This window comes from Tamandua tetradactyla, chromosome 20 (genome assembly GCF_023851605.1).
Source record: "Tamandua tetradactyla isolate mTamTet1 chromosome 20, mTamTet1.pri, whole genome shotgun sequence".
Lineage (NCBI taxonomy): Eukaryota > Metazoa > Chordata > Mammalia > Pilosa > Myrmecophagidae > Tamandua > Tamandua tetradactyla.
Window position 1 is genome coordinate 32,197,788 of NC_135346.1, and position 119,596 is coordinate 32,317,383.

Here is a 119,596-nt window from a genome sequence, read left to right on the forward strand (position 1 = left end):
CAGATGCCATGCTTTTCAGTTGAGAGAGAAACCCCAAACTTCATTGGCTTTTTTGAAGTGAAGGTAACCTCTGGTTGGTGCCTTAATTTGGACATTTCTATAGCTTTGCTTTAATTTGGACATTTTCACAGTCTTAGAACTGTAAAATAGCAACTACATAAACTCCCCCTTTAGAAAGCCATTCCATTTCTGGTATGTTGCATTCCGGCAGCTAGCAAACTAGAGCACTGGGAAATGATTTAACAGAGGCCATGTAATCTGGTGGGACTGAGCACAAGTACTTGGATGGGCTAGAAGTTGGCGGCTCCAGAGATAAACTGAAACCCCTGCCCAGGCTGAAGTTCACCACCACCCCCCTTGCCCCCAGGGTGCTCTTCAGGTAGCCTGGGCAGAATGACTGTGGTTCTTCCCCCATCTATGTAATAATGATAATAACAAGAATTCTCAGGTACTGAGTATTTTCTGTATGCCGAGGTCTAGACTAAGTACATTTCATGAGCTGGGCACACTTATTGGCCTCATTTTTCAGATGTGGAAACAGATGCTCAAATGGTTATTTGATCTTCCCAAGGTGCCCCAGGGAGCACTAGAACAGACCTCTTGGAGCGTGTCTCTGGGACTGTAGTTAATCATCTCTGCATCCCCCACTGTGCCTGCTGCGTGACAGAAACCTCAAAATAATTACGAACTCTTCCATGTGCATCGTTTATGTGGTTCCAAGACTTTGGGATTTCACCCGTAAAATTTCCAAATACATTTTAGAGACTGACATAGATGGTCAAATTCTTATTTTTCTAAGGACATTAAAAATATCATCATAATTTCTTTCTATTTTTCCGCTTTTCCCCTATTTTTATTATCGGGAATACATAAACCATTGAGCGTTTTAACCATTTTTAAGTGTAGAGCTCAACGGCTTTAAATACATTTGCAGGGTTGTGTAAAACCATCACCACTCTCTATTTCCACAGCATGTTCACAGTTACCATCATTTCTTAAACTCTCCCCATCTATCCTGGTGACGACATAGTCTCAGGATGAAGGACAACATTTTTAACACTAACAGCACCCCTCCCCTTCCTGCCTCAGTCGCTGCTTTGTGCTTTGGTTTCCTCATCTATGGAATGCTGCTTCTGATAGCCACACCTGTCTCTGCAGGTGTGAGGAGTGAATGAAAGACAAGGACCAGTTCAGTGACTGGCTCAGATTCAGCACCCCGGAGAGGGCAGCTATTTTTATGATGTCACTTCGTCACTACAGGGGAGCGTCAAAGGTCCCTTTGTGGAGGTTGAAAATCTTAACAGTTGGGGAACTGAGCCCAGAGAGGAGGAGGGCACAGTGAGATTATTAGTGGTGTGGGTGTCGGGTTGGGACTACAACTCAGCCCAGTACTCTTGATTCAAATCATGCTGTTTCCACTACTTCCCAACTGCCTTGAAATGCAGTACAAATAAGAAGATTCATTCACTCTTTCAAAATATATTTACCAAGTCCTGCTTCTTGCTGAGTATTAAGCCAGGAACTCAGAGAGAAGTGGTGAACAAACCAAACAAGTACTTATTAGACAGTTCACCCGCTACCCGGGGAGGCAGATAAGAAACCAGAAAGAAACAAATGATGCAAATGACGGTAAATGCCGCGAGGGAAAGGAACAGGTGCAGTGGTGGACGACAAAGAGGGTGGGAGGGCAAAGAGGCAGTTCAGTTGCCTTATTCGGTAATAAGGCAATTCAGGGAAGGATTTTTGAGGAGGTGGCTTCTGAGCCAGAAACCAAAAAGAAAAGGAGCCAGCTGCAGTGAATCTGTTTGGGGTAGGAGTGAGATGCTGGGCAGCAAATGTTCTGAGAAATGATCATGATGATGAATATGCAACTATGTGATGATATTGTGAATTGCTGATTATATATGTAGAATGGAATGATCACAAGTTATGAATGTTTGCGTTTGGTGTTTTTTTGGTATTTTAAAAAATTAATAAATAAATAATAATAATAATAAAAAGATGTTGGGCAGGGTGTTTCAGGCACAGCAAGCCTAAGGGAGAAGGCCCTGGGCAGGGAATAGCAAAGAATTCCAGAAGCTGAAAGGAGGCCAGGGAGACTGGAGTCCTGAGAGTGCCTGAGGCAGAGCCTGAGAGGAGGCCAGAGGCAGGGGACACTGTGCAGGCCATGCAAAGAGTTTGCACCCCATTCTGAGTATTTGGCAGTCACTGAAGGGGTGACTGGAGGTCTGTATGGAGACTGGAGGGTAGCAGAGCAAGAGAGGAGGCAAGGAGAGAAGGGAGGGGGTGGTTGCTGACCACATGAGAGACAATGGGGGCTTGGACTGCTGAGGTGCTGGTGGATATGAAGAGAAGCGGTGTGTGTGTGTGTGTGTGTGTGTGAAAAAGAGAGAGAGCACACACCTCAGTTAATGATCTCCTGAGGAGTTTTCCTGCAAATATTTTATTAGGCCAAATTTCCGAAGGATTAAGTCTAATCTGCAAAGTTGCATCTGATTTAACATGTCATTTGTAAAATGAAGAGCTGTCCTCCTAGCCCCCCAAGTGGCCTAATTATGTATGTATGAATGTGTGTATGAGCCCAGACATTTGTAGGTTTTCAAACCGGTTGCGGGGGTAGTTGCTTAGGGTGGGGGAATATGTCAGTGGCTTCAGCAAGTGGCTTCTCCTGGTGAATGGGAATGAGGACACAGTGGAACCTTTCTTACCTGCTGCAGGTGTCAACTCTGCTCACACTACCCAGCACTATTTCCTTCAGCCAAGCTTATGCTTTCAACAGAAGCAAATAGTAATAATGGCAGTAATATGGATAATAAAAATTATAAATACCATAAGGAGGGATGCCCTTTATTGAACATTTCCTGTGTGCCAGGTACATAACACACATTGTATTACTTACTATTCGAAGCCCTCCTTCACCTTCACCACCTCCATCCTTGTCCCCGCCAGCGTCAGCTCTCGCTTGAACATAGCCAGAGCCTCCTTACTAGTTTCCTTGCTCTGCCTCTTCCTTGCCTACAATCTATTTCCTCCTGTAACCAGTGATAATGCCACTCATCTTCCTAAAGGCTCCTCCTGCTCCGATTTGTATGTCTTTGGACTCACTCCATTAGACAAGAAGGCCCTACACAGGTCTTTCCTGGATAATCCCATCTCCACTCCTGACCTCTGCTGATATGGTTGAGTCACATGCCTAATCTTTTCGGAGAGCCCTGTGTGTGAATAAATAGATGGATTTTAAAACACTTTCAAAATACTAGCAAAAGGTTGTAGTCAGCTACACCCTTACCTTTCTCTTCAGAGCACACTTTTCTGATTAGGAATCTCCTAATTTTACTGTCTTTTGCCGTCTAGATAGAAGGATAAGTTCTCAAATCACCAAGTGCTATTTCCTTTTTTTTTTTCCTCCTAGACTCGTGAGCTGCCTTTATTGTAGTGTAGAAACTACCCACCACCTGCAACTGATCCCATAACACCTCCCAGCCTGCTCCAGACAGCCATAAATCTGGTTGCTTACATGCTGCCCACCTGCCATAGCCCCAGCACTCTATCCGGGGTATGGACAGATGAGTACAAAACTAAGGATAATAAATAAATAAATAATGGGGGGGAGGGGTAAAAAGTCTGGGTAGATTGCAATACTACAGACTCTCTAGCAACTGTCCTCCAATCATCTGAGCTTCCTCCAAAATGTTTCCCCTTTTAAAGGACTACGTAAACTAATCAAGACACACCTTAAATGGGCGGAGCCACATCGCCATCTAATCAAACGTCACACCTACAATTGGATGTGCCATATCTCCGTGGAAACAATCCAAAGTTTCCAGCCCACAATATTGATCAGGATTGAAACACGACTGCCCCCACAAGATTGGATCAGGGAAAAGGGCATGGCTTTTCTGGAGCACATAACTCCTCACACTGACACAATCTAGCTAAAGATCTGTTGATGTTATTGATCTTTCATAGAACCGACTTTTGGTTTTGTTGATTTTCTCTATTGTCTTTTGTTCTCTTTCATTTATGTCCCCTCTGATCTTTGTTCTTTTCTTCCCTCTGCTTGCTTTTTCTAGATCCTCTGGTTGTGAGGTTAGGTTTGTGATTTGAGATTGTTCTTCTCTTTAAATATAAACATTTAGAGCTATAAATTTCCCTTTCAGTACTCTTTGCGGGGTACTACTGCTGTAGTATACAAATCCCACATTATCTGCTGTATCTACTTATTGAAGTGTACTTTGAAAACTATTGCTTTTCTTTTTTTTGTATATATGTTATATTTAACAATGAAAAAGTGTTTTTTGCATGCTGTTTGGTGGGGTCACATTTCACTGCTTTTCCATGTGAGTATCAATAAAAAAGTTTTTAAGAACCTTTATTTAAAAAAAAATGATTAGGCTTCAATTAGAGAACAGAATGAAGCTAATCTGGTTGGGATTAAGGTAAATCAGAATCCCGGGTAAAGGATGTGCTGTCTGTATTTTAGAACTTCACCTACTCTGTGAGACCAAAGGAAGAGAGCTTTATTTTGTCCAAAACCTAAATTTTCTGTAGCACGTAATCTAACCCAACCTGTCTGGATGAATCACTTAATCCAAACCCACAGAGCCCAGAATGGGAATGAGGGCCTGTAATTCTGTATAGTTTAATGTCATCCCAGATACATCCCAGAGTATGCTGGGCAGATAACTAAAAAGTCTTGACAAAGTCCCTCAAAGGACTAGAGAAAAAGTATGGAACTATTAAACTTTCCCACCTGGGAAGCCCTGGGTTCTCTTTCAAACACTAGGGACTCCCAAGTCACTAGCCAAGAAGAGCGCACGTGCACGGGAGACAGAGGCAGAGCTCCGCCACCACAGGAGTGAATGTGAGACCATCTCCGCAGGGGCCAGGCCCCTTCCCAAAGCGCAGCCAGGCCTGCGTGGTGCACTGCATGGAGACACCTGAAGACGGAAAGAAAAGGGATTCCCCCGGGACAGAATCAGGCCCTTTGAGTTTACATTAGGCAAGCAGGAGGTGGTCCGAGGCTAGGCAGAAGGCGTTCTCTAGATGAGTGTGGGTCACAGAGCCAAACTGACGCTCTCCCCAGACTATGCCTAGGTGCCAGTGGGCACCCGGGCATCATCCCACCTAATGCCACTCTTGTCTTTGAAACATGGAGCTTCTCAAACTGGAATGGATTGGCCCCCCTCCCTCGGCTCCCTGTACTTGGATCTGCCATGCAAAGGGATCTGGCGCCTCCAGACCCGTGCACACGAGCCCGTAGGGAGCTTTTCCTGACCTTCCACTGCATTCTTTGTATAGACATCTATCCAGGCTGAATGTGTTCTGTCACTCAGCTTTGCTTCTGACATCTCCGTTTTCTCTTCCTCTTTCTTCTCCATATGTTGACTTATGGATTTCCAATTAAACATGCGTTCAGGTATTCACAGCACAAACGATGGGTTAACGTTAGAATGGAAATTGGTGTTTGGGGAGAGGGGGTGCAAGAACTTTATTTTATTTTACTTTTGGATGAAATTTTTATCTATTATATATTGAACATTCTTGCCACTTCACTGCAAAGCCATAGCAAATCTGAGGTGCTGTTGAGGGCTGAAAAATTCTCCAAGCTGTGAGATGTCCTTGGGTTGAATTAAAAGTCCTACCCAAAACCAAAATGGGTAAGGGGAGAACCTTCACCAGCCCTCCCCTAGCCTCCCCTCAAACCCTCTGCTTTTTTTTTTTTTTTTTTTTTTTTTTTCCCCGCTATGGTGTTAGACACTACAGGTATCTGTCCCCAGGCCAGCAGGGACCTCTGAAGCCTGTTTTCGTCGCCTATTTTTTTTTTCCATTCTGCGGTTTTTCTAGTGGATTTTCAGGATGCTGTACTCTTCTCATTGCTGTCAAAGCTCCACCACTTCCTAGTTTTAAGAACTTCAATCAAAAGTAAAAATTGAAGGTGCTGTTTGTAGACACTTAACATGCAATGAAAGCTCAGCCATCTGATAAATCCTTGAGTGTTCTCTTAAGAAAATAATGCTGGTCATTGTAGCTTCAGCATCCCCTGTTTTCTGATGCTCAGCCCTGCTGCTGATCTCAAGGTTCCCTGGCTTTTCCTTTACCCTCTTATCCTTTTGCTGACCTGTGTAGTGATTTGGTGAGAGAAACTGTTGCTGACTCCTACCCCACCTCCCATCCCCTGCACCACATATGAGTTTTGAGTTATTACAATAAAAAAGCTTTATACTGGCAAAAAAAAAAAAAAATAGGCCAAGGGGTGCACAGGTAGTTCAGTGATAGAATTCTCACCTGTCACGTAGGAGACTTGGGTTCAATTCCCAGCCCATGCAGCGCCCTCCCCACCCCCCAAAAAAGCCAAGTTAATAGGCTAAGCCCTTGATCTTGAGGCTTGCTCTCATGAAACTTATTTCTGTAACACAGAAGTTAAGTCCAACTATAATTATGCCTAAGAGTTATTTCCAGAGAACCTCTGTTGTTGCTCAGATGTGGCCTCTTTCTCTCTCTATCCCCAACTATACAAGGAAAATCACTATTCTCCCCCCTACATGGGACACGCCATCCAGGGGTATGAGTCTCCCTGGCAACATGGGACAAGACTCCTAGAGATGAATCTGGCCCTGGCACATGGGATCAACAATGACTTCCTGATCAAAAGGGAGAAAATAAATGTAACAAAATAAGGTATCAATGGTCAAAAGAGCTCAAATCGAGTCGAGAAGATATTCTGGAGGCTATTCTTAGGCAAGCTTCAGCCAGATATTTTTAATTGCCATGGTTTGCCAACCCCCAACCAACATCATTCCTGATAACCTTAAAGAACAGCCAGGGCTCTAGCTGAGCTCCTACTATCTTCAGATTGTTCCTAGGCCAGATAAGTCCTGAAACCTAGAGGGGCCAGTCCCTCCAAAAACATCAACCAGTTCCATCCCCCTGTCTCATTTTGTCAATATTCCTTTCAACACGAAAAAAGTTAGTAATATCCCTAAAGATTAGGTGACGGTTCAAAGGGGAAGGAGGAATTATAACAGAAAAGATAGAATTTAACAAGTGAGTATGACTGCTGGATCACTAAATTGATATTTCTTTTTAGTCTCCAGTGTCTTGGAGCAGCTAAAAGGAAAACCCTGAAATTGTGGAACTGAAACCCATAGCAAACTTTGAAATCTGTCTTATAACTAATTGCTAAATGTATTTTGAAATTTATTTCTTTTTTGGTATATATATTTCACAATAAATAATGTTAAAAATAGTTAATTAACATTAAGAATTAAAACAAAAACCCTGTGGATTTTTTTAACCCTAGTTTATCCAGAATGATAAGCTTCTAGAATATTCAGATTCTGAGATTTTGTGACTCCGGTTGTGCTGGTTTGAAAGGATATATGTCCCCTAGAAAAGCCGTGTTTTCATCTAAATCCCATTTCATAAAGGCAGAATAATCCCTATTCAATACTGTATGTTTGAAACTGTAATCAGATCATCTCCCTGGAGATATGATTTAATCAAGAGTGGTTGATAAACTGGATTAGGTGACAGTATGTCTCCACCCATTTGGGTGGGTCTTGATAAGTTTCTGGAGTCCTGTAAAAGAGGGAACATTTTGGAGAATGAAGGAGATTCAGAGAGAGAGCAGAGAAGAACCACATGGCCACAAGAAGCAGGGGGCCCACAAGCCAGAGAGCTTTGGAGATGAAGAAGGAAGACGCCTCCTGGGCAGCTTCATGAAACAGGAAGCCAGAAGAGAAAGCTAGAAGATGACGCTGTGCTCGCCATGCACCCTTCCAGCCGAGAGAGAAACTGTGACTATGTTCACCAGGTACCTTCTCAGATGAGAGAGAAACCCCGAACTTCATCTGCCTTCTTGAACCAAGGTATCTTTCCCTGGATGCCTTTGATTGGACATTTATATAGACTTGTTTTAATTGGGACATTTTCTCGGCCTTAGAACTGTGAACTAGCAACTTATTAAATTCCCCTTTTTAAAAGCCATTCTGTTTCTGGAATATTACATTCTAGCAGCTAGCAAACTAGGACACCAGTGGAGATTTTCTGGGTTTTCTTTTAGGTCTCCTCCACAAAAGGATATTCTCATAGGTAGATTCAGCCATAAGGCAGCTTCCACCATCTCATTATGGGAAGGAAATTGAGGAAATGAAATTTTATGGAATTTCTGAAGTATATTTGGAAAACATGTATGAACATTTGGGGAATTCAATAGAGAAATGGAAATTATAAGAAAAAGTCCTGGGCAAGCAACAGTGGCTCAGTGGCAGGGTTCTCACCTGCCATTCCAGAGACCAGGTCCGATTCCTGGAGCCTGCCCATGCAAAAAAACAAACAAACAACAACAACAAAAAAACAGTAATAGAGATAAAGAATGCTTATGTTAGAATTATCAGTAGGCTCAATAAAACCACGGAAAGAATCTGTGAGGAAATATCAAAAGTCTTACATTAAAACTATTGAAATTTCACAAGGAAAGAGAAAATGTAGTAGAATAAATATTGAAGAGATAATGGCTATGATTTTTCCAAAAATAATGAAAAGCTCAAAACTACAGATCAAGAAGTTCAGAGAAACAAAACACCTAAAATAGATGGCTAAACACAAAAATACACATACACACACACTCACCTAGAGTATAAAACAAAAAAATAAAGATAAAATTTTGAAGGCAGTCTGAGAAAAAAGACATTTTCGTGCAAAGTAACAAATGTAAAAATTGCAGCATCCTTCTTATCAGCAACTATGCAAACTAGAAAGCAGTGAAGTGATTAACTTGAAAATGCTGAGAGGAAAATACTATCAACCCAGAATTTTATACCTAGAGAAAATATTGTTCAAAAATGAAAGAGAAATAATGACATTTTTTGACAAGTAAAGTCTGAGATAATTCATTACTATCATTTATATGCTACAAGAAATGTTAAAGGAAGTTCTTTAGGGAAAAGGAGTATGATATCAGGCAAAAACTTGTATCTACAAAAAGAAAGGAAGATCTTTGGAAAAAGTTAAAATAAGGGGAAATCTGAGTGACATTTTTTCCTTTATTTTTAACAGCTCTAGAAAAGATTTGACTATCTAAAGCAGGGGTGAGCAAAACACAGCCCATGGACCAGCTACCTATTTTTGTGAATAAAGTTTTATTGAAACACAGCCATGCCCCTTCATTTCTATATGGCTTATTTTGAGTTCCAGTGGCAAAGTTGAGTAGTTGCAACAGAGGCTGTATGGACCACAAGCCTAAAATATTTACTATCTTGCTTTTTAAGTTTGATAACTTCTGGTTTAAAGCAAAGATAGCAATGTATTTATAGCATACATAAAAGTAAAATATATGACAAAAATAGCACAAAAGATGAGATAGAGGAATTGGTAGTTAAAAGAACTGCAAGAACTTCAAAACCAATTGCAGCATTTTCAACTACCAGCTATAGTTCAATTCTGACTTTAACTACCCAGAGTTAGGACAGACAGGCTAAGGGCAATCCGATCAGGTACGGGCTATAAGTTATGGCCCTTTAGGTACTAGTTACAAGCTCAAGGGCCCAGATCATCCATATTTCCTACTAACTAGCTACAAGTTCAGGGGTTCCCACTACTTCCTTAGGTTTGATTAGTCACTAGAATGACTCAGAACTGACTGAAATTGCTATACTTATGATTATAGTCTTTTATAGTAAAAGGATACAAATAAGAGACCAAAAGAAGAGACACATAGGTTGAGGTCTGGTTGGGTCTTGACCCCATGTCTCCATGTCCTCTCCGTGTGGGGTCAGAAGACATCACCCTCTCAGCACAGCACTGTCATTATCAACCATGGAAGCTTACCCAAGCTATGAGTGTCAGAGTTTATATGAGGTTTCATTTCATGGGCATGATTGGTAGAATCAATGAGCATGTGGTTAAATTCAGTGTCCAGTGAATTTTGCTGGTCTTGGTTCTGGAGGGAGCAGAGTAACCCCTATGTACATACTGGGAATGTGTATGTCTATGCTAGTCCATCTGGTGGCAGCCTGAAAGACTGGACCAGGACATTCGTTGCAGGCCCACTGTCCTAGATCTTTCCTGCCTGTTGAGCAGCTCTCAGAACTACGGGAGACCAGTCAAATCTCTTTTGAGACTTGCTTCAGGCAAGAGATTTCTGGCTGTGAGACATACACTGTAGGGCCTGGGACCATGAGGAAATGCTGTTTCCTAAGGAAGAGGAGACATTTCTACCCAGGTAAATAGGGCAATTTCTAGGGCCATGTGTACATGTCCAAGATAAGACACATGCTAAGAAAGGACCAGGGAAGACCTTACTCTTGCCTCAAGCTATTCACTAAACTCATTGTATGGCAAAGTTCTGAAGGAGAGCACTTATGTATTCCAATCTGCAAAGGCTGGGAAAGATCTTTAACAAAGGAGCAAAGACATTTCAGTGGCTAATGTATAGCTTTTTCAACAAATGGTGTTGGGAAAACCTAGACATCCACATGCCACCACCAATCCCCTGCCCCCAAATTGAATCTAGACATTTATCTTCCATCTTTCACAGAAATAACTCAACATAGATTGCAGAAAACTAAAATTGGTTTTAGTCTGGTTGGGTCTTGACTACATGTCTCCATGTCCTCTCAATGTGGGGTCAGTTTTTTTTAGTTTTAAACTAAAACTAAAATTCAAAACTGTAAAACTTCTAGAATATAACATGGAAGAATATCTAGGTAACCTAAAGTTTGGTGATGAATTTTTAGATATAACACTGCAGCAGGTTGAACTATGTACCCCAATTCAGATAAATTCTTAATCATAATCCACATCCTTGAGGGTGTGAGAATGTTATTTTAGTTAAGGTGTGGCCTAACTGAATGACACTGGGCCTTAAGACAGATTGCTGGAGTCTTTTATGAGCACAATAAATTCAGATATACTGAGAGAAAAGTCACAGGGAACAACCCGAGCAGGAAGTCAGAGGGAACCCAGAAGAGAAAGGAGAAGATATTGTCACGTGATGGGAAATCCAAGGAACCCTAAGGATTGCCAGCAGCTGGTACCAGAAGGCTACAGATTTTTGAGTTAAAGCAAGTGTTGCTGATATCTTGATTTTAGACTTCCTGTAACCTCAAAATCATGAGCCATTGATTCCTCATTTTTTAAGCCAACCCATGTGTGGTATTTGTTATGGCAATGGGAAACTTAGACAAACACCAGAAGCATGATCCATGAAAGAAAAAAAATTGATAAGTTGGACTTCATTAAAATTAAAAACTTCTGCTCTGTGAAAGACCCAGTTAAGAGAATGAAAAGACAAGTCATAGACTGGGAAAAAATATTTGCAAAACACATGTTTGATGAAGGATATATATCCAAAATATCCAAAGAACTCTTAAAACTCAACAATAAGAAAATAAACAAACCAATTAAAATATAAGCAAACAATTTGCACAGACATCCCATCAAATAAGGTATACAGATGACAAATAAACACATGAAAAGATGCTCCACAGCATATGACATTAAGGAATTGCAAAATCAAACAACAATGAAATACCAATGAACAACTAGTAAAATGGCCGAATTCCAAAAAAATGATAATACCAAAAGCCGACGAGGATGTAGAGCAACAGAAACTCTCATTTATTGTGGGTAGGAATGCAAAAATGGTACAGTTACCTTGACAGAAAGGTTGGCAGTCTCTTACAAAGCTAAAAATAGTCTTACCATATGATCCAGCACTCATGTCCCTAAAGTATTTACCTAAATGGGTTGAAAACTTAAGTACAAAAAGCCTGCGTGCAAATGTTTATATCAACTTTACTCACAATTGTCCCAAACTGGAAGCAACCAACATGCCATTCAAAAAGTGAATGGATAAACAAAATAAAATGTGGTACATCCAGTTATGCAGTCATAAAAACACACGGAGGAATCTTAAGTGCACGTTGCTTAGTAAAAGAAGACAGTCTGGAAAAGCTACATACTTTATGGTTCAGTATGTACATGACACACTGGGCCTGAAAAGACATTCTGGAAAAGGCTAGGCTATACAGACAGTAAAAAGATCAGTGGTTACTGGGAAGAGGAAGGAAAGAGGGAAAGGATGAATAAGTGGACCACAGGGGATTTTTAGGGCAGTGGAACTATTCTATATAATACTGTAATGGTGGATACATGACATTGTGCATTTGTCAAAACCCATAGAACTGTACAGCACCAAGAGAGAACTCTAATGCCTGCTGTGCAATTGCATATCAATGTATACAATGCTAATTGCATCAAATATACCACAGTGATGAGAGATTTACTAATAAGAGGAACCCTGAAGTTGAGAGAAAGGGAGTATATGAAAATTCTCTGTATTGTCTGCTCAATTTTCCTAAAACTGCTCTAAAAATAATATTCATTAATAAATTTTTTAAACTTAAAAAAAATTCCAGTTTGAAATAGCTGTTACTATTTAAAAATTGGAAACAAAAACAAAAACTTGGTTCCTGGCTTCTTTTAAATTTAGAAATGTAACCAATGAATTGGGATTTAATGAATAATTATGACTATATAAATATTCTTTTTTTCCCTTCTCATATATTAGAATAAATCTCTGAACTGTAATCCAGTTGCCCTGATCCCTGAAAATGATTTTAAAAGCCCATATCTTGTCCCATCATCCCTTTTTGTTTTTACTTTAGAAATCTGCAAGGACAAAGGCTGTAATGCTAATGAAGGAATTTAAGTCAGCCATTAACTAGTTCCAGTCCCAGTTTCATTCCCTTACATTTTAATTGTTTCAGCCTATACTTGCTATTGAAATAATAACTCTGTCTCCCTTCCTCTCTGCCTACTATTGAAATTGTAATAACTTCATCTCCCCTGATTAGAATCCATACAAACCTTGAACTCCCCAGGTTCAGAGAGACAGATTTGGGGGCTGATAAGCCATCTGATTTCTAGCTTCATGCCTAGCAATAAGCTTTTTCCTTTTTGAAACCCCAGTGTCTCAGAAATTGGTCATTGACTGCATCAGGCAAGAATCCACTGCCTTTGTCCCATATCAAAAATGTGTCCACTTTGGGTCCTCCCCACACCCAGATAACCACCAGCCACCTGGAGTAAAGCAACCTCAAACTGAGCCGTGCGCCCTCTGCTGGCCGTGGACCCTGCTCACATCACTCTCCCTGCCTGGCCCTGGTAAAGTATCAAGAGAAAAACACGTTTGTACCTAGTTCTCTGAGCAGATGGAAGACTGTGGAGATCCTAGGAGTTTCCAAAGGGAAACAGTCTAGAACTATCTCCAAATTGGAAATGTCTTAGAGGGCCTCCTATGAGCCCTCATTTTCCATATTGGGAAACTGAGGCCATTTACATCTTTATCCATATCCCTGGTAGAAATAGCAGCCAGAACGGAGGCAGGTAGCTCTGGTGAGGCAGTTTCTGACAGGCACCTGGCTGAGAGAAGGCAGCCTCTTTGTTAACAGAGGTCCATAACCTTTTTACAGAGCCCTCTGACAAGCCGACGGGAACTAGGAATTCACGCTGGAAAAAAAAAATTCAAAATCAAACAAAAAACAACACCGATACTTTTACATACCACCGCTTGCATACAATTCCAGGAATTGTGCGGGTCCTAGTACAGGTTCTCTGACCAAGCCTTTTAAAAATAGAGGATTAAGTGTAGAACATGGTTTCTTTCTGCTCTAGAACTTTTAATGCTCTTTACTGGAAGATTCTGTGAGCATTTCTCTAAGTTTACTAATGTCATACTCGAATCCTCCCCGTTTCTCATAAGGGCTGTTGCCCTCACCTGATGATTTCTGTCACCTGGATGGCAATGTCTACTTTGGGTGAGCAGCTCTTACTTTTGATTCCCGGCATCCTCCACTATCCCTTCTTTTGATGAAGAACTCTGTTTTTGCTTTGAGGCACTAACCGTTCTGTTTGCTCAGCGGTCTTAGTGGCTCTGTCAGTCAGAATGACCTCGCTGTCCTCAGTCGGCAGAGGGGCATGGGTGACTGCACTCTCCCTCCAGGTTCCTGCATATCAAGCAGAGAACCCAAGGACAGTAAACAGTTTAAGAAACTTATTCCAAAGTTGGAGAGTCCCTCGATTCTTACTTTGATTTTGTTACCGGACAAAGGCGGTGAATTCTTTTGCCCTACTATGCTCGAATGACCAATTCCTGAGGCACCGGGGTTTCAAAGAGAGAAAAACTTTATTACTAGGAGCATAGCAGGAGATAAGATGCAAAATCTGCCTTCCTGAACGGCAGTAATTCTGACAGTTTTATAATATTAAAAAGATGGGCAAGTTTTAGGATAATGAGCGCAGTGACCCCAAGTGATGTAATTAGGGGTGATCTTATTACTGAGCATGCGCAGACTGATTACATACTTTGTCTATAACAACATGAAGGAATGAGGTATCGGTGACTTGTAGGTTAAAGTCTAAGCTACTGCACATGTCAGATGGGCCCATTTGGGTTAGATCCAGCCTCAGTTATCAAGATAACTTTGGAGTTGGGGTGGGTTAGTTCTGGGCTGACAGAAAACCGTTCGTTAATAAACATGAGGGGCTGTCTTTAGTGAGCACAAGACTCTAAATTAAAAGAACTGAATAAATGGGTACAAGTGAAGGTTAGTCACAAGGTTTTTACAATCACAGGGGCAGGAGATAAAGGCTGTACCATCATTATCAGAGATCAAGGCAGCTGGATTATAATTTCAAGAGTGCAAGTATTCCCCTCTGCCTACTCCAATATACCAGAAAGCAAAAAGGAATATCTATGTAATGATTCAGTAATCAAAATCATCCCTTGAATCCTGATTTCTCGGTTATGATTCCAGGCTGTGTCTGGTCCTGTCATTTTTTTCTAAGATCTGCTGCCTTGGTGTTTCCTTTGACTCGGTACCTGAGCTACTCTGGTATCTCTGTGTTTTAGCTAAACTTGGCCAGAGTTCTATTCTGTTGCTTGCCACCGAAGAACCTAATTTATGAGCTCCTTTTACATTCATCTTACTTCCACAAACATGTACTGTGACTGGAATTTGGTACTTGCTTTAGGAAGATGCTGGGGGCCTGCCTGCTGGTAACTCCTGGGACCTGGTGGAGGGACAGGATCAAAACAAGGTTGCTTGTCTTTTACTCACAGGTCAGGCAGACCATGGCAACACGGACACCCAGGTCTGCCACGAAGGCCCAGCTCTTTGGCACACTGGAAACAGCGAAGGGCACTGTGATCTCTGTAGCGACACAGAACTGCAGCGGAGAGCTGAGGCCGATGCTGCCCAAAGGGAGGAGCTTGACAGACTTGTACAACCTGCAGAAAGCAAAAGGAATCAGGAAAAGTCCACCCAAAGACACCATCAGCCTCCGGAGCACCAGCTGAAGGACAAGCCAGAACATGGGGCAAAATGGGCAACCACCAAAGTTGCCTTCAGTAATATACAGCAATGTATAAAGGGGCCATATTCTAGAAAAATTATATATAAATCTTTAGGCATTAGGAATCTTACATTATGAGAGGATGAAGGGACCAAGACCAACAGAGAAGACAAAGGTTTCTTGTTTCCCACCTCATATTCCTTCAGGGGCATCTATTCCGTGAGTGAGGTAGTGGGTAAAACTGCCTGAACTTAGAAAATTCTCTCTTTCTTATAATTGAACACGTATGAGTTCATGATGCTTATGCTGAAAAACTTACTGGATTGAGTTTTTTTGAGACCTGAATCCTAATTCAGATTTTTCCACTAAGTGTCTTGATTGCTTTACTTCCCAGGACTCCCTTTGCCTCCTCTGTAACATGTATACTTTTACCTGCTAAAAGGCAGGGGCTAGATCTGAGAGTCTCTGATCATGAAATGCTGAACAGATGGGGTTTGTTCCTATCAAGACTAGGAAAAAATACACTACTTTTATAGTGGGCATAAAATAAACCAAATGTTAGTGACTATGCTACTTTTAATGCTCGAAAAGTCTTTAATGGTATTTTACTCCTGTAGGAAAGCATCCCAAACTTGAGCCTGCGATTCAAAGCTCATCTCATATCAGGCCAATTTCCTACCACCCCATCTCTCAAAAGTCCCTCCTTCTATCTCCACCCCCATGTGCTTTGCATTGTAGCCACAGCAGATGACTAGCCATTCCCTGAGCACATGATACTCCTGGGGCCTTCGTGCATGCTGTGCCCTCTGCCAGGAACACCCTTTACCTCCAGTTGTAATCTGTCATATTTCTGCTTGCCGCCAGATCTCAGATGCTTCTGTGATTTAGTTTGCTAAAGGTGCCAGAATGCAACACACCAGAGATGGATTGGCTTTTTGTTTTATTTTGCATGGGCAGGCACTGGGAATCAAACCCTGGACTCTGGCATGGCAGGCGAGAACTCTGCCTGCTGAGCCACCATGGCCTGCCCCAGAAATGGATCGGCTTTTAATAGGGAGATTTATTTAGTGAAAAATTTATAGTTCTTTAGAGGAAAGGCAGCTAGCTTTCATCTGAGTTTCTCTGTCACATGGGAAGGCACACGGCGACATCTGCTGGCCTTCTCTCCTGGCTTCTGGGTTTCAACGGCTTTCCTTGGGGTGATTTCTTTCTGCATCTCCAACAGTCTGGGCTGAGATATGAGTGCTGAGATGAGGTAGGCTGAGCTTCTGATCTGTCTCTTTTAAACCTCCAGCTGATTAAACCTCACTCATTGTGGAAGGCACTCCCCTTGGCTGACCACAAATGTAATCAGCCATAGATGAATTTCATGTACTGATGATTTAAGTCCACAGCAACAGAATAACAGGGCATCATCATCTAGCCAAGTTGACAGCTGAACTTAACTACCACCATGATGCCTCTCTGTTCCCTGGTCAGGATCAATTCTCCTTCTCTTAAGTTCCCATAATACTTAGTCCTCCCTCATGTTAGAGAGCTTCTCACAAGGAATATTAGTTGGTTGAGTGTGTCAACATCTCCATGAGGCCAGTGAATGAAGAAGGATCATCTCAGTATTCCCTGCTCTGCCTTTATGGGGCAGATGGGGTTGTTACAAGGATAGAATGAGATCATACCTGTAAACCACTTAGCACATGGGAAATACTCAGCAAATGCTATTCTCGTCTCTCCTCCTGCTATGCTTCTTAATATTAATGATGTGTATGGGATTCTTGGAAAATTATATCCAAATTATCACATTCTAAATCTTTATTATTTTTACATTAGATCATGAATGTAGTTTCCTGTTCTTTATTTGGGGACATTAACTTATTTAGGGTCATTAATGTATTTAAGGTCATTAACTAATTTTGAGTCATGAACTGACAGTAATCAAGAAGAAAATTTTACCTTAGTTTAGCTTTTAAAAATATTTTTAAGAGAGAGGAGTGATAAATATGGGATTACATTTTCAGGGGAATATAATATTGATAATCAAAATTTATTGAATTACTTCTACATGACAGGCATGATCCTAAATTCTAGTACTTGGTTTCACTTTAGTTATTTCTAACTATGACCCTATGAAGCAGGTACTCATATTACCCCATTTTACAAGTGAGGAAACTGAACCCTCTTAGGTAAATAATATTCCAAAGGCATGCAGCTAGCAAGAGGGGAGCACAAACTTAGACTCAGGGTGTTTAACTGATTTCAGAAACCGTGCTCTTAAGCATTTCATAAGGGCTCAGCTAAACTGCCTCTCCATTCAGTTGCATTCTCAGTTACCCACTCCATCCCTGCCAGTGATGTGAAGGCAAAAGAAAAGGAGAAGTATTTGCTGGACCATAAGCATTGCTGCCAGAGCAGTATGAATCTGCATGGATTTTCTTATAAGTCAGGTCAAATTAATGGCAATTATCACTCACATTTGTGTGGTTTACAAAGCACCTTTAGACACATCACCTCACTTGATCTTTACGCCAACCCCTGGCTCCAGCTAGAGAACTCTCAACTGTAACTCACCACATGAAACTTTGCATTTCTGCCTTTAAGAACCAAACACTCTGGGCTGTATTCACCCTGAGCACCTTCCCAGTTGGGGAGCTAATTTAAGGGTACAAAATGGGGGACAGAATTAAAAAGGGTGTCTATGTGCCTGAAAAGCTGAGTGCTTTTGGAAAGTCAAGATGCTGAACAGAAAGAGACAAGAAACTTCCAGCCACCCTATGCTGACATTCCACTTACCACCCTTTTCAGTGATTCTTGTACCTTTCCCATCTTACTGAGAATTTATAAGAATATCTATTAAATTATCTGTGGTCCCTGGATTTGGCTGTAATTATAATATGTGCTAACGGACATGGGTTGGGTAACCCCTTCAGCCATCCGAAGCCTCGCTGTCTCACTCACAGCCCCTCTCCGCCACGCTCTATGGCTAAGGGAAAGTACACGACCCAGGTTTGGTCAATCAGCACGTTTTGCCTACTGGCCCTAAGATTAGTTCAGGAATGTGCAAGTGATCCTTGCTGGGTGGATCAGAATTAATCCCAAGGCTTTTAGTGGACCTTTTGAAAACAAAAAATTCTCTTTACACTGGGGCCGATGAGAGAAAAGCCTGAACCTCGGGGGCGGCTGGTTGTCTATGTGGGAAAAGCCTACTTGAATAAAATCAACAGAGAGAAAACAAACCTGAGAGATGGAGAGAGACGGAGTCCTGATGATACCACTTTGAGTAGCTGGATCCAGCCATGCCTGAAACTAGGATACCTGTGGACTTCTCTTTTCTCTTCTCTTGGATCAGTTTGGATTGGACTTCATCTCTTGCAAATGAAGGAGACCTGACTAATACATCAGTAAAAATCGGTAGGGCCCTTAGAAATCATTTAGTCTAACCCTTTTGTCTGATAGATGGATAAACTGAGATACAGAAAGGAGGAATATCTTGACTAGAACAGGAGGAGAACTGATGGCCACGTTGCACCAAGAATCCAGGTCTCTTTTCAGGGTGCGGTTTCCTGGTCTATGGCATCTGTCTCTTTGCTGTGGACTTGGTCCTCACTCAGGCCCTTCTACTCCCCTCTGATAAGTACATCGTTGTAGAGTTCAGTGATTGTAACAACTTCTGGCTTTCACTCACCAGCAGCTGGGGAGGTTGAGGATAATGCTTGCCCACGTGACAGCCCCAAATTTGAGATAGCCCAAGGTGCCATGGCTCATGAACAGGTGGTGATCATGAACACCCCTCATGCAGGATGAGTGGAAACTAGGCCCCGTCCCTCATGTTTTCCAGAGGCAAAACCTGTGAACAGAGGAGCCAGGAACAATTACACAGTGGCCCCCATTTATGCAGGACCCCATTTACCCACTGCATTACTATTCTAAATGCATCCATCTCAATCATTAAAAAGCTTGAGGAAAAAGGACTAAAACAAACCAGATAACTCCAATATGTGATGCCACCTTCAAATCCAGTGGGTAAAAGTTTAAAACCCAGTTATTGCTTAGAATCCAAAGCATTAGCTTCGTGGAGTATTATCTTTGCACTAAAGCAACCTCTCTACATCTCTGTCTACCTGTCAAGAGAGGAGAGGAGCCCAGATTTAGCTCTTTGGGTTACTGGAAAGAAGAAAAAATTCCTACAAAGGTTTCCAGACCCCAGGCCCAGGAGTTCCTGTTAGAGAGGAAAGGACACTTACGAGATCCCACTGGCAGTTCTCTGGGTGGCAAGAGTCTGGGGTGGGAGAGTTACTGAGTCCTTCCTGGGGACCAGTGGGGTAATCCTTGGGCTGCACCATCCAGGGACTGGGAGCTGGTGGAGGCACCTCCAGCCTGATGCAGGCTGTTTCCTTGCTCTTCAGCTCCAAACATGGGGTGTGCGAAGGCTTGGGAGCAGCCATGGCCTTGGCTTCCCAGTACCCAGCAAGGGCCGAGAGCAAGAATAGATTGAGTATCCAGGAGCCGCAAAGCACAGCTCTAGTTGCTGGAGCCTAAGCAGGCTCAGGAACCTAATTAAATACAGTTCCCACCCCCTCCTCCCTGGAATGAAAGAGACTGCTCCTCAAGAATAATGAATGACCAGCCCATGAATGGATGGATAAATGGGCTTTTCTCCACTCTTGCAGGAGCTACTTGCAGTTGTTCTAACAGTCTGTTCTTTCCCTTTCTCCTTCCTGACACAAATATTGATTGAGGACCCATGTGCCAGGCACTTTGCTGGGGACGGGGAACCCCAAATTTCCAGACAGTCCCTGGCCTTGAAAAGCTTGTAGCCTAGTTAGAAATGCTGGACATTAACTGCTGTTTCCCATAAATAAGTAAAAACAATTCAATTGTGATTAATATTCTAAAGGAAAATTAAAAGAGGCTTGAGTTTTTGGAACAAAAGTATTACCCTGCCTGGTAGGTCAACAAAGGTTTTGTTGAGGAAGAGGAATTCCCCTGCATCACAATGTTTTCTTTAGGCCACGCTTTCCCCTGCAGTCCCCTGAGAGGTTTGTCCCTTACACCCCTCATATTACATGGCCAGCAGGTAGTGAGGCAACTTGCTTCTCAGTACTTTCAGGTCATTTTTGTTCCCTCCTCTCTAAAAATGCTGGCTCATTTGGAACATGTGCCAGCAGACTCACACTTCTCCTTGCTGCGGGCATGCACAGTGCTCAGGGGCACCCCCTCTTCCACTGTCATTTTTTCTTTTTCTTTTTTTGCAGGGTTAAGTTTCATGTGAACAAACCCTAAGATTGAGGGCTCAGCCTATTGCTTTGGTTGTCCCCACTGCTTGTGAGAATATCAGGAATTCTCCACCTGGGGGAGTTGAAATTTGCCCCTTTCTCATCATTCCCCCAAGGGGACTTTGCAAATACTTTTTTATTCACTGTTCAAATCACTCTGGGATTTATCGGGGGATCACTCTGGGCAAATCTACAAAATCTCATACCCTACTCAAGGTTCCATGTACTTATGGTGTTCAACTAAGCTGTCCACATAAGTTATATTAGGAAATGCACTAGTCAAAATATAAATTTTGTACCAAATAATCATTTTTTGCTTTAGTCTCACACATAAGTTAAAGTTTTAAAATATGAATTACTATCTATTTTCAACACCCTGCAGTTTTGACCTTCCTTTGTTCTTCCTCATGCAAAAACATTTTTAAATTTGTATATTTAGTCACTATTACTATAAACTCGAGGCATTCCTAGATTATACCATCTCAGTCTTTATTGTATATCTTTCCTTCTGATTTCATTTGTGCCCCCAGTCCTCCTCCCTCTATCGTTCTCACATTCAGCTTCATTCAGTGTTCTAACATTATTGTATTACAGTTAGGTAGTATTGTGCTACCATTTCTGAATTTTTACAATCAATCTTGTTGCACAATCTGTATCCCTTCAGCTCTAATTATCCAATATGTACCCTATTTTTAAATCTCCTGATGGTCTCTGTTCTTAAGTGAAATTCTCCAAGTTCATTCACTAATGTTAGTTCATATTAGTGAAACATTTTGTTTCTGGCTAATCTCACTCAGCGTAATGTCCTCAAGGTCCATCCATATTGTTACATACTTCATAACTTTATTCTGTCTTACATAATAAAGCTGCATAATATTCCATATACCACAGCTTGTTTAGCCACTTGTCTGTTGATGGACATTTTGGCTCTTTCTAGCTCTTGGCAATTGTAAATAATGCTGCTATAAACACTGGTGTGCAAATGTCCGTTGTGTCCTTGCCCTCATGTCTCTGAGTAGATAACTAGCAATGGTATTGCCGGATCATATGAAAATTCTGCACTTAGCTTCCACTATTATTTTAACACTTGGCATGTGCTCTCTCTCTCCCTCTTTCTCATTCCCCTCTACCATTTTACTATGATCATTCATGATGACTTCAGCAATGATAGAGGATTCCTCTAGTACCCTAGATTTTTCTGTCCTTGCCCACCTTGCTTCCAATCAGAGTGTCTTCCATCCTAACTCAGAAACCCACGGACACATCCTAGACCTTGTCATTGCCAAAAATTACACTACCTCTAAAATCTCAATTTCAAGCATCCTTATTTTCTGACACCAAGTCCCCTAGTTGAGCTCATATCCTCTAGTCTGTTGACTCTAAGTGTTCTCTGATATCATCAGATCCCCCAATCCACTGGTGCTCCTTTGTTGCCTGTTCACTGCCCTTCACCCCTCACGGCCTTGCTTTCCTCCTTACCCAGCTTTGAGCATTGGTCAATCATTGTTCTAACTCCCTGCCACATGTTCTTAATCCCTTGTCCTCTCCTTGCATTGTGTCCAACTTGCAAACCCACAACCCTGGTTAGATCCATCTCTCCATCTGCTTTGAGCCTGCACCCAAGCAACTGAATGTGGCTAGAGAAAAATATACACATTTGCCAAGTGGTCTCATATAAAATTTATGAACACAAACCTCAGGGGGGGCCCTAGCAATGCTGGGCAAATCTACTCCTTGCGCCTGTTTGTGTTATTCTCCCATTCTTCAAGAGAATTATTTCCTATCTCCAAATCTCTCTTGCTCTCCTCTTCTCACTGTCCACTGATGACATGTTTGTATTTGGTAGAGAAAATAGAAGCAATCAGAAGAAAAGTTTCTTATGCTGCAGCAACTAAATCTCTTGAACCTGAGTCCACATACTTAAATTTCTCTCCCATTACAATTGGTGAGCCATCCTTTTCCTGTCTTAAGTCTCTTTATCTTGTGCACTGGATCTCATTTCTTTTCATTTGCCTACTCAAGAACTTTGCTTCTGCAAATATCCTCCTCTCTATCCTGCATCATCAAAAATTTCCTGACTACTGCATCATTTCAGGAATATGTAAACATACAATGGCATCTTTGATCTCATCTTTCTGCTCCCTTTGATAACAAAACACCTTAAAAGAGTTGTCTCTATCCACTCTTTGAATTTCTCACTTTCCATTCTCCATTCAACCCAAAGCCACAGCTTTCATCCTTTCTGGCTCTGGAACTGCTCTTGTCTCAGCCAACAGCGCCCTCTGGTGGCCAAATCTAATAGCTACGCCTTAGTCATCTTGCTGGACTTAAGTTTCAGCCCCTTTTCACCGCTATAGTGGATAGATACTGCATGTCCCCTCCCCAAGAACTCCCTTCCTGGTGTTGATGCTCTTGTATGATCCCCTCCTCTTATGTGTGGATATGACCTATGACTTGCTTTTGACCAATAGAGTCTCTCTCTCTCTCTCTCTCTCTCTCTCTCGACTCTCCCTGATTAGCTTTGGAGACCCACCTGGCAAAGAGCTGAGGGCTGCCCCTAGGATAATAGGGCAGCTTCCTGCTGACTGCCAGCAAGAAGCCAGGCCCTCAGCCCTACTGCCACAAGGAAATGAATTTTGCCAACAACCTAATGAGCTTGGAAAAAAATTCTTCAGTTGTGCCTCCAGATTTGAATGCAGCGGGACCGACACCTTGATTGCAGCTGTACAAACCCCCACACAGAGGACCCAGTTAAGCTGTGTCTGGACTCCTGGCTCCCAGAAACTGTGAGATAAAAAATGAATATTGTTTTAAGCAGTAATTTATTATGCAGCAATAGAAAAGGAATATAATCACTCATCTTTTGATATGGCTGTTTTTTTTTTTTGTTTTTTTTTTTAAGAAAGACAGAGAAGGAAGGAAGGATAGAAGGAAGGAAAACATCTTTAAACATTTTCTTATTTTATTATATTTTGTTTGTTTGTTTGTTTGTTTTTTACATGGGCTGGGGCCGGGAATCGAACCGGGGTTCTCCGGCATGGCAGGCAAGCACTCTTGCCCGCTGAGCCACCGCAGCCCGCCCAATATGGCTGTTTTTATGTCTGTTCCAAAATGGCTTCTTTTTTTAAAAATTTATTTATTAATTAAAAAAATAAAGAAACAAAATAAAACAACATACATAATCAGTAATTCACAATATCATCACTTAGTTGCATATTCATAATTTCTTAGAACATTTGCATTAATTCAGAAAAAGAAATAAAAATAGAAAAAGAAATAAAACGAACACAGGAAAGAAAAAAAATAAAAGATTATACCTACCATACCCCTTACCCCTTGATTTCATTGATCACTAGCATTTAAACTAAATTTATTTTAGCACTTGTTCCCCTATTATTTATTTTTGTTCCATATGTCCTATTCCTTTGTTGACAAAGGAGATAAAAGGAGCATCAGACACAAGGTTTTCACAATCACACAGTCACATTGTGAAAGCTGTATCATTATCAGTCATCCTCAAGAAACATGGCTACTGGAACACAGCTCTACATTTTCAGGCAGTTCCCTCCAGCCTCTCCATTACATCTTGAATAACAAGATGATATCTACTTGATGCATAAGAATAACCTCCAGGATAACCTCTCAACTCTGTTTGGAATCTCTCAGCCATTGACACTTTATTTTGTCTCATTTCACTCTTCCCCCTTTTGGTCGAGAAGATTTTCTCAATCCCTTGATGCTAAGTCTCAGCTCATTCTAGGGTTTTTCTCAATCCCTTGATGCTGAGTCTCCATTCATTCCAAGATCTCTGTCCCATGTTGCCAGGAAGGTCCACACCCCTGGGAGTCATGTCCCACGTAGAGAGGGGTAGGGTGGTGAGACTGCTTGTTGTGTTGACTGGAGAGAGGGGCCACATCTGAGCAACAAAAGAGGCTCTCTTGGGGGTGACTCTTAGGCCTAAATTTTAAGTAGACTTGACCTATCCTTTGTGGGGTTAAGTTTCATATGAACAAACCCCAAGACTGGGGGCTCAGCCTATAGCTTTGGTTGTCCACACTGCTTGTGAGAATATCAAGAATTCAACTTGGGGAAGTTGAATTTCTCCCCATTCTCACCACTCCCCGAAGGGGGCTTTGCAAATACTTTTCCACTCACCAATCAAATCACTCTGGGATTCATCGGGGCATCACTCTGGACAAACCAGCAAAATCTCATGTCCTACCTGAGATTCCAAGTACTTATGGCGTTCACTCAAACTATCTACATAAGTTATATTAGGAAATGCACTAGTCAAAATATAAATTTTGTAACAAATAAGCATTTTTTGCTTTAGTCTCACACAGAAGGTGACATTTTAAAATATTAATTACCATCTATTTTCAGTACCCTGCAATAATGACATTCCTTTGTTCTTCCTCATACAAAAACATTTTTAAAATTGTACCTTGTACATTTCACTATTATTATACACTCTAGGCATTCCTAGATTATACCGTCTCAATCTTTAACATCTATCTTTCTTTCTGATTTCAAAATGGCTTCTTTTTTAAAAATATGTTTTTATTGAGCTATCTTCACACACCGTAAGTCCATCCAAAGTGTGCAATCAATGATACATAATATCACCACATAGTTGTGTATTCACCACCATGATCATTTTTAGAACATTTGCATCACTACAGAAAAAAAAAGACAAAAGAAAAAACCCGTATATCCATATCCCTTATCTCTCCCTCTCACTGATCACTGCATTGTAACTTACCCAGTTTTTTTAACCCCTATCCCCTCTCTTATTTACTTATTGACCTTATTTACTCATCTTCCATACCCTGGATAAAGGGAGCATCAACCACAAAGTCTTCACAATCACACAGTCACATTGTAAAAGCTATGCAGTTACACAATGGTGTTCAAGAATCAAGGCCCCTGGAATACAGAAGTTTCTGATACTTCCCTCTAGCCACTCCAATACACCATAAACTAATAAATGATATCTAAATAATGCATAAGAATAACCTCCAGGATGACCTCTCAACTGTGAAATCTCTCAGCCACTGAGACTTTATTTTGTCTAATTTCTCTCTTCCTCCATTTGGGCAACAAGGCTTTCTCAATCCCATGATGTTGGGTCCCAGCTCATACCCATGAGTCATGTCCCATGTTGTCAGGGAGGTGTACACCCCTGGGAGTCATGTCCAGTGTAGGGGGGAGGGCACTGAGTTCACCTGCTGAGTTGGCTTAGAAAGAGAGGCCACATCTGAGCAACAAAAGAGGTTCTCTGGAGGTGACACTTAGGCATAATTATCAGTGGGCTTAGCATAGTTACCTGACTCAGAACTTCATTCCTTCTTGTAGCTGCTCCGTAGTCCATTGTATGTATACACTACAGTTCCCCCTACCATTCCTCAGTGGTTATACCCTTAGGCCCTCTCAATCCATTGCGAGTCAGAAACACTGTCACCATAAACACCAGTGTGCAAATATCACTCTCAGTTCCTCCAGTTTTATACCTAACAGTAGGGTTGCAGGATCATATGGCGATCCCATCTCGAGCCTCCTGTGGAACTATCACTCCGCCCTCCAGAGAGGCTGCACCATTTTACTTCCTTGCCAACAGGGAGTAGATATATCTCTCTCCACATTTTTCCCAGCACTGGTATCTCTCTGTTCATTTTTAAACAGTTTTTTTTCCTCATCATAAAATCCAACCTAAGTAAAAAACCAATGGTTCCCAGTATGATCACATAATCATGCCTTCGCCACCACCATCTTTATGAGGATATGTGCTTTTCTTCCGCAAAGAATCCCATACCACTCCCCCATACCAAATGGCTTCTTAACTTAAATGTTTATTGGCTCACCACAATTTGTTTTCATATTAAACAGGTAGAAATACTCTTCACTTCCCTAAAGAAATTTATTATTTTCTCTTGTTTTTTCATGATCACTGTTGTATCCTCAAGACTTAAAGCACATAAAGGAGGTTCAAATATATATACTGGGAATAAATGAGAGACTGAATTAATTTTTCCTGAAACATATAGCCATCTTGGTTGGACTTTGCCTGTGTTTTCTAGAGCTGCAAGTACATGAAATACTTTGCTTTCCTCCCTACTATAAGGAAAAAAGAAGTGCAAGCCCAACGATGAATAGCAAATAATGTTTCTGTCTCAGAGATGAGGGCGCAGTGGGAAGCAGCGGAGACAGTGATGCACTGGGCAACTGCTTCTCAGCTCCAGCAGATGGTTTGCCTTGTGATGATGTGGGCTTTATTTTGCCAAATCCTCTGATTTTTTTCCTTAAAAGAAACAAGGATTCTTCTGTTTTTAATTGTTTAATTGAATTTTATTTTGCTAACACATCAAAGAAGAAAAGAAAAACACGTGGAACAATTTGGTTCATAGGTTTCCAGTTTTGACTTCTGCAAAATAGTAGGAATTCTGGAACTGAATGAGAGATTGAACCAAATTAACAGAAAAAAAAAAAAATCTCACTGTGGTAAGCAGAATTCTGAAGACAGTCTCACAGAGAGTCCCACCCACTGGGTATTCAACCAAACACTAATCCAGGTACTGCTGTGAAGGAAATTTAAAGACGGTAAAGTCCCAAATCAGTTGACTTTGAGATTAATAGATTATTCAGGCTCTCTCTGGCTGAGCAGAAAGGGAAGGCATAGAGATGTAAAGCGTGAGAAATATTCAACAATGTGTCATCGCTGACTTGCAGGTGAACAGGGCGCCAGATAGGAGTGTAGGTGGCCTCTGGAAGCTGAGAGCTCTCAGCCAGCAAAAAGCTGGGGCCATCTGTCTAGAACTGCAAAGAAATGAATTCTGCCAACAACTTGAGTGAGCTTGGAAGAAGATTTTTCCCCAGTGAAGCATCCAGATAAGAAGGTGGCTTGGCTGACTCCCTGACTGCAGGCCCGTGAGACCCCAAGTAAAGGATCCAGCTAAGCTGTACATGGGCTCCTGACCCTCAGAAACAGTGAGATAACGCATGCGGGTTGGTTTCAGCCCTCAAGTTTGTGGTGATTGGTCACACAGCAGTGGAGAATGAATATACTTCCCAATAGCTTTTCTTCCCAATACCATTATGATTCTGAATTTCCAGTCTTTAGTTTTAAAAATAAAATCCTAATTACAATTCCTACCATCATGGTAAGCTGAAAGCTAGGTAATTGGATTAACTTTGCTGATAAAAATAACTAAAATTCCTAAAAGTAAATATTTGAAAAAAGGTGGGTTTCTTTTTTTTTTTTTTAACACCATTGAGGGGAGATCAAGAAGGTAAGGAAATCCCAGGTAAGGGTCTGAGTGGAGATAAGTGCAATTCTCACAGCTTTTGTCCTGAGGGCATTTGCTGATCTCAGGGAATTTCAGCTTCAACAGCATGGCCTCACGGGGCTCAGGGAACAAGAAACGAATTCCAGAGCTCACCCACACTGAATGATTCTAACAAGATGTCCTCCCCCATATCCTACTAAGTCCGGACTCCTTAAGGGTCTCTTCCTCAGTATGAGTGAAGTAGAAACAAACCGACATTCCTGCCTCACCTCCTGCAAAGAAAAGTGACTGTCTCCAAACTCCTGCCTGCCGAGAGGATGCGGTAAATTGCTGTTATAATATGGATTGAGACACCAGCATTCACTCAGTTCTGCAGCCCAAATTCATCTACCTGGGTGGTCCAAAATACCTCAGACCCGAATTAATTGAGATAATCCTAGATTGATATTCCCTATCTCCTGGCAGAAGCAAATACGAATTATTTCCAGAGCAACCTACTTTCTTCTTAGGTGTCAAGACATTTCCGCAAATGGAATCCCAAGCCCGGCAAAAGGGAAAACAGTAGAATTGGAGACACAAGGCCTTCAGAAAACAGAATCATCTAACAGAGTAGCTATTTTAAATACGTTTAACAAGAGCAAAAAAAAAAAGAGCTTGCAAATACGTGCAGGAAACAATGACTGAAGAATGACCAGGGAGATGTGAAAGAAAACCAAACAGAACTTCTATAAAAGAGAAATACAATAACTGACATTTAAAATAGAATGGGTGAGGGGGTGCGTGGGTAGTTGGCTAGGAGAATTCTCGCGGGGATTCGGGAACTGCGGGTGGACAGGCTGCCTGCCCTTGCCCACAACACTCCGCGGGCTGCACAACTCCTCGTTGTGCGCCGCGCGGCGCGCCGCGGCGGCGCGTCGTGATGCAGGTGCCTCCGGGAGCGGCTGTACGCGCTGAAGTCCCGCAACAAGCCGCGCGGGGGCGCGGGGGCGCGGGGGCGCGGGGGCGCGGGGGCGCGGGGGCGCGGGGGCGCGGGGGCGCGGGGGCGCGGGGGCGCGGGGGCGCGGGGGCGCGGGGGCGCGGGGGCGCGGGGGCGCGGGGGCGCGGGGGCGCGGGGGCGCGGGGGCGCGGGGGCGCGGGGGCGCGGCTGTGCTGCTTGCTAAGCCTCCCAGTCTGGACGCCGCGCGGGCGCTGCTCGGCAAGGCCAGGGTGGGCCTCCGACAGCGGGACATGTCCTCGCTCTGTCAACCGCACGGCCTCTGCGGGTCAATTCAGGAATCTGAGGGAGCCTGCCAAGCAGAGCCAGCCCAGACTGCACTTGGGCTCTGTAAAATGGCTTCTTTGAGGAGGAGGAAGAATAATATTTCAAGGAGCAGAGCGCTCTCCAGGATGGGAGGGAACGAAGGGCTCCGCGGGGCTTGTCGCTGCCTGTCTCCTGGCTCTCCAACAGCGACTGGATTCTGGAGACCTTAGGAGTTCCTTAGAGGACCTTAGGAGGAATATGACTGCTCGGGAAACATTACCACTGAACAGATTGTCCTCTGGCAAATGCTCCTTTTGAGAAAGCTGCTCTGCTACTCCATGGCGGGCGGTCTTCAGGCACCAGGGATGGTGCTGCCACTTGAATTCGTAGGCAGGAAGCTCTCCGTTGACACGCGGTGGCAGTCGGTTTGGGTGGTCGGAGTTTTGGCTTTGGCAGACCTATGTGTGGCCATATTTTCCTCGCCCTAGAGGCACTTCTTCCTGCTGACGATTTATAATGCTGATATAACGACGAAAGGATCCTCGTAAAATACCTTGGTGGGTGCTAAGATAGGCTAGATGACTTTCAGTTATCTTCTCCCAGATGGTAGCTTGTTTACAACCTCTTTGTTGCAGGGTTCCTGCCTCAAGCTTGGTATGAATTAAAACTAAAATTTCATTGCTTCTTATTCTCAATTCATTCTACAGCTTTTCTTGCTATTTAAGTGAACTTTTAAGCCTCCCAGTTAAATTTTATATGTAAGCGCCATTGCTAAGATGTCCAGGTGAAAAGCTTTTTACTGGTAAACATTTCAGATTACACTGATCAACTGTCTTTTCTCACTCTATCAAAAAGCTTTATATCATTCTTTGTTTTTCAGATATAAGTGGAAGGAAAATAATATGAAGATATGTTGAATGGAAAAAAACACTCAAAAGGGCAAGCTAATGTTTTGTATCATTCACTGTAAGATGGTAAGCTGTTTTGTTTTGAAAGATTCTGAATGTAAAATAGTATGTCAGAAAGCAAACTACTCTACTCAGCTCTAAACAATGTTTACCTTAAGTCTTATTATCTTTATTAAACTACTTTATGAAAACTTAAAACACAATGGGTGGACTTGACAGCAGATTAGACAAAGTGAAGAGAACAAAAAGCTAGATTTGGCAAAGATATTCAGAATATAGCACACATGGACCAAGGGATGGAAATCTGGGAGAGAAAAAAAAAGGTGAGACATAGAATAGGGTGAAAAGACCTAAATGCATCAAATCAGAGGATAGAAGGAAAGAATAGAGAGAATGCAATAGAGAAAACATGAATAAATAATGGCTGCAAATTTTCCAGACAGACGCGATCCTAATTGAGAAACCCAAGTAGGATAAATAAAAGGAAACCCACATCTGGACCCCTCAAAAGGAAACCAAAGAATGATCAGCCAGACCAGAGGAAAAGAAATTACTTACAAAAGAGTTGAGATTAGGCTGTTGGCTGGTTTCTTAGCAGCAGTGGAAGCCACAAGATAGTAAAAGGACAATCTCAATGTGCTGAGTGGAGATAACAGCCAACAGAATTCTGTACCAAGGGAAAATTATCCTTTAAAAAAAAGTGTAAAATAAAGACATTTTCAAATGAGTAAAAACAGAGACATTCACTAAAGGAAAATTTAAAGGAAGTATTCAGACAGAAGGATGGAGATTTGAGACAGAAGTTCTGAGATGCAAAAAGAAATGAAGATCACAGAAAGGGAAATATATATGTGGGTAAATCTTGACTGATAAAATCTGAGAGTCTAAGAAAAAGAGAATTAAAATATGTGACTCTGTTAGTATATAAGTTGGGAGGTGGTGAATGGAAATGCTTATAAGTTCTTGTATTTTCTGAAAGATGGGAAAAGACATTTAACTTTTCATTAATACTTTATTAATTTAAGTATATATGTTAAAATTACTAACAAATAGAAATAAAATGTTTACCTTTCAAATGAATAGAATAATGAAAAAAAAACAATCCAAAAGAAGGTCAAGAAAGGAGAGAAAGATAAACTAAATGGGTGGAACATACAGAACAAAAATAAGGAAGCATGTGACTACAAATGTATCTGTGATTATAATAATGTGAAAAGACTAGTAAAAGAAACCTCTTCTACATCATGTTTATAAAAACCTGAATATGGAAAGCTTAAAAGTAAAAGAATGGAAAATATTTGCCAAGAAAATTCTACCAAAAGAAAGCTAGTATACCTACATTAGTATGAAAAATTACTGCTGCTCCTGACACTATTTGTTGAGCACCTACTATTTACCAGTTGATCTTAACAACAACCCCCTAAATTAGGTATTTCAGGGTTTTTTTCTTGAAGTATAATTTACATACAGTGAAATGCACAAGTTTTAAATGTACGCTTGGATGCGTTTTGACAAATTCATATGCTTGTGCTGTCCATCCAGAAGATTCCCTGTGCTTCTTTTCAGTCAACACCCCTCCCTGCTGTCCCACATAGACACTGTTTAGGGGGTGTCCCACTGTAGATTAGCCTCAACTGTTCTTTTTTTACTCTTTATCTTCCCCTATTATTTATTTTTCATCCTTATTAATTTTACTCATCTGTCCATACCCTGGATAAAAGGAGCAACAGACACAAGGTTTATACAATCACACAGCACACTGTAAAAGTTATACAGTCTTCTTCAAGATTCAAGGCTATAGGAACGCAGTTCAACAGTTTCAGGTACTTCCCTCTAGCCACTCCAATACACCATAAACTAAAAAGGGATATCTATATAATGCATAAGAATAATCTCTAGGATAACCTCTCGACTCTTTTTGAAATCTCTCAGCCACTGAAACTTTATTTTGTCTCATTTCTCTCATCCCCCTTTTGGTCAAGAAGGCTTTCTCATTCCCATGATACCCTGTCCCAGAGCATCCTTGGGACTCAGTCCCATGTTGTAAGAGAGATTTACACCCCTGGGAGTCACGTCTCACATTGGGGGAGGGCAGTGAGCTCACCTGCCCAGTTGGCTTAGAGAGAGAAGCCACATCTGAGCAACCAAAGAGGTTCTCTGGAGGTGACTCTTAGCATAATTATCAGTAGGCTTATTTTCTTCTTTGCAGGAATAAGTTTCCTAGGGGTAAGCCCTAAGATTGAGAGCTCAGCCTATTGCATCGGTTGTCCCCACTGCTTGCAAGAATATCAAGAATTCCCCAGATGGAGAAGTTGATTGAATATTTCCTTCTTTCTCCCCAGTCCCCCAAAAGGACTTTGCAAATGCTTTTTTATTTTCTGCCCAAAATACTCTGGGATATATTGAGGCATCACACTAATCTGTACAAACTAACAAGATCTCACGCCCTATTCATGATTCCATGTACTTATGGTGTTCAAGTAAACTGACTGTACAAGTTAAATTAGGAAATGCACTATCCAAAATATAAATTTTGCATCAAATAAACATCTCTCCCTTTGGTCTCATACAGAAGTTGAAGTTTTAAAATATGGACCATATCATCCTTTACCCTGTATTCTGATTTACTTTAGTCCTATCCAAGTCAGCTTCATTCATATCTGTACTCAAAGACTGATCACTTTTTCAACTTTTTACACAGTTGCTATATGGGGTAACTGCTGATTTTCATAGTTCAGAGCTCTAACTCTGAGTCTCAGGTGTCACATAAATACAGGAAGTTTCTGGGAACAGCCAGGTTATAAACAAACAACTCAGTATCTCAGAATTTAGAAATAATAGTTACAACTCTTTAATATATGTGACTTACTATAAGAATTCACAATCTAGGACCCTTTACAATAGGCCCCAACCTGATAACCCATGTTCTCTACTTCAGTTCACTGAGTTTTTATATTATAGTTAGCCTGTATAAGTGAGGCATGATAATATTTGTCTTTTTTGTTTCTGACATTTCTTTCAACATAACAATGTAAAGGAATTTTTTTAAGATATAAAATCCTGAGAGTTTAAGAATTGAAAACAACTTTAGAGGACAATATTCCTGACAGAGGAGGGGTTGAGTAGGAGTATTATCACTCATAGAATGCAGGAAGATGGGTCATGGGCCCAAGGGACCTCTAAAATAGAGGTGTGGGTGAGTGGCCAGAATGGAGAGGGAAAGGAGTGACCAAGCCAGGTTTATCTGATGTATCAAGGTCCATTACCTTTGAGGGTTGGGGGATGGTGTGGTGATAAGAAAGAACTCAAGATATACCTTTAAGGCTTGTGGGTGCAAAAGAATTACTTATCCTACTGTCTTTCACCAACATCACCCGTCATGGAGCCTCCAAGTGACAGATACCCGTCATGGAACCTTCAAGTGACAGATACATCTGATCCTCAATACAGCCTGAGGAGGGAGGCAGGACCAAGCAGGATTTTTAATTTCGCTTTTCAGATGAGGAAACTGTTGCCATCAAGAGGTTTGACAAGGTAACCCAGCTGGGTAGCTGAGAGAGAGTCTTCAAATTATTTTCTACCGTTCTCTAGAAAGGTGCTAGACTAACAAGTCACCTCAAAGGGACAGGGGCCCACTATGTTGAGTGCAGGGGCCAATAGTTGAAGCAGGCCCCTTGGGGAGTTTCTTGTCTAGGGCAGTGCTTCTCTAGAAAGAGTGAACACCAGGATTGGTTAGAGGGCTTGTGAAAACACAGAAACTTGGGTCCCACCTCCAGAATCTCTGATGTAGTAGGTGTGGATGAGACTCAAGAATTTTCATTTCTAAGAAGTTTTAGGGTGATGCTGATGCTCCTGGTCCAAGGACCACATTTTGAGGAGCACTGGTCTAATGACTGAAACAGAAGTGTGCAAGGCAAAGCTCACAATAGTATGTCCTGTGAGCTAGAGACTACATTTAATGTGTGTATGTTAATATCCATCAGCGCCTCTAAGAGGATCTATGAAAGTCTTAAAACAGCTATGTGCATGTTGAAAGTGGAGGAGAGACAGGTGACAAGGAATGGGAGTGGTGATGGTGGTGAGAATTGGCTGTACACTTTTTCTTGTGTATGTTTCCAGAGTTGCCTTTATGTGTGTACATGCAATAAAAATATGCCCTCCCCCCCCCCCTTTTTTTTTTTGCTGCAAAAAGCTTTATTGTTCACACGGTTCAAGGCTTGTTAGAGGGTGGCAGGGCAGCTGGTTAAAGAGATCCTTCTGGCTGGAGGGAGGGGCTCAGGCAGAAGCCTGGATGCCAGGGGAATGCAGAGGGCCCCCCCTAAAGGCCTTTGGGCTCTGGAGGCTCCTAGTTATCATACTTGAGGGTGAGCCTTTCGAAGAGATACTTGCCCAGCCGGGCCTGTGGGCTGGCCAGCCTGCGGAGGTTGGTCAGGTGGTCACCCATCTTCTTGATGAGTTTCACCTCCTCATCTAGAATGGCTCCCTATGCCATATTATTGACAGCCCCTTCCAAAGTGTAAAAGTTAGAATGGCCATAACCCAAATACCCCTAAAGAGTGGGAGAAAGATAAAAAAATGATGGTGAAGTTATACAGAGAAGGTAGGGTTTAACAAATGAGTATGATTACTGAATCATTAAATTGATATCTTTAGTCTCCAGTATCTTAGAGCAGCTAGAAGTAAAAACCTAAAATTGTGGAATTGTAACCCACACTGAACTCTGAAATCTGTTCTACGACTGATTGTTGCGCTGTGCTTTGAAATTTATTGCTTTCTTGTATATATGTTATTTTTCACAAAAAAGACAAAGTTGATTGTGATGATGGTATGGTAGCCCATGACAAACTTTGGGATCTGTCCTGTAACTACTTGTTGAAGAGTGCTTTGAAAATGATCACTTTTTTCTTTCTTTGCTTTGTGTTTATGTTATGCAATAAAAAAAGTTAAAAAAAGAATAGATTTCCTTGTCTTTATGTTCTAATGGTTCTATTTTTCATTTCTGCTTTAATATTTTTAATTTCCAAGAGCTGTTTTTCTCAGAACATTCCTTTTTTAGAACATAGTGCTCTTATTTCATGATTGCAACATCTTTCTTTGAGGATTTTTTTTTTTTTTTTTTTTTTTTAATACATGGGCAGGCACCGGGAATTGAACCCAGGTCCTCTGGCATTCCAGGCAAGTGTTCTTGCCTGCTGAGCCACCGTGGCCCTCTCTGAGGATATTTTTTTGTGTGTTTGTTTTTTGCAATGTCAACTCCAAGTTGTTTTCATGTATTTGTATTTGTGTATTTGATTATTCTTTTATGTTAGAGGCTTTTCTCAGATGTCTGGTAATCTCTTTAAAATCTTTCTAATCTAATACTTTCTAATCTGAGGTATCATTTCTATACATAAAGTTCACACATTTTAATTGTCTAAGTTAATAGCTTTTGATAAATGTATAAACCCACGTAACCACACCACCTCAATCAAGGTGTAGAATAGTAGCAACTTTCCTGAAAGCTCCCTGTGTCCCTTTGCAGTCAATCCCACCTCACACCCCTTGTCTCAGGCAACCATTGATCAGATTTCTGTCATTGTAGATTAGTTTTTGCTAATATATTTAGTTTTGTTAATCATTCTATAAATTTATATAAATAAAATCATATGCAGTCTTTTGTGTCTGGCATACTATTTTTGACATCCATCACAGTTTTGCATGTATTAGTAATTCCCTCCTACTACATGAATACACCACAATTTGTTTACCCATTCACCTCTTATAAACATTAGGGTTGTTTCTAGTTTTGTTCTATGATGGATAGAGTTACTGGCTATAAAATTTGTATATAATTCTTTGTGTGGACTGTAGCTAGGAGTAGGGTGAGAAGAGCAAGTAGCTAGGGTACGATGTTTAAGGAGACAAGGAGGAACGTGCATGAGTTTTGAGTTTCAGCGTCTTCTTAACTTTTGTATTCAGAGTTATCTTTATCTCATCATAGTCCAGACCTCAGTATTTCTTCTTGCATAAATACTTAGAAGCAGAATTGTTAGCTTGCAGGGTAGCTGTGTGTGGTGGGTTGAACAGTGGCACCCCAACAGATATAGCTGCCTAGAACCTGCGAATATAACCTTATTTGGAAAAAGGCTCTTTGTAGATGCAATTAAGTTAAGGATCTTTTTTTTTTTTTTTACGTGGGCAGGCACCGGAAACGAACCCTGGTCCTCTAGTATGGCAGGCAAGCACTCTTGCCTGCTGAGCCACCGTGGCCCGCCCAAGGTAAGGATCTTGAGATGAGATCATCCTAGATTAGGATGGGCCCTACATCCTGTGAGTACCCTAATAAGAAGAGGAGGAGAAACACACAGAAGCAGAGAGAGGAAAGTCTTGTGAAGAAAGAGATAGAGATTGGAGTGATCCATTCACCAGACAAGGAACACCAAGAAGCCACCAGAAGCTAGGAGCAAGACCTGGGGCCCCCAGAAGCAACCAACCTTGCTGACAGCTTGATTTCAGGCTTCTGGCCTCCAGAACTGTGAGAGAATAAATTTCGGTTGTTTTAAGCCACCGGGTTTGTTGCAAATTATTACAGCAGCCTCAGGAAACTAAAACAGTGCGTGTGTAACTTTACTAGAAATTGCCATGCAGTTTTCAAAGTGCTTGTACCATTACACTCTGCCACCAGCAATGGACAGAGTTCCAGTTATTGCACATCCTTACCAATCTTTTCTTCTCCGTTGCCACAGACAGTACCATTGGGTCCCTTCACTACTCTATGAGTTTCTTTCCTTCACTTTTCCCTGCACAACTTCTGATTTCAGCTGCTTTTGTTAGCTCTTACACATATTCTGGTATCTGTTCATTCTATTTTTCTCCTAGTTTTGCTGAGAATGAAATTTTCAGATTTTTTTTCCCTTTTTGGATTTGCATCATTTCCAGGAGGAGGAGTCAAAATGCTTACCTATGCAGCCATGCTTGTAATGGAAATCCTCTTTATTTAGATTTTTAGTAAAAAGTGGAGACAGAGGCAGAGATTTGTATGATATCTGCCAAATGTTATCTTTGCCTGATTATGTGGTTTCTAATCTGGACTGTAAAATGAGAAGGGTGTTAGAGTCCTGGCTGGCTGTGTCTGAAAATGGTGCAGCCTTTATTCAAGGGTCTCTAACAATGGTGTGCTGGCAGTGCCAAAAAGAATCCTTCTTTATAGTTTCTGCATCCCAGAAGCCGATTGAGGGTGGCAAATTACCATTTGCACCAGTAATTCCAACAAGAAGCTGTGTTGTTCTCAGAGGGTCTGGCTTTCCAGGGAAAACATCTCGTAGAGCGATAGAAATTTTAGGCCTGGAGGTGATCTTTTTTTCTACCCATGAAATTAAGTATTATTTAGAAAGGTAAAACTATACATCCTATTAAAAAAAGAAAATTTAAGTCTTAGCATTCAAGCAGTGCTAAGGCATGAGTCATACTATTACAAAGCTCTTTACAACAGTTAGTAAATAGTGGTAACATTTTACCATTGTAAATATGTCACAGGATTTAAATTGCAACTTGCATCCTCAATGATCCAAGTGTTTAATCCCACACAATGAGGGCTTGCCAGTTTTTAAGTAAAATGCCTCCGATATGCCATCCCCGAGTCCTTCCTTGTGGCTGTGCATCCATCGGGTCACACAGTGGATAGCTGGCCGAAGTGGCGATTCCATGGTGTTTGTTCCAGTCTCTGGCCATCTTTATGTAGCCCTCTATGCCCCAACCCTCACTCCAGCTGTTCTCGATGAGCCAGTATTTATTGTTCCTTTACAGCCACAGCCAACCACCTGGACACTGGGATCCGGCATTTATGCCTAATGAGTAGAACTGGAAGGAGTGAAGGCTTGCATCAATTGCATCACAGATGGGACCTTACACTTCATAAGCGCCATCTCCCACGGAGGGTTGTCCACAAAGCCAGTGTCACTGGGAGCAGAATGCTCGGCCTGGTAGCAACAGGGCATGTCCCTTCCAGTGCATGGATCGGACTCCTCCGAATCGAGGTCTTTGTTGCCCTGGACACACTGGAAAGAGCTGTCCACGAGGCCACCGCTGCCGCTCTTGCTGCCTTGGGTCGGGAGCAGCCCACCAGGTTCTGCTGTCTGAGTGGAACGCGTCTGCCAGCTTTCCAGGACAGCTGTCCTTAAGGAGAGCCAGTGGCACTGAAAGCCCGACAGGAACCACACTGACCCTGGTCCTTCACAGGAGTCATGTGGCCTCTCTTACGCCAATCCACAGACTTGGGGACCTCAGTGGAAGGTTCATAGAACATTTTCCTCTCCTTGTATTCCTGCCTGAAGTCTTCATGGGTCATGTCACCAAGGGCATTCATTCCCACTGTGACCCGATGCTGCCCTTGGCTGTATTCCACATTCTGCACTTTGATCATTTTCATCTTCTTCGCCCACACTGCTCTTCTCCGGCCTTCTTCATTCATGCCATCTCGTCTCTGGTGTGTTGCCCTCCACTGGTGCCACTGTGCTTCTAAACGCGAATCGAATGTTGCAGTAGCTGAGGCTAATCCCAAGCAAAGGACAGTCAGAAAGAGCGGAAGATTCACGTCTGAAGTCATGCCACGGCCACAGCTGGTGCAGATGCAATCCACACAACCAGGACCAAGGGATCTCTAAGGTTGGTAGTTTTCTGGAAGAGATCTTAAGGGTGTTCCTTGACTCTGCACAGCAGCATTCTAAGCACAGTTCCTGGCTCAAAGCAGGCACATAGTGCATACCCATTGTGGACACTTTCAGGGGTGCAAGGAACTCACTAGCCCTTATCCTTTGAATGGAACATAAATCTATAATTCTTTTCTCTTTCCTTAATGAAATGAACCTGTGGAGGGTTTTTTTGGTTTGTTTTTTTTTTAAACAGCATATGTATATAATGCTGGTTTGAGAGGATTATGTGCCCTAGAAAAGCCATGCTTTAATTCTGATCCAGTCTTGGAGCAACGTTTCTTTTAAACCCCATTCAGCACTGTATGTCGTAAGTTTGATTAGATTATCTCCACAGAGATGTGACACACCCAGTTGTCGGTATTAAGCTTTGATTAGAGGGAGATGTGACTCCACCCATTCCAGGTGGGGCTGGATTAGTTTACTGGAGCCCTTTAAAAGATGAAACATTTTGGAGAAAGAGCAAGTGACAGAAGGACAAGAGCTAGAGCCCATGCAACCAGAGACCTTTGAAGATGAAGAAGGAATATGTCCCAGGGGAGCTTCATGAAAACGAGAAGCCTGGAGAGAAAGCTAGCAGACGTCGCCATGTTCACCATGTGCCTTTCCCATTGAGAGAAGAAACCCTGAACGTCATCAGCCTCTGGAACCAAGGTGTCTTTCCCTGAATGCCTTAGATTGGACATTTCTATAACCTTGCTTTAATTTGGACATTTTAACAATCTTAAAACTGTAAAATAGCAACTTATTAAATTCCCCCTTTTAAAAGCTATTCCGTTTCTGGTATATTGCATTCTGGCAGCTACCAAAATAGAATATATATATATTATATTATATGTATATATAAATATACATATTTATTATTAAAAAATTTAAACAATGTAAGTCTTAAGTAAAACAACAAGTCAATAAGTACTGGGATACATGCTGGTAATTGTAAACCTTTGGAAAGATGAATGAGTTTGGGGGAAGAGGATTTTTCACTGTTTACATAGTTCTATATTGTCTGGACTTTTCTAATAAGTATGCATTAATGTATTATTTATATAATTTTTACTGAATATTGTAACAGTTTTATTGAGATATAATTTATATACAATAAAGTGCACATATTTAAAGTGTACAATTTGATAAGTTTTAACAAATCGATTCACCTGCGTGGTGGCTTGGAGTTATGTGCCCCAGAAAAACATGTTCTTAAACTTTATTGATTCCTGTGGGAACCCACTGATGAAGTTACTTTGGTAAGGGTGTGGCCCAACTGATGCAGGATGGGTCTTAAAGCCAGGAGAGGCTGCCATGTGCATGGCCATGTGACAGAAGAGCCAAGGATTAAGGACTGCCAACAGCCAGCCCCACAATGCCAAGTCTGGGAAAAAGCAGTACCGTGGGGACACCTTAATTTTGGACTTCTCCTAGTTCCAAAACTGTGAGTCAATAAATTTCCATTGTTTAAGCCAACCCATTGCATGGCATTTGTTCTGGCAGTCGTGCTACATCATCATCACAATCAAGATAGTGAAGTATTCCTCACTCCCAAAGTTTCTTCATGCCCCTTTATGTCCTTCTTTCCCCTTCTGCCTGTCGCCACAACTGATCTGTTTCTGATATGTTTTCTCTCCCTGTATTTTGTATTTTCTAGAATGCTCTATCAATGGAATATTAAAAAATTCTTTCATTCAGCATTATTATTTTAATATTAATGTATAATTATCCAGATTTATCCATGCGCTAGCAGTTTATTCTGTTTTTTTTTTTTTGGCCGAGTAGAGATATAGTTTTTAAAGAAAAAACGTAAAGAGGAGGAGGAAAAAGGAAAACCTTTACAATACATGCATCTAGTCATATTTCTGGAAGAGTACTCTTCCAGAAATATGACTAGATTACTTTAAAAAGATGTATATTCTTGATTATAAGGGTAATATATACGCATTCACCTTTGTTAAAGGAGGTACAACATGTGCAAACATTAACAGTCTTTCACACGCTCACCTCAGCGGCAGTGTTTTGGATTTGGAAGCACACTGCCCTCGCCCCCTCGGTTCCCACTCCCAGCCCCTGGGAACACATTCCTTCCTGCAGTAGCAGGATTACGTCGCCAGGTGGTGCTACCAAGCAGCATTCTCCAGCCCTGGAGAAACCGCGAAGGAGTGGCACGTGACTTCGGCCTCCGGCTTAGGCGCCAGGATCACGTGACGGGGCCCGGAAGCGGCTGCCAGGGAAGCCTAGGGGGATGGCGAGCTGTCAGCGCTAAGCAGGGGACCGGTGGACCCGGCTGAAGCGGAGCCGCAGCCGGAGCGGTGAGTACGCGTGTTGTCGGGCTCCGGCCGGCGGCGGGTCAGCGCTTTCGTAGGACCCATTTAGTCTTTCGCTGGGGCACAGCGGATGCTCCCCTGAGAGGGGACAGGCCTGGGCGGCTGCGGGGTCTTCGGCTTCGGGGGCCGCTTGTGCGGAGCGGTGCGAGCACCGCTCCCGGGGTGGGGCGAACCGGAGAATTCCTCATGGTGCAGATAGCTCCCTTGACCTCATGGGGTTGTGATCTCCCGGTCCTAATTGACAGAGGGGCAGACTGAGGACCCAAGACGAGAAAGGCCGCCCAAACGACCACCTGGGGCTTCTTCCACGCATGCCAAAGGCCAGCTGTGTCAGGCAAGTCTCTGGCCAGCTGCGGGAGCCCTGCTTGCGACTGGCTAATAATGGGTCTTTGGGTCATAGAATGTCAGAACTGCAAGGGCCCTGGGAAATCATCTGATGTATATCCCTCACAAGATAGTTGGGGAAACCGAGGCCCAGGAAGGAGGAAGGGGCTTGCCTGAGGTCACTCGGTGAATTAATTGCAGAGCTGCGACTAGAATCCAGGTCTCCCTAAGCTCCGGCAGCTGTCTGCTTTCACCCCACTGCCTCCCGCGGACAACTTGGCAGATGTGAAAAAGCACACTGTTCCTGTACCCTTTTCTTTTATTCTTCTCCCTTTTTAAGTTCTGCATTCTCCATCTCCGGATCGGATTGGCTCTGGGTGTGGTTCTCTGTTAAAGTGCTCTGGACTTTTCTGCAAATTCATCATTCTGTAGGTTTGGTTTCTAACTGTCCTTCAGTTTTGTGTAAGTCATACCAAGATAGAAAATACCAATCAGAGTTTACTCCTGAGAGAATAGGTGGATAGCAGCTGAGGTTGAGGAGAGCATTCATTTCATAATAGTTCTGGCATGAACTTGAAGAACGTAAAGACCTTTGTTTTATTTTTTTCTGTAGCTTGTCAGATTTGGAGAATACTGTTTATTTGGATGGATACTTTGCAGTTATTTGAGGTTTGCTGAAATGTGATAGCGATATGGTATAATGGAAATAATTGAGATTGAGAATCAGGAGATTTTGTTCCAGCTCCGACACTTGCCTTGTAACCTTGGGTGACTCTCCACCCCTGGTTGTTGAGTTTTCTCAGTCTGTAAAAAGGGATGGAGTTGAAATTGCTCTGACATTCTCTGCCATCCAGGTGTGTTTGTCTTCTAGCCAGAGAGGTTTTTCCCCCTGTGTACGTTAAGTATTTGCCTTGCAACAAGACAATCCAGTTGTCCAGGAAGGGTTCCTTTACTTATCTTATTCCTATGTTGCCATGAAATCGTCCTGTCTCTTCTTATCTGTGTTTTATCCAAGCTAAATTCTGACAGCTAAAAATTAATTTGAATGTCTTTTATTACTTTTAGCATGATCAGAACTCTCTTTGGACTCTGTGCAGAGCCTAGTTCACAGAACTGTCATGTATATTTAGATCTTGTTTTCTTTAAAGATGTTCTCTAAGTCAAGAAGGGGCCTCCGAAAGCTTGGGTCATTTGTTCTGAGTTTGAGATTGCCTGGGGTTGGAGGCTGCATGCAGTAGAGGCATCTCTGATCATAGTATTCGGTCTTCTCTCTCTTTGTATCCTGATTCAGTGTGGCTTATAATTGCCTGCCCTTGAGTTCTTATTTTCCCTTTAAATCATGTAGCTGTTCCTTCCACCTCATCCCCGTGGCAGCTCAGAGTGCTGAAAGCTGTCTTTGTCTAGTTTAAAGGCTGGTGTAAGGAAGGAGAGCTTCCATTTATTTTGTAATATTCCAGAGGCTACAACTAGCACCAATAAATGCCATAAGGGAGGTGATTTGTGGGTGAGCATAAGAACTTCCAAAGAATTCATGCTTTCCACATTAGAACATAGAGCAAGGAGATCCCTGTCACTGAAGGTAACTGTCACTGGGCAATTACTTAGGGGGGGTTTTATGATAAAATTATTGTGGTGGGTAGAGGTGGACTAGACAAAAGTTTAAGATTTCTTCCAGCTCAGTTCTGTGAACTTCTAGGAACTGGGCTTGTTAGCCTCTGGGTGTGAAGGCCTGGAGTAGGAGTACTTTTGTTAATCCTTTTTTCTTTCCCTTGCCTCAGATAACTTCTCTCTTGTTAGTATTGCTTTTTCTTTGTTTTTATCGCTTCCCTCTCCCCAGTGAGTGTCTCAGCTCTTTAAATGCTTGAGATCTCTGTGGGGGTCAGATGCTGAGGAGTTGTTGCTGTTACTTTCTTTTCCCCACCTTAACCTGAAGCAAGATCCTAGAACTGGACTGTGAATGGGTCTCCTCTTCCTTCATTTGCTGCCCTGGTTCTGGTAACCCCTTCCAAAAGTATGTCACTGACACCACTAACACCATCTAGGCTAGCTTTTCCCTTTTGCTCTGAGAAGAAGCTTGCATTGAATCTGTTTACCTCAAAGCATACCTTGAAGGAATCCTGCACCTCCCTCCTTTGGCCAGGCCTTATACCCTGGTCTGACCAAACAGAGCTAGCCCCTGTTTAATGAGTGTGGTGTCCAAATGGGTGGGCATTCCAAATATGCCAAAGTAGAAACCATATGATGCTGCATTTGGTGCCTTCTCTTATCCCCCAAAACATTTCTTTTGGAAGCCTGGCTACCCAGGACCAGTTCTGAGTGACTCTCTCTAGCAGGAAAGGCTCCTGTGTGTTTCCCTTTGCCTTGAAATCAGGATGTCTGTCTGTGTGGGTTACTAGGATGTTCATGGCACTTAGATCACCATTTCCAAGTTAGAGACCTGGCTTAGCTCTCCAGAGTATTAAATGGAGAAAGCTTTATTTGAATGGTGAACGTTCTGACTTCTTGTCCTTGAAAGTCTCTGTAGTAATAATCACAATCAATACTATTAATGAGGGCCATTATGCGCGAGGAAACATTTAACTCTTATCTTTTCTTATCTATATAACAATGTTGTGAGGTAGGTATTGATAATGCAATTTTTCAGATGAAGAAACTGAGGCAAAGAGAGATTATCTTGCTCAGAATCACATAACTTGGGTCCAAACGCATGTGCTTTTTATTATGCAGAGTCTGCCCTGCAGATCAAATCTTGCCCTAGGCTGTGGGGCCAGTTTTGTTCCTAGGGAAACTTTACAGAGCCCAGATAATTTATTGTGTGGTAGAAAAAGCAGCTACAGCAGACTCTTTCAGGCAGGAGTTTCAATTTATGGAGTAAACCTTGGTGGTAAGTTAGGTGAAGTCCCATCCAATACTGTTTTTGTTGTTGTTTTGGTGGGGAGAATGAAAGGTCCAGGGATCGAATCTGGGTCTCCCACATGGCACGCGGAGCATTCTACCACAGAACCCCCCCCCCCCGCCCCGTGCACCACCATCCCCCACCCCCGCCAATGCTGTTTTTAAAATGAATCACGTAGAAGTCAAAATGTTCATCTCCCTCCTTGTTGACCACACATAGCAGTGCAGCCTATGTCCTTGTCCTTGGATTCTAGCAACAGAAAGGAGAAAACAGGTCTAGCAAATTTGCTGTCGCTCTGGGTTCCAAAGTCCAAACCAATGAGATTTTTTTAGAAAACTAGGTGGCACTTTTAGTTTGCAAATATCACCAGTGCATGAACTCTGATAGGAGATGATGGCTGGGATACACCCATCATAAGAAGACCGTATATATTTTTTGTAGGGCTGTATATAAATCTTGCTGTAATCAAGATCATCTAGGAAGTTGGATGAAAATAAAATGCTTGACGTGAATCAGAGTCCTCAAGAATTGGGCTGAGGAATTTATATGTTTGTTTTTTAATATACAGCTCTATTGAGATACCATATTCTCATACACAATTCACCCATATAAAGTCAACAGTTCAAGAGCTTCTGGTAGAAGAGTTGTGTGACCATCACCATAATCAATTTTAAAACATTCTGAAAAAAAACAAACAAACCCTGCACTCTTTAATTTTCACTCCCTACCCCAGTCTTCCCCTCTTTCCAGCCCTACGCAACCACTAGTCTACCTTCTCTCTCTGTAGATTTGCCTATTCTGGACATTTCATGTAAATGAAATCATACAGTAAGTGGTCCTTTGTGACTGGCTTCTTTTACTTGGCGTAATGTTTTCAAGGTTCATACATGTTGTAGTGTGTATTAGTACTTCATTTCTTTTTATTGCTGAAAAATATTCCATTGTATGGATATACCAGATTTCATTTATCCATTCATTGATTTATGGACATTTGTTTTGTGTCTATCTACTCTTTGACTATTATGAATATTGTAGCTATGTACATTTGTGTACAGGTTTATATGTGGATTAATTTCATTACTCTTAGCTATATACCTAGTAATAACTTGGTTATATACCCAATAGAATTGCTAGGTTGTGTGGTAACTCTGTGTTCAGCCTTTTGTGGAACTACCAGACTGTTTTCCATTTTATGTGTCTACCAGCCGTATATGAAGGTTTTAATTTGTCTGCATTCTCACCCATACTTGTTATTTTTTGTCTTTTTGGTTATGGCTATCTTGGTGGGTATGAAGTGGTATTTCATTGTGGTGTGATTTGTGTTTCCCTGATGAATCTTCTCATGTACTTATTGACCATTTGTATGTCTTTCTTGGAAAAATGTCTAATCAGGCCTTCTTCCCATTTTAAAAATTGGGTTATTTGTCTTTTTATTATTAAGTTATAAGAGTTCTTTATTCTGGATACTAGATCCTTATTGGATTATACTTTGCAAGTATTTCCTCCATTCTCTGGATTGCCTTTTTTACTTTCTTGATGGCTTCTTTTGAAGCACAAACATTTTTAATTTTCATTATGTCAAGTTTATTTTTTCATTTGTTGCTTGTGCTTTTGGTCTCTTATTTAAGAAATTATTAAGGTGATGAAGACTTGCCCCTATATTTTCTTCTAAGAGTTTTATAGATTTTGCTCTTATGTTTCTGTCTTTGATCTGGTTTTTTATATGGTATGAGTAGGCATTCAACTTCATTGTTTTGCCTGTGAATATTCGGTTGTCCCAGCACCAGTTGTTTAAAAAGTCTGTTTTTCTCCCATTCTATTGTCTTGGCACCTTTTTCAAAAATCAGTTGTCAGTAAATAGAGTTTAATTTTGGGCTCCTGATTCTATCCCATTTATCTGTATGTCTATCTAATGCCAGTACTGCATTATTATTTTTTTTTTTGGTGTTTTTTGGGGGTGTGTGGTCCAGGATTATTTTGTTTTAAGTTTTGAAATTGGGAAGTCCTCTAACTGTTCTAATTTTGCAAGATTGTTTGTCTATTTTGGACCCCTTGAGTTTCCATATGAAAGAATCAACTTATCAATTTCTACATTAAGGCAGCTGGAATTTTGATAGGATTGCATTGAATCTGTATATGAATTTAGGAAGTATTACCATCTTGATGTTGTCTTCCACTCCATGAACATGCATGTCTTTCCATTTATTTAGGTCTTCTTTAATTTATTTTTATAATGTTTTGTCATTTTCAGAGTATAAATTTGCACTTATTTTGTAAAATTTAATACTAAGTATTTTATTCATTTTGTTGCTATCATGAATTGAATTTTTTTCTTAATTTCATTTTCAGATTGTTCATTGCAAGTGTATAAATATACAATAATTTTTTGCATGTATATCAGTCTTGTAAACTACAACCTTGCTGAACTTGTTTATTAGTTCTAATAGTTTTTATTGTATTTTTAGGGCTTCCATTTACAAGATGATGTCATGTATATGATAGTTAGAGATAGTTTTACTTCTTCCTTACCAATTTGATTGCCTTTTCTTGCCTTTCATTTTCTTGTCTGATTGGCCTGGCTAACACTTTTAATACAATGTTGAAAAAAAAGAGATAAGTGCGGACATTCTTTTAATACATTTAACTGTATTAAGACTCTGAACAACAAAAGACATTCAAAAAAGTGAAGAAAACCACAGACTGGAAGAAGATATTAGTAATAGATACAATTGAGAAAATCCAGAATATGTAAAGAGCTCCTATACAAACCAAAAAGAAAAAGATACACATTGAGTAGTGTAGGGGAAAAAATGAGCCTAAAACATGGGTATAAACATATGAAAATATGCACAACTTCGTTAGTAATTACGGAAATTCAAATTAAGACCATGATGAAATACCACTTCATATTGGCAGAACATTTTGTCTTACAATATCAAATGGGGAGCAATGGGTATTCCCTTACATTGCTGCTAGGCATATATTTTGTACAATCTCTTTGGAAAACAATTTAGCATTATCTGGGGTAAAGTTGAAGATAAGTATAACCAATGTCTCACCAGCTCCACTTTAAGGTATGTCCTTCTCTTATGATTCCAGGTGTGACCACTAGCATCTGTATAACCTGGGGGTTTCTTAGAAATATGAAATCTCCATCTCTACCCCAGATCTACTGAATTGGGATCTGCATTTTAACAAGATCCTCAGATGATATAAATGCTCATTAAAATCTGAGAAGTGCTGCCCTAGAGAAACTCTCACACATGGAGAAGAAATGATCAAGAATGTTCACAGCATCATTAATGATAATAAAGAGCGGAAAATCTTGTCTAATTCCTGATCTTAGGGGGAAAGTATTCAGTCGTCAACCATTAGGTATGATTTTTTTTTTCTTGGCGTGGGCAGGCACTGTGAATTGAACCCGGGTCTCCGGCATGGCAGGTGTGAACTCTGCCACTGTGCCACCATTACCCGCCCTAGGTATGATTTTAAATGTGGGTTTTTTTGGTGCCTTTTTTCAGGTATGCCTTTTTTTTTTTTTTTTTTTTTTTTTACATGGGCAGGCACCGGGAATCGAACCCGGGTCCTCGGGCATGGCAGGCAAGCACTCTTACCTGCTGAGCCACCATGGCCCGCCCTCAGGTATGCCTTTTATCAGGTTGAAAAAGTTCATTTCTGTTTCTGGTTTCTGAAATAGAGTATTGTCAAAACCTTTTCTGCATCTGTTGAAATGATTGTGTGATTTTCATCTTTATTCTATTGATATATTACGTTAATTGACTTTCAGATGTTAAATCTGTTTTAACAAGCTTCTAGTACAAATTATATGCCTCCAGCCCATGTTTTTGGAACCCACTGACCAGTCCAGCCACTCAACAGTATCCCTAACAATACCCTCATAGTTTTTGAACACCTTTCATGAAGGAACCTCAGGAGGGCATTTTGAATATCTCTGACTGGTAGAGATTTTAGCTAAATGTAAGGCATAATTTTCTTTCTCAAGGACTTATGATTGATTTGTCCTACTTTGACTTCCTGCTTCCATATGATAATTTCTTCTGTGTCTAAAAGTCACCCTTAAAAGTGTTATTTAGTTCATGGCAATGATGCTAAATAAGACTTCAGCCCTGCCTCTCCCTCCTTCCATTCCTTTCCACTCCTCTAACCTTCCCATGTGTCTTGAAAAAAGCCTAGAACACCTATAAATGGATTTCCCTCTCCTTATTGGGATGGACCTTGTTCATTACACTGAACTTGGAATAGAAACGGAGCAGTAGAGTCTTAGATAGCTATTTTGAGAACTAGTTTAGTGTTTTCAAAATTGAGTTAGGGCGGGCAACGGTGGCTCAGCAGGCAGAGTGTGCATCTGCCATGCTGGAGACCCGGGTTCGATCCCTGGTGCCTGCCTATGCAATAAATAAATAAATAAATACATTGACTTAGTATCTAATAGGCGAGGGAAAGATTTACTTAAAGATTTTATCAGTGGTCATTGCTGGAAATTAAAGAAATGTACAATAAAGGGAGTCACCCATCTATCTAAAAGAACAAAAATAAAAATGAAAAAACTTCAGTAATGGCAGTGATTTGAAGAAACCATCATACCCGTATATTGGTAGTGACACAGTAGATTAGTTCAATCTGTTTGTATGGCAAGAATCATAAAAGTAAGCCATCTATTGACCTAGCTATACTACAAGGAAATTACTCAAACATTAAAAACATTCATGTGAATTCTTGTAGCTGTGATAGAAAACGGCCATTTAAAAATAAAAAACAGAAGCCCCAAAGCCACCATTTGGGAGCAGGTGAAGCAAATTATGATGTATTAAGATAATGTTGCAATTAAACATCATTAATATGTTCACTGTGTAGATTCAAGGAAGAGTACACGTAAGTGGAAAGAGTAAAACAAAGTACTGAGAATGTTGAAAAAGTCTATCTGGGGAAAAAGGATTATATAATAGTTGATATTTCAGTACAATTTTAGTTGAATGTATGCTTGAAGAATTTTTTTGTTTTACTGGGTCTAAGGACCTTATGAAGATTTTGACTTTGCATTGGTGGGCCGCATATAAAGTATAAACTCTGTTTATTTTCCCCAAGAACTTGAAGCACAAGCAGCTTGTCTTCATCTCTCTTGGACTCCTTTCTCTCACATATTACCCTCTCATTTTGGCAGTTAATAGGTACTATTAAAATCTTACACAAGGGTAGGGAACTGATAATTATAGTAATAGACTTGGGAACCAAATTTCATTAAAGGGAGCCTGGGGGCAGGGTAGCCATGGAGGCCAACAGTGGGGACAACTAGAGAGCAAGAAGAGTGAGAAACCGTGGTTGCCAGAGAGAGCCATAGAAGGAACTCCAGGGAATGGCTATGCCCGGTCTTTGCAGTGCTTGAAACTCTACGTAACAGCTCTGAGTAAGGGTTGTCTGACTTCTGCTTGGACTTTTCCAGGGTTGGGGAACATACTATCTCCCAAAGCAACCAGTTCCATTTGGACAACTCTCTTCCTTAGAAGGTTCTTCCTATGTTTAGCCAAGCATAGGCTTTCCTTTCCTTTCCACTTATTAATGTAGCTCTGCCTTATCTTTTTCTTTTGTATGCTGTATGGTGGGGGTGACATTTCATTCTATTTCCACATGAGTATCCCATTACTGCAGCACCATTTGTTGAAGTTTTGTTTGTTTTTGGGACGTGCATGGGTCGGGAATCAAACAAGGGTCTCCCTCATGGCCAGTGAGAATTCTACCACTGAACTACCGTTGCACCCACTTTGTACCTGTTCTTTGAGACCCCCACAGCACAAGTGTAGTCCATTTAACAATTGTTGTTGTTGGTTTGTAGTTTAATGTATTTTAATAGTAAACTTGAACAGCATGGAAGACAGACGACATTAGAAACAACATTAGAAGACAGACAACTTTAGAAACTTGCATGTAGGACAACTTGGCTAGAAAAATATAGTGAATGGATGGAATCTACTCTATGATAAAAATGCTACAAACACCATTAACTTGCCATCAATAAGAAATTTACTTGTTTAAAAAAATCCAAATGCTGGCATTATCCAGAAAAATTTGATAGGTTTATTTATAATTATTATGAAGTTGAACTGTTGTTCAACTTGTTCACTGAAACATTTTGATTTACATTAATGCTTTATGTCCCTACATTTATATTAAAATTCACACATAAATGAAAATGAAAAAACTGCCAATAACTGATTTCTGTCTCTTATTTTTCTATTCACACTTATATTTAAGTACCTTTTGACCCCATGGGGGAAAAATATCTAATGTTCAGGACTACCAATAATAGGAAGAAGAGAAAAAAGATATTTTTTGAGAACTAACTTTTTATTCATCATAGTGGATTCTTAAGCACATGCTCTGTGTTTGCAACATGCTAGCTGGATGTCTTTTGGTATGATTGTTACATGTTTGGCATGGATAGCACACAGGTTGGTGTCTTCAAAGGCCAACCATATAGGCCTCACTTAGCTCCTGCAAACCACCAATAACTGCACTCTGAAAGTGCAGACCTGTTTTGAAGTCCTGTGCAATTTCTCATACCAGATGCTAGAAAGGAAGTTTGTGAATCTGAAGTTCAGTGGACTTCTGATGATGTCTAATTTCACTGACTGCCTTGGATCAGGCTTGTGATGATGAAATTTCTTTACCCCTCCAGGAGAGGGTGCACTCTTGTGAATGGCTTTTTTAGGCAGTTGCTTCCTGGGTACCTTATTGCCAGTTGATTTGCAGGCAGTCTGCTTTGTACAAGTCATGGTATAGAGACCACCTTACTTACCCACTTCTTCTTCAGCTGGAGCTTAGTGAGCTAGAGATGGTGCTGGCCTTAGAGAGTGACGGTGGCAGCTGCGAACACCCATCTGACAGGTTTGTTTGTTTGTTTGTTTTGGCTTTTTAAAAGGAAATTTACTACAAGTCTACAGTTCTAAGGCCAAATAGATGTCCATGCTAAGGCATCCAGGAAAAGACACCCTGACTCAAGAAAGGCCCATGTCTGTCACATAGGAGGGCATGTGGTTGGCATTTGTTGGTCATTGTTGCTGGTTCCTTTGCTTCCTGCTTCTGATGACAGTGGTTTCCTCTCTAAGCATCAGTGGGCCTTCACTTTACCTTCTCTGGGACACAATTCTGGGTTCTGGCTTGCTTAGCATCTCATGGGAAAGTACATGTCGATGTCTCCTGTGATATGCCCATATCTAGGTATCTGCCTTCTCTGTTGGCACACCAAGCATCTCCACACATCTGTGTCTCTTTCAGCTCTGAAGGAACAATTCTCCAAGGGTCTGCCTCTGAGGCTTCTTCAAATGTTTCCCCCCTTAAAGGACTCAGTAACCTAATCAGACCCACCTTAAATGGTTAGAATCACATCCCCATCTAATCAAAAGGTCACACCCACAATTGAGTGTGTCACATCTCCATGGAAACAATCTAATCAAAGTTTCCCACCTTAAACAACAGGTCTGGCCCCCCAAGATTGGATCAGGACCAAACCTGGCTCTTCTGGGGTACAAAATAGCCTTAAACCACACAAGTTCTAAGAGTAAATTTTAGCTGGACAGCTTGTTCTTGCCTAACTGGGTAATAAGAAGGCTCATGTGCTAATTTAAGGGGTGCAGGAATGAGATTTGGAAGGAGCTTAACTGATTGGGTTGAACTTTGTCTGCCATGTTGGCTCCGTCATTCCTTAGAGAGATGTTAGTATTATTTATTTGATGGCTAAGGCACCAAATTACTACTATTTTTCTGTTGGTAAGAGCACAATATTTAAGAGATTGGGTATTTTTTGCATTTAATTGGGAGAAAACCTTGCCCTTTTTATACTGCTGCATGAGCGTGAAGGATTAGGAAGGTACAGCTTTTTCCCTTTTCCTAGTTCTGGAGCTCAGGAGAGGGCAATTAGTTTTGCTTTCTGAGTTAATTAAAGTCCCAGGGGGCAGGGCCTTGGCTTCACTCTAGTTTGGCTGACTATCGTATGCTTTACTTTCTTTGTTATTTGGTTAATGAAGCTACTTTTAGAAATAAAAATATTTGAAAAATTACAGCAGTTTTGTCTTGTTTGACTTTTACACATTTACTAGGGTTATGCTAATTAACAGATAGAACATAAATTTTATAGTTGTGTTTTTGCTTCTTTAAAGTTGAAGATGAAGTTTAGCTGACTACCTATACTTTTTAGAGTAGTGTGACAAGCAAATTTGGTTGTTCTGTGATTTGTAACTTCTAATATTATACAGTTTACCATTAGGACAGAACATTTTTAAGTTTTTAGTAATTTTATTTTTAAATATATGCTATTTTTAAATATACTAACAGAGGATAGATTTTTAATTATTGTAATACTTGTTCAACCTTTTTAATGTAATGTGTTAAACTATTTTAGTACTTCATTTTTACATGGTAAGAAAATAAGCCTTTTGTAACAGTTTTCCTTTAAGAGTGAGAAGACTTGTTCTCTGTCATGTTGAGTGTCACCTTGGACTCTGCTAAACTGAACAGATGTGAAGTCAGCAGAGCCATGCATGGCCTCTGGCACCCTCACTCTTTTTCACTTGCTGTGAGCAGGGCTAGAGGGGCAGGCCTGTCCCCCTTCCAGAGACAGCGCAGTTCCTGGGCCCAAAGCCAAAGTGGCTCCCTAGGTTGAGGGTTGTTTTCAGGTTTCTGGCACACTCTTTGCCATTGGCCCTTTGACTCACAGTTGAAGCAAGGCTTTTGATGCTTGGACCCACGATTTGGGTGTTATTAACAGCAACTGCAATAAGCTGAGCCTGTTTTTTGGTCTTTTACTTAACTCTCTTTATTCTCCTCCTTCTTAGCCTTGTTTCATTTATTAAAGACAGAAAAGGCAGTTTCTAATAAATCTTTAGTGGCCCATGAAGAGCTTTTGCAGCTTTCTCCAAATTTATTTGAAGCTGGCAAACTTTTCTCCTAGACTGTCTGCCTCCATAGTTTCTTACACTACTGTTGTCACAAACTGCTTTTAGCCCGAGAGAAATTTCTGGGAACATGGGCGTGTCAGAGAGGACTTTCCCAAATTACTCTTTCCCAGATAAAATGGAGCCAAAGACCATTGAAGGGGGTACAGATCAGATCCAAATTGCCTTGGAGAGGTGGGCATGGAGGGCACCAAGAGCTTCGTCATTGGCTTCATTTGGGGAAAGAGCCGGAATTTTTGGATTGCTGAGCAAAGCAGCCTTTAGGTAATTGTCCCCCCTCAGTTGTGAGGAAGTGTAGCATTTGGGGTTCAGTTGAAGCAATGGCTCCCCTCAGGGTGGGGCACCCAGTACTCCAAAGTCCCTTATGAAAAGCCATGACCACTGGTTGGTTGGGGCCACCCTGTTCTTTTTTTTAAATATTTTTATTTATAAATCTTAACATGCAAACATTTCATACATGGTTTACAATCAGTGGCTTACTATATCATCACATAGTTGTGCATTCAACACCATGATCATTTTTCAGAACATTTGCATCACTCCAGAAAAAGAAATAAAAAGAAAAAAGAAGGGTGCATGGGTGGTTCAGTGGTAGAATGCTTGCCTTTCATGCAAGAGACCGGGTTCAACTCCCGGACCATGTACCACCACCACCACCCCCCCACCACCAAAAAAAGGAAAAAGAAAAAAAAACCTCATACATACCATATCCCTTACCCTTCCCTCTCATTGACCACTAGTATTTCCATCTAGTCAATTTATTTCAACCTTTGTCCCTCCTGTTATTTGTTCATTTGCCATCCATATGTTTTTACGCATCTGTCCATAACCTAGATAAAAGGAACATCAGATACAAGGTTTTCACAATTACACACTCAACGCCTGTTCTTAGGGAAAAGGATTTTTATGTCCATTTCTGTCACCGGTTATGCAGCCAGGACCTAGAGTGGGGATGGGCACTGGTAGCTGCCACACAAATCAACTTGTTCTTTACCATAATTTATCAGCCTCTTTCTCCTGCTCTTCACTGGATGCTGTACAGTGTTCTGGCAGCCGGAGATTTGTAACAGTTGTTTGAGACAATCCTGCCTGTTCGATAGTTGTTCCAGGAGGAGGACTGAGTCCTGGAGCTCTGCCATCTTGTTACCACTCAAATGAGTTCCAGCACGATGTCGACGAATGCCAATATAGTGACACTAGGATTTTGAGGAAAGAAAGTTCATTGCGAGGCAAGCCTGGCAGGAGACAGGAGGTAGAACTCAGATCTGTCTCCCTGAGCAGAAGAAATTTGGAGATATTTATGAGGAGTTCATGGGAGATAGTTTAGGGAAATTAGGAGGATAGGGTGAGATTATATAGGTTAGGAGGTTACTATTCCCTGAGCATGTGCAGTTTCAAAATGTGCTTGTTCATACATCACATGTGTGAAAGTGGTGGCTTAGCATGACCAGTGGGTATAATTTTTTCTATTATCATTAGGTAAAGTTGGCTTAGATCAGAGCTTCTTTGCACATGTTCTTGTTTTAGATTTGATGTGCTCTGATCCTCTGGTTTGGGAGCTTCCTCAGGAAGGGCTGCAGTGGGCTAATGTCAATGTGAGCCAAGGCCCATGGAGTCTGCCCAGCCTCCCCATGCATGCACATGGTGCTGGGGGCCTTTGGGAGGAACAAGCTCCTGGCAGGAGAGGCTGTCTGACAGGGTCTTTTTTTTTTTTTTTTTTATTGGTAGGACATAACATGCAAGCATTTCATACATGGTGTACAGTCAGTGACTCATAATATCATCACATAGTTGTGTATTCATCCCCATGATCATTTTTTTGAACATTTGTATCACTCCAGAAGAAGAAAAAAACTCATACATGCCATATCCCTTACCTATCATTTTCATTGACCACTAGTATTTCCATCTACCCAATTTATTTTAACTTTTGTCCCCCCTATTATTTGTTTATTCTTTATCCATATTTTTTACTCATCTGTCCATACCCTAGATAAAAGGAGCATCAGATGCAGGGTTTTCACAATCACACAGTCACATTGTAAAAGCTATATAATTATACAGTCATCTTTAAGAAACAAGACTACTGGAACACAGCTTTACAGTTTCAGGCTCTTCCCTCTAGTCACTCTAATACACCATAAACTAAAAAGGGATATCTATATAATGCACAAGAATAACCTCCAGGATAACATCTTGACTCTGTTTCAAATCTATCAGCCAATGACACTTTATTTTATCTCATTTCTCTCTTCCCCCTTTTGGTCAAGAAGGTTTTCTCAGTCCCTTGTTGCTGAGTCCCAGCTCATACCAGGGTTTCTGTCCCACATTGCCAGGGAGATGTACACTCCTGGGAATCATGTCCCATGTAGGGGTGGGGGAGGGCAGTGTGAGTTCATTTGCTCTGTTGGCTTAGAGAGAGAGAGGACACATCTGAGCAACAAAAGAGGTTCTCTGGGGGTGACTCTTAGGCCTAATTTAAAGTTGGCTTAGCCTATCCTTTGCAGGAATAAGTTTCACAGGGGTGAACCCTAAGATCGAGGGCTCAGCTATTGATTTAGTTGTCCCCACTGCTTGCCTGAGTATCAGAAATTCTCCAAATGGAGAAGTTGATTTTTACCCCTTTCTCCCCATTCCCCCTAGGGGATTTTGCAAATACTTCTTTATTCACAATCCAGATCACTCTGGGATTTATCAGGGCATCACACTAACCTGGACAAACCAACAAAATCTCATACCCTATTTAGGATTCCACATACTCATGGTGTTCAACTAAACTGACCATACAAGTTAAATTAGGAAATGTACTACCCAAAATATAAATTTTGCCCCCAATAAACATCTCTCCCTTTAGTCTCACACGAAAGTTGAAGTTTTAAAATATGAATGATACCATCCTTTACCCAGTGTCTGACAGTTTTTTTTTTTTTTGCATGGGCAGGCACCAGAAATGTCTTACAGTTTTTAAAGACAACTTTTATACCTCCAAGTCACCACTTTTCTAGAAAAACCTTCTTAGTGCATCTAAACATTCCTCATTTAGTTGTTTTCTGTTGCCCTCCTGATCTTGTCTCTGAATATGCCAGAGTCTGCCATTGTTCCCTTTTTAGGGTGCTGCCTGCGACGGGATATAGTGCATGGCAAAACCAAATGGTGCCCTCACATTCCTAATGCTGATTTGGACTGCATTAACTTATTTGGCCTCTGTTACTGTACCACTGACTTCTGTTGAGCCTTGTCATCAACCAGATCCCATGCATGGATTTTTTTTCCAGTGTGAATGCAGTTGCTAAGTCACACCTTCCACATCCTGTAATAGTTTATTGGGCTTTAGATCTATAAATTTCAGCTTTTAGGGGGAGCAGTTTTAGTCTGCTGTAACTTTGGTCTTTATGTACAACATAAAGAGGCCTGTGTACAATGTTTGAAATAAATCTAGCATCTGTACCAAGTAAGCAAACGCGTAGCTTCTTGGTTAGGAGTGGGTGAGTTGGAGGATTTGGGGAACTTGTTAATATATGTACTCTGTCCCTTCTCCTTCACTTTTATACAGGATTTACTCGGAAGGCTCTGCTCCTCAGATGCTTTTGGTATATTGGAAGACCTAGAAATTAGCCAATCCATAATGATGGATCCCTGAATATTAGAGCTAGAACATACCTGAGAGATATTTTAGTACACCCTTCCCCCCCTTTATTTTGCGCATTTAGAAGCTAAGACCCTAGACAAGAATAGAGAATTGAGCAAAATTACTAAGCAAACTGATGATATAGATAGGTTTGGAACTCAGGGCATATAAATTAATTTATTAGGTTTTGCCTAAATAGCAACTGCTCATATTAAGACACTTCATAGATTTTTTTTTCCTGCCCTCCCTTTTATTAGTTTAATTGTCCCAGAACAAGAAGACTTCCATGAATTCCTCCAGCGTGTTAGTAAAGGAACCCTCTTAGATTTTTAGCCAGGTTGCTTTAGCAATGAAGCTAGGCAGAATTCTTTCCTGGGATCTCCAGGCCTGTTAAATAAGCAATCTGTTAAAATAAGCAAATCGGTAAAAATAAAAAGGAAGTAGGGGAGTAGAAAGGGGTGAGGTTGAGACAAAGGTCAATGGTGAGTACCTCTCATGCTCCTGGTGTTTTCCTGAGTCCCTTTCAGCTGCCATTTCTCAGTGCTCAGGTTGGTTGGAAGAAAAGATTCCTGGGGATCAAGAGACTAGAGTCACTGGTAGCCTCCAAATAGCAGCCTCCAAATAGGCCTGGGGTCATAGCAGAGAGGAGAAAACACTGGTGGCCCTGGTAGGGAATTTAGGTGAGAAGAATTGGTAGGGAATTTAGGTGAGAAGAATTGGATGACCTGAAGTGGATTTCTTTAATTCAACAAGGTTTTCTAATGAATGTAGAGGAAAAAGAGGTTACAACGAGGAATGTTCAGATTCCTGTACTCTGATAGCTTACTGTTGGAGAAGATAGATGTATATACAATTTAGCTCTTGTTTAAGGTCCAAGAAATTAGCTCCAAAGAAGGAATAGTTCATCTCAACCAACTTAAGGAACCACAAAGATTCCTGGAAACAGCTGTTGGCATCTTTCCCTGCCCCTCTCCAGCAGTGTCTCACTCTGCTCTTGTCTAGAGGTGCTGTGGCAAATTTAGAAATTGATGAGCCTGTTGCTGCCTGGGAAGGTGGGAGGTAGAAGCCGGATGAATTCAGCCCGCCCAGGTGTACTTTGCACCTTTCCTGCTTCCCTCGGTACCAGACACTCTCACTGTACTTAATTCAGAGGGCAGCTGTCATTGTGAGCAACCATGACAATGGCTGCTTCTGTCCCAGAACCCACCCCAGACTTGGAGCTAAAGGCTTCAGCCACTGGAGGTCCTAACATTGACCATGTGCCCCCAGCTACCATGTCCACGCAGAGGCTTCGGAGTGAGGAATACCATGACTACAGCTCCACTGATGTGAGCCCAGAGGAGAGCCCATCTGAAGGTCTGAGCAACTTCTCCCCAGGCTCCTACCAGCGGTTTGGGGAAAGCAATGGTACAACGTAAGTAGCTGTTATCTTTTGCCCTCCTGAATGGAACTCCTAAGTTCTGCTTAAGTGAAACAGTCTCCCTTAGAGTTATTATTCCTCCCCCATTTCATCAGTTTCCCATTTTACAGATGAAAGTATGATATAAAGAGAATTACATTGCTGAGATCTGAGCTATTTGCCTGTCTCTCTTAGTCTGTTTTTTATTCTTTGTTGGTTTCAGCTGAGTTGGTCCCAGTAGGCTGTTGCGGAGTAAGAGTCTGGACTTAAGGAAAGCTTTTAGAGGAGATGTGCTCTTAATTTAGAACCATGTGTCATCTGTGCTAGAACCTCACATATCCCCATGCCTAGTTGGAAACCTCCTTTGCAAAGTCTCCGGGAGACTTCTGTTTCCACCAAAAAATTGCTGAAGAATGAGAAGAGGGAGAAAGACCTTCTACTGCCCTAAAATGATTCAAAGTTGAAGAGTAATTCTGCTCTGTATTCATAAGGAGGGTTTAAGTCTTATCCCTGGGAACTGAATCCCAAAACTCATCTGGGCTGACTGTGGCCTTCTCTAGGCCTCAGTTTCCCCAAATATAAAATTAAATTGAGAGCTCTACTATGGTATTTGGTGCTCACCATTGAATTGAAAGCTTCAGAGGAGGGTTGGTACCCTAACCAAACCTCAATAGACCTCAGACATTTTCTCTGGATCCCAGCATCCCATCTTTTGTGCCTCTTCTGCTCATTCCTCGAAGTAAGCAATTGACCTTTTTGTGTTCTCTTGTGAGTTGGACGTGACTTACTAAGGGTTCCTTTCTGTCCTAGACTTACACAGTCCCCTGTGACTGCCCGAAGGGACCATGAGGACTTCCCTTGGAGCTCCTCACTGGGGATGCTCCCTGTGGCTCCAGTTTCTCCTTGTATGAGGTGTTTTCTCTTGTGAAATGAGACAGAAATAGAGGATATGGTCTGTCAATATATCCTACCACCCTGTACCGTTAACTAATTTCTTCTCACGAAGATTTTTATCTTCTAGCTTATTTCCTTGTGCCATGCTTTTTTAGAATATGCATTTGTAGGCAGTTTTAACTGATGGGAAAGACTGCTTAGAGTACAACTGCCAGCAGTGGAAACTCTACTTCCCTCTCCCTCCCAGGAGCTTTTCTCCCAGGCAGAAGAAACTCCAGATGCAGCTGATGACATGTGATAGCTTCCTTTTAGAAGTCACACTCATTATTGTGAAATACTTCTTCCAAGCTTCTCTCTACATAATTTCCCTTCCAGTTTTTGCTCCTGGTTTTCGAGCATCAACTTGACTATTCAGTGCTTGTCGTATGGGGTCTAGATTTCCATTTTTAAAGAGACCTCTGAAGCTCAAAACCAACCAACTAGCAACCTCAGGATGGTAACTTATAGGTTTCCTATCTGTGGAAGCTGATGCATGCCTGTAGGTATTTGAATTATTTTTTCACACTGGGTTATAGTTAGTAGTTAATCTAATATTAGTTCCCCCTGATTGCTGGAAATTTATCTGATCAGAGGATATCATCCTTGGGCTTGTAGTGGGACATTTTCTAGGATATACTTTGTTCTGAGGGCCTTTCCTGCCCTGATACTGTGACACAAGGTAGGTCCAGGAAAGCCCATCTGGAAGCGGTGGCCAACATCACAGTCCAGTCATAAGCGGCCCAGGGAAAAGTATTCCATTTGCGTTGAAGGATTGGTTGAGTACCTCCAAATTGGGGCACATGATCCACAAGAACATTTATGTAGAAGACATGACAAGTATAATTAAGGCATAAACTGATTTGGGGAATTCTGTTGACCCAAATGAATCTCTAATATGTGAGAAGTGTTAGAGAGAAGATTTTTGTCTGGGTTTGAGTTTTGAGCTGGGCTCCTTGTCCATTGACACGTTGTCCCACCCTGTTACCTAGTTAACCAAGGAACAAAATACATGGAAGTATCTCTGTACCTGTTGCACATACACATGTACATACCTGGCTTTTCTAGAGGTTAAGGGCTCAGGAAAAACCCCAACTGGTAGTGAAAGTAGGGGCTGCAAACACTTCAGTGATGGTGTTTATAGAAAGGTTATTTCCTTACACTTGTGCTGATTGCTTTGAAGACAGCCTTATTTTACTCTAATGAGCAAATCTTTCTTCCTGTGGCCCTGTTGAGTTACATTATCCCAGCTGTTGATTGAGCTTCAATACCTCTTCCCCAGACTATCAGGCTGAGAAATCAGCTGAGGGAATCTGGCTTTCTCTAGGTTATCTCAAACACCACTTCTCAGTGTGTGGTTTACAGACCCTTTGGGGTCCTGAAGACCATGTCCAGGAATCTGCAATGCAGAAACTATTTTCATAGTAATACTAAAATATTATTTGTGCCCTTCTCACTGTGTTGACATTTGCACTGATGGTGCAAAAGCAATGGTGGGTAAAAACTGCAGGCACTTTAGTATGAATCACAGCAGTGGCACCACATTATGCTAGTCATCATTGTATTCTTCACCGCCACACATATGCCAAACAAAAAGAAAAACAAAAATGAACCAGTTTCAGCTAGAAATGTTCTTGATGAAGCAGCTATTAATTTTAATAAATCCTGACCCTTCTTTTAATATTCTATATGATGAAGTGTTAAGTACACGTGAAGAACTTCTGCTACACACCAAAAATATGATCCGTGTTTCAGAAAAAAGCACCTCAGTGATTATTTGAATTGTGAGCAGAACCAGTAGCATTTTTTGTCATGGAATGCTATTTTTACTTGAAAGAGCAACTCACAAACAAAATATAGATTATTCAAACCTGAGTATTAGCTTACACTTTCTTGAAAGTGAAAGAAGTGAGCCTGCTACTTCAGGGAAAAAAGGTGACAGTATTTCTCACCCACAATAAAAATTGAGTTTTCAAGAGAATACTAGGAAAAAACTTGCCTCCGGCACTGTAAGCTTGACAGCTTCCTTCTACTTAAAGACTTTTCTGATGATATATTAATGAATATGGTTTTTTGATATTGTAGAATGAAATGTGTCAGCATTCGGAATGTCTGCATAAGCCAGATGTTTGGGTTTGTTAAAGCTGATGAAATGCAGTATAACAGAAATGGACTGGCTTTTAACAATGGAGATTTATTAACATACAAATTTACAGTCTGAGGCCCTCAAAATGTCCCAATGAAGGCATTAACAGGACAATACCTTCTCTGAAGACCATTGGGCTCCTTTGTCAGATAGCAAAGCACGTGGTGACATCTGCTGGTCCCACTTCGTTGCTTTCAGCTTCTGGCTTCAGTAGCTTCCTCTCAGCTTCTCTGGGCTTTTTCTATGAGCTTTTCTTAATTTCATCTCTTAATTTCTCTATGTATTTTACCTTCTAATAAAGGACCCCAGTAGGAGGATTAAGACCCACACTAAATGAGGTGGGATCACATCTCAACTGAAATAACTTAATCAGCATGTTGCACCCATGGAATGGATTGAAAGAACACTGCCTTTCCTGGGCTACATAACAGCTTCAAACCACCATACCAGGGAACCAAAATTTTTCAAATGACCATTGTTTGATGTTAGAAAAAGTGTACATGGGTAAAAGATCTATTCAAGATGCAAGATGACTAATGAATTTTAATGGAATAGAATAGGAAAGATTCAGATTCCACATTACAGCTAACTTTTAAGAAACTAACAAAAATTCTGGAGTTTTGGTGTAGTATCAAGGAAAAATTATCGTAATTGTCTGAAAAGGTATTAAAATACCCTGTAGTTTTCCAAGTACATGTCTTTGTGAGGACATATTTTCTTCATGTACTTAAACCTAAATAATATGCAACAACAGATGGAATGTAGAAACAGATAAAAATAGCTGTTTTTTATTAAGCCAGACAGTAAGGATAGCTGGAAACATGTAAAACTATGTCATTCTTTGACAGTGCCTTTCTACATTTCCTTTTTTAGAAAATGGAGATATTTTTCATCAAAAATCTGTTACTGATATTATCATGTGATGGATTTATTATTATTTTTAATTAATAAATGTTTTCTAAAATTTTATTTCACTTTGTAATGCCTTATATATCAGCAGATATAATCCACATAAACAAAAGTCATTTGGAGTCCTCAGTAAGCTTTAAGTGTTTAAATAGGTTCTGAGACCCAAAAGCATAAGAACTACTGATTTGAAGAATAGAAGAAATTATGGAGATCTATTAGACTGTTTTTTAGTTTATTTTTTTCCTTTTTTTGAAAGATAGTCCAGCCTTGTAGTTAAGAGTTTGTAGTCCATGGTGTTGATTTTGTAATGCTCACACAGCTTTGGGTATTTCCAGCTTGGGAACACTAATTGAGAAGAGAAATCTTGGTCGATTGCCTAGAATTCTGGTGTGTTTCAGAGCTGAAGGGACCACAGAGAGCTTCTTGTCCTAGTTCAGTCCCCTCACTTTACAGATGAGACAGAAGGCCCAGTAAAGAGCAGGGCTGGCAGGACCTGGTGTCCCATGAAACCCAGCTCAGAGGCTTTGGGGGAGCTCTCTGATAAGCAAGTGGGTTTGCCACTGTGTGTACCTTTGCCCTAAAGGGATTGAATATTTGCCGAGATAGAATCTGATAGACCCGTCATTCTGTTCCTTATTCCTGGCCACTGGCTGCTGATAATGAAGGAGGGCCCTGGACCTGACAGTCCTTGAGAGCACTCAGCCTCTTCTTTTTTTTTTTTTTTTTTTAATTTTTTTATTAATTAAAAAAAATTAAAATTAACTAACACAACATTTAGAAATCATTCCATTCTACATATGCAATCAGTAATTCTTAATATCATCACATAGATGTATGATCATCATTTCTTAGTACATTTGCATCGATTTAGAAAAAGAAATAGCAAGCCTCTTCTTGTTTAAACTCAGTCGTTCCTAAATTTGGGAGCAGTAGGAAGGTCAAGATTTTTCTTCCTGGAGTTGGAAAGAAAAAGATTACTGAAAGTAACATTCCTTTCCAGAGAGTGTTAAATGAGTATTGTTTATGGTTTTTATGAGTAACAAGTGTTATTTGCTTTCAGTTTCTACTGAATTCCAGATTTGAAGAAATGTACTTAAGCATCAGTTTGGAAGGATTTAGGTTATTTGTGCAGAAGAATTTCCAGACAGTGCCAGGGGCCAAATCCTGAGTGCGTTTGTGATTTGGGACAAAATGGTCCTGTATCTTACCTGCTTCATATCCTTCTGGGGGTAACTCAGGATAGGAAATGCTGAAGATGAGGCTGCTCCTCTCCTGTCAGTCCTTCCATGAGCCTTATTTCCTACCGAAATAATAGAAATTCCTTGATCATCTCCCACCCCCACCCAAGCACCTGCAAAGTCAAAATGCATTTCCTTGTTCATGTCCCACGTTTCTAAGCCTTTGTTCCCAAGCCTTTCCCTGTATCCTTAGTGTCTTCTTCCCCAAAGACCTCTTTGCATTTGCAAAGGCACATCCTGCCTGTCCTGCTGGACCAGCTCTGTTCTCTCCTCTACTCAAAAGTCCTACCTGCCTTCTTCTCCTTGGGCTTTTCTTATGACAGGGATATTTCTACCTTGTGTAGTTATTAATATGTCCACGTTATTTTCCTGTGGCGTCATTAATTTCTAGGAATTGAGATCTACATCTGATTCATGCTTATTTCCACCACTGCAGTCAACATAGTATCTTATACATGGTAGGCAGCATTTGTTCAAAGAAAAACTGAATGAGAAAATGTGAGGCTTTACAATTTCAGCTCGGGGAAGCACAGCCTGTACAAATAGGTGAGGGGAAAAGTCTGTCCTCAAGGCAGAAGGATAATCGAGATAACTATTGGAAGAGCCTCTCTGATCCTAGTATGCTATGATGTTCAACTTTTTTTTTCTTATAAATACAAGTACCCTAGGAACTTCTGGCCTGCAGCAGTACAGTGACTTCTACTCTGTTCATTTCACATAAAACTTTCTGTTACAGGTTTGAGGTTCTATTTTTAATTTCTCCTGTTCTTTTCTCACATCAGTTTCTGTCCTTCATAGTTTTGTTTTTCATCTTCTGTTGCAGTTTCAGATCTGAGTTAGTAGAGTCAGCTCGGTGGTTAGAATCTGGTCCAGATATACAAGTAAAGGTTAGGGTACCTAGGGAGAACCCATTGTTCCTTTGACCAGTCTTCCAGAGTGCGATGTTTCTTGGTAATACCTCAAGAGAGCAGAGGGGGATAGCAGGGCAGTAAAGAGGGTGGGCTCTGATGTCAGATGGGTTGGATTTGAATCCTGGCTCCATTTTTACTAGGTGTGTGACCTTGAGCAAGTTGCTTCCTCATCCATAGGATGAAGTTTGTGCATATCTCATAAGGTTATTGTGCATGAAAGCATTTAGCAGAATGCTAAGTGCTTAATAAATGTTAGCTCTTATTGTTAATATTCCCTTGTCTACCTTCTTCTTCCCACTTCAGATGGTTCCAGACCTTGATCCATCTACTAAAAGGCAACATTGGCACAGGACTCCTGGGGCTGCCTTTGGCAGTGAAAAATGCAGGCATCTTGGTAAGAGGAGAGGAAAGTATTGCAAAAAATTTTAGGTGAATTTTTTGAAAATATGTTTCACTTAAAACAGTAAAGTTTTAGCAATTTAAATTTTAACCTTTTTTTTAATTTCAGCTGAGAAAAAGCAAAATTCAGGCATTCATTCATCTAAAGATATTTATCGAGGGTCTTCAGTATGCCAGGCATTATTCCAAGCTTTTAGAATAGATCAGTGAATTAAACAGGCAAAGATTCCCTTCTCTTATAGAGTTTACTTAAAATGACTCAAGCAGTTTCTATCAATAATATTAACTAATGCTTTAGTAACAGAAGTCCATCCGTTTTCTACACTGTCCTTCCATACCTTATACCAAAATGGCCAGCTCTGAGAATCAGCTTCTTTTTGTGGTTCATCCTCTCTGGTACTGTCTGTCCAGGGCCATTCTGGTTTCTTTTACTATTGAGGGTAGCTCAGCGATGTGGTTTGTCTTTTGTTCAGTGGTCTTTCCTGGTCTGCCAGGGCTCTGAAGATAACTTCCTCTCTTCCTCCCCACACCCCTCAATCTCTTCTTCCCACAGAGTCAAAGTAGGCTTTTATTCTGCTGATTTGCAGCATTCTTGGAACAGACTTTTCTTGTGTCATTCTTCTCTGTGAGATAATTCACTCGAAAGAAGACTAAGTTTCAGACAGTGTCTATCTCATTGGGCCAAGCTCCACAATCACGTTTTACTCTCCAATGCTGTGCCAGAAATTCTGTCACTGAAAAGTGCCTTGGTAGCATTTGAATCTCTTCTAATTTTACCTGCTTGTTTCTCCCCCAACACCTGCCCCCAGTTGGGTCCCCTCAGCCTGCTGGTGATAGGCATCGTGGCTGTTCACTGCATGGGCATCCTGGTGAAGTGTGCGCACCACTTCTGCCGCAGGTGAGTGTCTTCTGAGCTGCCTCTCAAGTGACTAATTGTCCTTTTGGATGCTGTAACCAATGGTAAAGGTGATCACTTATGCAGATCACTCTAAATCCTATGGTAAACAGCTAATAGTTGCTGTTAATTATCACAGCACTAGCTTTTCCTGTTTTTTGTTTGTCTATTTTGTTTTTTTTTTAGTTCTTTTTGACTTATCTGTTAAATTTACTTATGTCCAGCAGAGAGAGACCACATTCTGATTTTATGTGCCTTACAATGTTAACTCCACTGAAATGATGCTACCTGACAGTTGTTAATTATAATGAGACTAACCATCCTGCTGACTTAACACTTCTGATCCTTGAAAGCATTAGACACGGGGCTCAGTGGTGTCTCCAGGATGACAGATGGGGAGCCAGCTCAGGCTTAGTGTGCTGCATCTGTTCTGCCATTGTCATAGTCTAACCCATAAACTGGCCCTTCCTGCCCTCCCTCTCCCTTTTCACAGACTGAACAAACCCTTTGTGGACTATGGGGATGCAGTGATGTATGGCCTGGAATCTAGCCCCAGCTCCTGGCTCCAGAACCATGCCCACTGGGGAAGGTAACCCATTTCCTCTTTTATTTCCACTGTGGCCTCCCAGTGTGGAGACCTTCACATGGAGAGATAAGATGTGATAGACAATGTAAGAAGTAGTGAAAAGGGCATTGTTGGAACAGTGGACCTGAGTTCTTGCTCAGCTCTGCTAGTGGTAAGCTGCATGACCCTCTCCCTTTAAAACAAGGGCTAGGTCTGTGTAAGAATCTTTTTTTTTTTTTGGCATGGGCAGGCACTGGAAATTGAACCCAGGTCTCCAGCATGGCAGATGAGAATTCTGCCATAGAGCCACCATTGCACTGCCAAAGGGCTTGGTCTGAAACATCTCTAAGTGCTGTTTCAACTCCAACAGTCTATGACTAGTGATTAGATTTCATTTGCTCCTTTATTTTACAGGTAAAATACTGTACTCCTATAAATGGCAAAAAACAATTCTAGGTATAGAAAGGGGGGGCGAGTACTTGAAGTGAAGTATGTGGTTCCAGGCCTTCAGGAGCTTGTAGTGAACAAAAGGAGAAAGATGCATGGAAATCTGGAGAACAGTACAAGAGATTTGTAATAGTATGTCCCAATAGGAAGAGAGTGTCATGAGATAGAAATATATCTGAGGCTCTGAGAGTGGGGAGAACATCAGATTATTTTTTCTTACTATGCCAGATGAGAAGTGCACTTGGACTTGACAGGTGCTTTAAGGGCAGGGGTACTGGGCAGGAGAAGGAATGGCTTCAAGGAGGAGACAAGGTAAGCTGAAATAAAATAGAGAGATAAATTTGACAAGTAAGGAGACATTTCCGGAAGTGGGAGTGTTTGGAAATTTCTTCTTATGGTAACTTTTTAGATGCCTGAATTGAAATTTTTTACTTTTTGTTTTCTACTTGAGAAAATGGTATATTTAGGGAATTAATATCATCAAATCTTTTTTTTTTTTAATTGATCCACATTAAACTAGCTTACCAAAGAAGTTCCTTTTACCTTTATTTAGTCAGTTTCATCCCATGGTGTAGGTTATGTCATTCTGAAGGTAAAATCTCTTTGTAGGACTGGGAGAAGCCACATTGCCAAGTGATCACCATTAGTTGGTTGTTTGACTGTATTGTCTTCCCTCCTTCCTTGTCTCCCTTCCCTCCTTCCTTCCTTTCCTTCCTCCCTCTGTCCCTTTCGCCTTTCCTTCCTAATTTCCTTCCCTCCTTCCTTCCTTTCTCTGGCTTTGTATTTCTTTCTTTCTCTCTCTCTCTCTCTCTCTTCCTTCTTCCCTCTCCCTTGCCTCCCTTCCTTCCTTCTTTCAGAAGAATAATGTGTGCTCATGTTAAAAAAAAAAAATTGAACAAGATAGAAGGACATAAAGTGAAAAGTAAAAGTAAAAATCAGCCACAATTACATAAGTATCTTTTTGGAATTTTCTGTACATATACAAACATACACATGTTCTTAAAACTTTTTTATGCAATTGACCATACTATGTATATGTTTGGAAACTTGCTTTTTTTCCCCCTTAAATGTCTTAAATGTTTTTCTCTATCAGCACATATAGATTTTTCTTAACCTCTGTTGCAGAGTTCTATTTAACATTGATCTGTAATTTAATCACTTTCCTCAATGACTTTTTAGGTTGTTATCAGCTATTGTTGTTATAAAAGTGCTTCAACCAACAATTTGTTTTAGTACATCTATTTCTGTGTACTTATGTGAGAGTGTATTGGTCTTTTATCCTGAGGACTCCTAGTAATTTTAGAAAAAAGGTGTGAGATAGAATAGGTAGGCAGGTGAGTGGGAGGAAGCCAAGGGGCTGGGAAGTGGCTCTGGTGTTTGTACTCTGTTCTGGTCATCCCAATCCCAGGATTTGCTGATTTCATATAGCAACCTAGACAAGAAGCTAGGAAGAGGTCCATGGAAACCACACAGATAGCACCTCCTTCATCTTTCTTCAGAAGCTCCAGATCATTGATGCTTAACACAGTTTCTGCTTTTACCAGGGCGTGCTTTTCCTTTTCACCCAGTGGGAAGGGTCCTGGATGATCTGGAGAAAAGCACTGTTTAAAACCCTTGTCCCTCTAGGGGTTTTTCTTCTAATGTAATGACCTTGCATTCCTTCCTTTTCCATCTTCAGGCATATTGTGGACTTCTTCCTGATAGTCACTCAGCTGGGATTCTGCTGTGTATACTTTGTATTTCTGGCTGACAACTTTAAACAGGTAGGGTCCTGATAGACAAAGAGAGAATGGTAAGAGATGGGTGGAATTTCTGTTTAGGATTCCTTCCCAGCCAATTTAGGTCAACAAAAAAATTAATATTTAAATACTTTACATAGAATAGTGTTTTTTGTTTGACACTCATCTAAAGACCTAGGGCTTAGAGAAACCTCTAAATGTCATCCATCCTCTTGCCTTTAGGTTGTGTATTGGCTAGGGTTTTCTAGAGAAATGGAATCATCAGGAAATATCTGTAAATACAAAATTTACAAAAGTGTATCATTGACTGTGGGTATATAGAGTCCAAGGTCTGTAGAGTAGGCCGTAAGTTGGCGGCTCCAATGAAGGTCCTCAACAAACTCTCAGGAGAGTTTGGTTGGGCAACTGTGGGTATGTGAAATCCAAGATCTGTAGGGCAGGCCACGAGCTGGCAGCTCCAATGAAGGTTCTCAGCAAACTCTCAGGAGAGGTTGGTTGAGCAATTGTGGGGATGTAAGAGTCCAAGATCTGTAGGGCAGGCCACGAGCTGGCAGCTCCAATGAAGGTCTTCAATGAACTCTCAGAAAAGGCTGGCTGACTGAAGCAGGAAGAGTAATTGTCTCTTCTGAATCCGCCTTAAAAGGCTTCTGAGGCTTTAATTAGATTAAGCATCAGTCATTGCAGGAAACATTCCCTTTAGTTAATTGCAAATGCAATCAGCTGTGAATGCTGCCAACATGGTCATGATTTAAGTCCATGAAATGTCCTCATAGCAACAGACAGGCTAGCACTTGCCTAGCCAGACAGCTTGGTACCACCACCTGGCCAAGTTGACACATGAACCTGACCATGCAAGGTAGGGTATAGTTAAACCCAACTCAAACAGTTGTGTTGTTCATGATAATTACAAAGATCACCAAAGAAGATTCCTTGACCACAGACACCTCTAAGGCCTGTTCCACTCACTTGAGCCTCCCATCAGGAGTGGGAGGTGCACTGGCCTTTGTTGTTTGGTAGCCTTTTCCTTTTTCTTTTCTTGCCCTTGTGTTAGGTGATAGAAGCAGCCAATGGGACCACCAACAACTGCCACAACAACGAGACAGTGATTCTGACCCCCACCATGGATTCGAGACTCTACATGCTCACCTTCTTGCCCTTCGTGGTGCTGCTGGTTTTTGTCAGGAACCTCCGAGCCCTGTCCATCTTCTCCTTGCTGGCCAACATCACCATGCTGGTCAGCCTGATCATGATCTACCAGTTTATCGTTCAGGTATGAGCCTGTTCTCCTCCACCCCCTATTGTGTAATCGAGGAGACAAACAACACAGGTAAGTGGAACATAAATAGGTTGACATATTATGGATTTGGATTAAGAGTTCTCAACCTCAGTGCAATTGAAATTTTTGGGGCCAGATAATTCTTTGTCATGGGAGCTGCCCCCTGCATTTAGCAGCATCCCCAGGTCCCACCTATTAGCTACTAAGAGCACCTCCCTTCCTCCTGTTTTCAGATATTAGCAAATATTCCTGGGGATAGGGACAAAAATCACCCCCATTGAGTTCACTGATTCATACTTTTTCAGATTAGATCATTGTTTTAGTTTGCAAAAACTGCCAGAATGTAATATACCATAAACGGAATGGCTTTTAAAAAGGGAAATTTATTTAAGTTGCAAGTTTATAGTTCTAAGGCCATGAAAATGTCCAAACTAAGGCATCCAGAGAAAGATACCTTGATTCAAGAAAGGCTGATGGATCCAGAAATGCCTCTGTCAGCTAGAAAGGCACATGGCAACTTTGCTGGGGTCTCTGGCTTCTCGTTTTCAAGCGTCTTCCCCAGGGGCATTTTCTTTCTTCATCTCAAAAGGTCTCTGACTGTGTGGGCTCTGTTGGTTCTGGTGGCCCTAAAGCTTTTCCAAAATGGTTCCCTTAAGGGCTCCAGTAAGCACATGGCGAACACAGTGTCATCTGCTAATTTCCTCTCCAGCTCCCTGGGGGGCCTTTTCCTTCTTCATCTCCAAAAGTCACTGGCTGGTAGACTCTCTTGCTTCATGGTTCTGTGGCATTCTGTTGTCTTTCTCTGCTCTCTTAATCTCCCACTTTCTCCAAAATGTTTCCTCTTTTATAGAATTCCAGTAAAGTATCAAGACCCACCTAGAATGGGTGGAGACACGTGTCCACCTAATCCAGTTTAACACCCACTCTTGAGTGAGTCACATCTCCATGGAGGTAATCTAATTACAGTTTCCAACATACAATACTGAATAGGGATTAGAAGGAACTATTGTTCCCAAAAGGCTGATTAGGATTAAAGTATGGCTTTTCTAGGGTACATAAACCCTTTCAAACCAGCACAGATGATTTCCATGGAGATGGGTCTCCACTCATTTAAGGTGTATTAAAGTATATTAAGCATAACTTGCACTCTTTTCCTTAACTTAAAAAGGTACTTAAATTTAATCACCCAAAGAATTCATAAATGCATGGTCATTACAATGCAAACCACACCAGTACTTCTTCACACCACATCTGCAAACTGAGTTTTCATCTCTCAGATAGCTCCTATATGTGACTGACCTGTCTCTTTCCAGATCATATGAATGCATTTACATGCTATATGAATATAAAGTGAAATATAAAGTGTTTTTTTGTGCTTTCTTAAAGTAATTTTTTTGAAAGTCTATGCATTTTTCATCTACTTTGCTTTTTGCCTTTGACAGTGTCTTTGAGAATTTTCCATGTTGATAGATCTGGTTCTGCATCATTCTTTTAAACCGCTACATTGTATCACACTGAATAGAAGTGTTGTAGTTTATTTAACTAGTCCCCAGTCAGTGAACTGTCAGGTCATCTATAAGTTTTATAATTTCAGTATTTTAACAATGAATATTCTTGTAAATTCTACTTTGTAGACATGCATAAATATTTTTCTAAGGTATTTATCTAGGAGCGGAATTGCTGAAGAGTATGCACTTTTGAAATTTTTGTATCCCCAAGTTGCTTTTTCTGAAAGCTATTTATCAATTTCATATAAACCCTCACCCACAGTATGTGAGTGTCCATTTTCTCACCCTAGCCAACACTGGATGCATCAACTTTAAACTTTTAGTCAATCTGACAGGTGAAACTGATTTTCATACAGTCTGCTTTGCAGTACCCCAGTTACCCATTGATGTGGTTTCTGGAACAACAGTAGCTTATAAATAGCAAAGACTTCCTGTACAGGAGGAGAGATATAATGAACTTAGATTACCTTGGTACTCAGTGATCATTTACTGTGTTTGGCTTGTCATGCTAAGTTAAATGGGTGGTTAACAGTGATGCTTCTTCTGCAGAACTGTATTTTAAAAACAAAATAGGGTGGACAATGGAGACTCAGTGGCATACTTCTCGCCTGCCATGCCGGAAACCCAGGTTTGCTTCCCAGTGCCTGCTCATGTCAAAAAAGAAAAAAAAAAAAAATTCTCCATATCTTGTTTTTTTTATGGGACCAGAAGAAGGGCCTGTGAATGCATGATTTACCACTTCCTGAGAGTACCTTTTCCTCTCTCTGATAAATTAAGTCAAAACAAAGGAGGGTAAATTAAAGCATAATTTAATCTTATAATTAGAGATCTCAAGAAGCATCTTGAAATACCCCAGTGAGCATTTCAAGATTCATCTTGAAATTCAGTGAGGCCGCTTCACATAAACGTGGCTTTAGTTTAAACCATCATAGGTAGTTGACTGCAGTGGTCACCGTGACCAGAGGGCTGGGGTGGAAATTAGGCTCCCCTGGAGTCATGGGCCCAGCCAAACATAGTGGCCAACCAGAGTGATGTCTGTGCGTAGGACAGCCTGCACCTTTAGTGTGCTGTCTGTCATCGAGCTGTGCTGCCTCCCAGGTGTGGTATAGGAGAGGATAGTAGTTTGGCTCTGTGTTTGCAGTCACTGGCCGCAGTGTTTGAACAGCTTTATTTTGATGTGTTGTAGTGCTAAAGATGCTCCCTCTGGACCATTTTTATTACTGCTGCTGGTACTGTTACCCATTTTGAGCTTTTGCCCTATATACCAGGAGGATTCCTCTGCTGGCACCCCTAGACATGTAGTCTGAGATTCCCTGACTCATCCCTCAAACTCATCTGATGAGGGCAGTGATCATCCACTAACAAATGGGATAGCACCTATTTCCAGGAACTTAGCACTTTATAATTCAGGAGTAATTACAGGACAGTCTCACTCTCATGCCACGTTGTAGAACAAAAATATTCATCAGTTTGTCTTTATTCTAGGTACTGAAATACTTCTTATCAGGAAGTCTAATTGATCTCTTAGCAGTAGCCCAGAAGAATGATTTTTCTTAGGGAGAATTTAGTATAATTCTTTGAAATCTTTCAAAGGGTAGCCTACTTACAGAGATTCATAATAGATCTCTTTTGGTCACCTGGTATTTTGGCACACTGTGTTTCAAATACGGAGCATGCCAAAATCTGTAACACCTCTACAGTTAAGTTAGTTGTAAAATGCTGTCAAAGGCAATTTTATACTCAATTTTTATTTTCATTAGAGAAGTGTATGCACCTGGTTTAGAAAGCCAGGTTCTGAAAGGACAGCAGACTCTCCACCCACCCAACCCCTACCCAGCCCTGCTCCCTCAAGGCAGCCTGTTCATAGGTAACTGTTGTTCAGGAGTGAGCCAGGTCGGATTCTTGACCTTGCTTCCGTGCTTGTACAATCCTCCATTGTAGTTGCAGTAAAAATTGCCTTGGTTTTTTTTATGTGTTTATTTTTTTAATGTTCCATTTGCTGTTTTCCTCAACTATTCCGACTCCTCTATCATGTGCCTATCAATGGTATTTTCCAGGTGCTCAAACTCATTCACGGAAATTAAAAAAGAAGAAAAAGAGATAATCTAATGCTCTACCACCTTTCCTTCCAGCTTTGTATATGTGGAGTTTTTTTTAATAGTTGTCATCATAGTAAATACATAAATTAAAAATATATTTTTCTCATTGTTGTTACACAAGCAGTTTTTCATGCACTAATAGTTATTCTAATGTTTACATTTTAAATAGTTCCTTTATACCATGTTCTGTGGTAGAGTTGATGTGCAGTAAATTGCTTAACTGTTTAGTTTGTTTGGTAGCATTTTAGGTTGTGTTCAGTTACTTTCCCAAATAGCTTCGTTGTGCTTCTTCATATTTTTTCCCACTTGGATAAAATTTGGGGGGATGGGATTACTGGAATAAAGAATGTGACATTTTTATACAAACCCCAGCATTTGAGTTTTTAATAATACATTGGGCTAGTCTTCCACTAACTCAAGTAAAGTTTTCAGCCTAAAGGGGAAAAATATGAAGTCTAAATGCCCCCAAATCATATGTCAGGTATCTTACTTTCTCCCTCAGAGAATCTTGGATTTAGAAAAAGATATGATTTTTCTGATGTTGGGGTTCAAATCTATAATCTCTGTACAGCCTTTTGTTTGGTTTTGTTTTCTTTCTTTCAGAGGATCCCAAACCCCAGCCATCTCCCCTTGGTGGCACCCTGGAAGACATACCCTCTGTTCTTCGGCACGGCCATCTTTGCCTTTGAAGGCATTGGCGTGGTAAGAGCTGCCCTGTGATTTGAGCATGGTGTTCCCTGGTACCCTTTGTATCCTAGAGGTCTGCTTTAAGGAATGCTAAGAAAGTATTGTTAGAAATTATCTGCTGAGATTTACTAGCCAGTTAGTGAATAGTGTTTCAGGAATTTCCATTGAAATTTTCCAGCTCCAATTTTAAAAAGGTGTTTTTATTGAAAAATATCCATGCATATACAGTCCAACTGTATTATATAATCAGTGGCTCACAATATCATCACATAGTTGTGTATTTATCACCGTGGTCATTTTTAGAACATTTGCATCACTCCAGAAAAAGAAATAAAAAGAAAAAAGAAAAAACTCATATATCCCATACCCCTTACCCCTCCTTCTTGTTGACCCACAGTAATTTCATTCTACCCAATTTTTACCCTTTATCCCCCCCATTATTTGTTTATTTTTGTCCTTATTTAATTTATTTTTTTACTCATCTGTCCATACCCTGGATAAAAAGAACATCAGACACAGAGTTTTCACAATCATGCAGTCATGTTGTAAAAGCTATATAGTTTTATAGTCTCTTCAATAATCAAGGCTACTGGAACACAGTTCAATAGTTTCAGGTACTTCCCTCTAGCCATTCCAATACCCCATAAACTAAAAAGGGATATCTATATAATGTGTAAAAATAACCTCCTGGATAAAAAACTCTCAACTCTGTTTGAAATCTCTCAGCCACTGAGACGTTATTTCATTTCTCTCTTCCCCCTTTTGGTCAACAAGGCTCTCTCATTCCAATGATGCCGAGTCCTGGCTCATCCCCAGGAGTCAGGTCCCACATTGCCAGGGAGATTTACACCCCTGGGAGTCATGTCCCATGTAGGGGGGAGGGCAGTGAGTTCACCTGCCAAGCTGGCTTAGCGAGAGAGGCCACATCTGAGTAACAAAAGAGGTTCTCTGGGAGTGACTCTTAGGCCTAATTATCAGTAGGTTTAGCCTATCCTTTGTAAAAATAATCCTCATAGGGATGAACCCCAAGATTGAGGGCTCAGCCTATTGCATTGGTATCCCCACTGCTTGTGAGAATATCAGGAATTCCCCAGATGGGGAAGTTGAATATTTCCTCCTTTCTCTTCAGTCTCCTAAGGGGACTTTGCAAATACTTTTTTATTCTCTGCCTAAATTACTCTGGTATATTTCAGGGCTCTTGCTAACCTGTACAAACCAACAAGATCTCACACCCTACTCAAGATTCTATCCAATTATGGTACTCAAGTAAATGGACCATACAAGTTCAATTAGATAATGTGCTACCCAAAATGCAAATTTTGCACCAAATAAACATCTCTCCTTTTGATCTTGCAAAGAAGTTGAAGTTTGAAAATATGGACCATATCATCTTTTACCCAGTATTCTGATTTACCTTAGTTGTATCCAGGTCAGCTTCACTCATATCTCTAGGTGAAGTCTGATCACTTTTTTCAGCTTTTTTGACAGTTGCTGAATGGGGTAATGCTGACTTGCATTCCAGCTCCAATATTTGAAAAGAAATAATATAATTTTAACATGTTTCCATTCATAACCATTGCACAACCATCTCATATATGCAAGAGGCAGTAGTACGTGGAAATTAGCATTACAGGATCTAGAGTCACACTGACTTGGGGAGGTATCCTGGCTCTGCCAGAAAGCAGCTGTTGAATAAGGAGTCTTCACTGCTTGCTTCTGAAAAGTGAGCTCAATGATGAGTAGTTATTGGCATTAAATGAAACAGTGTGTGTAAAGTGCTTTGCTCAGTTCCGAACACATGGTAAGTATTATATAAATTTTTGGTTTTATTGATAAAATTTTATTTCATTATTAAATCAGTAAGTGTATGAATGATTTCTCTGTCATGAACATTGGTGTGGTGTATTTTCTGTGTATAAATGAGCAGCCTTCACTCTTGGGTCAGCTTCCCACTGCTATGATTTCACCAAATTTTTTTCCTAAAGAGAGTAATCTCCTGCTCAGTTGTACCTATTTTGATTTTCGTTTGCATTTTTTATAGTAAAGATCCACAGTTCTTCAAGGAAAATTGTTAATTCTGTTGGCCAAAGACTTAGAAAATAAGAAGAGCCTTCTCTTTTTATGACAGTCTTTTCTCCACATTTAATTCCCTATCACCTTATATGCTTTCAAGAAAACCTAGATGCCTGATGAGTTTTTTGTCAAAGTACTGTAGAATCACTGAAGTGATGTTGATGGAATGTGTTAAGGTTCTAACATCATAGGGAAAGCTTCCTTCGGCTATGACCATTTGTAAATCATTGATTGTCCTGAGGTTTTAGACCTTTCCCTCAGCTCTTTCTTGGGGTAGCTCTTTGCCTATGAAGAGTGTCTCACCTTGATTCATAAACACGAATGGTTTCCCTGCTGCAGGGGTAGAGTTGTGAGAAAAGATGTCCCAGGACCTCAGGCCTTGAAAGAAGAAGCTAAGTCAGTGTGGAACGATGTCTAGAGGCCCTGGGTTCTCAGGGAGCATTGTACTGAATTTACCAGTCTTCCCTAACATCGCAGTGCAGACATTACTCTTTGCTTGATTTCATTAGCCAAGGCCTGGATCCAGAGTCATTATGTAAACATCATTATCTGTCACTTTATGACTTCTTTGTGTTTTTTATTTTTACAGTGGGGGGTGGGGAACATTTGCTATTTTGACTCTTAGTTTTAGATTTTAGCTTTGTACATGTGTCAGGATCAAGCGTCAGGTGCTTTCTGCGTGCCCATTGTATTCTCCCCATATTTGTGCCCCTCTTTTAAGCCTACTGGCATAGAGATGGGCTCTGCTGCCTGGCTTTTTAGCCTCTTGATATGAAGGAATGGAAGGATGAGTTCAGAAATTTTTTCAGGTTGGTTGTGGAATGACTGAAGCTTGAACTCTTGAGCTGTTGTGGTGGTGGGGGTAGGGGATGCCATGGACGCCGAGGGCACAGTGGAGGTGGGGAGCTGTGGTGCCCCTCAGTGCTGGGCCTGCCACAGACTCTTGCTGGCAGGTGTGTACAGGGTTGTGCCTGGCATAGTATGTTCTCCATGTCCTCAGGTGCTCAAGGAAAATGCATGTAATGACAAGATCAAAGATAATTCGTAGGATAGCTGGGCACTGCCCTGTGTTTCTTTTCCTTGCCAGCTGTACCAGATCTAGTTGTTAGCAGCTTGTGAACAATGTCTTAGTCATACCTACTGTTTCCCCCATTCCTGTATGATCTTATCTTCGTAAGAGGCCTATCCTTTGTTCTAGCTACAGTGAAAGAATACCTTTTGTTATGAGAAAGGAGGCAGTGAAGATCAGTGGTCTGAAATAGGAGCCTGGGAACTGGACTTTGTTATGGACCTGAATCCCTGAGATCCTGCTTAAGTCTTACTGCTTCCAGGACCTCAGTTTCTCTAAATTGAAGGTTTAACTTGTCACCACTAGTGCCTGCCCCTATTGCAGTAAGGAAATATTTGTGGAAACTAGAGTGGCCCTCTTCCCTAACTGCATTTCTCATTCTTTGCATAGGTTGGCAGGGAGCTGGACCTCAAATTAGGTACAGTGGCCTGTACTGCCTCAGCCATCCTGATCCCCATCATGCCAGGAGGCATGGGGTCTGTGTGAGAGGACCTGCTGGTCATCACTCCCACCCTGTTGGGATCCCACAGCAGGAGGCAGATGCTGTCCTGGACCAGGGGCCATGGGCACTCATCCTGCCCCTACCCTTACATCTTAGGACTTCAGGCTTACATAGTGTGTTTCAGGATCTCCTCTAGCTCTGAAAGTATAAGTTCTGATGAAACAACTTTTGTTTATTTGTCTGCTTATTAAAGGACAGATGTGCTTTGTGGGAACTCCAGGGATAAAGAAGTTATTTTTTTTCTAAAGATGTTATTTTTTTTGTTGGTCATTAATTCTGTTTTTTTTTTTTTTCCCTGCACTTTTTCTCCTCTCTCACTACTGTCTCATAGGTTCTACCTCTTGAAAACAAAATGAAGGATCCCCGGAAATTTCCAGTCATCCTGTATGTGGGGATGACCATCATCACTGCCCTCTACATCAGCCTGGGGTGTCTGGGGTATCTGCAATTTGGAGCTAATATCCAAGGCAGCATAACTCTCAACCTGCCCAACTGCTGGTATGTGGGGAGGATGGAAGCCTGGGAGCACTGGATACTTTTACAAATTAAGGGATCTGCTGATGCCATTCCCCAGGCCACCACCATCCCTCCTTGGTTGTCCCCTAGGCCTTCTAACTGGGCTCTTTGCCTAAATCTTACTCTTTTCCCAAATCTGTTCCCTACCTTGTTGTGTGTGTGAGCCATCTAAAATGCAATCTGATTGTGCGTTTCCCTGTTAAAGCTTCTCTTTGCCTTTAAGAGAAAAGACAAAACCCTTAGCTTGGCTGTCAGTGCCTTTCTGGCTATAACCCCATCACCCACTCTGCCAGCAGGACTTATCTTAAGAGTTGCTATTTTTAAGAAATTTTCTCTGATGCCCCATGTACTGTAACTTCAAGTCTATGTTAGATGTCCCTTCATTACCGTCTAACCTAATCCCTATTCCATTGTGCCATAATTGCCTGTTGATTTGTACTGTAAGTTCCTTAAACTGTAAACCCTGTGAGGACAGGAGCAGTCTTGTTTGCCATTGTGTCCCAAGGCCTGGTACAGTGCCTGGTACACGTTACTCATCCAGCAAATGATTTTTGAGTGAAAAGGAGGACTAAACCCTGATATTTTGAGGCATACTGTAGATGAGAAGATGTCATCAGGAGGCAGCTGGGCATAGAGGATGGAGGTGTCTTGATGTAGAAGACCAGGGTTCAGACCTGGCTCTGCCGCATCCTTGGACAAATCACTTAGCCTCTCTCTGCTTTATTAGTTCCCTCTTCTGGGACCCAGGAATAACCATATCTTCAGCCCAGGATTGGCATAAAAATGAAATGGTATGCATGAGAAAGAGTTTTGCAAAGCTCCTCTAGCATGACAGTGCAGTAGGCTGCTGCTCTGAGTTTAATTGTTTGTGTTAGATGCATTAATGCTCATGAGGTTTATGCTGAATTGTGGGTTGAAGCTAATTCTAGATTTCTCATCTAGAATCCTGAGCCCAGAAGGGCCAAGTATCTGTATCTGGTCCATTCCAAATACTTGGGAAAAAAGGAGAGAAAATGTGTATTTGGTTACTAGCTTCTTCTCCTGTGCCTCTCCCTTAGCAGTCCTAAGCTTAATGAAAAAGTGGGAGTATCTCACCGTGAACCAGAGATTGTTAGGTGTCCTTTTATATCTCACTTTCAGTACCTCTTTTGATATATTGTAGGAAAACATTAGACATATCAAAATACTTCTAAAAAAGGTAGACGTCATAGGGTGGATCCTGAGCAACAATTCCATTTTGAAAATTAAAATTACATTGTGGCAAGCAGCTGTTAGTAGGCAATGAGAGGCTTGTTGTTTGCCCTGGGGATCTGAAAAACCTTCCAGCCCAGCCTGGTTGAGCTGCCTGTGTGTGTGTGTGTTTTTAGAATTCTGATTGGTAAGACTTTGAGTGAGGACAAATTGAGAAAATTGGGGAAAATGTTTATTCAATAGTGTCAACATTAAGCCTAGGACTCTCTAATAAGCAGGGGCTTGGAGTGTAAGCTGGTTGCATGGCCAGCCAGCACTAGCCCTGAAACAGGCCATCATTTTCAGGAACAGCCTTACCTTCACATTCCCTCTGCTACACCTTTTTAAGTGCTCCTGCCCTTTCATGAGGGAACAAACAGAGGTAGCTTTATGTAACTGTGTCACTTTTCCCTGGAAGATAAATAGATCGGGAGCAGTCATCAGCTCACATAATCTGAAGCCATAGTTGATTATCTGTCTCCTTTCTCTGACACCCCAAACCCAGTTGCCTTAATCCTTCTGCCTGCATTAGGGTGCAATTTATTTAACGGTTCCTGAAGGTAATTATCCTGACTCCAGACTTCCTAGCCCTCCAGAAATCTTTGTGCTTGGAGTTTCAGTATAGAGCCACTAGCTGATTTTCCTTGTCTGTTGCTGGAGAATTTGCTTTTACCAAATTCAAGCTTGCCCAGGTAGTTCTCCTGCTTTTAAACTCAATACTTATTTTACCCAAAATAAAATTGCTACATTTAAATAGATTTCCAGTGAGAGTAGGCAAATGTTTTCCCCTGCAGAGTGGCCCTTCCCTTTAATCATCAAATCAGATCTATAAATGCTTATCAACCACAGACATTTTTTTTCTCCTCTGCACAGCTCTGGGCTCTGGAGTGGTAACAAAGAAAGATCCCACGATGAGTTAATGGTCTCACTGGGAGGCTGTGCATGAAGCCATGGGAGATGGCTGGAGTGGAGGGACAGATTGATTCTGCTCCTGCCACTTGGTCCTGTGCGGTCACTTCCTGAGTCTTAAGGAGCACAGAATTGGATGTGAAGGATATAAATAGGCTTTGATTTTGTTTTTTTTCTACTTATGCTGCTGTATTTACTTATTTTTAATTAAACTTTTTATGTTGAGATCATTATAGATTCACATTCAGTTTTAATAAATAATAGAGAAACCCCATGTACCCTTTACCCGCTTTCCCCCAATGGTAATATCTTACAGAATATCGACATTGATATAGTGAAGATGCAGAGCAGTCCCTTCACCAAAAGGATCCCTAGTACTTCCTTTTAAAAACCCCTACATGCCCCTCTCTCTGCCCCTCCCTCCCATGCCTCCCCTTCCCAACCTCTGGTAAACACTAGTCTGTTCACCATTTCTGTGATTTTGTCATATAAATAGGTTTTTTACGTTTTAATTTTATTTTTGAAAGGCTATGTAAAGGTCCCATATTTTACCCATGGTAAAGATTCCAAACATTCAAAGGGTGTACAAAGAAAATTAAGTTTTTACTCCCCCCCACCCTGAATCTCTGGTGCCAGAGTCTTCCACTTCAGAGGCAACTGCACTACAGTTTCTTGTTTCCTTCTGGAGATATTCATTTGTAAGGATGTAAAATTTGGGGAGGTGGCAGGAAGGGGAGCACCTCTTTTTTTTTTTCATTAAAAAATTTTTTTTTAGTTAGAGAAAAAGTAGGTTTACAGAAGAATCGTGTAAAAAAACACAGTGTTCCCATATAACATCCCCCCTCCCCCATTATTCACACTTTGCATTAGTGTGGTGCATTTGTTATATTTCATGAAAAAACATTTTTATGTTTGTACCATTAGTGATAGTTCATCATTATTCTAGTTTGAAAGCTGCCGGAATGCCATATATCTGAAACAGAATGGCTTTTAAAAAGGGGAATTTATTAAGTTGCAAGTTTATAGTTCTAGCACTGAAAAGATTCAAATTAAGGCACGAATAAGAAGTTACCTTCACTTAAGAAAGGCTGATGGATTTCAGGGTTTCTCTCCTAGCTGGGAAGGCACATGGCAAAGTCTGTTACCTTTCTCTCCCAGCTTCTTGTTTCATGAAACTCCCCTGGAGCCGTTTTCCTTCTTCATATCTAAAGGTCTCTGGCTCTATGGGCTCTGTTGGTTCTGGTGGCTCTAAAGCTTTGTCCAAAATGATTCCCTCTTAAAAAACTCCAGTAAGCAACTGCACCTTGAATGGGATGGGTAGAGACGCATTTCCATGGAAACTATCTAATCAAAAGTCATCACCCACAGTAGGGTGGTTCATATCTCCATGGAAACAATAAAAAAGATTCCACCCAGCAATATTGAATGAGCATTAAAGGACATGGCTTTTGTGGAATACATAATAGCTTCAAACTGGCACAGTCATTTACACTAGGATTCCCTGTTTTGTACAGTCCTGTGCTTTATATTTTAATTTTTATTCTGGTAACATATATATGACCTAAAATTTCCTCTTTTTACCATATTCACATATGTAATTCAGTGCTGTTAATTACACTCACAATGTTGTGCTGCCATCACTTCTATCCATTCCAAAACTTTACAATCCACCAAAATAGAAGTTGTGTACAAATTAACCATTAACTTCTCTTTCCCTACTCCTACCCCATCCCTTCAACCTATTTTCTATATTCTAATTCTATGAGTTTGCTTATTCTGATTGTTTCATATCAGTGAGATCATGTGATATGTGTCCTTTGGTGTCTGACTTATTTCACTCAACATGATGACTTCAAGGTTCATTCATGTTGTTGCATGGATCAGAGCTTCATTTCTTTTTAAGGCTGAATAATAATTCATTGTATGGTGTTTATCACATTTTGTTCATTCATGAACTGATGAATACTTGGGTCACTTCTATCATTTGGCAAATGTTAATGATAGCACTATGAACACTGTTGTGCAAATATCTCTCTGAGTCCTGGCTTCCAATTATTTTGGGCGTATACCTAGTAGTGGTATTGCTGGGGCATATGTAAATCTATACTTAGCTTCCTGAAGAACTGCCAAACTGTCTTCTACAGTAGCTGCATCATTTTACATTCCTACCCGCAGTTAATGAGTGTCCTTATTTCTTCACATCTTCTCCAACACTTGTAATTTTCCATTTTTTGTAATAGTAGCCTATTTTAGTTTGTTAAGCTGCTGGAGTGCAATCTTCCAGAAATGGAATGGCTTTTAAAAGGGGACTGTTTTAAGTTGCAGGTTTACATTTTTAAGCCTATATGTTTACATGAGGCATTCAGGGAAAGATACCTTAATTCAAGGAAGGCAGATGGTTCTGGAACACCTCTGTCAGCTGGGAAGTCACATGTCTGGCAGCTACTTGTCCTTTGCTCCTGGACTCTGTTACTTTCAGCCTGTACTCCTGTGGTGGTTCCTCACTTTGCCTTTCTGGGTTTGGCTTTCATCTCTTGGCTTTCCTTGGCTCTCTCCAGGTTCTGGCTTGCATAACATCTTAGGTCGATGTCTGCTGGGCTCTGAGCATCTCCAGACATCTGTGTCTCTGTTCTCTGAAGCACCTGTTCTCCAGGGGCCTACGTCTGCTCTCCCTGTTGGCTCTGAAGTTGCTCTCGGTTCTGAACTCTCTCCAAATGTTTCCTCCTTTAAATGGTTCCAGTAAACTAATCAAGACCCACCTTGAATGGGTGGTGTCACATCTCCATCTAATCAAAAGGTCACACCCATGATTGGGTGTGTCACATCTCAGTGGGGCTAATCTAATCAAAAGTTGCTGCCCTACAGTATTGAATTAGGATTACAAGAAAAGCTGCCCCTATAAGATTGGATCAGGATTAAAACGTGGTTGTTCTGGGGGTACATAATAGCTTCAGACCAGTACATTCCATCCTCTGGATCCCCAAAAAGGTATGTGGTTTTTTTTCTGTTTACTAAATACATTCACTCCATTACAATATCACAAAGCCTTAAAACATTTCAGTAACAATACAAATATAATACAAAGTCAAAACCCATACAAAATTTCATCAAAGTCAGCTACAGGTATGATGTGTTGTAAGGCAAAAAATTCTTCTCTGGCTGTGGACCTGAAAAAACTCAGAACAAATTATCTGCTTCCAATATACAAAAGAGGGACAGTCATAGGATACATGTTTCCACTGCCATAGGGAAAAATTGAAAGGTAGACAGGGTTCACTGGACCCAAACAGTTCCAAAAACCTGCAGGGCAAACTCCATTGGATTTCAAATTCAGAGAGTCATTCATCCTTGGGGCTTTAGAAAGCTGCAGTCCCACACTTTCCAATGTAGCAGACTTGCTGTCTCCCCAAATGCTGGGGTGAGTTGTAACACTGGGGTTCTTTGTGGAGACCATCTTTCTTCTTGGGCCTACCCGGGCCTACCCTCCACATACATCGGAGCAGTACCTGGTATCTCTGCCATCTCTGGGGCACAGGTTTAACCTCTCCAGAACAATAGGGTGGCAGCCAGGCTCCCCTCAATCCCTGGTCTATGCACTCTATTTTTCTGAGGCCTGAGGTGGCACAAGTCTTCCTGAGCAATGCCCACTACTTCTGGGGCAGACTCACCCTATCCACATGTATGGGTGGGTCTTCTTTTCTGGCCTGAGATTTCCTTACTCCAGACCCTCCGAAGTCATTTTTCCTTCAATTCATCTCTTTTCTATCCCTTTTAGTCCAGACTGGCAATGGTTCCAGTGGTAAGTTAGAATGATTATTGCCCAAATACCCCTGAAGATTAGGAGAAGGAGCAAATGAGAGGGAGGAATTGTGCTAGGGAAGATAGGATCTAACAAATGATTGTAACTACTGACTCTAGTGATATTTCTTGTTGGTCTCAAGTGTATTAGAACAGCTAGAAGAAATATCTGAAATTATGAAACTGTAACCCATACAAACTTTGAAATTTGCTCTATAACTACTTGACAAACTGTACTGTGGAATTTATCACCTTTCTGCATATATGCTGTATTTCACAATAAAAAATATTTTTAAAAAAGTATGAGGCAAAAGTCTATCTGCTGGTATGGAACTATCTCTGTGATCTACAGTGAAGTAAACAAAAGACTGGTAACTCTGGGTTTCAGGGCTCAACTCTGCCTCATACTTTTTTTTTTTTTTTTTTTTTTTTTTTTACTTTTTTATTGTATAGTATAACATATATACAAAGCAAAGAACTAAAAAAGCAATAGTTTTCAAAGCACACTTCAACAAGGGGTTACAGGATAGATCCCAGAGTTTGTCATGGGCACCAAAAGATCCTCTCAGAGGCTAGAAGTCTTAAATATATTTTTTTATTATCACAATTGACTTTTTCCCTTCCTTTTTTTGTGAAAAATAACATATATACAAAAAAAAGCAATAAATTTCAAAGCACAGCACCACAATTAGTTGTAGAACATAGTTCAGAGTTTGACATGGGTTACAATTCCACAATTTTGGGTTTTTACTTCTAGCTGCTCTAAGATACTTGAGGCTAAAAGAGATATCAGTTTAATGATTCAGTATTCATATTTATTTGTTAAATCCTATCTTCACGGTATAACTCCACCATCACCCTTGGTCTTTCCATCTCTTTCTTTAGGGTTGTTTGGGCTATGGCCATTCTAACTTTTTCATATTGGAAGGGTCTGTCATTGATATGTGGTAGGAAGATGGAACTATCTGATGTTCTGGAGAGGCTGGGCGTTCTAGGTTTCAGGGCTTATCTGGATCAGGGACCCATCTGGCGGTTGTAGGTTTCTAGAAAGTTATTCTAATGCATGGAACCTTCGTGGCATCTTATATATTGCCCTAGATGTTCTTTAGAATTGGCTGGAATGGTCCTTGTTGGGATTTGGTAGGTTATGATAGGTAACAATGTCTAACTGAAGCTTGCTTAAGGGCAACCTCCAGAGTAGCCTCTTGACTCTATTTGAACTCTCTCTGCCACTGATACTTTATTAGTTACACTTCTTTTCCCCCTTTTGATCAGGAAGGAATTTTTGATCCCACAGTGCCAGGTCTGGATTCAACCCTGGGAGTCCTCTCCTACATCACCAGGGAGACTTTCACCCCTGGATTTCATGTCCCGTGGAGGGAGGAGGGCAATGATTTCACTTGCAGAGTTGGGCTTAGCGATAATGTGCCTCATACTTTTTTAATAACTATATGTGGGTATATGGTGATTTATTTAAAACCTTTCCTTATTGATTAGCATTTAATCTGTTTTCAGTCTTTCATACTTAAATAATGCTGCTATGAATTATTTTGAATATAAATTTTTGTGTGCACATGTAAGATCTATGTCTATTGGACACGATCTTAGAGATGTAATTGCTGGATCCAAAGGATATGTGTTTGTAACTTTGATTACTATCACCTAATTGCTCTGGGACCATTTATGTTCTCCCTGATAATGCACAAGCAGGTTGAAAGTATCTTTTGAAAGTATCTTGGCTCTCTCTGCAGGCTGTACCAGTCGGTCAAGCTTCTGTACTCCATTGGGATCTTCTTCACCTATGCTCTCCAGTTCTATGTCCCTGCTGAGATCATCATCCCCTTTTTCGTGTCCCGAGCACCAGAGCATTGTGAGCTAGTGGTAGACCTGTTCGTCCGCACCGTGCTGGTCTGCCTGACGTGTGAGTAGAAGGCAAGATAATTGCCTTGTTTTTCCCCAAAGGGCACCCTGTCCCTAGGGCCTTCATGTGTGAGAGAGTCTGTTACAGTGGAACTGCTATTTCTGTATGAGCAGAAAACTTGGCACATTGTCTCATTTCAGGGTTGAGGCATATTCAGATGATAGAAATCATTTGAAGTTAATTAATGATATGTATACTTTAAAGAGCATGGGGGAGGACAGAGTATATATGGTAGAAAATGCTCTGGATATGGTCATAATTAGATGTAAAGAAGTAAATTCTCATGTAAAATAAAAGTTTAAAGGAGAGCCATGTAGCCAATATCTGTAATGAGTATAGATTACTTTGATAGAAGTTACATACCTTTTTTTTCAAGTTATTGCTTTTCCAGTATAATGATCTATTCCTCAAAGCCATTTGAGCCTTTATGGTAGTATTCCCAAAATGTTTTGATGTCTCTCTTTATTAAAAGTGATTCTTAGAAAATTTCTCTTAACCTAGATGGTTGATTTAACCCATTGTGTTTTATTCCCATCCCTCTGCCCCATGCCAAGGGCTGTAAGTTAAGAGACAGGATATCATCCTACTTACTGTTGGTTGAAACTGGTATAAATTGAAAATATGATTTTTAATTATTTTGTAGCTTCTTAGGTTCATAGGATAGAGAACCCATGAATAGATTGGTCTATAATATCTAAATTTTAATTTCCAGAAGATTTGCAATTGCTTTCTGTTTTAGTTTGTTAATATTGCCTGAAATGCAATATACCAGAAATGGGTTGGCTTTTATAAAGGGAATTTAATAATACAAATTTAAAACAGTTGTAAGACCATGTCCAAACTAAGACATCCAGAGAAAGATACCTTGACTCAAGAAAGCCTAATCTGGGAAGGTTGGTTTCTGCTGATCCTTTGGCTTCAGGTTTCATACAGCTTCTACAGGGGCATTTTCTTTCTGCATCTCCAAACATCTCTGTGTTGACTCTGAAGCAACTGTGTTTTCTCCAAAATGTCTTCCCTTCTAAAGGACTCCAGTAAACTAATCAAGACCCATCTTGAATGGATAGTCACATCTCCATCTAACCAAAAGTCCACACCCACAATTGGGTGTATCACATCTCCATGGCAACAATCCATAGTTTCCACCCCAAAATATTGATTCAGGATTGAAAGAAACATGGCTACCCCCACAAACTGGATCAGGAAAAAGGACATGGCTTTTCTGGGGTAAATACAACTTCAGACTGGCACACTTTCCAAATTGAAATGCTTGAATCATAAATTTCTCTTTTTGGTTATAGTTCCTTTCTATTTTTTATTTTTTTAGGTTTTATTCTTTTGGAGCAAGAACTTCTTTGCTTATTGTATTGAGGCTTCCCTGGGAATTTCTTTAAGTCATTCAGTCTGAGTCTCTGTCTTTGGAATAAAGATTAGGTCTATATGATTTTTTAAATTGAGCCAGAGTTGAAAATTTTAGGGCTGAAGTATGTGAATTTTGTCTCTTGTTTCCTCATAGTCTGAGAAATCAGAGATGGCTTTATGGGTTGACTGTTAGCAAGAGAAGTATAAGCAGGAGGCCATGTATTTGTTTCAGCCTCCTAAACATAAGGGAGTGGTGAATTAATGTTTATCCCAGAATGAACCTCTTCAAGCAACCTGTAGTTCTTTTTCTCAGTTTATTTGAGGGAGACCAGGTAGAAGCCCAGTGTGCAGGATCTCTGCATGGAAAAAGCTTACTGGAGCCAAGAATGTGGAGGCCTTCCCATGGATTGATTTAATCTCTCACAGCTCTCCCGCTGAGAGTTTCTTGAAAGTAGGCTAGGTAGGAGTGGGACAGAGGATGGACAACTCAAATTTACCAACTCCAGAGAGCTGATGGCAACTAAGAATCTGGCTTCTACTGTGTAGCTTTTATTTGACAGACCTTTAGGCCCTCCTGTCCTAGACCAGCCTATGGACACAGCCCACTCTACACCAAAGCCAGGCCAATGACCAGGGCTGTCTAAAGACAGGCTGCTCTTTCCAAGGTGATTGAAAAGGAAGTGACATGACATAACTTGTTTTTTCAGTAAATCACCTTAATGTGCACTGATGAGACAGAATCCCTGGACTGTAGATTTTAATCCTTTCTTCTGCCAGCAACTCTAAATAGTTAGATTCAGATAGGTATTTTCCTATATATATAGATAGGTTCTACGAATTGAGGAGACAACTTCCAAATGTATAGTGTTTATAATGTCAGTAATGTGAACTCTCAGCACTCTAATTCTTGAATCCAAATGGCGTTGAAAGAAAAGATGGAGATAGGTAAAATAATTTGCATTTTTCAGAATGGTTCCTCTAGATAAAATAGGTCTATCTGGGTAAAATGTTGCTATACCTGACTAAAGACCCAGTTCTCCCTGCCCTATAGGATTGGGCCACTGATACCAGGCCTAATTCTGCTCGCTGCCCCATTTACTTCTCAAGCCTGACTTAGTCCCCAGATAGCATCCATCTTTCTTTCGTCAGATTGCTTTCTGCTCTTCCCCGCAGGAGGCAGAGTCTCTGATTCATAGACCTTATGCTGCTCTTAGATGCCTTTGATTTTTGCTGTGCTCTTCCTGGCTCTCTCCCTGGGTCTCATCTCCCTTCCAGAGCATGAGGCTCAAATGATTTGGGCCACTTTGATCTTCAAGCACATTCATCTGTTTTTCCCTTCTCCTGTGATCTATTGTGGTTTAGAATTGCATTGTCATCCTTTTAAAGAAGGTAGCCTCTTCATCTCTGAGCACTCTGGCTTCTCTTACCTTCCCTGGACACTTTGAAGTAATTGTAGGGTTCACTGTAGCACCAATTTAATGTATTTGTGTGAGTTCATTTTGTTCTTTTTCCTCTGTCCCTTCTGATCTTTTGACAGGCAGTTGTTTGTATATAATTTTAGATCATTGATGTAATTGGTTGTTCTCAGTTATGCCCATAAATTATGATTGTAGCTTGTAATTGTTTTATTGCTATTTTTAGAGTTTTCCTTTCTTTTTTCCAACTGTTTTTCCTCACACTCCATCACCAAGGGGAGCAGGGAAGATTTGGTCCAGCCTCATATTTTTCCATTTGGAATTCAACTTTTTCACCATTCTCCATCCCATAAAGATATGTACTTTTTTTTTCTTTTTTAAAAAGTTGTTATGAGATATATTCAAATACCATACAGTTCATCCAACTATATCAGTGGTTTTTAGTGTAATCACAGAATTTTGCGTTCATCACCACAAACAATTTCAGAACATTTTCTTTACACCAGAAAGAAAAGCCCCTGACCCCTTAGCGGCCATCTCGCAACCTTTTATCCTTCCCTATATAACCATTAATCTATTTCTGTCTCTATAAATTTATTTATATTTACATTTTATATAAATAGAATCATACAATATGTAGTGCTTTGTGTCTTGTTTCTTTCACTTAGCATGATTTTTTAAATAAATTATTATTTTAATTAGGCGAGTTATAGATTACATAAACATTATGTAAAAAATATAGCATTCCCATATGCCTTCCCTGTTGTTGACACTTTGCCTTAGTGTGGTATCTTAGTTACAACTGATGAAAGAATATTAAAATATTAATAATTCCTACTTCTCCCTTCAGTTTTGCCAGTGTTTGCATTATTTCTTTTGAAACACCATGGTTAGGTCTGTAAATATTTATGCTTATCTCTCCTTGGTGGATTGCCCCTTTCATTAATACTGTTCTCCTTTTCCTCTTGTAACATTTTTTTACTTAGTCTTTATTAGTATAACTACCCCAGCTCTTTTTTTTTTGTTACTGTTTGCATAGAATATCTCTTTCCATTCCTTCACTTTCAAAATATTTGTCTTTGACTATTCTTTCAACTTTCCAGAAAGCTGGAAATGATCATAATAAAGAGTACTTAAAAAAAAACAAAAAAACGCTACAGGCCATGGTGGCTCAGCAAGCAGAGTTCTTGCCTGCCATAACAGAGACCCAAGTTCGATTTCCAGTGCCTGCCCATGTGAAAAAACAAAAAACAAACAAACAAACAAAAACCGATGCTGTGGGAAGTATGCCTAATATATCTGTCCTGATCATCAACAGAAATAACTTGCCAGTCTTTGATTTCCTTCTTACCATGATCAAGCCAAGGTTATAAGCACCAGAAGACAATATAAACTGGGACAGAATCAAAGCGTCGGTAACCATGTTTACCTGTGCTGCATCTGTCCCTCCTCAGAGCTGGCTCTAAACTTCAGATCCTGTCTTTTTCAACCTATGTTATCAGTGTACCCCATTCCTTCAGGGTCAGTTATCCCCCCACTGCTGCTGACACAAACCAATCAGCCTGAGGATGCTCCCAACCTGTTGTGAAGATCTGTGAATTCCACATATTCTCAACACTGTCAGTAGATGCAATACACAATATGGTTTCCATACAGTCTACTATTTTGGGATTTTCATAAGCATGATTAATAAACACATTCAATTAAAAATGAATCAAAAACATGTAAAAAATAATTTTTGTGTTAGTCTCTTATAAACAATGCATAGTTAGGTGATGCTTTTTTGTCCATTCTGCCAATCTGTCTTTTGACTGGGGAATTTAATCCATTAACATTTAGTATTATTACTCTAAAGGCAGTACTTCAGCCATTTTGTCCTTTGGGTTTTATATATCATCTTTTTTGTCTCTCTTTTACTTTATTCCAGCCTCCTTTTCTGTTTAATTGATCTTTTGTGATGTATATATAACTGATTCCTTTCTCATATTTGTTTCTGTATGTTTTTAAAATACTTTCTTTGTGGTTACCCTGGGATTTTATATATAAATGTTATTTTTCCCAGTAAAAAATCAAATAGGTCCAGTCATAAATAAGTGCCCGGGTGGTTCAGTGGTAGAGTGCTCGCCTTCCATGTGGGAGACGTGGGTTCATTTCCTGGACCATGCACCTAAAAAAAAAAAAAAAGTGCTTTCATGAATTGAAACAAATGTATCATACCAACACAAGGTGTTAATAATAGGGCTTTATATGAGAATCCTGTATTTAATGCATGATTGTTCTCTAAACCCACAACTTCTCTAATAAAAATTATTTTAAAGAATAAAAAATCACAATAAGAAGAGCGGCAGGATCTGCACGCGGAGCCAGTGAATCCTTATTAAAATCATTTTCACACACGAAAGTGCATATGGAAAGGAAAGGAGACAGAGTTATAATTTCAATAGAAAAAATGTAAGCTGAAAGAGGGGAGGTGGAGTCTAACTGATACAACTGATAAATGTGAAGGGCTGGAACTAGTAAGCAGCTGACTCAGATTCTTCATTAGCGTTGGGGTTTTCGTCCTCAGAAGTTCAAGAGAAAGACCTGATAAAGGGAGTAATAGTTCTTAAAATCACAAAGGCACAGGATAAGGGCTTTTATAATCATTACCGGATATCAGAGCAGGTGAATTATGGTTCAGGGATTGCAGGTATTCTCTCTCTACTCTACCAGAAAGAAAAAAAGGAATATTTGTATAATGATTGAGTTATCATAATCATCAGTTAAACCCTAATTCCGCTGTTACGTTTTCTGCCTGTACATATTGGCTGTTCTATGCCTCTAGAGTATTTTTAGTCTTCATTACTGTACCTTTCATCCCCATGACTGCTATGTTTGTATATATACATATATATATGTCTTTTGACTGGGGAGTTTATATATATCACTTGTATTTTTATACTTACCAGCTTATTTTGAAAACAACCTTTTCTGATATATATCCAAATGAATTTGAAATTACAGTTATCTCAGAGTATACAGAAATTACCTATAAATGAAACACTGATAAAGGAACACTTAAAATATTACTTAAGGATTTCAACATAATAGAATTCTCTTTTTCCAGCTTTTTAAACTGTTTCTTTCCCATCTAAGCCAATATATAATATTTGAAATTTGGGTTATGTGTACATATAAAGCAGACACATTTGTCAATGTGAGCATAAGATGAAACAGCATCCAGTGTCCTTTCTGGATATAATTAAATTTTCAGAGGCAGAGTGGTCCAAATGGGTGCAAAAACTTGATTTCCTCATGAAATAAACTAGATAAAGAAAAATTAAGAATAATGCCAAAGATTTATACCAAAAAATCATTCTCTTTCCTATACTTTTAACAAAAAAATGTGCGTGCTGGGTATATGTGAATCAGAATCCTTCAAATCAGCATTGTGAACTCCTGTGACTAGGGGAGTATGTAATTCAATAAAAGGCTCTGGAATAAAAAGAGGAGTACAGGTGAATAGAGGACATTTATCTATCAAGTTACACATATCGGCTTAATAAAGAGGTAGATTATTTAGAAGTCTCAGCGGGGTCAGGTATTGACTTGGGCCTGAAAGTCATGTTTGAATTATTTTTAATAAATCATAATTAAGGATATTAGAAGGCTACCCATCACTGGATAGTACCTTAATGTTAAATACTAAAAAGACTGAAAAGAAATTATTGTAAAAAACACAAAACATCATATTTTATGGTTCTCCTATTCTCTTTGTTCCACTATTTTTGTAATTAGGGCAAGATAAGAGGTCCAATTTGTTTAAGAATATTTAATGTACCCCATAAGCTGTCTGAATCAAAGATTTTTATTAATTTTTCTGCCAAACACAACATTGATTTCCATCTACATTTTTTTCTTTTTAAACTTAAAAATCATATTGCAGGTACTGTAATATATTTTTTGTTTGCTTTTATTGTGAAAAGTAGCATATTGAAAAAAGCAATAAATTTCAAAGCATACCACATCAATTAGTTATAGAACAGATTTCAGACTTTGGTATGGGTTACAGTTCCACAATTTTAGGTTTTTCCTTCTAGTTTCTCCAAAATACTGGAGACTAAAAGAAATATCAGTATAATGATTCATCAGTCATACTCATTTGTTAAATCTTGTCTTCTCTTTTATAACTCCACCTTCTTCTTTGGTCTCTCTCCCAATCTTTAGGGGTATCTGGGGTATGCCCATTCTAACTTTTTCATGTTGGGAAGGGCTATTGATAATATGGGAGAGTGGGGTGAAACTACTTGATGCTCTGGAGAGGCTGGCTCCTCTGGGTTTCAGGACTTATCTGACCTAGGAACCCATCTGGAGGTTGTAGGTTTCCGGAAAGTAATCATAGTACATGGAACCTTTGGAGAATCTCAGATAAAGCCCTAGGTGTTCTTTAAGGTTGGCAGGAATGGTTTTGGTTGGGAGTTGGCAAACCATGGTAAATAGCAATATATAGCTGAAGCTTGTGTAAGAGTAGCCTCCAGGATAGCCTCTCAGCTCTTTTTTAACTCTCTCAGGCACTGATAGCCTTATTTGTTATAATTTTTTTATCCCGTTTGGCCAGAAGGTATTGTCAGTCCCATGATGCCAGAGCCAGGCTCTTCCCTGGGACTCATATCCCACATTGCTAGGGAGACTTTGACCCCTAGATGTCATGTCCCACATATGGGGGAGGATAATGATTTTACTTGCAGAGTTGGGCTTAGAAAGAGGCCACATCTGAGCAACAAAAGAGTTCCTCTGAAATAATTCTTAGGCCTAACTATAGATAGACTTAGCCTCTCCACTGCGTAAATAAGCTTCATAAGAGCAAGCCTGCAAATCAAGGGCTTGGTCTGCTGACTTGGGAGTCCCTAATGTTTGAGGCAGTATTAGGGGTTTCCCAGGTGGTAAAGTTTTGTTTTGGTTTTTTTTTCTTCCCCCGTAACAGTAAAAGATGAGAGAGTTTTATTTTATAAGATAGTTATTGTATATTCCACTTTAATGAGGAGGACACAATAGATTTTCAGTCTCCATCGAGCAACATGTCAAGGCAATATTTCCAAAACTGTTTTCCAAGAAACATTAGTACTAATGACTGTTAATAGGAGTTTTCTGCCATCAAATGAGTTTGCAAAATTTCACACATGCACACTGGAAAAAATGGAAAAAACATATGTTTGTATAGCTGTTTCTTCATCTTTGCTTGGTTTAAACCATGGAAAAGTATACTACATAGATAAGATACTCTCCTTTTGGGGGTTATCCCTGCATTGAAATAGCTATGTAGGTGGCATTTACCTATTATGTAGATAATGTGACTCTTGTTGGCCATTTAGAGAAGAGGGAGATGAGCCCAACAACATTTATTTATCATCAGTTTTGCTTTGAAGAAAACCATCACCTCATATTTATGTTTGCCTCAAATACATTAGAGTTTTTTTTAAAAAAACATCAAATTTTCAAAATCCATTTTCCAAAGTCTATTAGCTCACCCCCACCTACATTTGACTGAATGGAAGTTGCAGAGCATAACAAGAATAAATACCCTGACATTTTTCTGTAAGAATTCCACAATAAACATATTGCATACTGAGTTTATATGGAGATTCTAAAACATTTTTACATGCATTTTTAAAAATTATTTTTCAAATTAAAAATTACAGGAAAGAAACACAAACATTCTTAATATGTGATCATTTCATTCTACATATATAATCAGTAATTCACAGTATCATCACATAGTTGCATATTCATCATGATGATAATTTCTTAGAACATTTGCATCAATTCAGAAAAAGAAATAAAAAGACAACTGAAAAATAAATCGAAAACAGAAAAAAAAATTATGCATACCATACCCTTTACCCCTCCCTTTCATCGATCACTAGCATTTCAAACTAAATTTATTTTAACATTTGTTCACCCTATTATTTATTTTTATTCCATATGTTCTACTCATCTGTTGACAAGGTAGATAAAAGGAACATCAGACACAAGGTTTTCACAATCACAGTCACATTGCGAAAGTTATATCATTATACAGTCATCATCAAGAAGCATGACTACTGGAACACAGCTCTACATTTTCAGGCAGTTCCCTCCAACCTCTCCATTTCCTCTTGAATAACAAGGTGATATCTACTTAATGCGTAAGAATAACCTCCAGGATAACCTCTTGACTCTGTTTAGAATCTCTCAGCCATTGACACTTTGTCTCATTTCACTCTTCCCCCTTTTGGTTGAGAGGGTTTTCTCAATCCCTTGATGCTGGGTCTCAGCTCATTCTAGGGTTTTTCTCAATCCCTTGATGCTGAGTCTCAGCTCATTCTAGGATATCTGTCCCAAGTTGCCAGGAAGGTCCACACCCCTGGGAGTCATGTCCCATGTAAACAGGGGGAGAGTGGTGAGTTTGTTTGTTGTATTGGCTGGAGAAAGAGGCCACATCTGAGCAACAAAAGAGGTTCTCTTGGGGGTGACTCTTAGGCCTAATTTTAAGTAGGCTTTACCTATTCTTTGTGGGGTTAAGCCCCAAGAGTGGGGCTCAGCCTATAGCTTTGGTTGTCCACACTGCTTGTGAGAATATCAAGAATTCAACTTGGGGAGGTTGAATTTTCCCCCGTTCTCACCATTCCCCAAAGGGGACTTTGCAAATACTTTTCTGCTCACTGATCAAATCACTCTGGGATTCATCGGGGCATCACTGGACAAACCAACAAAATCTCATCTCCTACCCAAGGTTCCATGTACTTATGTTGTTCAGCCAAGCTATCTACGTAAGTTATATTAGGAAATGCACTAGTCAAAATATAAATTTTGTACCTAATAAACATTTTTTGCTTTAGTCTCACACATAAGTTGAAATCTTAAAATATTAATTACCATCTATTTTCAGCACCCTGCAGTAATGACATTCCTTTGTTCTTTCTCATGCACAAACATTTTTAAAATTTGTACATTTGGTCACTGTCATTATACACTCTAGGCAATCCTAGATTATACCATCTCAATCTTTATTGTCTATCTTTCTTTCTGATTTCATTTGTGCCCCCAGCCCTCCTCCCTCTATCATTCTCACGTTCAGCTTCATTCAGTGTTTTAACATAATTGAATTACAGTTAGGTAGTATTGTGCTGTCCATTTCTGAGTTTTTACATTCAGTCCTGTTGCACAATCTGTATCCTTTCAGCTCCACTTACCCAATGTCTTACCCTATTTCTATCTCCTGATGGTCTCTGTTACCATCAAAATATTCCAAATTTATTCACTAATGTCAGTTCATATCAGTGAGACCATACAGTATTTGTCCTTTTGTTTCTGGCTAATCTCACTCAGCATAATGTCTGTAAGGCCCATCCATGTTGTTACATACTTCATAGCTTTATTCTGTCTTACAGCTGCATAATATTCCATTGTATGTATATACCACAGTTTGTTTAGCCACCCGTCTGTTGATGGACATTTTGGCTATTTCCATCTCTTGGTAATTGTAAATAATGCTGCTATAAACATTGGTGTGCAAATGTTTATAGCAGAACATGTCCTTTGAGTAGAGACAGCATATAGATGGGTCCTGTTCCATAATCCATTCTGCCAGTCCATGTCCCCCAATTGGGAAGCTTATTCCATCAATATTCAGTGTTATTACTGCCCGGGCAGTACCCTTCTCTACCATTTTGCCTTTTGGCTTTTATATGTCCTTCTAATTTTCCTTCTTTTTACCTTTACTCATAGTCTTCCTTTCTACACTCTTCTCCACACCTCTCTCTTCTGCCTTCATATCTGTCTCTATTGCTCCCCTTAGTGTTTCTTGCAGAGCTGGTCTCTTGGTCACAAATTCTCTCAGTGATTTTTTTGTCTGAAAATGTTTTAATTTCTCCATCATTTTTGAAGGACAATTTTGCTGGATATAGAATTCTTGGTTGGCAGTTTTTCTCTTTTAGTAATTTCAATATATCATCCCACTGTCTTCTCACTTCCATAGTTTCTGCTGAAAAACCTATGCATAGTCTTATTGGGCTTCCTTTGTATGTAATGGATTGCTTTTCTCTTGCTGCTTTCAAGATTTTCTCTTTCTTTTTGACCTCTGACATTCTGACTAGTAAATGTCTTGGAGTACATCTATTTGGATCTGTTCTCTTTGGGGTACACTGCACTTCTTGGATCTGTAATTTTAAGTCTTTCATAAGAGTTGGGAAATTTTCAGTGATAATTTCCTCCATTAGTTTTTCTCCTCCTTTTCCCTTCTCTTCTCCTTCTGGGACACCCACAACACGTATATTTGTGCACTTCATATTGTCCTTCAATTCCCTCAGTCTCTGCTCATATATTTCCATTTTTTCCCTATATTTTCTTTTTCTTGTCGGATTTCAGACATTCCATCCTCCAGTTCACTAATCCTATGTTCTGCCTCTTGAAGTCTACCACTGTAGGTTTCCATTGTTTTTTTCATTTCTTCTGCTATGCCTTTCATTCCCATAAGTTCTGTGATTTGTCTTTTCAGACTTTCCATTTCTTCTTTTTGTTCATTCCTTGCCTTCTTTATATCCTCCCTCAATTCATTGATTTGGTTTTTGATGAGGTTTTCCATGTCTGTTTGTATATTCTGAATTAATTGTTTCTGCTCCTGTATCTCATTTGAATTGTTGATTTGTTCCTTTGACTGGGCCATATCTTCAATTTTCCTAGTGTGATTTGTTATTTTTTGCTGGCATCTAGGCATTTAATTACCTTAATTAGTTTATTCTGGAGATTGCTTTCACTTCTTTTACCTAGGGTTTTCTTGCTGGATGAATTTGTTGTCTCTCTGTTCTTTGACATTCAGTTCAGCTTTTTCTGGACCTCTAGCTTAGGTTTTGTTTAACAGAGGAGAATTTTTCAGTTCTTGTTTTCTTGTTTCTTGCCCTGCTTGTATGGTGCCTTTTTCCCCCCACCCTTAGGAGGGTCTACGTAGGTATTATAGACCCCAGCCAGATTTTCCCAGACCAAACTGGCCTCTTATCAGGAGGAAAGAGTCACCTGCATCGGTTTTCCCTGAGGGTGAGTCCCAGCAGGTTGAAAGACTTTTCTGTGAAGTCTCTGGACTCTGTTTTTCTTATCCTGCCCAATATGTGGCACTTGTCTGTCTGAAGATCCCACCAGCATAAGATGATGTGGTACCTTTAACTTTGGCAGACTCTCCCTGCTGGGGGCGTGATGGAGACAGAGGAGAGGTTGTAGGCTGGTTTTAATGGCTTCAAATTACCAAGCCCTGGTGTCTCAATTCCTTGAGGGAGGGATTCCACCTGAGTTGGGTCTCACTTCTGCCCTGGGGAAAGCAGCTCCAGACAAGCCCTCAACCAAGCTTGTTTCTGCCTATGCCTGGGGCAGTTGCAGCCTGAGAAGTTCTGCCGCTCTATCCAAAGGCAGTCAAGCCTTTGTAGAAATAGCCACAAAAACCTCTGTTTCCTTTTTTTTTTTTTCTCTCTTTTTCCATCAGCCCTGCCCCCTTGGTGCCAGGGCAAAAATGAGCGCCCTCTGCTTTGACCAGGTTCACCTGAGCTGGGGGCCTACTTTTAGTAGTCAGAATTTGTTAATTAATTCCACAATTGGCGTTTGGTTGGGCTCAGTCCCTGCTGCTGGTAAAGTCCCTTTCCTTTCTCCTCTGGGAAGCAGCCTGTGGGGGAGGGGCACAGGCCACCATGGCTTGGGGAACTCACGATTCTGGGGGGCTCGCAGCCGGTCCAGCAGGTCCAGACTGGGGTACGCTGTGTGTCCGGTCACTGATGTGGCCCCAGGAGCTGTTCTGTACTGTTTCTGGTTATTTAGTAGTTGTTTTGGAGGGCGAACTAAAACACGCACGTTGCTAAGCTGCCATCTGGGACCGTGAGATTCTAAAATGTTTAATGTTTAAACTTAAAACTTCTGATTTTTAGTGAGAAATAGCCTGGTGTGTGAAAGTCTTGTTTTTCTGTTTTTAAGTGAGAAAGTTCCTTAGAATGGAATTGGTGGTGTGTGAGGGTGGGTGTTGATATTTTTGTAAGGAAGTCATTTCTTCATTCTTTCATACATGAAACATGCATTGTTGTGACAGAGGTAGGGTGACCAACTGTCTTGATTTCACTAGGACTGCAGAGATTCCTGGATGTGGGATTTACTGTGCTAAAACTGGTCATGCTGGTTAGAGGCTGGACATACATTATAAATGAAGTATGGTCAAGTAGCCGATGATAGTGCCTAAGCAAAAGTACTTTTTCTGCCTACTCATGTGAACATGAAAGAGGCTGTTAATCTAATAATTCTAGGTGTTTTGTTAGCTTAATTTTAAAGGCCTTAAATGTTTTTGTTTAATTGTTCTTTAGAAGATTAATCCAGAGTTATTTGACTGGGAGCAAATACTGTAGTATAGTTTCTAAAACCAAACTGTTGTAATAGTTCCAGTGTGATTGGAAAAAGCAATAAAGAAACTGGCATGCCAAGCTTTGGTGGGGAGACATTAACTGTGGGGCACAACCTAAAATTTTACTTCATACACTGTAACCCTGAGAACACCAGCACCTTCACTAAAGTTCTGCAAAGGGCGATTCCATCTTGCTACACTCTAGAAGTCCATGTGTTCTAGTTTGCTAGCTGCTGGAATGCAATATACCAGAAATGGAATGGCTTTTTAAAAAGGGGAGTTTAATGAGTTGCTAGTTTATAGTTCTAAGGCTGAGAAAATATCCCAATTAAAGCAAGTCTATAAAAATGTCCAAATCAAGGCATCCAGGAAAAGATACCTTGGTTCAAGAAGGCCAATGACTTTCAGGGTTTCTCTCTTGGCTGGAAGGGCACATGGCGAAGTCTGCTAGCTTTCTCTTCTGGCTTCTTGTTTCATGAAGCTCCCCAGGAGATGTTTTCCTCTTTCATCTCCAGAGGCCACTGGCTGGTGGACTCTGTGGTTCTCAGGTTAAGTTTTATAGTTCAATATTTTTCTCCCATCCACCAAGGGACTTTGCCAATACTTTTTAATTAACCTCTCAATATACTCTGGGATGTATCCAGGCCTTACGTTGAGCTATACAGAATTGCCAATCTGCATTCCCATTCTGGGCTCCTTGTGTTTGGGTTGTTTAAATAATCTGCCCAGACAGGTTGAGTTAGATTATGTGCTGCAGAAAATTTAGGTTTTGGACAAAATAAACCTCTCTTCCTTTGGTCTCATAGAGTAGGTGAAGTTCTAAAATACAGTGTTCTCCTTATCTCTGCATTCTGATTTACCTTAGTCCCAACCAAATCAGCTTTGTTCTTATCTATAATTGAAGGCTGATCTCTTTTTCAATTTTTTTAATAGTAGTTGTATGTAGCAGTGCTGCCTTTCAGACTTGCAGAGTGCCTATTCTCAATCTTAGGTGTCACAGTATTTCCAGGGAAATACTAGGTTATACATATATATCACAGCCTTTCAAAGTCTAGAAATAACAATTACAGCTCTGGACTAAAGGTGACTGCTGAAAGAGCTTACAGTCTAGGCCCCAATTTTCTTATAAAAAGTGTTTTCTAAATGAGACCACACAATATTTGTCCTTTTGTTTCTGATTTGTTTTGTATAGCATAGTATTCCACAGATTCATTCACAATGTTTCATACCTCATAACTCCATTCCTTTCTGTAGCAACACAATATTCTGTCATACATATACACCACAGTTCACCATTCTTCTTCTCAGTCAGTGCATCCTTCAGCCACCTCCATCCACTGGGCATCATGTATAACAAAGTCAACAAACAGTCCATGTCTCACAGTGTCCTCACTTAATCATCAAGACTCTCAATTTTAGACTATTTTCATTGCTCCCAAGAAAAAAATAGCCTGTAAACACACCCTCACCAAAGAGGAAATCCAAACTTCCCCTTAACTCTTGTCCTTCCCTCCACCCCCCCCCCCCAATTAGTTTCCCCTGGTATTGCTGTGATACTGTTGATATCTTCCTGTTTAACATAGCCCATGCAATAGTAGTTTTCCCCCTATACTCCAGTATTATGAACTCTTTGTATAAGATTCATACCTTTGAAGTAGCTCATTGAAGAACTTATTTATATTTGTAGTGTTAATCAGTGGGATACATGGCTCTATACAACCCCTTTCAATCATGTTCACTTTCAATATGGCAGTATTACTTCTAGACCTGCTAAAGAACTGCCTTCACTTCTATCCATTCCCTTACATTTAAGTTCAACCACATTAGGTAACCATTTACTCATCTATAGCTTCTGTGTATCTCTAGGTCCCCTGTGTTCTGTATTATAAGCCTCTGAGTTTACCTTTACCAAGATCATGAAACTGAAATCATTCAGTATCTATCCTTTTTTGTCTGGCTTATTTCACTCAGCATTTTGTCCTCAGGGTTCATCCATGTTGTCATATGCTTCAGGACGTCATTTCATCTTGCTGCATAATATTCCATCATTATGTATATGCCACATTTTGTTTATCCACTCTGCTGTTGATCGGCATATGGATTGTTTCCCTCTTTTGGCAGTTGTGAATAATGCTGCTACAAACATCGGCGTGCAAGTGTCTGTTTGTGTCACTGCTTCCAGCTCTTCTGGGTATATACCAAGTAGTGGTATATTGCCAGGTCATAAGGCAACTCGATATTTAGTTTTCTAAGGAACTGCCAAACTGTCTTCCATAATGGCTATATCATTATGTATTACCATGGACAGTGCATAAGTGTTACAGTTTCTCCACATCCTCTCCCACTTTTGTAGTTTCCTGTTTGTTTAATAGCAGCCATTTTTATAGGTTTGGGGTGGTATCTTGTTGTAGTCTTGATCTGCATTTCCCTTATAGCCAGTGAAAATGAGCATCTCTTCATGTGTTTTTTAAACATCTGTATTTGATCTTTAGAAAAATGTCTATTCATATTTATCCCATTTTGTAATTGGATGGTTTGTTCTTTTGTTGTTGAATTGTATGATTTCTTTGTGTATACAGGATATCAAACCTTCACTTGATATGTGGTTTCCAAAATATTTTCTCCTATTCAGTTGGCTGCCTCTTCACCTTTTTGACAAAGTCTTTTGAGACGCAAAAACATTTGATTTTGAGGAGTTCCCATTTATCTATTTTTTCTTTTGTTACTTGTGCTTTGGGTGTAAAGTTTAGGAATCTGCTTCTTATTACTAGATTTTCTAGTTTCAAAGCTGCTGGAACGTGATATATTAGAAATGAAATAGCCTTTTAAAGGAGGCATTTATTAGGGTTGTAAGGTTATAGTTCTAAAGCTGTGAAAATGTTCACATTAAGGCACCAGCATGAGGTTACCTTCACTCGCGAAAGGGCAATGAAGTTCAGGGTTTCTCGCTCAGCTGGAAAGGCACATAGCGATGTCTGCTAGCTTTCTCTCCAGGCTTCTTGTTTCATGAAGCTCCCCCGGGGGCGTTTTCCTTCTTCATCTCCAAAGATCTCTGGCTGTGTGGGCTCTGTTGCTTCTGGTGACCCTGAAGCTTTTTCTAAAATGTTTCCTCTTTAAAAGCATTCCAGTAAACTAATCAAGACCCACCTGAAATAGGTGGAATCACATCTCCCTCTAATCAAAGTTTAAATACCCACAACTGGGTGCGTCACATTTCCATGCAAGCGTCCAACCTACAGTGCTGAATTGGAATTAAAAGAAGCTGCTGCCTCCACAAGATGGATCAAGATTAAAACATGACTTTCCTAGGGCATACAGTCCTTTCAAACCAGCACGCTAGGCCTTGAAGATGTTTCCTTACAGTTTCTTCTTGGAGTTTTATGGTACTGGTTCTTTTTTTTATATATATAGTATAACATATATACAAAGCAAAGAAAGAGAAAGCAATAGTTTTCAAAGCACTCTTCAACAAGTAGTTACAGGACAGATCCCAGAGTTTGTCGTGGGCTACAATACCATCCTCTCAGATTTTTCCTTCCAGCTGCTCCAGAATATAGGAGGTTAGAAGGAATAAATTTTTTTTTATCATCACAGTAGACTTTTTGTGTGTGTGAAAAAAATATCATATATACAAAAAAGCAATAAGTTTCAAAGCACAGCACAACAATTAGTTGTAGAACAGATTTCAGAGTTTGGTATGGTTTACAATTCTACAATTTTAGGTTTTTATATTTAGGTCTTTGATCCACTTTGAGTTTTAATTTTTGTAAAGGGTGTAAGGTAAGGGTCCTCTTTCATTCTTTTGGCTATTGATATCCAGTCCTCCCATGCCCATTTATTTAAAAGACTGTTTTGTCCCTGTTCAGTGGATTTGGGGGCCTTGTTGAAGATCAGTTAACCATAGATTTGGTGGTCTATTTCCGCACTTTTGATTCAATTCCATTGGTCAATTCTTCTGTCTTTGTGGCAGTACCCTGCTGTTTTGACCACTGTGGCTTTATTATAAACTTTAACACAATTTTTTTTTAAGATAAACAATGTCAATTGAAAAAACAGTTGTGTCCTTGAGCTATGAAAAATTACACTTTTAACACACTGATTGACTGAAAAACCTAGAACATCACTGTAAAGATGTTAATCATTGTTGACCTTCAGCAATGGATGGATGCATCTTTACTGTGACTTCTCCGAAAATGCTTTGCAGCAGCTAACACACTGCTGATACTCGGTCTTACAGTGGGAGTCATTCCCATCATAGGGATCTTCAATAATAAGCTGTTTTTGTGGTCATAGCTCCCACTCTCAAGTAGTTCAGTTTTTGCTTTGTAGTTTTTAACATCATTACCTTTTCTATTCAAATCTCTCAGATCACTTTCATCCATACACAGTATATAATCAAATGTGCGAAATCTTTGTAACCTACTGGACAACATGATTCATAGGAATATCACGCTTCTTCATGTAGTTTTGCCCTCGATAATCAGAAGGATTTCCTTTCTCATAATTGGATGTTGTAGAACTGTCTATCCTCCACTTATCTGAAATATTTTGATCAGTTAAAATTTTTCTGAGAACTGCTTCTGCAATGGGTGACCAATGAATGTTACGAAGACATGCAAAGAGCACTGACTTGGGTGACTGTGCTGCCATCTTCTCAGGCATGAAGAGAGGCACAGAGTAAGCTATGTTTCTTTTTATACTTTCAAATTCTTTATACTCACACGTTGTCTTATATCCCTTAGCTCTATGTCCAGATATTTCTTCATCTCCTTGACTTGATTTAGGTGATTTGTTTGAACTTTGATTAGTTTCATATTCTAGTCTCTCTGAAGTTTTAATTTGTTCCCTTGGTTGAGCCACTTCTTCCTGTTTCTTACTATGACTTGTAATTTTTGCTGATATGTGAGCATCCAATTATTTTAATGTGTTAACTTTAAAGGTCAGTTTCTCCTCTTGTCTAGGATTTTATTCTTGGTTGCCTTTGTGTTAAGGCTCTTCTTTGAAGCTTGGTCCAATTTACTCTGAAGCTTAAGAGGATCCCGAGTGTAACTGATCAGATGTTCTTAGGTCTTCTTCATCTGTTTCTTACCCTGGATATGCAGTACAATTTTTAAGGTTACACTTTTTGTGCTGTTGTTTCACCTCCAGGAGAAAGCTTCCTTTCCTCTGTTCCTTCTCCAGAAATCTTGATCTGTTCTGTTTGTTTCTTTGCAGACTTTTCTCCCCAGCTCCTATGATTTGTAGGTTGTCTCTCTCACTCAGTGCCCTGTTTTCCTTATACTTTTCATTTCTGGGACCTAACCTATATGACAGCACTTCAGTTACCACCACCCCCTCACTTTTTTTTCCTTCAGTGAATCTTTTCTGCCTCTGGTTTCTTCTCCTTTAGGTTATCCTGCCCAAAGCCAGATGGGGTGAATCCAGAAAGTTGGATCAAATCCAGAAAGGTCCGTCATGTCCTTAGGTGGTCCAGCAGGCTACTTGTCACCACCAAGGCTCTTTTGTTTGCAGCACTCCTCAGGTCCCTGGTTTCTGCTCTGGGTTTTTGTCGTCTTAGATCCCTCTGACTGGATATGTCTGGGGTTCTGACTCGCCGCTTTGAGTTGCTCTACAGTCTCTGTTTATTCTGGGAGGGAGCCAGGCTGTGCCACCTCTGTGTCACTTCCAAGCTGTGTGGGACCAAGTAGGGGTGGGGGCAGAGGAATGGCAACTGATCTGCGTTCCAGGATGGAATTTTCCTACCTGATATTTTCTTTTTCTTCGATTCACCATTTGTTGAATCCCTCTCCAGTTTCTACTGCCCTCTAGTCTCTTCTGCCCTCTAGGTTAAGTTCTGAGTCCTTTTATGTGCTCAGTCTCTGGGGAGACTTTTTCAGGGGATGTCTTAGGTCATCATATTGATGACGTCACCAGATGTCTACTTCTTGATGTTTAATTTCAGGTTGCTGGAGATGAGGGGGAGTGAGAATGAACATTACCGAGAAATGGCACTTATTTTGCAATGATTTCATATGGAAGAGTATTTATTTCTAGCTCATACTTTTGGTAATGCAGATTGAGCAGGTCACCTTGTGTCCAGAAGGCGCATAGAAGGAGAAGCTGGCCTGGGAGAGTTAGGAGAAACTGATCTGTCCTTTAGTAATTTGTACTAGTTCTCCATAGCATTTGCCAGGAGAAGCATTTTTACTTCAGTTAGGTACAAGAATTTCAGAGACTCGCTATTGAAAATGTAATAACATGAAGCCATATCCGTCATGAGCCCTGCAGAGACTGGAATGTATAGGTGCAAAGCACTGTAAGAATGTGATGCCTCCGGGTCCAGCAGGGGTTTCTCTGCCCCTGGTGGGCTTGTGTCCTCCATCCGCGTTGCAGCTCTGTTGAAGAAGGGTGGCCTGATCAATTAGCTTTGCAACCCTGAGCTTCCTGTGAACCCTCCTCATCTGTAAATTATGAAGGGTATGTGATCACAGTTCCAAAATTCTGTGATTCTATGCAGCTGTATTGAGCCTGATTTTAAATTTCTGCAAAAGTATTGCTCCTAAAACGTTAATGAAACAAAGCAAAGGTAATGTAAAAACATTTGAGATTAAAAAAAAGAAATGCCCAATATTCCATTGACTGAAAATAATTTTTATTTGCTTTTTGCTTTTTCTCTCCTTCTTTCTCCTCACAGGTACATTGCTTAAATAGCTGCAGTCATAATGTACACATGACTTTGTCTTTTGTATTTAATATTACATCGGGAATATATATATATCCTTCATAGATATTTCATGGCTACCTGACATTCCATTGTATTATGGATGGATCATATTGACTAAACTATTTCTTGAATATTGAGCAAGTTGGTTGTTCCCCTTGCTTTTGTATTGTTTTCTTTATTTTGTACCTCCTCCTAAATTAAATCATATATTCAGTGCAAGACTAATGTTAATTTTAAAAGCAGGTTTTTAGACATTTAAGAGTAACATAGGTGGGCTTTACCTGTACTAACCATACTGAAATAGCAGGAAGAGCTTTCAGCACAGGAGCTGTGAGTGTACAAGGAATTTCTGTATGTGTATGTGTATGTGTGTTTACGTGCTTTTCATTTCTCTTGTGCATAATTCAGCTTCTTCTGTTGTGGTCCCAAAGCACAGGCTTCAAATCCCTATCATTTCCTCTTCTGAACATGACCGTTTGTTTCATGTTGCTTCAGCAGCTAAAGGTCATATATTTTTAGTATCTCTTAACCCAAAGGGAAGATGTTTTGTAATACCATTGGAACCCTCTTGACTAATCATGGGACCCAATTCGAGTTGTCCCCAGCATCCCCTTTCTGTGCATGTCACAGCTAACCGGCTGCAGATTAAGAACACGCCATCTTCCCCTTGTGTGTGTTGCTTTGGTGGAGCAGAGGGGCAGTGGTTCCTGTTGGTTGTTTCCTGAAAACTGTACCCTCTTGATATTCTCCTTCTAAGGGGCTTTTACTCACAGAACAAAGATATATAGAGCTAGACAAGGTCTTAGTTGTTTTTCTTTCCTAGGTAAGTGATTCCAGACTCTGGAATTAGTTAAAGCTATTTGCAGGGTACCAAGGCAGGCACCATTGCCATTGAACCCTTGGGCTGTTTATGCCAATTTGATTTGGGGAGCTTCTCCCTCTTGCCCAGCTCTTTTGCCTCCTCTGTTCATTATTTCTCAAATATCAGGCTTTAATTAGGGTTCAGTTGTGGTATCTTGTCCCACTGGAAAAGAAAGAGGAGCTTCCCTTTATAGCCCTGTGGTACTGGCTTTAAAAGAAAAGGCTTACCTCAATTTTGAATCCATGTTAAGGAAATTTCCTTATTAAATGTCCTTTTGTTTAAAGAAAGCGAATTTTTAGGTTGCTTTTAAGATATCGAAATTAAGTAGAAGATCTCTGTGTAATCTGAGAAAAGATTCTGATCAAATAAGCTCTGTTTCTGTTTCCACTTAACTCTTATCTTAACTGTTCCTGTTAGGAAGGACCCCTTGTGTCCCCCCAGGTTGATGTGAGCGAGAGTGAGGAGAAGATGTCAGACTTTCAGAGCTGGGAGGGGCTGGCAGGTTATCTGACTTGTCTCCTGCCCTGTGCTCACTTCCTCTGACATGAGAGGCCTCCCTTCTCTTGAGTGGCTCTGAAGGCCAGAGGCTGGCACTGGAGGGATGACTCACACTCCCTTTAACTGTACAAAAAGGGTCTAGAAATGGCCTTTTTGATACAACAACGTGTTCTGGAAAGGGAGTCCCCTCATCCCACTGTGCCTCTTCTTCCCAGTTGTCAGTGAGCCGAGGGACATATCCCAGAGCAATCTCTAAGTGACGGAAACTGTATTTTATAGTTCCTTAAAATTTGGGGGTTGGGTGAGACCTCAAAAGTATTAGTGCAATCACCTTATTTATAGATGAGCTAAGCAGCTCAGTATGGTGAGGGGATTTGCCCTGGATCATGGAACTTGGCAGGAACAAGGACTGGTGATAATACTAGCTAACATTTATGAAGCATTTATTATATGCTTATAACTCTGTGTTCATTTTGTGCATTCTCTTATTTGATAATCCCCATTTAGGGGAAATGAGTCTTGAAGAGATTAAGAAATCAGCTGGTAAGTGGTGGAGCTGGAATTGGAGTCTAGGATTCTTAACGCATTCCTCTCCCACTCTCTCCCTGGGGCTCATTTCTCCTGGTGGTTGTTTCAGTGCTATTTCTACCTGATGCTCTCAAAATAAAACCTTTGGAGTCCTCACTGAGAGGCTGACATTAGGCAAATGGAGACGCAGACCCCAGAGGGGCAAGTGTGTTATTCCGATTACACATAGACCTCTTGTTGAGCATTAGAATTTTCCATAGTGAGAACACCATCGTGTTATCAGCCGACAAGCTCTTTTTGCTCCAGTTTTGCTACATATTTCACCCTGAAGGTTTGGGAATATCACCAACTCTGATGCAGGTTCCAGTCCCAGTTCTCCGGTCATCCACAGGGACATCAGTAATTCCACATCTCAGGGAATCATTTTTCCAATCTGTAGAATGAAGGGATGGGACTAGAAATTGCCTAGGTTTTCTTAGAGCTCTCTATTCTCTGAGATGGAGAAATGCTGAATTTGCTGTAGAGCGAGGAGGTCTGGCCCTGTCCTGGGAATTCTTCAGCAGATGTGTCCTCTCTCCCCGCAGGTGTCTTGGCCATCCTCATCCCCCGCCTGGACCTGGTCATCTCCCTGGTGGGCTCCGTGAGCAGCAGTGCGTTGGCCCTCATCATCCCGCCCCTCCTGGAGCTCCTCACCTACTACTCAGAGGGCCTGAGCCCCCTCACCATCGCGAAGGACGTGCTGATCAGCCTCCTGGGTCTCGTGGGCTTTGTGGTGGGGACCTACGAGGCCCTCGAGGAGCTTATCCAGCCGAGCAGGGCTCCCGTCTTCAGCAACTCCACCAGTGCCTTCATATAGCGATCTGGGTGTGTTCTCTGCACCTGCCCCCATCCTCTCCCTCATCTGTCCCCCCAGTACCTGTCCTCAGAGCCTCAGGTAAGGTCTAGGCTCTGGGGAAAGATGGTTGCTGTCTGGGAACCCCTCTCCCTGGCCCTGGTACCTGGGCCAGGCAGGGCTGAGGGCGGGGGATAGGGTGGGTAGCTGGGACATGGCAGGGAGGAACTAGTGGCGACAGTGCTGTCACTGTTGCCTTTGTACTTATTTTACCCAAAACTTTTCAGCTCTTTTCCCTCATCATGCCTCTTTTCTTCCTCCCCTAGCCTGCCTTCCCCAAATTATTCCTGTTGCACAACCCACTTTATTTAACAATTTCATTCCCCCACCCCCATCTCATGTTTCTCCTTTCTTGGGCCAGGCTTAGATTAAACAAGTGGGAGCTCTCTCTCTTTATATAGTCAGGCCTTTCTCTGTCTCATGTCTTTCCCAAGTATTTTACCTCAGTATTCTCCTACCTATTTACTCCTCCAGGGGGTAGCTGGGCCTACCTAGTAACTTAGAACCATCCCCCAAAGCTGGAGCTCTTCATGTTAACTCTCTCTGGTTTGATGTGACCACTAAGGCAACACCTCTTCTCTGAGCTCCTCAGCGTGGGTCACAATCCTGTATTCTTAGTTGCATTAGCTCGTGAAAGATACGAAGTGTTCTGAGAATATGTGTAGTTCTATTTATAATCAGCTTTTCCTTTTTAAGACTGTCTCTGAATTGGGGTCATAATGAATTGCTTTTTCTTCAGTAAAGTTTGCTCAGCTTCTCCTAATGAAAAGAAAACTGCTCTAGGAAATATCTGCTTAGGTTCTCAGCACTCTTGGCTGAGTACCCCAAAGGTTTGAATCAGGCTGAGTACTCCGAAGGCTTGAATCAGGTGTAATCTCAATGGGTACCTCTGAGGGGGGGAGGGGAGGGGAGGGGGGAGGCCTGGGTGTGGATTTTGCCTGCCATTGGCCAGCCTGATTTCATACTGAAGGACTCAGGAATATATTTGCAAGTGCACTAGGTTGAGGGAAAGGATGCCGCGTTGGATGTTGTCTGTCACGGGAGACTTATAAAAGGGCTGTTTTGTGTGTTTGGGCCTGTTTTTCAGTCTCAGTCCAAGACAGGTGAAAGGGACGGCAGTGTTCAGTGGCTGCCATGCTGGCCCTGCTGCCATGGGTGATAAACTGAGGTCAGTGTGCACAGAGAGTTTGAAATAAGCTTGTAGAGTCCACAGCAGCTGGTCTAGCATTATGAGTGGTGCTTGGTTGTTTACATTCAACAGGGGACGGAGTGGAACAAGTGCCCACCTAAAGCTGCCTCTACTGTCTGGGCTTCTAAGGAACTGCTTGGTTGGGCCCTCTGTCCCCTGTATTCTGAACACTAATTATGGTCCCTGTCCTTCCCTGAGTGTCAGAAACAGCCTCAGAGTTGGTTCACTTCAAGCTCTCCTTCAGATTTGAATTTCAGAAAAGGCAGAAGGGAATGAATTTCAGAAAAGACAGAAGGTACATTGCCTAGCTTTGAGCTGTTACTTCTTCCCTCTTAGTATGAGACGTATTTCATAAGGGCATTCCCTAATTCCCCATCTCTTTAACTGTGTGTGCTTGTGTGTGTGTGTGTGTGTGTGTGTGTGTGTGTGTGAGAGAGAGAGAGAGAGAGAGAGAGAGAGAGAGAGAAAGTGAGAAAGAGAGAGAGAGAAGGGTGGATTTCTTGTCTCTTAGTTCCTACTGTCCCTCACTCCTGTCACCAGGCTTACTCTTATCTGGAGAGAACAGTTCTCCCTGCGAGTGGGTTGAAGGAGAGAAGCACAAGTATATCCAGGTTTTGTTTTTGTTTTTGTGTTTCACCAAAATTCATAAGGGTTGTGACCACCCTTATGGCCTCAACTTTTTCTTTTTCTTCTGTCCCAGAGCCAGTAGAGCTGGCTTCCTGGTGAAGGGACAGGGAAAGGGAACTCTCTCATGTAAAGGGTCTCTTAACCTAGTAATAATTTATTAAATTAGGAAGACTTGATCATTGGTGACTTGTTCTCCCTTAGGAGAATGGCACTTTTCACCCCCACCCTTTCTGCTCTTTGGTGGCCACTAACAGGTGCTTATGGGGACCCTGCCCTATGAAGTCTCAGACTTTTACCAAGGTGGGCTCAAGAATTGTCATCCCTGTTGGCAGGTTCAGCCTCCAGTGGTACAGCTGTTACCCAGCAGCCTTCCCACAGTGGTCCTGCTGGTTGTTGGTGAGACGCTGTATGCCAAGAGAAGGGGGTCAGACTTGCCTACTGCCCTCTGCTTCCTCTGTAGAGGCTTCTGCGCACTCAGGGAACTTCTAGAGATGGTCCTGTTCAGATGAGTTTTGAGATTGAGACTTTGATGCTGGAACCTTAGGACCAGACAACAGAATACTGCTGACTTTTGGTCAGCTCTTAGCAAGACGCAAGCTATTGTGTCAAGGTCCCTGACCCAGAGAGTGTGGGTGTAGGAGAACCAGCTCTAACTTGGGGGCTTCTGGAAGTGAATTGGGATGGCATATGCCCTGTTTACTCTCTTTCCTGTGCTCCTGCTGCTTTGCCAGCCTGATTGACTGGCTTCTTCAGAAGACCCAGTCAAGACTGGTCCAGTCAGTTGGACCTGGCTGTGCAGTTGTGAATGGCTAGCCAGAAGAAAATGGGAGGGCTGGAAACTCAGTTGGGCCAATCCAGGATCTCTTCTGCTGCCCACTGTGTGTCTTTAGTCAGAGTCCTCCCTACTTTCTTACCACTGCGGATTAGGTACCAGATTCCCAGCCATTCTTTGCACCTTTGCTGTGGTCCCTGGTGAAGAATGTAAGCAGCATATGTAGGAGTCCAATCAAGGAACAACAGAGCAAAGACTCTGGAGTGTGAGGCTGGATCTGAGGGAGCAAAGGCAAACCAGGGCTTTTCTGGTGAGGTACTGTTATGCTCTGTTTCCCTCCCCTTCCCCAACTTCAGCCCCACATTTCCATTAGTCCAGGGGCAGCTTTCTTAGAATCCCTTGTTGGGTCTCTTCTCTAAATGAGCTGTTGGCAGTGTACCTCTCCTTTAACCCAGGAACTAGTCAGGGAGAGTATGACTTGGCATTTTCTGTTGACACTGCCTAGGAGCTGTCACAATAAGTGGCATTATTATATTATGCTGTCCAACTGCTAAGAGCCTGCACCTGTAGCTGTGTGTGAATACAGAACGTTGTCTTAGCTTAGAACCTACATGTAATACCCACCCTCTCCTTTGACCCCACGTCTCCAGCCACATTCATTGGCCAGTGCTTTTCACTCTCTCTCTATCCCCATGAAAAGTAAAATTTGCAGTTTTATCAATAGCTTTAAGTGTTGCTCTTGTGCCACAGACATTAGAAAAGTCATCCCCCCCCCCCACCTCATTACTTTTTCTTCCTAAATTGCTTCCTTCCTAAGTTGTAGAAGGCCAAATTTGTTTAACACTACATATTCACTTCATGTTTCTTTGGAGTGCAGAATCTCAATTTATGTTTGTTTACATCTCTCTCTATTCACTAATTGCAGCAAGGGGATCCCTATTGGGGGTTATTTTGTAGCTGATCAGATGTTAAGGCAAGGCCTCAGCATCCGTCTCCAGTCACAACACAATGCTGCTTCCTTGCTGTGGAGATGCAAGGTACAAGAGTCAGGACTTGGTGACTAAGGAGGTCTGCTTCATGTCTCCCTTAGAATTTAATTTTCCAAAATGTGCAGTACAGATCTTCTAAACTATTAGGGAAAAAGGAAGGGGTGTGGTTGGCCTTTGAAATAATAAACAGTACATTTAGACAAATAGTCCTGCTGGCTGCAAGGCTGTTTGCTCTGACAGCAGCAGCCTGTTACATTCCTTTTCCGTTCTTTGGGCCGCTGAGTCGTTCCCTGGCCAGAGGGCATAAATGGCGCCAATATGCAGTTAGAGTAAGGGGTGTGGACAGCAGGGGTAGAGAATGCCTATTGTAAACCATGTTCTTTTGTGTAAATCAATATGACTCTGGGAATGCTTTTTATTTTAGTGAACAGTAAAATCAAACATGTCAATGGGTGTATAAATAAGATGAATAAAGAAAAACTATGATATAGCAGATCTCGAAAGCCTGACAGTACTGTGTATGTTTGGTGCCTACATAAATGTGTATTTCCAGGGTGGTATGTGTGGTGATGTTGACCATGTAAGAGCCAGTAGACGATCTCATTTTGGGTTCTGAATGTGGATCATGTGTTAAACATTTTCTTTTCAATAAATTAATTTTATTTTTTATTTTTGAGAGGTCGTGGTCTGTGTCTTTGTTTTCATGCTTTTTTTTTTTATAACTTAGTTCACTTTATTAGATCCTAGATTAAAGTGTTTCTAACTTGTGTCACAGAGATCATACAGGGGAGTAGTACGAACAATAGAAATATCCATAGAATTGAGAAGTACCCAAGAAATGGGCCTAGAATTTTTTTTTCCTGTTGGACAATCCTGCCTTCACTAAATCTCTTCCTGCTTCTCTTGAAAACTTGGGTTGGAATTTTCGGTCCTCTGTGTACATCAGGGGACCCCTTATAACAGGTGTAGTGGGTTGAATGGTGATCCCCAGAAAGGGATGTCCACATCCAGGAAACTATGATTGTACTTTATTTGGAAGAGGTGTCTTTGTTGATATAATTAAGTTAAGGATCTCAAGATGAGGGCACTCTGGATTATCCAGGTGGGCTCTAAAACCAGTGACAAGTGCCCTTATGAGAGAAAGGGAGAGGAAGATTTGGGAGCAGAGAAGGCCACATGAAGACAGAGGCAGGGATTAGAATGATGCAGCCACAAGCCAAGGGATGCCTGGAGCCACCAGAAAGTAGGAAAAGCCAAGCAAGTATTCTCCCCCAGAAACTAGAAGGAACATGGCCCTGCCCACGCCTTAATTTTGGACTTCTGTCCTCCAAAACTAGGAGAAAATACATTTCTGTTGTTTTAAGCTATGCAATTTATAGTAATTTGTTACAGCAGCCCTAGGAAGCCAATGCAACAGGTAACAGCCAACCTCACTGAAGTGGGGAGATTGAGTTCAAGACTTGAACAATGGGCATGACAATTCCCCTTCTCTTTTCGTCACATTTACGAGGAAGCAGGACTCCTTGAGCTGCCTCTTAGATGATTTGAAAACTGATTTTTGCTGGCTACTGAATTACTCTTGTTTAAAAGCCAATCCCTCAAGGGACACTATTAAAGTATAATATTTGTTCAATGCTTTCTCCATGGAGGAAGGTGGGAAGGTATTTTGACTCTTTCCATTATTGATATCATTGTTGGAACTGGCGGTCAAAGGAATTAGTGACTGTTCTGAGCCACCAACCAGGAAAGGGCAGAATTGAAATTTACAAACCTTCTGATTCCAGCACCCAAGCACTTCCCAAAGCCACCTTCCCTCTGTGACAGCCTCCTGAGGTCCACCTTAATCCCCTTGCTGTGAGATTAGAATACTGTGGAGTGCCTGGCATGAGGGTTTATGAAACATTTTATGAAAATACTAGCTGAGTTAAAGAAAATCAAGCAGCAGAGGGGAAAGTAGTCTTGCTGGCTTTGTTGGATATGCAATCATTCATTTATAATTACCTTGCTCACCTCCCTTGGTTGGAGCACTCAGCCCTGTTAAGGTTATCCGCTTCTTCAAGTTTTGATTCCTGCTCATATCCATACCTACGAGCCCTAATCCTTCCAGGCAATCAAACCCATGTAGGTAAGACCATTTGGATTTGTTAAGTTGGCCAGAATGCAATATACCAGAAGTGAATTGGCCTTTATAATGGGGTTTTATTAATTTACAATTCTAAGGCCATGAAAATGTCCAAATTAAGGCATCAAGATGCGATAAGCTCTGAAGAAAGGCTGTTGGCATCCTGATTTCCTCTGTGCAAGGCACACTGCCAACGTCTGCTGGTTCTTCATTCCCAGGTTTTGTTGCTTTTGGTTCCTGGTCCCAATGGCCTCCTTTCTGAGTTTCCGGGAGTCTTTTTAGCTTCTCCAGGACTTTCCCCTCAAAGGGGCTTTTTCTCTAAGTTTTTTCTAAAACTTCTCTATTTTTCTCTGAGTTCTCTGGGCTTTTTCTGGGTCCTTTATCCTCTCATACAGGACCCCAATAAAGGATTATGATCCACTTTGAATTGGGTGGGTCACATCTGAATTGAAACAGCCTGATCGAAAGGTCCCTCTCACAATAGGTCTGCACCCACAGAATTGGATTTAGAGAATGTGGCCTTTTCTGGACTACATAACAGCTTCAAACCAGCACAGCCCTCTATTCTGTAGGAGGCATGAACTTGAGTGACAGTGAACTGAATTAGGGCCCTAAACCTGCGACTCTGCTAGTAGACTAGCTTCCTCAGACTCAGGAGTCTGCTGCCGATGCCAAGTGGAGAAACCATGGATCTCTTTTAATAGGTGGTCTGCCCCCACCTTTTAAAAAGAAAAAACTGGATATAATTTATATATGATAAAAATGAAATCGTTCAAGTGTACAATTCAATGAGTTTTAACAAGCACATGTAGTCATCTAGCCACCACCTAAATCAAGATATAGAACAGTTCCTTTACCCTGTAAAAGTTCCCTTGTGCCCCTTTGCAATTAATCCCACCCTCACAGCACTCAATACCTGGCTATCACTGATCTGTTTTTTCTGTCACTACAGTTTTGCCTTTTCTAAAATGACATATACATGGAGTTATTAAGTATGTTAGCCTTTTGTGTTTGGCTTCTTTCACTTAGCATAATGCTTTGGATATTCATTTGTATAGTTATATATATGAGTAGTTTGTTTTTCTGTATTGCTGAATAGTGTTCCCTCACCAGTTGATAGGCATTTGGTTTGCTTCCAGTTTTTGGCTATTACAAATAAACTGCTATAAATATTCATTAGCAGGTCTTTGTGTAGACATGTTTTTATTTTTCTTGAAATAAAAAAGAATTACGAGTTGAATTGTTGTACTATATGGTAAGTGTATGCGAACTTTAGAAGAAACTGACAATTGTTTTCCAAAGTGGTTGTACCATTTTGGATTCCTACAAGCAGTATATGAGAAGTCTAGTGGCTCCATAACCAAATCAATGCTCTGTGTCATGTTTTTTTAAAAATTTTAACCATTCTAATGGACATTCAGTGGTTTTCCTTTGCATTTCCCTAAAAAATCGCTATTTCCTTTAATGAATGTCCAAATATTTTACCTCTTTTAATATTTGATCTCCTTTTAAAATTTACACTTTTCACAGGAAGGCGAAGAGAAATGTACAGAGAAGTTCAGTGACTGCTTCACCCAGCCTTGCTGAACGTTCATATCTTGCTTAACCATATTACTATAGCAAAGCCAGCAAATGGGCATGGGCACAATCCACAGAGTTTATTTAGAGTTCACCAGTTATACATGAACTCCTGTATGTGTGTGTGTGTGTGTGTGTAACTCTGTGCAATTTTACCTCGTTTAGCCTCATGTAACTCCCACCATCATGAAGATGTTTAGCTGCACCATCACCAATCTTCTTCAAGCACCATTGCAGGCAACTCACTCCTCCCCTCACCCATACCCCTAACCCTTGGCAACCACTAACCTGATAAGGTAGAAGATATGAGAGTTCTTTTTATATTTTAGATATAAGTCCTATGTTGCAAATATTTTTTTCCCAGTCTGTAGCTTATTTTTTCATTCTCTTGACAAGGTCTTTTGCTGAGCGAAGTTTGTAATTTTGATGAAAGTTCAATTTATCAATTCTTCTCTTTTTGGATTGTGCATTTAATGTCAAGTCTAAGAAGTTTTTGCCTAGTCTTAGGTCCCAAAGATTTTCTCATACGTGTTTTTCTAGAAGATTTATAGTTTGCTATTTTACATTTAAGCCCACGATCCCTTTTGAGTTAATTTTTGCATAAGGTGTGAGAGTTCGGTCTAGGTGTTTTTGTTTTTTGCCTTTGAGTATCCAATTGCTCCAGCACCATTTATTGAAAATGCTATCCCTCTTTCATTGAATTGTATTTGCTCCTTTGTCAAAAATTGATTTGATATATTAGTGCAGATCTATTTCTGGGTTCTCTCCCATTTATTGATCTATGCATCTGTCTCTCCACTAGTACCACTAGAACCACATTGTATTGATTCTTGTGGTTATATAGTAAGTCACTAGCAGGAAGAGCAATTCCTCCCACTTTATCTTCTTTTCCAAAATTGTTTTGTCTATTCTAGGGCCTTTCCTTTCTTATATAAATTTTTAGAACAAGCATGTCTATGTTTATAAAAATTTTACTCTGACATTTTGATATAAATTGCATTAAGCCTATGATCACTTTGCAGATAATTGATATCTTACTATTTTGTATCTTCCAATCTATGAAAACAGTATGTCCCTCCATGTATTTATAATTTTCTGTCAGCGTTTTGTGATTTTCATCATACAGATCCTGTACATGTTTTGCTACATTTATATCTATGTTATTTTCTTTATAAAAAGTTTTTTTTTTTCAGTTTCCACATGTTCTGTGTTTGCTAATGGAAATGCAATTGATTTTTGCATGCTGATCTTGTATCCTACAACCTAGTGAACTCACTTATTAGTTCATGTATTTTGGTAGACTCCTTGGGATTTTCTGCATAGACAATCATGTTGTCTATGTCTTCAAATAGAGATGGTTTTATTTCTTGTTCTCCAACTTGTATGCTTTTTATTTCTTTTTTCTTGCCTTAGTGCAATGGTTAGAATTTCCAGTACTATATTGAGTAAGACTGGTGAGAGTAGATGTCCTTGTCTTATTGCTGATCAAAGAGGGAAAATTCAATCTTTCATCTTTAAGTATGATGTTAAATTTAGGTTTCTTTTCTTGAAGTTCCCTCTATTTCTGTACTGAGAGTTTTTATTTTAATGGATGTGTGTTGAATTTTGTCATGTTTTTTCTGCATCAATTTATATGGTCATACCTCCCCCCCTCTTTTTTTTGCCTATTGATGTAGTGGATTACACCAATCATTTTTGAATAATAGATCATCCTTTCTATCCTGCAATAAATTCTGCTTGGTTATGGTGTATTATTATTTTTATAAATCATCCAGTTGTCTTTTGTTTTTTAATCACCCTAATATTTCCTCTGGCAGGTGAAAAATCCAGAATGGTGCCTTCTGGTGAATAAGCAAACTGTATGCCTTAACTGCTATTCTTGGCATAAGCTACTATTGTTCTAGGCTTAATTATCAGTTGCTATGATGCTACATAAAGGCCAGGTATGGTTTCTAATTTGGTACTATTGGCATTTTGGGCCAGATAATTCTTTGTGGTATGTTTAATGGCATCTCTGGCTGGTTCGATACCAGCTGCACACTGCAAGTGTTGATAACTAAAATTCCAGACATTGCCAAATGTCCCTTGCAGGGGTGGGTATTAGACTGAGAGGGGCTGGGAGAATTTCCCCTTCCCTTCCATTAAGAACCACTACCTTAGAGCATTTAACCCCTACCTGCCCTTAGCTGGGAGGAAGTTTTTATCCTGGCCATGGAACAAAGATAAGTGTATGGTTAAGGATGTTGTTTTAGTTTGCTAAGGTTGCTGGAATGCAATACCCCAGAGATGGATCGGTTTTTATAAAGGGGATTTATTTAGCTACAAAGTTACAGTTTTTCAGAGGAAAGGCAGTTAACTTTCATCTAGGTTTCTCTGTCACAAGGAAAGACACTCAGCACCATCGGCTGGCCTTCCCTCCTGGCTTCTGCGTTTAAAGGGCTTTCCCTGAGGTGTCCTTTCTGCAACTCCAAACGTCTGAGCCAGCTCTGAGCTCCACTCTTCTGATGCTTCCTTTTTTTGTTTTGAAAAGCCTCCAGTGAATTGAATTTAACATCACTCATTGCAGAAGGCACTCCCCTCAGCCACTGACAGATATAATCAGCCATAGATGAATTTCATATGCTGATGATTTAAATCTACAGCAACTGAACAACAGGACACCATTACCTGGCCAATCTGACACCTGAACCTAACTACTACAGATGTCAATAGTAATGATAAAATATTTAACCTCCTTTGAGCATTTACTATACAACTAAGCTCAACACTTTACCTAAGTTCTCCATTAATACTCAAACCCAATGAATAAAGGTGTTGGTAATGGCCTCATTTTGCAAACTTGAGGCATGAATACTTAAATAACTTATTCAAGATCATACATTTTCTAAATGGTGGAGCCAGATCTGTCTGACTCCAAATCTCATGCTTGTACCATTGGGATGTACTTCCATGCTATCTCATTTTGTCACTCCTCACCTCACATCCTTCAGTGGACATAGCCCTGCCTAGGTACATAGATCCCCCACATCCTGACCCAGTCTGCGTTCCTCTCCCTGTTCTCCACTACTTCCCTTCACAAACCCTATATTCCTGTCCGTCAAAACTATCTGCCATTGTCCAAAATCTTCAAACCCCTTAGCCTTCTCCTTGACTAAGACTTTAGCCTGGCTGATCTTTCTCTCTGTACTAAATCTAAAGCTCAACTTTAAGACCTTGAAGCTGCTTCACTTTAAAACCTTTCCTGGCTTTTCCATTATAATTTACAACTCCCTCCACAGCAATGCCATAGTGTTACTTTCCTGCTGGGCTCCATTTATTTTACCTATGCTAGAGGGATGTGTTTACTTGACACTTCCCTAGATCAGGAGCTCCTTGAGGGCACTGATTAGGGGGTTGGTTCCCTACCACTGCCTACCGGTGGGGGCTGACCATGTATCTGGAATTGGTTGGTCACTAAATTCAGTGTAGTGTCTTTCTGTAGTGAATGGTGTACAGCCCTGACAAGGAGATGACATCACTATATTTTGTGGAGCTTTGTTTCCCTCTAATCAAGCACTTTCCTTGGTTGGACTTGATAGATTGATTGAGGAATCCTGAGAAAATCTAAAGCCTTGCCTCTTCTC

The 119,596-nt window shown here is 40.7% G+C and overlaps 1 protein-coding gene, 1 long non-coding RNA gene and 1 pseudogene across 2 annotated transcripts; 2 read left to right on the forward strand and 1 right to left on the reverse strand.

Annotated features, from left to right (window-relative positions):
• Positions 1–29,141: 29,141 nt before the first annotated feature.
• Positions 29,142–34,965, forward strand: LOC143664531 (uncharacterized). Its single transcript, XR_013166463.1, has 3 exons — positions 29,142–29,710; positions 30,034–30,127; positions 32,271–34,965. It is a non-coding gene; the product is annotated as an uncharacterized LOC143664531 (long non-coding RNA).
• Positions 34,966–37,887: 2,922 nt separating this feature from the next.
• On the reverse strand, positions 37,888–38,645 carry LOC143664727 (procathepsin L pseudogene; annotated as a pseudogene).
• Positions 38,646–40,872: 2,227 nt separating this feature from the next.
• SLC36A1 (solute carrier family 36 member 1) lies at positions 40,873–112,949 on the forward strand. The gene is made up of 11 exons (XM_077137448.1): positions 40,873–41,048; positions 58,150–58,294; positions 64,717–64,807; positions 65,622–65,710; positions 66,201–66,296; positions 68,398–68,482; positions 69,510–69,728; positions 73,945–74,043; positions 78,004–78,170; positions 85,877–86,046; positions 108,389–112,949. The coding sequence occupies exons 2-11, from the start codon at positions 58,155–58,157 to the stop codon at positions 108,658–108,660; spliced, it is 1,428 nt and encodes a 475-aa protein (XP_076993563.1). The 5' UTR covers positions 40,873–41,048; positions 58,150–58,154; the 3' UTR covers positions 108,661–112,949.
• Positions 112,950–119,596: the final 6,647 nt, after the last annotated feature.

Coding starts and splice junctions, on each gene's coding strand:
- SLC36A1 (XM_077137448.1), top strand. CDS start 58,155: ATGTCCACGCAGAGGCTTCGGAGTGAGGAATACCATGACTACAGCTCC. Junction 58,295..64,716: donor GGGGAAAGCAATGGTACAAC/GTAAGTAGCTGT, acceptor TTCCCACTTCAG/ATGGTTCCAGACCTTGATCC. Junction 64,808..65,621: donor TGAAAAATGCAGGCATCTTG/GTAAGAGGAGAG, acceptor ACCTGCCCCCAG/TTGGGTCCCCTCAGCCTGCT.